The 136,890-nt window shown below is 47.6% G+C and overlaps 18 protein-coding genes across 18 annotated transcripts; 8 read left to right on the top strand and 10 right to left on the bottom strand.

Moving 5' to 3' along the window:
* Positions 1 to 34,620: 34,620 nt before the first annotated feature.
* PtA15_1A857 (uncharacterized protein) lies at positions 34,621 to 34,933 on the top strand (the record flags this gene model as incomplete). Its single annotated transcript, XM_053165927.1, has 2 exons — positions 34,621 to 34,781; positions 34,879 to 34,933. The coding sequence occupies 2 exons, from the start codon at positions 34,621 to 34,623 to the stop codon at positions 34,931 to 34,933; spliced, it is 216 nt and encodes a 71-aa protein (XP_053017070.1).
* A 1,044-nt stretch (positions 34,934 to 35,977) lies between these two features.
* Positions 35,978 to 39,261, bottom strand: PtA15_1A856 (uncharacterized protein; the record flags this gene model as incomplete). Its single annotated transcript, XM_053165926.1, has 9 exons — positions 35,978 to 36,220; positions 36,313 to 36,443; positions 36,530 to 36,580; positions 36,668 to 36,885; positions 36,960 to 37,075; positions 37,162 to 38,241; positions 38,308 to 38,703; positions 38,786 to 38,971; positions 39,070 to 39,261. 9 exons carry the CDS (start codon positions 39,259 to 39,261, stop codon positions 35,978 to 35,980), a joined length of 2,613 nt encoding a protein of 870 aa, XP_053017069.1.
* A 2,158-nt stretch (positions 39,262 to 41,419) lies between these two features.
* PtA15_1A855 (uncharacterized protein) lies at positions 41,420 to 43,454 on the top strand (the record flags this gene model as incomplete). Its single annotated transcript, XM_053165925.1, has 11 exons — positions 41,420 to 41,695; positions 41,756 to 41,824; positions 41,898 to 42,012; positions 42,087 to 42,114; positions 42,185 to 42,422; positions 42,500 to 42,733; positions 42,796 to 42,819; positions 42,877 to 42,953; positions 43,011 to 43,181; positions 43,252 to 43,319; positions 43,384 to 43,454. 11 exons carry the CDS (start codon positions 41,420 to 41,422, stop codon positions 43,452 to 43,454), a joined length of 1,371 nt encoding a protein of 456 aa, XP_053017068.1.
* A 514-nt stretch (positions 43,455 to 43,968) lies between these two features.
* Positions 43,969 to 49,051, top strand: PtA15_1A854 (uncharacterized protein; the record flags this gene model as incomplete). Its single annotated transcript, XM_053165924.1, has 12 exons — positions 43,969 to 44,165; positions 44,235 to 44,328; positions 44,396 to 44,506; positions 44,633 to 46,510; positions 46,576 to 46,836; positions 46,902 to 47,146; positions 47,218 to 47,662; positions 47,730 to 47,925; positions 48,099 to 48,419; positions 48,487 to 48,778; positions 48,865 to 48,919; positions 49,013 to 49,051. The coding sequence occupies 12 exons, from the start codon at positions 43,969 to 43,971 to the stop codon at positions 49,049 to 49,051; spliced, it is 4,134 nt and encodes a 1,377-aa protein (XP_053017067.1).
* Positions 49,052 to 50,543: 1,492 nt separating this feature from the next.
* On the bottom strand, positions 50,544 to 50,810 carry PtA15_1A853 (uncharacterized protein; the record flags this gene model as incomplete). The annotated part of the gene is made up of 2 exons (XM_053165923.1): positions 50,544 to 50,607; positions 50,671 to 50,810. 2 exons carry the CDS (start codon positions 50,808 to 50,810, stop codon positions 50,544 to 50,546), a joined length of 204 nt encoding a protein of 67 aa, XP_053017066.1.
* Positions 50,811 to 50,838: 28 nt separating this feature from the next.
* PtA15_1A852 (uncharacterized protein) lies at positions 50,839 to 51,886 on the bottom strand (the record flags this gene model as incomplete). Its single annotated transcript, XM_053165922.1, has 5 exons — positions 50,839 to 50,964; positions 51,039 to 51,179; positions 51,235 to 51,351; positions 51,417 to 51,551; positions 51,614 to 51,886. 5 exons carry the CDS (start codon positions 51,884 to 51,886, stop codon positions 50,839 to 50,841), a joined length of 792 nt encoding a protein of 263 aa, XP_053017065.1.
* Positions 51,887 to 60,998: 9,112 nt separating this feature from the next.
* On the bottom strand, positions 60,999 to 62,605 carry PtA15_1A851 (uncharacterized protein; the record flags this gene model as incomplete). Its single annotated transcript, XM_053165921.1, has 4 exons — positions 60,999 to 61,131; positions 62,035 to 62,314; positions 62,396 to 62,434; positions 62,512 to 62,605. 4 exons carry the CDS (start codon positions 62,603 to 62,605, stop codon positions 60,999 to 61,001), a joined length of 546 nt encoding a protein of 181 aa, XP_053017064.1.
* A 2,579-nt stretch (positions 62,606 to 65,184) lies between these two features.
* Positions 65,185 to 66,162, bottom strand: PtA15_1A850 (uncharacterized protein; the record flags this gene model as incomplete). The annotated part of the gene is made up of 1 exon (XM_053165920.1): positions 65,185 to 66,162. The coding sequence occupies one exon, from the start codon at positions 66,160 to 66,162 to the stop codon at positions 65,185 to 65,187; it is 978 nt and encodes a 325-aa protein (XP_053017063.1).
* Positions 66,163 to 89,484: 23,322 nt separating this feature from the next.
* PtA15_1A849 (uncharacterized protein) lies at positions 89,485 to 90,252 on the top strand (the record flags this gene model as incomplete). Its single annotated transcript, XM_053165918.1, has 1 exon — positions 89,485 to 90,252. One exon carries the CDS (start codon positions 89,485 to 89,487, stop codon positions 90,250 to 90,252), a length of 768 nt encoding a protein of 255 aa, XP_053017062.1.
* An 8,851-nt stretch (positions 90,253 to 99,103) lies between these two features.
* Positions 99,104 to 99,472, bottom strand: PtA15_1A848 (uncharacterized protein; the record flags this gene model as incomplete). Its single annotated transcript, XM_053165917.1, has 1 exon — positions 99,104 to 99,472. One exon carries the CDS (start codon positions 99,470 to 99,472, stop codon positions 99,104 to 99,106), a length of 369 nt encoding a protein of 122 aa, XP_053017061.1.
* Positions 99,473 to 100,547: 1,075 nt separating this feature from the next.
* On the bottom strand, positions 100,548 to 103,603 carry PtA15_1A847 (uncharacterized protein; the record flags this gene model as incomplete). Its single annotated transcript, XM_053165916.1, has 4 exons — positions 100,548 to 100,739; positions 100,814 to 101,151; positions 103,070 to 103,259; positions 103,343 to 103,603. 4 exons carry the CDS (start codon positions 103,601 to 103,603, stop codon positions 100,548 to 100,550), a joined length of 981 nt encoding a protein of 326 aa, XP_053017060.1.
* A 1,143-nt stretch (positions 103,604 to 104,746) lies between these two features.
* PtA15_1A846 (uncharacterized protein) lies at positions 104,747 to 105,838 on the bottom strand (the record flags this gene model as incomplete). Its single annotated transcript, XM_053165915.1, has 3 exons — positions 104,747 to 104,904; positions 104,992 to 105,139; positions 105,209 to 105,838. The coding sequence occupies 3 exons, from the start codon at positions 105,836 to 105,838 to the stop codon at positions 104,747 to 104,749; spliced, it is 936 nt and encodes a 311-aa protein (XP_053017059.1).
* A 151-nt stretch (positions 105,839 to 105,989) lies between these two features.
* PtA15_1A845 (uncharacterized protein) lies at positions 105,990 to 107,032 on the top strand (the record flags this gene model as incomplete). Its single annotated transcript, XM_053165914.1, has 2 exons — positions 105,990 to 106,189; positions 106,291 to 107,032. The coding sequence occupies 2 exons, from the start codon at positions 105,990 to 105,992 to the stop codon at positions 107,030 to 107,032; spliced, it is 942 nt and encodes a 313-aa protein (XP_053017058.1).
* Positions 107,033 to 110,986: 3,954 nt separating this feature from the next.
* On the top strand, positions 110,987 to 112,749 carry PtA15_1A844 (uncharacterized protein; the record flags this gene model as incomplete). Its single annotated transcript, XM_053165913.1, has 6 exons — positions 110,987 to 111,304; positions 111,374 to 111,476; positions 111,547 to 111,638; positions 111,851 to 112,162; positions 112,246 to 112,521; positions 112,588 to 112,749. 6 exons carry the CDS (start codon positions 110,987 to 110,989, stop codon positions 112,747 to 112,749), a joined length of 1,263 nt encoding a protein of 420 aa, XP_053017057.1.
* Positions 112,750 to 116,995: 4,246 nt separating this feature from the next.
* On the bottom strand, positions 116,996 to 119,109 carry PtA15_1A843 (uncharacterized protein; the record flags this gene model as incomplete). Its single annotated transcript, XM_053165912.1, has 2 exons — positions 116,996 to 118,891; positions 118,954 to 119,109. The coding sequence occupies 2 exons, from the start codon at positions 119,107 to 119,109 to the stop codon at positions 116,996 to 116,998; spliced, it is 2,052 nt and encodes a 683-aa protein (XP_053017056.1).
* A 2,658-nt stretch (positions 119,110 to 121,767) lies between these two features.
* PtA15_1A842 (uncharacterized protein) lies at positions 121,768 to 123,822 on the bottom strand (the record flags this gene model as incomplete). The annotated part of the gene is made up of 5 exons (XM_053165911.1): positions 121,768 to 121,887; positions 121,976 to 122,219; positions 122,340 to 122,461; positions 122,534 to 123,563; positions 123,623 to 123,822. 5 exons carry the CDS (start codon positions 123,820 to 123,822, stop codon positions 121,768 to 121,770), a joined length of 1,716 nt encoding a protein of 571 aa, XP_053017055.1.
* Positions 123,823 to 123,845: 23 nt separating this feature from the next.
* PtA15_1A841 (uncharacterized protein) lies at positions 123,846 to 123,998 on the top strand (the record flags this gene model as incomplete). The annotated part of the gene is made up of 1 exon (XM_053165910.1): positions 123,846 to 123,998. One exon carries the CDS (start codon positions 123,846 to 123,848, stop codon positions 123,996 to 123,998), a length of 153 nt encoding a protein of 50 aa, XP_053017054.1.
* A 9,837-nt stretch (positions 123,999 to 133,835) lies between these two features.
* PtA15_1A840 (uncharacterized protein) lies at positions 133,836 to 135,263 on the top strand (the record flags this gene model as incomplete). The annotated part of the gene is made up of 3 exons (XM_053165909.1): positions 133,836 to 134,385; positions 134,457 to 134,575; positions 135,246 to 135,263. 3 exons carry the CDS (start codon positions 133,836 to 133,838, stop codon positions 135,261 to 135,263), a joined length of 687 nt encoding a protein of 228 aa, XP_053017053.1.
* Positions 135,264 to 136,890: the final 1,627 nt, after the last annotated feature.

Genomic DNA, 136,890 nt, shown 5'->3' with positions numbered 1-136,890 from the left:
ATAAGCTAGGAAAGAGTCACTAGCCTCTTCTTCAAAGGAAACTGAAGAAGGTCTGATTCAGGTAAACCTGTAATCAGCCCTAGTTTTTTAGACTAAAGGAAACTAGTCAAGGCTTTTTACTGGGAAACCTATGTGGTTTTCAGGTTGTACCACCAAACACAGAGAAAAGAATAATTTATCAAGTTTGATTGGATATTCAATTTCAAGTTATTCAGGCGCAGTGCGCATAATGAAGAGAAGGGAGGAAGAGGGGGAGAGGGAAAGGAATGGTCAAATCACGAAGGGGACTAAGAAAGAGAAGAGAAAGGTATTCATAGTTACCAGGAAGGTTACTTACTTGCAAGTACTGTGCACTTTAGTGGGAGTATTTGGGAGTAAGGCCTTTGAGTTTTGCGGATGGAAGCGCTGGATGTAACTGGTGAATATTTTTCTGGTCTGATTTCGAAGTGGAGGAAAGTCCGCCCAGGTCAGGAGGGGCGGGTATAAGTGAAAAATTGAGGAACTTCCTCTATTTTCCCGGAAATTTCTATTAGTTTCAAATAATAGTGCGCTCTACATTGCGCAATAGAATATGGATTGAATACAATTCAATTACATTGAATTTATATGTATATATAATATATATATGTAAAAGCACTTATGTAATCCGTAGCGCAGGTGCGCGGAACAATTCTATAGCGCTCCTGCGCTTCAGAATACAATAAATGATAAAGTAATAAAATAGAATAAAATAAAATAAAGTATAAAAACATCAAATATTATTACGGACTTACTTCGCGCACTGCAAGAAACTCTTCGCGCACTGTGGGGGTTGTTGTCTCGACGTCCCGCCCCCAGTGCGCGCTTTCGCCACGGCTCTTCGCGCACTGTGCATTCCCCCCAAAAAACGGCTTGCATTTCTTGAGATATTTTTTGATGAATCAATAGAATGACTTTTTATGATCCCCCTTAAAAATAATCAAGTCATTTAGGGGTCTCCTTGAGCCTAGAGAAAATTGACATTAAAAAATCATATTTTAACGCGGCAGGGACCTGTAATACCGCTTCCTGTGCCCCAGTAGCCCCAAAAATTTCACAGTATCATGGTACGTGTGCAAATTCATGACCTGATAATTTTCAGAATTTTCACCAGCTTTCCTTTAGCCCAAATAGGTATTGCGTTTATTATTTTGCGTATATGTATAACTTTTTTGTTACACACAACAAAGGTAAAAAATTTTGAGAGCACAGAGAAATGTGCTTCAAATTAATTCCCTGAAATTCCTAGCAATAGTGTGTCATTATAAAATGAGATATAAGGGGTGCGCAGCAGGCTTAGTAGGAAAATTACTGCTAACTGTATAGCTTTTTTTTTACACACCCAAACAGTCCCAAAATTTCAGAAATGTTTTCATTGTGGATATTCTCCGCGCCATAAATTTCTTGACAATAGTGTGTCATGATAACATGAGATATAAGGGGTGCGCGGCGGGCTTAGTAGGAAAATGGCGGCTACATGTATAGATTTTTTGTTACACGCTAAAACAGTCTGAAATTTTCAGGAATGTTTAAATTTTGCATATTCTCCGCGCCATAAAGCTCTTAGCAATAGTGTGTCATTAAAACATGAGATAAGTTAGCAGTCATTTTCCAACTAAGCCCGCCGCACTACATCTCATGTTATCATGACACAATATTGCCAAGAAATTCATGGCGCGGAGAATATCCACAATGAAAACACTTCTGGAATTTTGGGACTGTTTGGGTGTGTAACAAAAAAGCTATACAGCTAGCAGTAATTTTCCTACTAAGCCTGCCGCGCACCCCTTATATCTCTGGGAAAAATTCTGAAAATTATCAGGTCATGAATTTGCACATGTGCCATGATACTGTGAAATTTTTGGGGCTACTGGGGCACAGGAAGCGATATTACAGGTCCCTGCCGCATTAAAATATGATTTTTTCATGTCAAGTTTCTCTAGGCTCAAGGAGACCCCTAAATGACTTGATTATTTTTTAGGGGGATCATAAAAAGCCATTCTATTGATTTATCAAAGAAATGCAAGCCGTTTTTTTGTTGGAAAATGCAGTGCGCAAAGAGCCGTGGCAGAAGCGCGCACTGGGGGCTGGACGTCGAGACGACGACCCCCACAGTGTGCAAAGAGTTTTCCGCAGTGCGCGAAGTAAGTCCGTATTATTAATAATTCATTACTATTATTATATCAATATTTAAAGGGATAAAAGGAAGACTTTTGGACATGTAAACATGTCTCTAAGGCTGACAATTCCCCTTTCATGTGCACATACCCCTTTCATGTGCATATATCCCTTTTGTATGTATTGACCCCTTAATTCATAATGTGTACATACCCCTTTATGTGCACATACCCCTCTCATGTGCATGTATCCCTTTCATGTGTGTGTATCCCTTTCATGTGTGTGTATCCCTTTCATGTGTGTGTATCCCTTTCATGTGTGTGTATCCCTTTCATGTGCGTGTATCCCTTTCACAATGTGTACATACCCCTTTCATCATGCTTTCATGACCCTTTCATGTTTACATGTCCCCTTTGAGTTTTTTACATCCTTTCAACCCTTTCATCATTCAGGTTTACATACCCCTTTGATGTTTACATATCCCTTTCATGCGCAAATACCCCTTACTGCACATACCCCTTTCATGCATGCATACCCCTTTCATGAATACATACCCCTTTCATGCATACATACCCCTTTCATCAGGTGTACATATCTATGTGTTAATACACCTTTTCACATTCCCCTTTCATGTGTACATATTCCTTTCATATGTACATATCCCTTGCATGTGTACATACCCTTTTTACATTATTCTGGCTGGATTCAATGGCACATGGAGTGTTTTCTAAAAGAAAAAAAAGGGTGCTCATGGGAATGCTCATTTGCAAGTTTGAACATTTGTCTCAGCCTACTGCATGAGCTCTACAGCATGCTGAGCATTGAGATGCTGAAAAAGGTACACACTGAAGGTGCACCAGCATGGAATTTGGGTGCTTGACTCCAGCTTGAGCTGAGGCTTGATTCAAGCTTGCCGCATCTCAACTGCAAGCAGTTTCTAGAGTTTTTCTTGCAGTGTACGTGTATCTTAGTCTTTGCACAGTTTTCCACACAACACAACACATCCTACAATCATCAACCAGTAATTCAACCGAGTTATACAGAACGGAAAAAGAAGGCAAGCAAAAAACAAGCAAAAAAGGTGATAAGAAAACCAAGTAGACTGCAGATTGATGTTACACATATTCAAACAAGGGTAAGTTTGGGAGGAACAGCCCTAGTCACTTCAGTCCCACTATTGACGTTGAAGAGATACCGGCCCATTCCAAAGAAAAGATTTGATTGAGACAAAGGGCAAAAGTGGAGAGACGTTCAGCACACAGTATGTGGTGAAAATACGAAATTGGGATAGCGCAAGAAGTATAAATCAAACAACAAACTACTAGAGGTTTCTGGTTGGCGGGTTGGCTACCGGCGGCAATGGCTTGGTCGACCCGATCGACATCAGCAGGTTGATGGGAGAGTGCCTTGGCAATCTTGCCCCCCTTGGTTCCTCTGCTCTTGGCCGCCTGTGCTGCCTCGGCTGCCGCAGCTGCTGCCTGTCGCGGATCACCTTCCCTGCCGTTCGCGTTTGGATTGGCTGACAAGAGCTCGGTCAGTTGATGTCCTTTGCCACTGAGGAAGGTTATTTTTCAACCATTAATCGTATTTTTGATACACCCAATCAGTAGTTCCGTTAGTATCTATTTCCCATGAATCATACATTTGTTTTGGATACTTCTTGGGCGTATGAGAACATTGCAATCAGATCGTGCGCCATCCACAAATAAAAATCAGATGCTCACTCAAATTTCCAAGGTTTACAACATATCACACCCATCGAGAAACGGTGTGAAGAAGTGTTTCTAAGGTCCCTTGAGATTGAAGGATCTTCCAAAAAAAGCCGACGGTATCAAGGCTTACGCGATCCAGGAAGGTTAAAGATGATGGGAGAATGCTGAGGAATTGGATGAAATGTATCCTGGGGTATGAATCAGTCAAGGTGATTGTGGGCTGCCTGGATGCTGGCTACTGGCGAACTTGACACAAGTCCCGATTCCCTACGGGGGCGCATAATGATATGTAACTCGGGGGGGGGGGGGGGGGTGGCTGGTTCGGGGCTGTTTGGGGTCCCAAAGTGAAAACCAAACTTAACAGTCCCTCCTGGGCACGAAGCGCCCGCCTTTGCAGGAGGGATAGGAAAGAACCTAACTTGAAACAAGTCCCCCCTGGTGGGAGGCTCGCTGAGGCTGGCCGCAAAGCAGCCCCTCCCGCAGGGAGGGACTTGTGCACAAAGTCAAAAATTTGGCTGAGAAAGAAATCATGAATGGCTGGAGGAAAAATACTTAGCATCACCCAGCCTCCCCCTCAGCTCCTGCGGACCTGTCGCAGAGCCAAACTATACTTCAGAACCTCATCTTTCAAACGGTGCTGGTCTCATCTTCTCAATCCCAACCGTTTTCCTTGTACTAATCTTTTAAAAATACAAAAACACAAAGAAATGTAAACCAAGGAATTACAACCATCATGCCTTGTGGATATTGGATTCACAAGCCTGCAGATATGTGCAGATCCTAAACCTGTAGCCACTCAATTGTTGCGGACAGAATATTCAATTGTTCATATTATCAGAAAATTTGCAATTGGATCTTCAGAGCAATGGAATATCCTTCAGGATTCCTTTAACCTTCAAAACAGGTTCCTTCAATCAGTTTTAGAGTTTATGCCTCAAAAACTTGGGCGAGGGTGCGCATCAGTACTGCTGAGAGAACTGTCTACTCAGATTTCTCTGTACATTTGTTGTTGATTTTAAATTCTGTTTTTGTGTTTTTAGGGTTGAAAATCCTTCCCTTGTCTGCCAGCTTTCAGACATTATGCATAAGCCTCTCCTACAGAGAGCCCTCTGGGCGGGGTCCCCTGGACCCTCCGTTTGAGAGGCTTAGTTAAGCTAGGGAAAGAATGGAGTTTTTTGGCGTGACAAGTTTTTCAGATTTGGCAGAGAAAATCTAAATTCTGCAATCCAAGTTTATTAAGTTCACAAAAACATGGCAAAAAAGATCTAAGTTTTGGTGTGCAGCCACATGATGGCCACTGTTGAATAGATTACCCCCGAACACTATGTGCCATGGATAGACCCTCCAGCTTGTGACAGTGCAACAAGCAAAAAAGGGCCAGCATTTTTTGTTCTCAAGCAGGGGCCTATCCAAGCGAAGTAGGGGGCCTGCAGGGAGGGGCCAGGACAAAACCGGAACCCCTGAGGGGAAAATTAACAGCAGCCCCCCCCCCCTATTTATATACTCAAGCTCCGCCCATCCAAGAGCGGTGAGTCGTGACTCTCTCAAAGACCCTAGCCACCTCTGGCGCCACGCCCACCATATCCTTGCCAACACCACGCCCACCGCTTTGTTACCGCTGCCAATGCCACACCAACGCCTCCGCAGCCGTCTCTTTGCAGCTCAACTTCCTGCGAGTGCGTGCATTGTTCACTCAGGTCAACAAGATCTATGGCACACTCCTATGCGACTGACCTTGCGCCAAACAGCTCATTCGCCTCAAAGCTCTCCAAGACTACAGCAAGCCAGGACATCATGCTGGGCCAAGAAGTGCGACCGGAACTGACATTTTCACGCCGGCCAGGCTTGGGAACGGTGCACCAGGAAAAAAAAATAGTCACTTGATGACAAGTGACATCATGCCAGCTCCAGCGGGCTATCCACCATCTACCCACCATCTACCCATCATCTACCCACCATCTACCCACCATCTAACCAGTTTAAGAATTTCCACAGGAGATCCTCAGTTTTTGCTGGGCACCACTGATCCCCATTTCTGGTCAGCTGATACTCAGCTTTAGCTCCTAGCTTATGCTCAGCTTTTGTGCCCAGCTCATGCTCAGCTTTGTTGCCCAGATCAGAACCAGTCCTGGCCCAGCTTATTTTCAGCTTTATTCCAGTCATGGCTCAGCTTGGACTCAGATTAGGACTATCATTGGCCCAGCCAATGCTCAGCTTTGGACCAGTATTGGCTCAGCTGATTTTCAGCTTTGGATAAATCTTGGCCCAGCCAATGCTCAGATTCTGAGTCTGACCACTTCTGTAACAGCTTATGCTCATCTGTGGACCAGCCTTGGCTCAGCTGATGCTCAGCTGTGGACCAACCTTGGCTAAGACAATGCTCAGCTGTGGACCAGCCTTGGCTCAGCTGATGCACAGCTGTGGATCAGCCTTTGCTCAGCTGATGCTCAGCTGTGGACCAGCCTTGGCTCAGCTGATGCTCAGCTGTGGACCAGCCTTGGCTCAGCAGATGCTCAGCTGGGCAACAGCCTTGGCTCAGGTGATATTAATCTTTTGAATAGTCTCAAAAAATCCAATACTCAGCTTTGGAACAGCCTTGGCTCAGCCAATGCTCAGCTTTGTACCAGCATTGGCTCAGCCAATGCTCAGCTTTTGAAATATTTTGGCCCAGCTGGTGTTAATCTTTGGAACAGTATTGTCCCAGCTGATCCTAAGCTCTGCACAAGCCTTTTCCAAGATGATGCTCAGCTTTGGACCATTGTTGGCTAAGCTGATGCTCAGATTTGGAATATTCTTGGTCCAGCTGACACTTGGATTTGTTTCAGGCTTGGAATATCCAATGCTCAGCTGTGGCCCAGGCTCAGCCAATGCTCAGCTTTGGCCCAGGCTCATTCAATGCCTACTGCTCAGCTTATGATGAGCATCAGCTGTTCCTGGGAAAAAATTTGGATCAGCTGACTGTGCCACATTGAGTGCTCTAGTGTAGTCCTGCAAGCTCTACAAGTGCTGGTGGAGCAGACTTGGAGCAGCGCTGGAGTAGCTCTGGAGCAGAAACCAAAGCTGCATCATGTCACTTGCCATCAAGTGACTATTTTTTTTTCCTGGTGGTGGATGAGCCGATGAGCCTTTGCAACTTATTCATCCTGGCAATGCGCCTTTGCACCCTTCATTGCCCGTTGGCTCTCAAGATATTCCTTCAAACAACTTGCACTAAGATGTTGTATTTTTTTTATTCTCTTTGGATGTGAAACTACTAAATAGGAGCAACTTTTAAGAGTTGTGATGCATCCTCAACCACCATGATTGGATTGTCTCCCCGGTCACCCTGGCTCGGACGGCCTCAGAGTTGGGAAAAAAAGCAGTCATCCTTTGGGTCGCCCTGTGCCGCCAGGAGAAGGCAAGGGACTTCCAGTTCCCCCCAGCGGTCACCCCACCCAGACCTTTCCACACTATCCCCGCGGGCACCTCCACCAGCAACACTGGGTCGCTACGCTATTTCAGCGCTACGCGTTAGCGTAGCGACAAAAAGCGCCCATCTATCTTGCATAGCGTTAGCGCGCTGTTAGCGCCGCTACGCTGCGCTAATTTTCAGCGGCGCTAACAGCGCGCCAATTCTTTGTTAGCGTTAGCGCGCCGCTACAGTCGCTACGCTACGCTGCGCTGCGCTACAGCGCTTTTAGCGGAAAAAAAGCCCTTTTTTCCCGCTAAAGGCGCTGTAGCGCAGCGTAGCGCGCGCTCTTTTGCGCCCTACATGTTTAGCGTTAGCGCAATTGCGCGCATCTGCGCTAACGCTACGCTATCAGCTAAAATAGCTGCGCACCGCGTGCGCGTAGCGTTAGCGCATATGCGTGCAATTGCGCTAACGCTACGCTAAAAAATAGCGCATTTGCGCTGCGCTACGCTACGCTAACCGCTATGGTTAGCGTAGCGACCCAGTGTTGCCACCAGCACCATCAGCACACCGCCTCTCAATGCCCGAAGAGCTTTGGCTTGTTGCTCACCACACCCAGGATTGGCCAGGCTTAGGACCCCTAGGACCGCCGTTACTCTACTCTCCTATCTATCTACCACGCCTTTGACTTTGAGAACCCGCGGGCCGGACAACTGGGACACAATCTTCTTGGCTAATTTTATATCTCTTGGCTCTCAATACCGACAAGATGATGCAGGATTAAGACGTAGAAGGCAAGTTTATCAACATTCCTTGGAGCAGTGAACCCGTTGTGGTGTTCCATATGCGTGACAATGCCAAAAGCACATTGCAGAAGTATTATAGTATAGGGAGTGTGTAATACAGTGCGGGGGAAGAAGGGAAGAAGGAGAAAGATGGGAGGAGAGGCCTTGACCCCCAACATTGGGAATGGAACAGGTTAGACAGCGGATGCAGAGTGTGTGGAAGAGGATGGAAGATGGCTTGGTTGCATAGCAACACATGACATCATGCAGCGCAGTACATGCATGAAAGTGCTGTGTAGCTCAAGTGCCTCATGCAGCATATATCCCTCATTGTTTGTACGCATAGTACAGCATATGCAGGTAGATAAGCTGTACAGGAAGTGTCTCCCGCAGCATAAATCCCTCATTGTTTGTACATGTAGCACAGCATATGCAGGCAGATAAGCTGTACAGGAAGTGTCTCCTGCAGCATAAATCTCTCATTGTTTGTACATGAAGCACATCATATGCAGGTAGATAAGATGTACAGGAGGCGTCTCCTGCAGCATAAATCCCTCATTGTTTGTAAGGCAGTGCAGCACACGCATGCAGATGCTGTGTAGTTGAGTGTCTCCTGCAGCATAAACCCCTCGTTGTTTGTACATGCAGCGCAGTAAATGCATGAGAGGCTGTGTAGTTGAGATCCCCTGCAGCAATAATCCCTCATGGGGAGCTTCCCTGGAGCAAAAATCCCTCACCCTTCAATATATAAGAAGGCCCTTTCTCCCCTCATCAGACTTTTCCCCATCAGCCTACAGAGGTTTGGTCACAAGTGGTTAGTTAGTTTATTTAGGATCAGCCTAGGAAGGTTTGGTTACATACGGTAGTTTAGTCAGCAGTGCGGTTATTAGCGGTATTAGTGGTTAGTAAAAGTAGCGTAGAAGTTTAGTAGTAGTATTAGTGTTTTTTTTGGCAGTAGTAGAACCCAGCATAACACAACAACAAGTGCGAGTTAAACAGCATATTAGTAACGTGTAGTACGAGTATCACAAAGTAAGTATATTGCCTGCGAGCAAAGAAGTTATAGCAGATTTGCTAGCCTGTTGAATCAAGTGATCTAGGTCTGATAGAGATTACTATATGAAAGTAAGATCTATCTTGGAATCAGCCATATCTTTATAAATATTGATTACAAGACTCTTAGATATTTGCATAGTATTATTAGAGGGGCAGGTCTTTCAAACCACCCGTAAGTTGTAATAGCCTTTCAACCTATTAAGCAATTTATTTCCCCCTCAGCGGATATTTCACCAAATTATATTTAGTGTCCCACACGAGTACTACATCTGGTGTCCCAACAGTGGCCCAGTTCCTTCAGCAAGATCATCAAGTCATCAATCAATTTAAGCAGATCATCAGTAACTTCAACCAATTGTGGAAAAGAGTGGCGGCGTGGATCATAGACGGGACGGAGTGGATAGGATTTTGAACAAAGAGGCTAGGATTTTGGACGAAGAGGCTAGGATTTTGGACGACAAGGAAAGGCTTTTGCAGGACAAGGATAGGATTTTGGCCAACAGGCATTGGATCACGGACAACAAGGATAGGATTTCAAACGGCAAGGATAGGATTTCGAACAGCAAGGATAGAATCTTTTGGCTAATAAAGAGGGGGGAGAGGATAGGAATTTGAACAAGGACAAAGGACGTGAACAAGAATTTGGGAAGGTAAGGATAGTATTTTTGACAGCAGGGATAGGATTTTTTGGAAAACACACATCAAGAGAAGCAGGTGCTGGTGTATATAGAGTATTGCCTTGGGAAATGAGGTGTTAATTCTGCAATTGCAGCATAACACCTACCCTTAAGGACAACATGAAATATTGTACATGAAGATATATTTTTCTCTAGGTTATTATAGTGTTATAATGAAGCAAGGCTGATCTCATTTTCTCTTTTTTAGTACATTATTGCAAGTTAGTATCCAGATTGTAGTGTAGGTCTTCCAGAATCTTATATCAGAGGTAGACTTATTCAGTATTTTGCAGCTCACAACTCACTTGGCTTAATCAATTGCACCTGTGTCAGACACTGAGACACTAAGTCCATGTGTCTACAATGGATAGTACATGTCTTATAACCTAATGGTTAAAGACTGCTTTAATAATTGCCTCATGTACATGAAGTCAAGAGTTCAATTCCCTGTCATTACATTAATTATGTACCTTTTATTCATATGTACTATTATTATGTACTTATTAGATATTTCACATTCTTTTGAATATGTAATTAACCTTATTTCACACTGATTACATAGTTGTACATACAGAGAGAGATAATCTTATCTCTCTGTATTTATCCTGATTAAGCTCAATTTATGTACAAATGGGGAGATTACATACCCATTTGTGTAAATCCCCTTCTGAATTCCGTGATCACTCCTCCTTGGAGTTAAGGATCCTTCAGGACCTTGACTCGAAGGAGGGAGCTGATCCCTGCAATATAAAAAGGGAGGTCTCTCCCCTGTAGAGATTCTCCCACCAAGATTATTGCCATACAAACCCGTGTACCTTACTGAAAATACAGTGAGTGGGGTTTATACATAATCTACTAACCTTTTCTTCCCTTACAGCCTTATCTTCTCTTCGTGTATCCTTCCCCTAGGTACAGGTGTTATTATCACACCTGTAACCTAGAAGATAAGTGAGATTACTCCTTATACCGCAACGGCGCTTGGCTGATTTTCGCCGCGTCCCCTTACTTACGTAAAGGGTGCCAGTCCCTCCGCCTCTCGGCGTCGAGTTGGACTTTCTTCCACTGGCTTTTAGCTATAGTGTGACCCTAAACTTGCTTCCGCTACTTTACCGCCGCGGACCGCAACCAAAAATCCCATCAGCACCGAGTCACATAAGAGACCGGCGCTGACAATTGGGGGTCTGGCCGGGAATCTTTTCCTGTGTACCCAGCAAACCATATAATTCTTACATATAAAGAATCTCTTTACATTAAAAGTCCGCTCCGACTCCGGTCGCTGTTTCTAAGACAACCCTCCTCTCTTAGAAGCTTTTATAGCTCTTTCCCCGATCACGGTCGGCTCATACTTAACACCTTGGCTGATAAAGAGTTCTTCTTGCTATCCTCACAGACTTGAGCCTCGCTTCCGGTCATCGCACGATAACCAGTACTCTTGACTGAAACGACTGAGCTCTCCGAACTCTTCACCTGATCCTGTATCATAAACAGTAAGAGATCATCTAATATTTTAGTGTTTTTTTTCTTCGGTACCATCTAACGATAATCTTTCTATTGCGTTTCAATAGTGTCTACTTCTAAGCTTACGTACGCTGGAGCCGTCCGTTCAACCACTCCTACCTCCGATCCGGTCCCTGCGATCACTAGACAACCTGTCAAGAAGATCCCAACCGCAGGGTCAGAGAGCTCTTGAACGGTAGCGGCCCCCAAGAAACCGAAAATAGTTCGCAAACCAAAGAGCCCAGCTGTCGTCCCTTCTGAGTGGGACTTGGAGCCTGTCGATAACAACGCTCGTCCTCCTTCTCCCTTCCTTAAAACTCCCAATCTTCCCAGCGGTTCGGCTAACCCCGCCGGTCCTACGGTGACGAAACCAAAAGCGAAGAAGGCCGCCCCATCGGCTGATCCCTTCAAAAGCAACGAACCAGTCTCTAAGCTTATCGATCGAGACACTCCTGGCTCTCTCACTCAGATTAAAATAAAAAAGGTTTACAAACCTGCTCAAGGTTCCGCGACTGTAGAGTCAAAGACGAAATCTAACCCCTCTCAACCCGCTCTAAGTGAATCTTCGAGTAAAAAATCCGTATTTGACGACGGTACCTTCGATCCGAAGACGAAAGAGAAGCTCGAGAATTACTTCGTCCCTCGGGGAAGAACTGTCGTATCAAACTACTCTACGACTTCGTCAATCATCCCGAGCTCCGAAGATACTCGTGAATCTCATCAACTTGCTGACAGTAGTGATTTAGATATCATCACTGGTCAGCATTTTCTTTCATTTTTATCCTAACTACCGAAGATGAGTTCTAACAACTCGTCTCGCTCGCGTACTAGGAGCAACCGCCCAGCTCTTCTCGAGGCCCAAGATCTTACCGGGGCCCCTAGGGGCCGACATGCTAAAAAATCTCAACCCCAGAATCCACCCGATGCTCCAGGGACTGAAAAGTCAACTGGACGGCCGGAATCTAGCAGAGGAGACGAAGGACGACGACATGATGATCCTGTGCCTCGAGGCAGCGAAGAGTCTCAACTCGACGATCGTTCATATCATCAGTCCGGAACAATTCCGAATACTGTACGGGAATTGGGACATCGAAGCGGAGTGGGAGGATTACCAATCCGGCCCGAAGCACCGGATGTATATGAGGAAGAGGGGCAAAGAACCGACTCCGACCCCAGGTCCCCAACCTATGGAAGAGTTGAGCCCGACTCCTCTAGCACCGTCGTTGGAGCCGATGACCCCTCAGATGCAAGAGAAGTCCTTGCTCCATTTCCCTCCGCTGTCCAGCCACCAACCAATGGTAACGGACACTCCTCCGTCGACAGCTTGGCCGCTTCCTCAGCATACGGCCAACTTGACTCAGAACATAAATTCCCTCCCGCCTCCGCCCCAGTATCCACAGGCGACGGTTCCTCAACCTCCTCCCCCAAGAGCTGCCGAGAGTTCAGATCAGAACCGCCGCAACCCTCCGTCGGGAGGAAATCGCAGGGGGAGAGGCCGGAGAAACTCCAGACAGAACCGATCCGACCCCTGGATCCCTCCTCCAGCGCAATCGAGGAATCATCAACCTTACAACTCGACCAACGCCAGAGAGCGCCGGCGGATCTCTCATCAAATGTCCATACATTACGAGATGATCCGCCTCAACCGTACGACCCAAGCGCAATATCAAGCGCTGGAATCTCTGCGCAATCAGAACGCCGGATACGACAATCATCATCAACACCCCGAGGACGAGCAGATGCTCGAGGATTAACCTCAGGTGAGCTCATCCCAATCCTTAAGAACTTGTTTACAAGTATCGAAAAGGTAGTTGATTCTAACTGCTCTTTGTTATCAAAACAGGTTAACAGCGATGTAACTATTAGCTTGGGTAACTTATTGAATAGACAATCCGACTTGTATGAGCAGAAGTTTCGCTCTCTCATTTTTTCTTCCGATAACTCTATTGCTACTTTGCAAAAAATTGTTAGAGCGGTACCTCAAGTAGAATATTTGTACAAACAATCCCCGCTTGTTGTAGATACAAATAAAACTTGTAAAGATCTCTCTTCTAAGCTTGACATGGTAATCAAACAAACTGTCTCTATTACTGATATCAAAAACATTCGAGATACTTTGGTCGAACTTAATAAGAGAGAAGACCTCTCTAAAAAAGCGTTTGATAATCTCTTTGCACTTGTCTATGATAAGTTGGAAGACAATAAAAACAATTTGAATGAGTTTGTCAATAAGTTGAAGCCCTTGAGTGAACAAACTCTTTTAAAAAATTCTCGCAATAATTCTCTTGACTTTTTTCCTCCTTCAAACCTGACTGCTCAATCCAGCAGGGATAAAGGGAAAAATGTTGAGAAATGTCATTCTGTTGAATTACCACCTGCTGTAGGAACTTCCAACAGTCATAAAAATCCAGAGCAAATTTGTTCTTGCCATGAAAAAATCTCTGAACTTAAGTTTGAGCATGAGCTCCTTAAAGAAGTCAATGACAAACTTGATTTCCTTGTAGAAATAGGAGAACAACCTATTAAAGACATTAACGAGAGAATTTTTTCAATGGAGAAGAAGAATGAGGAGCGCTTTTCTACTTTACTTGATAAATTGGAAGAGTTGAAAACTCTGAGCACTACTTTGGTTACTAAGTCCAGTGCTCCATCGAGTAATGTAAATGTTAATCCAAATAACACAAGCACCTTTTCTCCTGGCCAAATTCCACAAGTAGTACCCAAACAACAAGGAAAGGAGAATTTTTTCAATGTTAACCAGACCAAAACAGAAATGGACCCTGGTAGACTAAATGAATTGTTTGAAATCCCTATGACTACTCCTCACCAGCCCCAAATAACAACTAGACAAGATATTTCTCAAGAGTCCAGTAAAGTTATACTACAAGGCTTGTCTAAAATGGAAGCCTGGCCTACCTTCTCTGGAGAAGGAGAATATAATCACGTAGACTTTATTGAATGGATTGATACAATTCAACAAGACTCTAGAATTGAGGACATTGTTATTACTTCTAAATTGAAAAACATGTTCACTGGTGTAGCCCATGCATGGTTTTCCAGTGTTAGATCTATGGTGGGAGATAAACCTTGGTCCTTCTGGAAAGATGCCATAAATCAGAAGTATGGGACTCCAGCATGGAGACGCAGACTTCTTATTATTTACCAGAAAGACAAATTTGTTCCTGGTACTACACCAGCAGCAACTTGGGTCACAAGACAGTATAAAAGGATCATGGCTTGTGAACCTCAAACAAATCATGAAAGTCTTATGTTTAAGCTTTTGACCCAGATGGAAGGAGATGTTAGTTTTGCTGCTCAAAATGCAATGAAAGACAATCAGACTTTAACTTCTCTTATTAATGCTTTAGAAGATATTGCAGAATATACTAACATAGGCAAGAGAAAACCTGGTTATATGCAGAATGGCAAAACTTACTCTAATCCTAATGGATCAGACAAAAATAAGGATAATTCAACTAAGTCCAATACTGAAGTCAAATGTTATTCTTGTGATAAGACAGGGCATACTTCAAGGAATTGCCCTAAAAATTCCAAGAAGGTAGCTGCTATAGGTGATGAGGATGACACAGAAAAACCTGAAGCAGATTCAGAAAGTGATTCTGGAAACCAGAAGGCTGATCCAAATGTCCTCTGTGTAATTCCTAACACTTTGGATTATTTCATCACACCTATCAGTGGTAGCAATAAGATTGTTTCCATGACATGTCGTGGAAAAACATGTAAAGTCCTGTTAGACTCTGGAGCTTTCAAGTCAGTTGTAGGACAGAATTATTTATCTAAATTCTGCCCTGATTGGGAAAAATTTGTCATATCAAAATCTTATGACAAATTCCACAGTTGCTCAGACAAGCTTAACACATTGGGAATAGTTAAAGTGCATCTTAAGTTTGGCAACTATGTTTTCCCTACTGATTTTATTGTTATTGAAAATGCAGTTGTCAATTACTTCATAATAGGAAATGACTACTTAAGTCACTTTAAAATTTCTATTATGAATGACTCAGGCAGCTATTTCAAAATTGGTACAGATAACTTTAAACATCAATTTGTGAAAGATAAAAACAATGTAGTAGCTATGACTCAATCATCACAAGAAGCTTTCACTCAAGAAGTAATTGAGAGTTCTAAAATAAATGTAAATCTCTCTGAAATTCAGAGAAAACAATTATTTCAATTACTTTTTGACAATAAATCAGCTTTTGCCACGATAGAAGAACCATTTGGCGCAATTAAAGGCCATGAGGTTAAGATTACTTTAAGTATTGATAGACCTTATCCCCCAGTACTTCGTAAAGCACCATATCCTGCTAGTCCTAGAAGCAGAGAAGCTTTAGAAGAACATATACAGGCTCTACTTAAGCTCAAAGTAATTAGAAAAGTGGGAGCAAATGAATTAGTTGATATAACTACACCAGTTATTATTGCCTGGCATAACAACAAGTCAAGACTAGTAGGAGACTTCAGAGCACTTAACACCTATACTAATCCTGACAGGTACCCTATGCCTAAAATTATGGAATCCTTAAGTAAACTGCATAATTCTAAATACATCACTTGCATGGATGTACTTAAAGGATTTCACCAAAATGTTATTCACCCAGACAGCAGACAATTTTTGAGAATAGTCTGCCATCTAGGTGTATTTGAATATTTGCGCATGCCTTTTGGTATTAAAAATGCACCATCACATTTTCAGAGAATGATGGATAGTGAATTTGCCAATGAATTGAATCAGCTTTGGCTCATTATCTACATAGATGATATTATTGTCTTCTCTGATAATTGGGATGAGCATTTGTGCAGATTAAAAATAGTCCTAAACAAAGTCACTAAAATGAATATGAAAATTTCACTTTCCAAGTGTCAATTTGGTTTTTCTGAGTTAAAAGCCTTGGGACACATTGTTAGTGGACTTTCTCTAGGAATTGACAAGCACAGAGTAGCTGCAGTTCTTTTGAAACCTATACCACAAAACTTAAAAGAAATGCAAATGTTTTTAGGTTTTGCAGGATATTACAGGTTACACATTAAAAATTTTGGAGCTATGGCTTCCAGCCTGTATAAACTGTGTAGCCCTAGTGTAGTTTTCGAAATGACTGCAGAACGCGTAGCCGCTTATGAAGCAATTAAATTTGCTTTAACAAATGCTCCTTTGCTCTTCCATCCAGATCCTAAGTTACGCTTCATATTGTACGTCGACGCGTGCATGGAAGGAATAGGAGCAGCATTGCACCAAATCCAAATAATTGATGATAAACCTATTGAAGGGGCCATTTGCTTTATTTCCAGACAACTCAAAGACTCAGAGAAAAAGTATGGAGCTTCTCAACTAGAGTGTCTTTGTTTAGTCTGGGCCCTTGATAAGCTTTATTATTATTTAGATGGTTGTGAATTTGATGTTATCACAGATTGTATTGCACTAAGATCTTTAGTCAATATGAAAACACCAAATAGACACATGCTAAGATGGCAAATTTCCATCCAAGAATGGCGTGGGTCTATGACTATAATTCACAGAGATGGTATTATCCATAAAAATGCTGATGGACTTTCTAGATGGGCTCTTCCAAACAATTCAGATAATCCAGCTTATGACGCAGAAGATGAAGAAACAGCTGTTCCAGTTACATCTATCCTGCCTTTTCCCATGAGGATGTCTGAGTGTCTTGCTAATTGGGCTCTACCTAATGACGAAAATAATCCTGCTTTTGAAGAAGAGATTATTGATGACACTCAACCAATAATGGCAGTCTCTGTCTCAGGTTTGGCCAGTTCATTTTGGAATTTAATTGAGAAGAGCTATGAGTCCAACAAAAACACAGTTATTCTTCTCCAGCTGCTTAAATCTAAACATTCAGATCAAGGTCTTGTAGAGAAACTTGAAGGAGTTTGGAAAAAGCATTTTTTAGAAGAAAGATTTGTACTCTTAGATGGGTTATTGTACCACAGAAGAGAACATAATTCTTCAGTAGTACTCATATCAGATGATCATAAGAATATTATTTTGAATGAATGTCATGACAGCATTACTGCTGGACACTTTTCCAAGGAAAGAACCATCAACAGAGTACAAGGTTTAGCCTGGTGGCCTGAATGGCGAAACCAAGTATCTAAGTACTGTGACTCCTGTGACAGATGCCAGAAAGCAAATAGGTCTACAGGTAAGAAACTTGGTCTTTTACAAACTATTGAAGAACCTAAAAGAAGATGGGAAGTCATTAACATGGACTTTGTTACAGCACTCCCCCCTGCAGGGTCAGAAAGCTATAATGCTGTCCTAGTAGTTTGTGACAGATTCTCCAAAAGAGCCAGATTCTTACCATGTTATAAGGATAGCAGTGCTATGGACATAGCTTTGATTTTCTGGAACAACATTGTTAGTGATGTTGGTTGTCCTAGAGTAATTATTAGTGACAGAGATCCAAAATTTACGTCAGACTTCTGGCAAAATTTATTTGAAATCCTTGGAACCAAATTGGCATTTTCAACTGCTTACCACCCTCAAACAGATGGTTTGGCTGAAAGGATGATCCAAACTTTAGAGGATATGATCAGGAGATATTGTGCCTATGGAGTAGACTTCAAGACCAGTGATGGATATACACATGACTGGGTATCTCTCTTGCCTGCTCTAGAATTTGCTTATAATTCAAGCAAACATTCCACAACAGGAATCACTCCTTTTGAACTCGAAAGAGGTTGGATCCCAAATATGCCTAAGGATTTCTTGCTCTCTAAAACAATTGCTTTACACCCTAGCTCTGAATGTTTCCAAAAAATGATGTTTCAGGCAGGTGAACAAGCAGCTACATGTGTTAAAGAAGCAACTGACTACAACAAAGAACGCTGGGATAAGACCCATAAAGATCATAACCTTGAAATAGGCGACAGAGTTCTTATCTCAACTGTAAACTTTAACAACCTGGGAGGACCAAGGAAGTTAAAAGATGCTTTTATTGGCCCTTTTGTTATTAATAGGTTTCATGGAAGAAATGCTGTAGAAGTTATCTTGTCTGAAGAATTTAATCAGAGACACCCTACTTTTCCAATTAGCTTATGTAAAAAGTACATTGACCCTGATGACAACTCTGTAAGAACTTCTGCAGTACCAGTTGTTCCACCAATTGAAGTGGACCAAAGTTCAAAATTGCCCCTCAAAATTTTAAAAGAGAAGACTGTAAGGAAGCAGGGAAAAGATTGCAAGTTGTTTTTAGTTAGGTTCAAGAATAGCCAACCAGATGAAGATCTATGGCTAGAACCTGAGAATATCAGCAACAGCCAAGTCTTGCTTAGGCAATTCAGAGCTTCCAAGAGATCTAAAAATTCCTCTTGAAGAGTAATTTTTTGGTGGGGGCGAATGTCAGACACTGAGACACTAAGTCCATGTGTCTACAATGGATAGTACATGTCTTATAACCTAATGGTTAAAGACTGCTTTAATAATTGCCTCATGTACATGAAGTCAAGAGTTCAATTCCCTGTCATTACATTAAATATGTACCTTTTATTCACATGTACTATTATTATGTACTTATTAGATATTTCACATTCTTTTGAATATGTAATTAACCTTATTTCACACTGATTACATAGTTGTACATACAGAGAGAGATAATCTTATCTCTCTGTATTTATCCTGATTAAGCTCAATTTATGTACAAATGGGGAGATTACATACCCATTTGTGTAAATCCCCTTCTGAATTCCGTGATCACTCCTCCTTGGAGTTAAGGATCCTTCAGGACCTTGACTCGAAGGAGGGAGCTGATCCCTGCAATATAAAAAGGGAGGTCTCTCCCCTGTAGAGATTCTCCCACCAAGATTATTGCCATACAAACCCGTGTACCTTACTGAAAATACAGTGAGTGGGGTTTATACATAATCTACTAACCTTTTCTTCCCTTACAGCCTTATCTTCTCTTCGTGTATCCTTCCCCTAGGTACAGGTGTTATTATCACACCTGTAACCTAGAAGATAAGTGAGATTACTCCTTATACCGCAACGGCGCTTGGCTGATTTTCGCCGCGTCCCCTTACTTACGTAAAGGGTGCCAGTCCCTCCGCCTCTTGGCGTCGAGTTGGACTTTCTTCCACTGGCTTTTAGCTATAGTGTGACCCTAAACTTGCTTCCGCTACTTTACCGCCGCGGACCGCAACCAAAAATCCCATCAGCACCGAGTCACATAAGAGACCGGCGCTGACAACCTGGGTCAAGCCCAGGTGATGAGTTCATGACTTGCCTAGTTTCAAGAAGGCAGTATGAGTTCTCTTTCAGGTGGGTTCTTGCCTTTGGATTTATGAAATTCTTGGATGTAGAAAAGGCTGGTTCAAAACATAGCAAAGGACAGCAAGAACATCAGAGAGCTTAGTTAGGCAGATTGTAGGCAAAGGGATATTTTTTTTTAGCTGGACGAGGCGGAGAACCGATGAACAGAGATACAACAAGCTAGCAGGGACGATAGGAGGGAGACCGACGAGTAGAATGTCTTAGGGCAAGTGGCAAGGACGACGGAACGATAAATAGAATGATTGGGCTTGACGGTTACAGACAGGATTGGCCAGGGGATCAGCGAAGCGAAGGCCATATAGTACAACAGATGGGCAGTAGGAGACAAGCAGTTGTAGTGACGACGAGAGGATGGATATGTAGTAACTGGCGATGACAACAAGGCGGACATTGGCGGGTACAATGGCCGGAAGCGAGTGGCAAGGAAGATGGAGGTATACGTACGACAATCGGGTTTGACAGCTGCATATTGAATCGGTCAGAATATCGGCGACGGTAGGATGGCGAGGCTTTGCATAAGCAGTGCAGCTAGTAAGAATAAAAAAAAAAAAAAAAAATAAGATTCATTTCAGCAACGGCAGGTGTCAGCAAGCGCAGTAAACATGATAGACAGTCTGTTTGTTAATTGGTTCGACCCAGCTTCATATCTTTTGGAACGATTCGGATCTGGCATGGATTAAAGCATGCAAGTAAAGGTTTACCTTATTCGAGCAGAGGAGCATATTACAAACGAGCAGTAGCAATTGATCCGCTGATTGGAACTAGTAAAAATGAGTCGCAAGTGTGGTCTGTAAGGAAAGGAGAACGATGAGCAGCTAATATAAAAGCAGATAGAAATTTAGAAACAAGGAACGAAGAACTTACCAGCAGCGAATGAAGCCAACGAGGGAAGGGAGGCAATCGACAGGTAAGATGGAACCAGGCGGGCTGAGCCGTCTTTTTCAAGTCCGGCAAAGTCCGGTAACCATCGGACTTAACTTCGGGGAGCGGACCGGGCGCAACAGGGCGAGTTTAGATTGCTACATAATCAAGATTCAAGACAGAATGGAAGCGACGCGCGATGGCGCGCAAGGAATAGGTAGTAGGACATCACCAATTTGGACAGGCAATAGTGGAGCATGGATTTCAACATTTATCTACTGCCTCCTTGGCAAGAGGTAAAACTGCCTAGGCCTCCTTGGCAAGAGTTAAAACTGCCTAGCTCTCCTCAGCAAGAGATGAAACTGCTTTTGTCTCCTCAGCAAGAGATAAAACTGCTATGTTTACACATTCTTTAGCTCCTCAGTATAAAGTACGGCAGATTAGGGAATTACATATTCAAACCTAAAGAAGAGTTACAGCGTAGCGGACAGGTCTTGGAAAACTTCAAAACTTCAGATTTGAATTCTAGTAAGGAAGGCAACATCAGACATCAAGAGACACAACCTTTGAAGCCATGCTTGGAGTACAACAAGAAGGACAACTTTGGGATAGGAAGAAACTCTCAGAAGAAGTGGACAACGTGGAAGGATTATTAAAGTAATATATTGGGACAACAGGACCAACAGTGTGACATAGGACGAGCGGGATTCATAATGTGGACGTTAGGAGATTGGATACTGGAAGATTAGTTTTGGAGAATGAGTAGTGTTATTGATCAACGGGTGAAGGATGAAATTATTCCGGAAACGTAGAAGATAAAGAATGTTTGTTTGTTTCCCCAATCAACCTGGCAGGTGGCTAGCCTTTTCTTTTGGACGGATGCGGATATAGAGGAAGCGGAATAAGGCGTGGATATGCAGAGGGCATTACGGGCCTGGGACTGGGACTAGCTAGTAGGGAGGATAGATGAATCTGTAATCCTATGGGGCAGAAATTGGAGACTGGTGTGATGATATAGGGCATTGAGGATCTTTTGGCGTGTGAATATGGACTCGGAGCGGATTGGAATATCACAAGGATGGACGGTATTAGCGGAAACATGCATACTCATAAGGTGTTGTGACAGTACAGTAGGATATATATTACTGATTGGTGGGATTATATGGTTCCTTTTACAATAATGATCTAGAATATTGGAAAGCATTTGGTAGGCAAACAGTTTCCTTTGTTTAGCTGAGGGAATAGGGTGGGCCAATTCAACACAAATTACAAGCAATTTAGCACAGCAGTAGTCATTCATTAGGAGATTAAAGGGATAGGAGAACGGATGAATTCATATTTGGAACAGGAAAATACAAACAGGCAATGTGGATGGCGTGGAATGGACGTTGGAAACGTACGGCCAAATAACGGGACGAGATAGGAATTTGCGGATTAGCGGGGTTCATCAATTGCGGGCATCAGGATTGGACTATCTGGAGAATCAGATTGGGTGGGTATCATGCGGAAAGGACAAAGGAGTCTAGACCTTATTGAATACTAATGTTCAACAACCTTTTGTGGAATAAACGGGCCTTTTCCTTGGGACAATGTCATTAGAATGAAGAAGAAGAGGGATTGAATTTGGAATGTTTTTTTTTGTCTTGCATTGGATCGTGGATGGGCATCAGAGAATGACACCTGGGATTACAGTGGAGATTGAGTGGTGAAGGTTGACGTTGGGCACTTGGAATTGGACCTAGTTTGTAGGGAGGGGAGATGAATCAGTAATTCGGGAGTTCTTTATTTCAACTGGCACTTGGGTATACTAGGACGACATCTGTTGGACGCACAAAAACGGAACATGGCGTATTGGATTGGGGCAAATGGAAATCACAACAATTTGAGGATTCTTTTCAGTGAATAGTTGAGCAGGTTCTTTTGGCATTTGTCACGAATGCTGTGGACAGCATTAAGTTGGGGGGGGATGTGGTGTTCCATATGCGTGACAATGCCAAAAGCACATTGCAGAAGTATTATAGTATAGGGAGTGTGTAATACAGTGCGGGGGAAGAAGGGAAGAAGGAGCAAGATGGGAGGAGAGGCCTTGACCCCCAACATTGGGAATGGAACAGGTTAGACAGTGGATGCAGAGTGTGTGGAAGAGGACGGAAGATGGCTTGGTTGCATAGCAACACATGACATCATGCAGCGCAGTACATGCATGAAAGTGCTGTGTAGCTCAAGTGCCTCATGCAGCATATATCCCTCATTGTTTGTACGCATAGTACAGCATATGCAGGTAGATAAGCTGTACAGGAAGTGTCTCCCGCAGCATAAATCCCTCATTGTTTGTACATGTAGCACAGCATATGCAGGCAGATAAGCTGTACAGGAAGTGTCTCCTGCAGCATAAATCTCTCATTGTTTGTACATGAAGCACATCATATGCAGGTAGATAAGATGTACAGGAGGCGTCTCCTGCAGCATAAATCCCTCATTGTTTGTAAGGCAGTGCAGCACACGCATGCAGATGCTGTGTAGTTGAGTGTCTCCTGCAGCATAAACCCCTCGTTGTTTGTACATGCAGCGCAGTAAATGCATGAGAGGCTGTGTAGTTGAGATCCCCTGCAGCAATAATCCCTCATGGGGAGCTTCCCTGGAGCAAAAATCCCTCACCCTTCAATATATAAGAAGGCCCTTTCTCCCCTCATCAGACTTTTCCCCATCAGCCTACAGAGGTTTGGTCACAGTGGTTAGTTAGTTACGGTAGTTAGTTAGTGTTGCAATCAGCCTAGGAAGGTTTGGTCACATATGGTAGTTTAGTCAGCAGTGCGGTTATTAGCGGTATTAGTGGTTAGTGCAAGTAGCGTAGAAGTTTAGTAGCAGTATTAGTGTTTCAGCAGTAGTAGAACCAAGCATAACACAACAACAAGTTCGAGTTAAACAGCGTATTAGTAACGTGTAGTACAAGTATAACAAAGTAAGTATATTGCCTGCAAGCGAAGAAGTTATAACAGATTTGCTAGCCTGTTGAATCAAGTGATCTAGGTCTGATAGAGATTACTATATGAAAGTAAGATCTATCTTGGAATCAGCCATATCTTTATAAATATTGATTACAAGACTCTTAGATATTTGCATAGTATTATTAGAGGGGCAGGTCTTTCAAACCACCCGTAAGTTGTAATAGCCTTTCAACCTATTAAGCAATTTATTTCCCCCTCAGCGGATATTTCACCAAATTATATTTAGTGTCCCACACAAGTCCTACACCGTGGGAGAGAAGAACACCACCAACCTACGCCCAGCTAGGTTGAAGGCTGCATGCCTTATTGACAGCTTTAAGTTTTGATTCAGAAGTGTTTGCAACATTGCAACAGCTGTAAATCTTCACCTTTGGATACGACCTTGGCTTGCAATCTGGCGCACAGCCTCACTTGATCCTTGTCTCACAGCAGGTTGCTTGCTTCCTTTGTCCTTCGTCAGCCCTGCATTCCTTCCCTTGTAATCCCTGCCAATTCTTTCAACTCACTCTCAAATGAGTGAAATGTAAGCCAACTCTGCCCAGCTTATGTATTGCTGTCCTCACCCAACTGGCCTGATCTTTTCTTCCTGTCCGCATACACTTGGGTCACCAAGATGTATGACCATTCTGTGAAAAACTTCACTCACAAAGCTGATGTGAGACCCCTTCATGAGAAACCAGTTGAAAAGAGCCCACTTAGCGGAACTGCACAAACCACAACCTCTAGAGCGACTTTGAGCAGCATGGCACTCAATCCCAAAGATCCGGCTCTGGGATGAAAAAACACCGGGCTTAAGTATTGCGGCAGGGCTTAATGAACCTTTAAGCTCCGCCCAGGTCTTCCTTCTCAACAAGCTTGTATTCTATCATCCTCTCATCATGGAGTCAAAAAGATGTGCACCAAGTGCATTGGTACTAGCTTCAAGGTGTTCCCTGGACCAATTGATAAATTAATCTTTGCCAAGCTACCCAAACAGAAGGAATAGTATGTTTTCTTCCCTGTCCTAGACAAAATAAAAATCTTTGTCACTAAATACGGGAAATATTTTTTATGTCTGTATTAGTTGACTCCCAAACAGCTATATTCACTGCTCCTGTGTTCCTATGTGTTGAGTACAGCCCAAGAAGGAATCCTGTGGGTTATTCCTCAACAAGGGGCATTCCATTTCAGATTGAATGGTGCTGGTTATTTGACGACTCATTAATGCAAGTTTGACCTGTCTGGATGGTCCTCAAATGACTTGATGCTGCCTGGAAAATGTATGCTAACATTCCCTGCTTGCAAGATTGAAACAATTCTATCAATTGCCATGTTGGCTATCAACAAGTAGCCCCTCTTCCCTTTCCTTTTCTTTGTTATTTGTACTTGCTAAAGCTTCTTACATATGTTATGTTCTTTGTCTGAAAAAAGGAGAAAGTAAAGATGCACACAAGGAAATTAAGAGCCACAAAGAATGCATACAACTAAAAAGGGTGAGCTGGATCAAATATAAACAAATTTCAGATTGGATCCAACTGATTGTGAATTGTGAAATTTCAAAATCCAACTAGAAATTCCAGATTGAGCTTTAAAGAGAGACAGGACTGTAGTGACTGAAGCTGAAATTTGCAGCGGCAAAGCCACCTTGGTCTCTTGTAACTTACATATTTTAAGAAGAATTTTGGATGATTTTTTGGCAAATATACAGCCAAACAAAGAAGGTGTGCTTGTGCATACCTGTCACACCAAAAAACTCCGTTCTTCCCTGATTCCCTCCTTCAGAGGCGGGCTTCACACCCAGGAGGGACTTAGTTAAGTTTTGACCTTGACCACTCACAAGCTTAACTAAGCCACTTGTGGTGAGCGGGTCTGGGCGGCAGCCCAGGCAATTTTTGGAATTAATACAGCAATTCCTGAAAAGCTTGCAGTTGGGTAGGCCCAAATTTTGGACTGCTATTTTCAGCCTCAAAGCCTGTATAGCCCCTGCATACAGTAATTTGATTAGAAGAAAATCATGACTTTCTTTGTTTTTAACCATTGAAATCCTGGTGCAATTTTACACTGATCGGACCCTTCGCCGCATGCCCATCCCCTGCCCTGTGGCCAGCGCAGCGGGGGGATGACACTGCAACAGGCGGTCTTGTCTTGGGATTTGGATTTCTGCCTGTGTGGGCTCCAGGTTTATGATTGTACAATCATATCCAGACTTTTTTGAAACTTAATTGGGCCTGTATTGGCAACATAAATTTAACAGATTTTGGTTTCAAACGAGTTTCAAAAATATTACAATAAAATTTCAATAATTGTTTATAATTGGTCCCTGATTGTTCTATGATACCATTTCAATACACAATGAATATGAACCCCCCCCACTTGTAAGCACTGTGACCCTGTTGTGGGTCACTGAAACCATCCACAACCTGGTAGCACACCTTTTTTATGCTCTATCGGAGCCTCCCTGATCCGGGGGGTGGGCCGGGCCAAGGAGCATTAGAAAAAACAAGCAGGCCCGGATGGGTCTCCACTCGAATAATGTTTGAATAATATCCAAAATTCCTTCCAATATTACTCGAAGTTGGAACTTGAAGGACATTCGAAGTCATTTGACTTCGGATGTAATTCAAGTTTCCTCCGTTTTTTTTCCGGCTGGACTCTGAATTCCACTTTGGAGGGAACTCGAAGGGGATATTCCCTTTGAGTTAACTCCAAAATAGTTTTGAAGGACTCCGGGATCCGACTTTGGAGTCCCTTTGAAAAGCCGGTTTGACCCAAGCAAGACGTCCCCGCCTTGCAGGCGGGTACTTCAAAGGATTTCCGGAGTCAACTCAGAGCTCCTTCGAAGTTTTGCGTCCGGGGTGTAGACATAAAATGATGTGAAAATATAAATATAGAAGTAAGTGAATAATTGACAGTTTAACATTAAGCGGACCGCCGCGCCCACCAACAAAAAAAATGGCAGCATTTCTCGCTTCCCCCCCAAAAAATATACAGGTCCCAATGAACCTGGATCACTTGGCTCTTTAAGCAATTGGCGCCGAGCAAGAGCCAAGCAATGACCAGCAATCATCGACTCGCTGCCTCCTTTTATACTTTTCCCCATACTTCAATTCAAGCCGGACTCTGTTATTTAATTTCCTTTTCCCCTCCCACCTTTGCCCACATCCCCCTCCCCTTTTTCTTCCATTTTCATCTTTCCACATGCAATTGATCACTCGAAAACGGTTACCTAAGGTTCTTTTCAGAACTCTTAAAATCACCCCGAGCCATTTCCCTAGCCCTTCTCCAGGCTGACACCTTTTCCGGCGTGCCTCCAAGTCTTCCCGGACGCAATTGATCCCACAAAAACGGGAAATTGAGTTTCTTTTCAGAAGTTTCATCAACACCCTCCGCGCACCTATCCGACCCGCTCTATAAAATCCAACTCCGGCAATCCGCGTATTCTGGTTGGAGGAGGATGCCACCTTGGAATTGTTACGTATAGGGCTTATATTTAGTAGTAGCATATGTTTGTAGGATGCTTATATTGTATTTTCTATCTCTCTAAAAGACTCCTCCCCTGGGATGCCGGTGAATCTCTCTTTCCTCACTCTTCTTGCTTGTTCTCACCAACATCCCAGGTAAGCTCTGTTGCTTTCCTTTTATCATCCTTTCTTTCTTTTTTTCTCCTTTTGTTCATTTCTTCCGTGATTGAAATTCATACTCTTCTTGCTTGTTCTCACCGACATCCCAGGCCAGAGCATAATAGGTCATGAGCCCTCTCTCTTGCTAAAGGAGCTAGAGTTTTTTTTCTCCAAGAGTCCGCTAGCAGCGTTACAGCTTTTCCACTCTCGTAATCAATCGTCTTCCGACGACTGAAAAATCATGACCGACAACACAGAACGCGGTCGTACATCCATTCACAGTCGTGAGGCCAGCCGAGAAGGGCGATCTGCCTTAAATGCAAGATTGACTTCACGCGGTCGACACACTTCACAACCTCTCCCCTCATCCCACTCGTCATCGTCCGCTGCTGGTTTGGGGGCCCCAGCACTCTCCTCTGGAGCTCAGGAAATGGCAGTGCTATTCAATCGATACTCTTTGTCTTCCAAAGATGGAGGTAACAAACAAACTGGGTCAAGCTCGAGTACTCTCCCTTTGGGTAGCTGAGTCGCCGGGTCCTCCAAAGAAAAAGGGAAAGCGCCAAACCCTACCATTACAATTGACCCCGGCACACCGGCTCAATCTTCCAAGACGACCGTCACCAACGAGCCAAGTGGGGCAAACGCTAAGAACACCTTGGTTTCAAATTCTTCCTCTCTATTTGCTGGTGGCAAGCTCGTCCTCAATGACGAGACGGTTCGTCAATTTATGATGTTCACCAAGATGGTTCAAGCTGCAGGTGTGATAAACTCACCACCACCGCCTCCAGCGACTGCGGCCACACCCTTGCAACCATCGATGCAAGAATTTACCCTTTCCTTGTACAAATGGATCTTGATGGTACCCAAGCTCGAGGTGAATGGGGCTAACTTTCAAACTTGGTTGATCATGCTTCGTCAAGCACTTGAGGGCACGGTTGGCCGAGTGATACCGTTGGGAAGTGAGGATGTCGTTTTGACCGACTCTGAAAACACGCTGTTGAAGACTGCTATTCTGGCCACCATCGACGACAACATTAAGATCAGTGCGGCAGAGGAGAAATCCGGACTTGACGCGCTAGAGATGGTCACAAAGATGTTCACCCTGAAGAGTCGCACTGCACACCTTGCCTTTGTCAAGAACATCCTTGAAATGAAGTTCAATCATTACGACCAAAACGCGGATGTAGATGCCCATTTCCACTCCATCAAGAATAAGGCCAAGCAACTTTTCCAATCGGGTTTCAAGTTGACCAAAGACTCTTTCATTGGTTTGCTGTTTAATCTCTCGCTCCCGAATCTCAAGACGTACCCCTTTGTCAATGTTGCAAGACAGCTTGACCTGCGAATGAATAACGGCAAGACTGCTGTGAAGAACTCCGATTTGGTGAATTTGGCGAAGACAGAGCTGGCGCTTTTTTGACAAACTCATCGAAACAACAGCAACAAGCGGGGCGATAGGGACAACCAATCAAAGCAATCTGACCCAAACAGCCAGTCTAAAGTCAGTGGCGGGGGCACTAACAAGTGGTGCCAACGGTGCAAGTCCAACACACACAACACAAACAACTGCACCCGGCCCTTGAAAACCTTGTCCGGAGGTAATGGGAATCCCTTCCGGGGTGGCTCTGCTAACAACAATAATCCATTCCGTAGTGCAACGGCACCGCCGCAAGCGGGGATCCAAGCCAACACCGCGGAGCTGTTGGATCAGGTATTGGCAGAGAGCTCAGGGGATCAACCAACCTTTCAGTCCGTCACCGTGGACAACGCAATCCTCAAGTCACTCAGGAGGAAATTGATCACTTGCTGAAGCAGGGCGGCAGACTTTTGGGCCTTGACTCGTGCGCTTCTCATACCTTCACAAACGACCTTTCCATTCTCTTCGATCATGTAAAACTCTCCAAACCCATTCCTCTATCTGTGGCAACTAATGCGCCGCAATCTTTTGTGACTATAGTTGGGAAGATGATGCTCAGCAATAAGTCGGGTTCAATCATACTCAACAACGTCTATTACAGCCCGGATGCCTTGTGCACACTACTGTCGGCAGAGACGCTTTGACTTGGCGGGGGCAAATTGGTAATCAACAAGCATGGAAGCGCGGCGGTACACTTCTTGAATGGTTTCTCTCTTCAATCTTTCTCAATCAATTGTTGGTGGTAGGTTCCTGCCATGGTCCGAAATTCCTCACCTGCTATCATTATTGTTCCCCCCTCTTGCCTTCCTTTGAAATCTGATCTAAATGACACGTCCGAGTTAACGGCCTGTCAGGCTACAATTAAGAATTCCGATGCTCTAATGTGGCACCGTAGACTAGGGCACATAATTCTAAAGAGGATCATCAAAATGTGTGCACTGGGGGACTTGCCGGGGCTGCCGGAAAAGTTGACTAATAAGGACTTTGTATGTGAAGATTGTTTGGTCAGCAAGAGCAAACAGGTAAGGGGGAACCGTCTATCCGATGAACCAGCATTACTGCCGATGGATACCATTGTCTCGGATGTACTCGGTCCCTTTGTCAAAGGATTCAACGGGGTAAAATATTTGGTTGTGTTTTGGGATCTAGCAAGCACCTACTCGGAAGGTTTTTTGCTCAAAGCCAAAAGCAAAGTGTGTTTGAATTTTAAGAGGTACATCGAGAGGATGGAACGACTCACCGGGAAGAAACTTAAGCGTTTTAGAACGGATGGCGGAGGGGAATTCACGTCGAAGGTGTTCATTGGTTGGTTACAGGATAAGGGGATTGAGCACCAGCACTCAATGCCTTATGAACCGGAGCAAAATGGAGCTGCCGAGAGACTTCATCGGACGGTGGGTGAGATGGCAAGGACGGCGTTGATTTCTTCGGGACTCCCTTTGAAATTTTGGGGTTTTGCGTATCTTTGCGGGTCCGTGAATTTTACAAAACTTATTTCACAAGGCATAACCCTTGTGAAAGGTATGCGTTGGGATTTTATGAGATTTATGGGGTAATATGTATTTTTCCGGGGCTTTCGGACTTTTCTTGGCCCTTGTAAATTATACATTGTAATACATACAATGTAAACATACTGTGTACAGAGGGCTTACATAATATTACACTGGATGTTTCACAAAACTTGTGAAACCACCTTTGGAATTTCATCATTTGAATTCAGAAATGTATTTTTACGGGATACAGGTTACAAGCCTTGTTTTACAATGCTGTATTCGCCCGGAAAAGTAAACCAATTCACAAAGATACATGAATTTTACACGCCTCAACACCCTGATCACGTTGGATTTCCACCCACACATATGTAAGTCGTTTTTCCTTCTCTGTTTGGCACACTACACTTCGAGACGTCACTGCTCACATCCATTGTTGTTTTCTCCTTGGATGCCTCGTTCGGGCCGGAGGCGACCCTATCACTGCGATCAGCAAAGACAGTGGCTCCAGGCACCCCACAGTTCCTGATCCTGACAGAACAATTGGACATGTTTATGTCCCGTGGGGTGGGGGCTTTAAAACGTAGGTTGAAAGAGGTCGGGAACGCTAACACATCTCTTTTTGGCTACAACAAAGTCAACATACGACGACTTCTAACCCGACGCGCTTAACTCGGTTTTCTCGGCAGCCGGCTACCACGGCCTCCTGGGCCACAGTTTCCGGGCGGGAGGAGCCTCTTTTCGGCACGCTACGGGCATGAGCAAAGAATGTGTTTGCAGGCTGGGGTGTTGGTTGTCAAGCTGCTACAAGCTCTAGATTAAGATCTTTTCATATTCTAGCAAGGATCTAAGGCGTACAGTCGTTCCGGTGAAGCAAGTACCAAAGGTAGCGATTTCGAATGACACGGACTCCGGAGGTCGCCCCTGCTTCAACAAAGCTCAAGAAATCTCAAGCAATTGTGAGCCCTCCATCTGGAGCGGCTCAAGCGACCATTGGTGCTCCATCTGGAGCGGCCAAAGCGACTGTTGGCGCTCGCTCTGGAGCGGAAAAGCCAACTGATCTCAAACAAAAAGCGTTGGGCGAGTTGAAGATACAATTGAAAGTTGGGAAGACTAGCAATCAGCAACAGATGATTGAAGAGTCGAAGATTGAAGGGGAAAAGACCTCGGGCAAATTCAAGAAGACTAAGAAAAATATCATTGAGCCCAAATGCTCGGCCACTGATCTAGCGCCCGCAAAGCTACCCAAGGTTGAGTACCAACGGCAAGGCTTGAGACATGCTGTTTTACATTAGACTTTGGCGGTGTTCAAATTTTCACTGTCATTTTTTTTGTCTTGTTTTCTGGTGGGAAATTATGCCTTGTAAATAGACATATGCCTTGTAAAAATCTCATCTTTCTCCCTCTGGTCAGAATTTTGCAACCCTTGTGAATCCAAAAAAGGATCCCATGTAAGGGAAACCTTGCAAATTTGAATGTATTGTGACTCACATGCTTTTTTACATGGCTTTTTCTTTGCAAGGGAAACCCTTGTGAACAAATCACTTGTAAAATTCTATTTGAGTCCGCCAAGCGGAAAATTGACAAGGTATTTTTCACAACAGTTATTTTACAAACTAGGAAAAAATGGAAGAACACTTGTAAAATTACAAAAAACCCGTGGCTTAATATGATTTTACATGGCATTGCTTTTACAAAGCATAAGCCTTGTAATATGGAGGCGCTGGACCGACAAAAACGGCCAAATTCGTGTTTTTTTTGTGAAATGCCGGTGAATCCACGACAAAATGGACAAATGAACCGACAAAGCGGCCATTGTTATGCTTTCAGAGCGACAATCCGGCCACTTTGGTGTCGGTCTGATGGCGCCTCTGGCGCGACAAAACAGCCACCATGGCTCTGAGCCGACATGCCTAGCCAAACATGGTGCCTGAGCCAACATTCCTAGACAAAAATGGCTCTGAACCAGAAATTCTTGTCAGTCATGTTTCATGTTTTGACTCTAGCCATCTTTCCTTGCTTCCGCTTCCAGCATCCACCAAACATGTGGGATCAGTATCTGTCTGTATCAGTGTATGTATTTATATAATGCATGTGTAGCAGTACTCAAACAGGTGTCAGTGTCAGGATTTGTTATACATCCTGTAATAGTAAGGTGAGCAGCCTGGTTCCTATATATACCTCTTATGTTTTAATCCGCTCCAACTCCCCCCTCATTCTCGGCAACTTCTTTATCACTCAACAGGGGGTCGGTTAGGTGCCCTGAAGAGTTGGTCAAGCTGTTTACATGCTGCCTTTTGACATTGTACTCTCTATATCATGCTGCTCTCTGACTTGATTGGGGGTTGGTTAGGTGCCCAGGAGAGTCAGAACGGCATTTCAGAGCATATGATTTGAGGAATTGAGACCAGTCCAATGGCTTCAATTTCTCCGAGTCAACTGGACTCTGCAAGGGAGACCTGTTCCCACCAACAAGCTCACCGAGGAGCATGCTGCTGCATGTACATACCTTGCCAGCCAGTGGCAAGATTTCATTGTTGCCCACTGGCTTGCCAAGGCTCCTGGAAAGCTGTTTATAAAGTACCTTGGCTTCTCAAGGGCTACCAATGAGCTGGTTCAAAATCCTGGATGCACTGGGGACCGGGTGGTCGGTCTCTTTTGCTTGAGCCATGGGTAACACATCCTTCTGCTCACAGTTTTGGTGCCGTGCCGCGGCGCCTGGGGAGTCCCAAAAGCCGGTTGAGGCTTCCCAAGACTCTGTGTGGGTTGGAGGGAGGTTTGATCCCCGGTCCGCTGAGAATGTTCCTCCCAAGGGCCTTGCTTCGGCTAGAGCTTGCCCAAGAGGGATCTCTTGGCCTAGCAACGTTGGTAAGGGAGAAGGGGTTAGCAAAGCGGGTCCTCCGGGAGCAGGCGCAACCCAAAAGGAAGTGATTACTAAGGCGCTAGTGGAAAGTTTAACGGTTCTTTCCTGGGGGCAAAAGGGCAGGCAGGGACCGAGTGGACTATGTACACACCTCCCTGTACTTCCGCTGGCACGTGACTACGCTGGAATCTACAGCGCCCCTTGTCACGGAAGTGCTTATAGGATCCTACAGTTGTACAGGGACCAAGCTAGGCAGTCATGGGCTACACCACGGGTGAAGATTCAAAGTTTCCATCCAGAAAATTTACTGGATGGTAGGAAAACCCAAAAACCAATTGGAATCGTTCCGGTATGGTTGAAGGACCGAAAACCAATCGGAATGCTTCCGGTATGGTCAAAGTACCGGAACCATTCCGATTGCAATTCGGGTAGCGTCCAAAATGGAATGAAGTCGAAATTGATTCGACTTCATTCCAGGAAACAGACCATTCCGGTTTTTTTCCTGGATTTTCCCCGGAATATTTCCGAATATGGCTGACCACACCTCACAGAAGGATGGTCCTATATATAAAACAGCGCCTCCTGCAACAGTGTGTCTGGGGCAGTTGGCAAGGGGCTCGGTTGGGGTGGATCAGAAGCATGTTGCAGGTTCAAGCCTCCCTTTTGTCCACCCACCTTGCTGAAACCTTGTTTTGAGCCCTTCAAAACCTGCGACGGCCCGTAACCATTCCGAATTGCACACGAAAGCACTTCGGAAGTGCGTTGGGGATCCAAAATAATTTTGGATTGCCTTCCAGTAGGGTTCCTGGAATTTTCCAGTGAAAACGCCGACCGTCTGGCGACGGTCCCCCCTTGCAGGCAGACCAACCGAAATGATATCGGCTGGCAATCGAAATCATTTCGTTGAGCTTCGCCCGTGGTGTACTTCGCTCCCGCTTTGCTCCCAGTAACAAATATTCTTTCTTGTTTTTTTTAAAAAAAAAAAAAAAAAAAGTGAAACTAAAAAGCTGTCCGACATGTCGGTCCAGCGCCTCCATATTGTAAAATGAGGGTTGTAAAATTCAACCCCCCCGTATCTTTGGGGCTATTTCACCCACAACAGAGTGGTCAATTCGTTGACGGGCGACAAAACACCGCTGGAGGTCATGTTTGGCAAGAAGCCACTTTTCGATTGTCTCCGAACTTTCGGCGAGGTAGCCTTCGTCCACAAGCCTGATATTTATCGCAAGAGTAAAACGGATCAACGTGCTTGGCGGTGTAATCTTGTTGGTTATGTTCAAGGGGGCAAAGGCTGGATATTCTGGGTGCCAACTAATAACACTTTTTTCGAGTCCTCCATCGCAACCTTCCCATATTCTAATCAGTCTTCAATCAATCCTCCTGAACCCATTCGTACCAACTTGACAACCTCAGGTTCTTTGAACAGGATACTCACCAATGGGCCAAACGATGCGGAAATACCACCCGATCCGGTCGATGTTCCAAGACACAACAATGAGCTTGCTGAGGACAGGAACAAGGTGACTGTGCGAAGGTCCTTGGATAAGATCCTTTTGTTCATTTCTTCCGTGATTGAAATTCATACTCTTCTTGCTTGTTCTCACCGACATCCCAGGCCAGAGCATAAGAGGAATACCATAAAGGCAACATTTTAGGAAGTGTCTTAAGTTAATGGTGAATGAATTTACACCAGCGATCACGGGGCGGCGCAGCCGCCCTTAAACGCTAGTATGAAATAACACGGCTGGGCTTGTTCGTGCTCGCTGCCCTTCACCCCACTATTGCTGCTCCTCTTTCCTCAAAAAACCTCAAAAACCATCATGCCTTCTCAATCAAACAGCGGCTCCTCCGGGAACTCCGGCTCTGGCTACACTTACCGGTCGAGCGGCACCAACTCTCAAGGCAACCACTACTGCTCGCGCGACTATGGAGCCAGCGCCCCGAACCCGAACTCGTACCATTACTCCAACACCAATGGCTCGTACTACTACAACAACCCGAACGGTTCCACCTGAGTCGCGTATCTCTTCTCCACGCGCGTCCATCGACCTGTCCTAACATCCAACCTCCCCTCGCAGCTACTACAACGACGGCAAAGGCTCCGCCACTTACACCCCCGCCGATAAGAAGTAACACCGCGTCTGCCGCCCCGGATCGTCGGATCCCCCTGGCCTGTTGGAGCCTCTCATCAACAGGAAGTAGAACACACATCACTCCGGCGAACCCTTGCTGCCATTTGTTTTCCACTCTGTAATCATAACGCCAGATTTGGTCCTACTACGACAAGCTGTACATCTTGATTTCTACATAACCCATCCGAGATTGTTGCCATGAAATCAACAGATTCGCCCACATCAGCACTTGTGCCTATAAGTTAGTTCACCAGGGCGGACTATTGTTGAGTGAGATGAAACAGTATTACGGGAGTCGTATCACTGGACGCAACCTTCAACGTGAATCACACACCAGAGGCAAGTAGGCTGTGGCCCAACTGCATGGGCAGCTCACTCGAGCCTAGTGAGCCACAACCACTGTTTGATTTTCCGACACCAAATCAACATATCCGCAGATTTCATCACAGTTGCATCTGTGCCAGTGCGTGTGTTACAAATCTTTGTCACCGAGACCTGATATCCTGACCAGCGTAACCAGGTTGAGGTTGTTCCATCCCAGCCAACATCTCGTATGATCAACAATATATGAATGAAATAACATGCATTGGACTTTTGCCTTGGACTGAGTGAAGCCTACTGGAAGTAGAAGAATTGCACCAGGGTACATGCACAAAAGCATGGGGTCTGACGAGGCAGAAACAAGAACCGTTTTTGTTTTCGGGCAGTATACGACAAGACATGAATCTTCATAGCGGACAGGAAGCTTTCTTTTTGAGAGGAGACGGTGAGAGGTGGGAAGGTTGTGAGAGGGTCTGGATATTGAAGGTGTACAAAAAAAAAACGAAAAAATGGTACATCCACAGCGTGCCCATTGATTAAGCGAGACAGGCTTCGATTGCTCCCATCGTGTGTTGGTAAGGCGCGGTTTGGAGAAGAGGAGCAGGTATGGAGCAAACAAAGTTGGGGAGACCTGATGAGGGGGTGGGACGGAGAGCAATACAGTTACAAGGGGGGAGGGCACGCCTGGATGTATACGAGCCCCAAGACAGCCAGGGCTTTGCGGCTAGCTGCCGTCCTCATCGTCCTCGTCCTCACTGACCTCGAGGCCCTTCTCGCGCATCACAGCCTTGTCCCGGCGTCTCTTGCTGCTCACCTCCTCGAGCAAGACGAGCAGGTCTTCCTGCTCCTTCTCGGTCTCCTTCTGCGCCGCACTCAGCCGGCCCGTCTCTTCCCGCAAGGCGCGCACCTCCTCGACTAGCCTCTCGTTCTCTTTCCGCAGACCTTCGATCTCTTCTGCCTCCCGTGGCTTCGCTCGGCGTCATCATATTCCCCATCAGCATCGGTCACTCACTCGTCATCAAGGAGAACACCGGAAACCATGAGCTGGATGCCACTCACTTGCTCTTTTAGTTTCAACGTCAGCTCCGATACCTGCCGCTCCAGAGCTTGCATATCGTTTGTTTGTGCGGCCACCTGGGTCTTTAGTCTACTTAATTCTTCGGATTGGTCTGTATTTTCTTTGGAAAACTCTGGAGAAATTTATTCAGTGGGTTTGTGTGTAACCATTCGAATACCAACTGGCGCCTCCCTCTCGGAGAATAAGAAAGAAACTCACTTGGCCCTCCACCGGATCCAGGATCGATTAAGATGGATTGCTGTATAGATACTTTTTTTGGTTGATCAATGGGAAATGAAGTTAATATCGCACAGTAGATTAATGTGGTACATGAAAGGTTGATCAAAGATCACCCACCATAGTTATTTTTCAGAAACTCCACGAACGGCCAATCGAACCACAGTCCAGGTTCTTGATCTGCGCTGCTGGGATCAGTTCCGGCGGGCGGCTGGAGGCTCAACTCGAGGACGTCAGGGCCGACGTTTTTGAAGCGAGGGTCTTCTCTGAGCCTGAGGATCCGATTGACGAACTGGTCTGGTCCGACACGAGAATGGAGGATGGGCTGCAGTGTCGATCTTCGGGCCCCATCGAAAACCAGGCCGTCTATCGTCAGCGAACCGGCTGACGGGCGAAAGGGGGCTCAACTAACCTTGGTATCGGGGAGGCCGGGTCATGGTCGGTTTCGTATATGATGCCTAACACAAACGCGCATAAACCTTGGACAAGCGGGTCCACGCCCGATGATTGACTGATTGGCTCAATCAGCTATACATTGTTTCGAAGGGGGTAACCGAGTCAGTGAGTTCATCACTGGTTATTGGGAGACAGTTGGTGAGATAGGATACACATACCACTTGTAAATTTGTACCTTCACTCAAAAACTCGCTCGTTGTCGAGGGACTCTCCCATAGCCACGTGGCCAAAACAATCAAGTAGCCGACCATGATTCGAGCCCATGCTAAGGATCGCTGAATCCCATCGCCAGCATTGTTACTCTGGCTTTGCATCCGCTGAGCCATCATCAAGTTTCCGATCAAGATCTGTACCAGGCCGGTCTGGTCGTCGTCGTCGTCCGGCGGGGCGTTGGGATCGGCAGGGTCGCCGCCGATCCGGATCTCGCGTGCCAGCTTCTTGGCGGGCTCGAACCCTCTGAGGAGATGTGCGAAGATGAGGGAGGCAAAGAAGGAGGTGTATGCAGCCATGCTCCCAGCTTCAGTCGGGGGCAGGCCCTGCAGAGCCGCGAAGAGCAATGATCCAGGCGAGTGAGACGGGCCGGCGTTCTGGTCGGACAGCTGAGGGATAGGCGTGTTCATGGTGGCCACGATACCCAGCTGCGCATCCAGATTGCCGTTCAGAAAGCTGTCGATAGCACTCAGAGCGGCAGCTCGGGCGGACAGGGTTTGGAACTCGTCATCGGCCGATGTGGGATGCTGAGCTCCGGGGAGTCCCTCGAGGGCGAGTGAGAAGAGTGCGAAGATGGCAGACTGGGGCGGGAGGCGATAGAACTCGGGCTTCTCGGGGTCCGAATAGCTCGGATCTTGGCCGGGCGGCGGGGCCGATGCGGCCAAGGGACTGAGTACCAACTTGCTGAGGAACTCCTTGTTAATCTCGCTCCCTCGGACGACGTGGGCGAGGATATGCAGAGCCTCAGACTTGAGAATGGGGGGTGCGGCACTGGCTAGGCCCATCTCTGCGAGACAGCGAGTGAGGCCGCCGGAGAGGATTGCCCGCTGATTGGCGATCTTGCCGACCCCAGCGCCCGAGATTAAGGTGCGGGCGAGGGCGAGGACAAGCAGAGCGTTGTTGAGCTTTTGCTCGCTCCACGGCTGGGTTGCAAAGGAGTCGAGGGCTACTGGATGCGGATCTTGCGCTGGAGGGAAAAGGAGCATGGGGGCCAGATGAGGAATGCATGACGTTTCTCGAAAATAATTCTGGGATGATGAACCAAGGATTTGATCAGCCGAACTGCGAGCCAACTCTGGGATGATGAGACTGACTTGATTGGAGACGTTGTAGCGCAGAAGCTGGCCGACACACAACAAGCAATCCTGGACGACGATCCCGCCGGCGCCGATGCCGCCCTCGACATCGATGATGTGAAACAAGCGATCGAAGCCGCCTTCGAAAGCGACGATTTTCTGGATGTCGGCGTTTTTTTCGGTGATGTTGAGGAGGATCAGCAAGGCCTCGTTGCGCAGGATTTCTCGGGTATCGTCCAAGATGGAGAGGATCGCGCCCAGGCCGCCGGGGGCCGTGAGGAAGTGGGACTGGAGGGTCAGAGGGCGGGGTGGCGGGGCGGTGAGGAGGGTGCCTAGGAGCTGCAGGGAAAAGAAGCGGATGTAGAAGCTTGAGGTGCTCAGCAGGGACAAGACTGCGTGGGTGGGGTCGGGTTTCTAAGCAGATTGTGGGGGTGGGAGCAAGAGATCGCATGTGAGTGTAAGGATCATCCTTCAGATGTCGAGGGACAGCACCGACCATCAAGAAAGTATCAACATGGGCCACTCCACAGTCTGTCTGCGCGGCCCTGCCAGGCTCGGTCTCCTCGACTTCGCACAAGATATTCAGCGTCTCGAGCAATGCTTTGGCCATATCTAGGTCGTCCGCGAGGCCCGGTTCGCCGAGCAAGTCGAGTATTGCCGGGAGAGCCACTTGGCCGACTTCCTAAAACAAAGGGGGGGGGGGGGGGGGGGGGGGGGGGGGGGGGGGAGAGGTAAGCAGAGATCGGGGTATACTGGGTGTGGTGGGGGTGGGTGGGCTACCGATTTCCAGTCTCTGGCCATGCCCTTGATGCCGAGGATGCTGCTCCGCCTGTCCTCATGCTGGGCGGAGTTCTGGAGACGGTCGAGGAGCTTGCCGAGGGTGTCGGTGGGGGACTGGGGCTGGCCTTGGGGCCCTTGGAGGGCTGCGTATCCCTGGAGAACGGTGCCTTGGAGCGAGGAGAGGAACGACATCGAGGGTGTGGGGGCTGGGGGTGGCCGGCCCGCGCGCGGCTCGCTGCCACTCTCCGCCCCCGCCAACCTGTCACACCACAGCCATCATCCGTCGGAGGACTACACCACGGCTGCAAGAAAAGTTTCTTGCTACCGTTCCCAAACGTTTCAGGTTTGAAAACGGTTCCTGGGAACGTTTCCGGTTAAGATATGGCTTCCATAAACGTTTCAGGTTAGAGTACGGTCTTGTGAAACGTTTCCGGTTGGCAACCGGTTCCCAGAAACGTTTCAGGTTTAGATTCAGTTCCCAATAACGTTTGCGGTTTTGAATTGGTTCGCGCAAACGTTCAAGGTTTGAGGATGGTTTTTGCAAACATTATGAGTTACTTTTTGTTTGTTACAACGTTATCTTGGGGTGAAAGTTAAGATGTGATTTTTTTAATCAAATTAGTTCAGGCAAACGTTATGTGCAACCGAGATAGTTTGAATTACCACTTCAAGCGGTTTGAAAAACGAAAATGACAACCAAGAAGGTTTCAAGGAAGAAATCAACAACCGTGAACGTTTTCACGTCCTGATAACGTTTTTCAAAACGTTTATCATAACTTTTTGCAAGCCAGAGTCAGTTTGCAAAACCAATCTGGAGGGTTGTTTTTCCACCTGAGAGGTTGAGAAAACCCAATCCTCCAAAAAAAAAAAAGAAAAAAGTCAAAATTGACTTTGGGAAAAAAAAGCTCCAAAATCCAATGGTACAGAGCATATATAGCATCAACAGCTCTCCTCAGATATCGGCTGGTGGCTTGTGCTGTAAGCAGCCACCGGAGGGCAGTGGGATCGAGTTGATTGTCAGTTCGATCCGTGCCTGAGTACATCTTTTGCTGCTCCGACAGCCGCTGGAGAGTCGGTTGGCACTGCTCCTCAGCGGTATTTGCAAACGTTTTCCATAATGTATGGCGGTTTTTGCAAACGTTTTGGTGGTTCTCAAAAACATTTCTGTTAACGGAATAAGTTTTTAGAACCACCTCACAACCTATTTAGTTTTCATTCCGTTCCCACAGCGGAATGCCAACATTATTTTGAACGTTCGGCCGAACTTCTCAAACTGGTTTCCGTGGGGGCTTCGCCCCGACGTATCCTTCCAATTGTATTGTGAACGTTTCAAATACCACTTCGCAACCGCTTTGAAACGTTTGGCTGCAGCCGTGGTGTAGTGGAGGAGGCCCTGGAGACTTCACGTGCAGGAGCTGGTCTGGGTTGGCCTCAGACGACTTCTGAGTGTAGTCCCTCACTGCCTAAATATTTCCAAAAGAATCACAATCCACTCATAAAGCGGCAGGAAGGCTCGCAGCAGGAAGGCTCCCTACGAATGACTGGGGATGAGACGATATAAAACATGAAGCAGCTTCTGGTGCTTGCAAGGCTTTATGACCTGGAAATGTCCGGGGGAAAATACAGCTTGGGGTTCTAGCTCATCGGTAGAGCGCTCGCTTAGCATCGCGCTGAGTAGCATGCGAGAGGTACAGGATTCGACTCCCTGGTACTCCATTGTTTTCCTGCAAGGCGGTTGAGCTGTACATCGCCCCGACTCTGCCTGCTTTTTGATGTTGTGTGCGAAAGAAACGATTGAACAACCAAAGGAAACTGGTGCTTTGTTGAGCTCTCTGCTTCAGAGCCGAGCTTCAGAAACAGCCTTTGATCTTTTGGTGTGCGCTGAAGTGCCATCCATCCTCTCCACAGTTTTGTGGGAACGGAAGCCCCTGAGGGCCCGGGCCGGCGCAGAGCGGTCCCCACAAGAGCCGTCATGGCCCACATATTTTGGCAGGAACTGCTGCCCAGCTCAAGGGCCTCCCGCGGAGAATACTTGCCAGCGGACAAGGTGCGACCCAAGAGCGTGGGTATGTATCCCCCCTGCAATATGGAGCTTGCGACAAGTAAGACTCCAAGCAGGGTCCCGATACACAAGGAGAGGGAGCTGGCAAGAGATTCGGGCGGCTTCGTGTGTCAGGGGATGCGACGGCGCTGCTCGAGTTTCGCCCGCTGCTTCGACATGGGTACTAAAGGGAAGCAAACACCGCACAGGGCTGAGCAGCACCCCACCCCCACCCAGCCCACTCCACCCGCCCAGAGAAACCGACCCGTTCGTTCGTTTATTTATAGTTATATATATCGCAAGGCTTGAATGCGGGATTGGCTGTTGTTGTGCGGCTGCCTGGCCGTGCTCTCTGCACGTGTGGAAGCCCAGTCGCTCCCCCATGAGAAGAGGGGCCTGTTCGGCCTGTTCCCCTCCTCGCCGGCGTCCGCGCCCGGCTCCCAAGCGTCCGGCCCGCCCCGCGACCCCTCTGCGCCCGTCAACGGCTCCTGCAAGGCCCTGCCCCTCACTCGAGACACCTGGAAATCGCTCAACTTGGACGACTATCTGCGCGCCTATCCCGGCGGCGACCATCTCACGGTGGCGGTAAGTTCGAGGAGTCCCCCCTCTTTGTCTCGCCCATGGCTGACCCTGGTGGCCCTCTAGCAATACGCCGCGTCCAAGGGCGCGCCGAACTTCGACTGCGGTGTCGGGAACCAATGCAACGCTAACCAGGTAGGGGGATCCCGAAGAGAAGATCTCCTTGGCATCCGCAATTGGCTGAGACTGCTCCTCCTCCTCCCTCCAGCTATGCTTCCCCGTCCCCGCCCCGGACTGGTACGTGCTTATGGCGATGCAGCAATGGAACGTCCAGACCAACTCCATCGTCCGCGCTTTGTCCTACGGGGTCAACTTTGTCCAAGGTAGAGCCGTTCTCGGGACCCTTCCTCCAAAGGTTCTCTCAAGACTGCTGACGAACATCCGGCACATCCTCCAGCCACCATATCTATAATCTTGTCCGCCCTGTGAGTGACCTCTCATCCCCAAGCTGCTTGGTGTTTTCGGCTGAGCCTTGAGCATTTTCCCTGTATCCAGATTTCCGGCGATGGATCCACGCATGATCCAGATGATGAAGCTCAACTTCGGCGTCAACGGGGCGTTCAACATGGTCTGCAACACGCTGATCCTGGACATCTTGGTCATGTTCAACAACGCCCAGCTGGGCTGGAACATGTTCTTCAACATCCTCAACAACGTCATCACTGCTGCGTCGTATGCGGCTGCCGGCTTGCTGCCTGTTCCCAAGGAAGCCAAACACGATGCCTTCACAGAAGTAAGTGAGCTCGCCACGAGAGAGAAAGAGCACGATGTCTGGCTGCAGAAGACTGATGTCGACCATCTTCTTGGCAGTGGGCCCATCTGGTGGACGGCCTGGAGATCTACGAGCAGAAGATGATCGACGGCATCTCCGAAGAGTCCCGCAAGATCCTCGCGTCGCCCATCAGCGCGCCGGGCGGGATGGCGGAGATGCTGAGGAACGGGACCTACATCGCGCCCCCGGAGCCCGTCTTCCTGCCGGCGATCGAAACCGCGCTCAAGAACGTGACCACGGCGCTCTTCCTCACCCGGATCCTCCGGGCTATGGTGCGCACTCCGAGCCGGCTTTGAGCACCTGGATGATCATCTGACGATTCTTGCTTCCCCAGGACGCGTTTGTGACCGTCGGCAGTGTGAGTGGGCTGCATTTCGAGTGGCATATCCAGAAACTGATTTGCGCGGACACACAGGATGTCTGCAACCACGACGGGCCGAATGGGGCGCTGGAGGGAGAAGACAAGCTGTCGTACTGCGACCCGACGGGCACGTGAGTGAATAGGACCAATGATGTTGGAGAGCATGCAGACTGAAGCAGCGTGCGCAGGATGTTCAACATCGTGCGGGTGAGCGAGGACAAGGGCAAGGCGGAGCTGGGGTTCCCGAACGCGTTCGTGATCGAGAATCGGCTGGGCTTCTCGACCCAGTTCCTGACGAATGCGTCCCTCTCCTGCCAGCAGAAGTACGGGGGGTTCGAGCACTTCCCCTGGGTGAACACGTGCGTCTGGCCGGACGTGTGTAGCTGTGGGGCGCGGAGGCTGATGCTGGCCGTGTTTTTTCGCACGCAGGACGATCCCGAGGGACCCGGCGGCGGACTGCGTGGTCAACCTGCCGGTGTGCGACCTCCGGAACAGAAGTGAGTCCCCCCGCCCGACGGCCTCTGCACAGACCGGCTGCTGATCCAGCCCTCGGTTTTCCAGCCGACGTGCACAAGACCTTGCGCCGACACGGCCTGGTGGCTGCGTGTCGCCAGATGGGCCTGCCCATCTGATCCCAACATCCTCTTGCCCAGCTTTTCCATCCGGCCACACGCGGTGGCCAGGCGGGCGGCCCTTGGCCCCATATATATCTGTTAATATAGCCCATCATCCATTCGATCTGAAATGAGTCTGAGATCAACCAGTCCATGTATGAGTTACCGCAGCATGCTGGGCCGACTATGGGCGGACTGTTGGCTGAGACTGGCAGTGTGGCAGGCTCTTCCATAGCTCCCGTCGGCATTTAGAGAGCTCTAGATGGCCCTCTCCTAAATTAAGACAACTACCAAAACAACAGACAGCGCACATGAAATCAACAAACTGCTGGCTGCGGAAAACACTTTCCTTTTTCCTAGAGTTTGGGTGTGTAAATTGAGGTCTGGGTTTGACCGGAAGTCACTTGCATATTTATATATTTCTGGCCTTCCAAAATCAACAGGGGGTTTCTGATACTGACTCCTGTCACTGTGGCAATTGTGTTTGGATGATGGCAGAGGGGGCCGGTGAGTTGACAGCGCAGATAAAATGATGTTTGTCTGCGCCGTCAGACTTCAGGGGAGCAGCACATGGCCGTGGGTAGTCTCCGGGGAGCCGATCAACCTCAGCCCCACCCAGAACCAACCCAAAAACCACAAAAAACCACGAACAACCCAACAAGCCGATGAGCAACTGAAGCACACCATCATGGCAAAACCACATCCGATCGTATACGCAATACACGACTTGTCAGTCAAACAAACAAACAAACAACCACCCAAACAGCCAGAAACTGACCCCTCCTGCCATCCATACAGCCAAGCCGAAAACCCAGACGAGCTCTCCTTCACGGCTGGCGAGGCCATCGAGGTAACCGAGAAGGACGACCTCTACGGCGACGGCTGGTGGCAGGTCAGCTCACAACCAACACACCACAACAGCAACCAAAACATCTACTCACTCTGCTCCTTCTTCCCAGGGGCGCAACACCAAAGGCCAGCATGGGCTGTTCCCACAGGCATACACCCTGCCAGCCGAAGCAGTCCTCAAGCCAACCCCACAGCTCACCATGAACGAAACACTCTTCGAAGTCCAGAATGCCATCGACCAGCTCCACCACCCCTCCAGCTCATCCAGCTCACTGCCCCCACCCACACCAACCACCGCAGACTCATCAGCATCACAACAACAACAACAACAACAACACTCCGACGAGGCTGACGAGCCCACCCACTTCAGCCTCCACAGCAACCCGGCCAAAGCACGCGCCATCCTAGCACAGAAGGCACAAGCCAACGCATCATCTAGCAGCAGCCATGCCACCGTCATGGAGAAACTCAAGTCGGCCTCCAACCACATCCATCTCTCCCACAGAACCAGCCTCAACTCCCTCATCAGCATCCCCGGGATCGGCGACATGGAACTCTCAGAAGAGAGCGGAGCCGAAACTGACGACGATGATCACGAGCCCAACTCGACCCACAACAAGAAATCCTGTCGATCTCGCAGCTCCACCCTTGCCGGAAAACAGCAACCCAAAAACAACAACAACAACAACAACAACAACAACACTCAGCCATCTGGCTCACCCACCACCCATCCGACAGCCCCCAAGCTCTCCACCCAGCCCTCATCCGAATCCACCCGTCAACCAACTGCCTTCAAGCCCGGGCCCTTCTCCGCTGCTGCCATGGCCCTCGGCCTCACCGGCTCACCCAAGGAGAAGGACAAACCACCCTTCACAAAAGGCCACCAGCCCCAGAAGCCATCATCCTCCAGCATCCTCAGCGACTTGGCCCTCGATCTGCGCGACCACTTCAACCTGGCCTCCGCTCCCGTCGCCTCCACCCTCCGGATGAGTCGCGAATCTAGTCAGTTCACCAATCTGCCCACATTCTCCGATCTCAATAACACCCGCCCCCCCAACAGTGCTCCCTCTGATGGCTTCCGTCCACCAGTCTCCCTCCACCCCACCCCCACTACTCTCCTCAGCTCGGCTGCTGCTTCCGCCCCCGACCATCAGCAGCCCCCATCCCCGCAGGAGCATCTCTCGGAAAAGGTGGCCGTCTCCACAACCAGGAACTCGCTCACCACTCGCTCACAGGAGAACCTGAACGCCACCCCCTCCAACTCGAACCACCACAATCATCAACGCCAAGCTTCAGCCTGCAGCACCGGCAGCGGTATCTTCTTACATCAGCAACTCTCTCAGCTTCCCCAGCCAGTCCTTCTCCAGGATACCAAGACCTCCATCTCAACCGCCGATTCATCCTCCGCTAAGGATTCTCGCTCCCGCTCCAGCAGCCGGGTCGAGCAGTTTATCTCCATCGAAGACCAGCCCACCAGCCCGGCCACGAGCACCTTCCCCTCATCCGCTGGAGGCGCTGGAGCCCGACCCGGGGACGGCTCCCTCTCATCCTCCCAGAGTCGATCGCTAAAGCCGCTCGGCTTTGCCTCCTTCTCGTCTGCCTCCCCCGACCAATGGTCGGTCGCCGAGGTGTCTGAATGGGCCAAGCTCAAAGGACTCGACGAATTCACCGTCGGCAAGTTTGTCGAGCACGAGATCACCGGGGACGTCCTGCTCGAGCTGGATGTCAATGCGTTGAAGGAGATCGAGCTGACGGCCTTCGGACGGAGAGTCCGAGTGATCAAGGCGATCGAAGAGCTGAAGAAGAACCTGCTCCACCACAAGCAATCCCATCCGCTCTCGCCGCTCTCAGACCCCATCCATCTCACCTCCTCCTCCATCGATTCGTCCCTCCACCCATCCCCTCTCGCCAACCCGCGCACTGAACTCGCCCACCAGCACCACCACCATCACCACCACCAGGCCGGCCGTCTCAGCTTGACCGCCAAGCATGACCACTCCACGTTCCCCTACCAGAAAGCCTACCTCCCTCAGACGGCAGACGCCAGCGATCGTGAGGAAGAGCTTGCACAGCATGCCTCCTCCCGCGACTCGACCTCCAAGGCCTCCGCTCTCCAGAGCCACAATAAGCGGCCCTCTGATGCGTCCGGCTTCAGCTCCCATCGTCGTCAGGAGAACGAGAACAGCAACTCGAGTCGGGACGAGCTTGTCCCCTCGTCCAACCAAGTCGGTCTTTCTCCTCCTCCTCCTCATTCCATCGTTACTTACACACGTTCATTTTTTTTTTTCAGCTTCCTCCGGGCTACAAGCGCACCTCGTCCGCCTCCGGCCGCCCCCGTCAGGCCACCTTCTCGAACCACGACAGCCCGCAGTCCAACCACCAACGCAACCAGTCCAAGGCCACCGTGGACAGCACCCGTCGTAGTCGAGCCTCTTCATGGACGCCGGTCACCGAAGCCCACGACGAGAACGATGCGACAGGGCCCGTCAAGGATCAGACCGGGACACTCGAGGGGCCCATCGTGCTCGACTCGCCTGAAATCCCCGCCGATGTCCGTCTCCTCACTTTTTTCAACTGCTCCTCCCTATTGCTCATTATACGTGTGTGTGTGTGTAGGAAAAGCCGAAGAAAGTCAAGAAGAAAAAGCTCGGCATTCAGAAGCCGCCCGCCACCACGACGGCCGTCTCGTCGCTCAAGACCAAGAAAAACTCGATCGAGTCGCCCGATCGCAGGCCTATCAGTCCCGACACTCCCGACAAATCTCAGCACGACCCGCCCACTGCTAATACGAAGTCTCGTACTAGCTTCTTGGGCAATCTGAGAGTGCGCAAGCCGCCGCCTAAGCTTAGCTCCCAATCGCCGTCAGTGTTCCCTCTTTTTTCATCTTTTGGAATATAGACTTATTTTTTTTGTGTGTGGGTCGTTTTGACAGAGTGAGTGTTACTGCGTCGAATAACAATGGGGAAGGAGAGGGCCGGCCGAGCAGTTCGTCGGGCAACCCGTCGTCGATGAACGGCCGACACCATGGCCGCTCCTTGTTCCATTTCGGCAGCGGAGGGGGCAGCGGCAGCGGGGGAGGACAAGAGAAAGTGCAGGGCCAGACGCAGCACCAGATCCAGCACTTGAGCCCGCTCGCCGAATCCAAGCACGCCATCTCCTCGCCCATCCCGCTCGACGAGACCAAGGAAGACGCCGAGGCTGAGGCCGGGCTGGCCGAGGGCGGGAAGCGGGACGGCGAGACCCGGACGGCGCTCGAGCGGATCGGCTCTCCCGACCATATGGGCTGGATGCGCAAGAAGGGCGAGAAGTATCCGACGTGGAAGTTGCGCTACTTCATCCTCAAAGGGCCCAACCTGTACTACCTCAAAGCCCAAAACGTACCCTCCCCCCCTCTTCCTTCTTGCAGAGAGATGCCTTCATACTGACGGGTTTGGATGTGTGTAGGAGGTCCGGATCAAAGGCCTGATCAAGCTCGCCGGGTTCAAGGTCGTGATGGACGCTGACGTCCATCCCGGCCGCTACGGCTTCCGCATCATCCACGATAACGGGGCTACCCATCTGTTTAGTGCCGACGACTCCAAGCTGCTCAGGGATTGGATGAAGGCTATGATGAAGGCGACGATCGACCGGGATTGGATCGGTGAGCTCTCCTCTCTCACATCTCTTGCTCTAGATGCCTGGATTCGGCCATCCGCGGAGACCCAGGAGCATTGCAGACCTCGTCGGCCAAACCTGCCCGACCTCCGAGCCGCCAATTTCTCCACCCTCTCTTCCATAGAAACGCTGACAGAAGATGGGTGCTATCTTGCACAGCTCCGGTCATCTCGTCCTGCAACATCCGCACCATCCCCATCAAGGAGGCCCAGAAGATGTTCCCCCCGCCCCGTCCACCCTCCCCGCTTTCTCGGGCACGGGTCCAGAAAGCAAGGCTGGCGGCCAACCCGGACGTCTTGTCGGAGAAAGACGCGGCCGTGTTGATGGGCTTGCAGTCTCCCGCCCATCGGCTCGCCGCCGCCGCCGAGAGCCCCAAGTCCCCGGGCGACCATAACCTCAACGATCTCCAGCTCGGCGCCGCGTTGAGGCCTCGGCGAAGTACCCAGCGCCCGTCGCCTTCCAAAGCGGGCGCCGAGTCTCGTAAGTCTCTCTCTCTCTCTCTTGCTGGTTATGTTCGGCCCACCTGACGTCGTGCTGGTGTGTGCAGCCGAAGAGCTCTCGGCATCCGACCGGGAATTGCTCGGCTGGATCAACGACAAGATCCGGGCCCGCACGTCCGCCACCGCCTCGGACTTCTCGGGCTCGATCCGCAACGGCCACGTGCTCGTCCGGCTCATCGAGGCCCTCACCCGGGCCGACTCCGGCCTCTCCGACAGGGACTTCCTCGGCGCGTCCCATCTCACCCAGCTCGACCTCCATCGCCCCTCGCTCGTGCTCAAGGACGACGACTTCGACGTCTTCTTCGCTATCTTCGACTTCCTCAATTCCCAGAACATCCCGTACTTCTCTCTCTCTCTCTCTCTCTCCCTTTTTTTGGTGTTCGTCCAGGGCTGACGCTCGTTCCTTGGCCCGCCCGGGTTCGTAGGTTGGCAGGGTACTCGCTCAACGACCTTATCTCGGGCGACCCGGACAAGACCAGGGTCCGTCTTCCCCTTCCCCCCTCTCTCTCTCTGCTCCTCGCCACACCCCGTCCCATCTGACGCTCTCCGGGCTTGTTCTGTGCGGGCTTGTAGGACTTCCTGATGCGCGTCTATCTCCGCTTCCAGGGCTGATCGCGGGCCCTTGCACACGGCCCCCACACGCGTGTTTTCCCGGCGCCCGGGCGGGCGTCTTTGGCTGCGGACACAAACACTACGGACATACATATACATATATATATATATACATAACTTATGCCGCTCTATCTCTTCCCCGAATACTCACACTCACACATATATCTATCTATCTATATATTATATATATATGTACTCGGATGCTACATACACTGTCTCTGTTTATCTGTGTCTTCGTCATCATGATCCTTTTTGTCTTTGCTTTTGTTCTTTTAGACTGGCTAATCCAGACGTGAGTCGTTTGGCTGAGAGCTGCTGTTGCGTGCACGAAGGAGCTGGGTGGCTGGCTTGTATGTAGCACAAGTCCCGCCTGGCGGGAGACTCGTGCTAGCTTGACACACGCCCCTCCTTTCATACCGAGCCGGGTGCCGGGCGCCTCTTGCGCAGTCGCGTCTCTGGAAGAGGGGCTTGTGTGGGAATTATCAGGTGAGCCGGTTTGCATTTTTTTGGTGGGGCAAATTATTGGCCGCCGTTTCTCCCCTGCTTGCAGTTCTCCCACTGCCTGTTGCGCCATGCAAAACGCCGATCACATCCGGCCCCGCCCATGTCCAAGAAGCATGGAGAACGACCAACACGGAAAGTTCAAGAGAAAGCAACAGGCCTTGCCAGAAGTTAACCAGTTACCATGTTTGAATTTTTCGGGGCATTGGAGGACTCCCCGGCGGTTCAGAAAGCCGGCTATTTGCTGGTCTCTGTTTCTATTTTCTGGTGTCAAAGGGGAGCAACAGCGGCTTCTGTGCTCAGAAATAGAGAAATACGGAATAGCCTGCTTTCTTAATTGCCACCTCCATCATCAGCGGTCGTTGCATATCAAGTAGACTCGTTTGCACCGCGTTCAACGATGATCTAGAATTCCACCTGAAAGGTCAATCAAAAACAATGGATGCACATTGTACACGCGGACCAAAGGGTACACGGCGGTTGCATAGCGCGGTCAAAAGCGCCGCAAGTTCGGCCGTCAAATTGACGGTCCCCCCTCAGCCATTGTTGACCGGAAAAAAACAGCCCCCGCGTCAGCCGTCAAATTGACGGCCGAATTGTCAGCCCGCCCATCAGAGAGCAGTCGGCCAAACAGCTGGCAAACCTTCCGGCCCGCCGACCCGAGCGGGAACTTGACGTCAACCCCAAGTCCGTTCACAAATGCGGGCAGCCACTTTTGTCCACCGTTTGACGGCAAACAACCGCCGAAACTCACGATTTGCTCGGAACAAAAACTGGCGGCCACCAGGGCACTTTTTTTGGTTTTTATTGCATGTTTTAATGTTTTTTTTTTTTTGTGGTTTTTATGCCTTTTTTGGTGTGTTTTTTTTTTTTTTTTTTTTACAAATAACGATCTGGGAAGAGAACCAAGAGTGGGAAGAGAACCGAGAGCGGCAAAGAGAGAGAGAGATGGAAAAAACAAAGCGTCACGAATGAAAAGGGAAAAGCCATGCTACTCGGTAAGGGCTGCTTCTCTGTTGAGAAGTCGATCGCGACGCAAAATTAAGATAGCTTGTCTGAAGCAAGGAATTAAGTCAGCTTAAATATGGAGGGCTAATTAATATATGGTGAGAACTTACGCATGCGTTTCAAGAAAAGACTTTTCCCTGATTGACTCGAGCTGGTCATCAATGAGATCCCATTGCGACCGGCTGTCCCCAGGCGCTCGATGCAAGAGATGATGAATGGTACACAATCGGAGCAAGGCCAATCTGACCATGACTGCGGGGTTGAGGTCGGCTTGTATTTCAGCGGCCGATCGCAGAGCGTTCCTGGGCTGGAACGCTCAATCCAGAAGAACGATAAGGTCGAATAGTTTGGGCACAGGTCCCATGCTCTTGTGGTCGGGCGTCTTGCCGGATGTTACTCAAAAGCTGCCAAAGGCAGCGCATAATATCCCAAGTCAGGAGACCAAACAACAAGCTACAAAAAAAGAAAAAAAACTTACCACATTGCGCATATGAGTCCTCTCATGCTTGAGCATGGCACGCAAGAAGGTTACCAAGCTCGTCATGGATTCGTGGTTGTTTGGGAGCCCAGGAGGGAGATATGTCCTCCTGAATACCGGGGACTGTTCAAGTATGAAGCTCTACAAATAATGTCAGTCAAGCTCCATGGGACAGGAAAGAGGCCACAAAACTTACTTTCACTAATGGGAGAGGGGAATGTACATATAAGTGCCCGTCTACAGATTGAGCCCGGCTGTAAGATTCCAAGGTACTCCGCATGAGGATTTCCCGGATCTTCTGACGGACTCTGGTCTGGTTGCAAGGAGGAATCATGTTCAATCAGCTTCTTGGATACATAAACGGGGAAGTTAACGTACCCGGAGAACTGTACTGTACACATGGCCGGTGGCCCCGTTTGCAGCTACAGGAGCAGGGATCGTTGCAGGGGGGGACAATTGGCGCATCCACATGAACATAATAACCTGGATTCTCCATTGAGTTTGCTCTGGTGCCTAAAAACAATGTTAAATGCTCATGTCAGCGTGCAGCAACTTGCTTTGAAAAATGAACTTACATTAAAGAGCTGACGGGTCAGCTGTATGTTGGCATCCAATAACTGAGCCAAGGCAAGGAGGGATTCCACTAGATGATCCCCAATAGGCACCGGTGGAGCTTGGCGAGGTGGGGCTGGGGCTGGGGGGTGGACAACCGTGGGCAGTGTTTGCGGAAGAGGACGAGGAAGATGGCCGCCATTATTTGGGAGACCGCGGGGCGGCGGCGGGCGGATGAAGCCATCCATACTACCCTCCACACTATAGCCTCCAAGCAGTTCTTTGTCTTCAGACATTGGGTCGGGTGGCGGAATCGGGCTGTCCCCAATCACCCGACTGGGTGTAATGATTGGGGTTAGGGTTGGGCTGTCCCCTATGACCCAACTCGGAGTTATGGTTGGCAGACAACTATGATCTATGAAACAAACAAGGGGAATCGGAGTTGGAATGCGTGGATGATTCCAAAAGAAATACTCACCTCGGGACCCACCTCCACTGTGGATGATTTGATGGGGTGTGATGACCGGCGCTTGCGGTGGGATGGCGGGGATGATGGGCACCTGAATATGGGGATCTGATGTGGTTTCAGCAACATTTCTGAAACCATACAGATCAATAGGAGACTTGACTTACCTCTTGATGCTCCGCCCAACCCAGTTACAACCTGGTTTGGGGTTATACTGGAGGCACGGTTTGTTTGGCCTACAATGGTAAGATGTCAGTTTTGTCAGTTTCATACATCCTTTGACTTGAGTTAACACAAGGGGATGATCTAACCTGCAGGGACAACTCAAGGTGTACGCACAACACCCTGGCTGCTGGGCGGGCGAGGTTGCTTAGATCAAGTGGCACGCCCCGGGTGAGGTGGGCCCTGATCACCTTCAAAAACGATGTTGGCTGTGGACTGGGAGGCAGGCTGAATCGGTTCATGATTGCCTTCATCGACCATGATGGCTTGGAACGGAGAGGCGCCCGGTAAAACATTTGCGGATACAGATTGTTGCATACTTGCTAAACAAAACACTACAAAAGCAGAAAAGGCCGGGTGATCTATGTAACACGTCACAGCTAGGCTTTCTGGTTTAAGCTGGGGAACAAGGGTCAGTAACGGCGTCAGAGAGATGCCTTAAATAAATGTGGTCTGCCCTGCAATCTTTTGAGTTCGCACTTCCCATATATCTTGCGTCAGTGATTGCAGGTGTGACCTTTTCTTTGATAACAGTGATCCCTCCTGAGAGTGTGTCAGCTAAGATGAGCATCAGGAAGAGTCATGCGGTACAAGTAGATAGAAGAGGTTAATTGCATCTTATTTTTTGATTGCAGTGATCCCAAATTACTTACCTTTATAGATACTTCTTTTTTAGTTTTTGATCTGAGTTGGGTCCGATGATATCCGACCCAAATGGATTTGCAGGTTCTGCGGTGGACAAGCAATGGTGTCAACTGATGAACATGCGAGGCACCCAATGCACTTGTCTAACCTTCTGCCAAATTTGCGTCCGGGTTTTGGTATATCCGGCGTCAAGACCCCTGAGCGTGAGATTACCCGGCAAATCAACGCAAACTATCCTTCTAGGCCCATCGAGGATATCAAACCTGCAGGTGTAGAAACAGAACATCGTAATGAAAGTTTTGAAGATGACAGTCAAATGTGTGATACTGACGTGGTGTCCCCGGACAATTGGTCGGATTTGTGTGAGAGCCAGAGGGGGAGCGACAGCGAGGTAGATGATCATAACATGTGTGAGGTGATTGACATTTTCCAGCCGGTGAGTCTGGTTGACGAGGGGAGCGGAGGAGAAGACGAGGGAGCGGAAGAGGTGCCGGAAGACAATGGGGAAGACGATCCAGGGTGGTATCCCTTTAGGGACTTGTTGGTGAGCTGACTTCAATGAAAAGACAAGTCGGACGTGGCTGTTGGGGTCAAGGGGGCTGATGTGGGGGGTTTGTTTGAATTCACGCGGCACAGCATCTCGTTGCAATCCTTCTGACAGGCTACATGCATAACATCCTATTGCACATGCAATATGAAAAGGTCCGCACACTCATGGAGCTCTGCGGAACAAAGCTGCGCTGTTGGACTTCTCTATGGAGGGCTAAGGCCCAAATCAGGGAGATGCTCAACATGCAACCCAACCAAAGAGAAAGTGTATTTAAGAATCAATGCTATTCCTTGAGTGTACAGAAGATTATTTCCCTAGTAAGTGTGATTATTTCCCTAGTAAGTGTGATTATTTCCCTAGTAAGTGTGTATTCATTGTAATTAACAACACCTGTTAATTGAACTTGGGGGTTCTATCCTGTAGGATCTAGCAAACCCATATGTGAACCCATACCTGGATTTTTACCCTGTAGATTCAGGTGGTAAAAATATTTACAAGATGTCCCAGAGTTACAAGTGGCGTGAGGACCTTTCTCGTGAATATCGTGCACAAATGGTGGCCATAAACAAAAAGCATTACTACATCTATGAGCCCTGCCAGTTACATTCAGGGGAGTTGGTGGTACCCATCTACTTTTACAAAAAGAGGATGATAAAATGTATGCAAAATGTGTCAAACCCAATCATGATGGTTTGTCACACCAGCTGGATTTCAAGATGATAATACCCAGTGACCTGCCATATAAATCGCCAAAGTTGCTCTCCATAGATTTTGAAGAATTTGCATTGAATTATTTTGAAATATGCATGTGGGGTGATAAATCATTGTCATCAGTGTGCCACAACACACTATGGGGTGATCTCTTAATCTAGGGCTTACATTAATGAAATTGTTTGCTGATTTATTAATGATTTTTGTTTTGGTATCTTTTCAGAGGATGATCATGGATCTTTATCGGCCATAAAGTTGCCAAACGAATGGCGGAAGAAGTCTGGCAATAGAATTATTAGGCATGTTCCAATTGCGCTGTATTGTGATGATACCTCAGGAAATCAATCAAAAAAATGGAATAAGCACATCAGTTATTATTTCTGTCAGCCTCCTGCTAGCTTAGATAGCGCAGAGGACAACAAGCCACGCCCAAGCGCAGCCTTGCTAACGGGTCGCGGGCCTCTTACGGGCTCTTCACCCCGCCTCTCCGAGTGAAGCATCCAAGGAAAAGCCTTGGCTCACAAGCAGGGCCGACGCCGGCGCGAGAGCAAGTACATTTCCGTATACCCTGAGGAATCATCTACAATGATTCCCAGGATATGAGATTCCCTGAACCGTCGGGATGTCAAGTATCTTCGGGCCAACCACAAGTTGGCCACGCAAGACATGAGTATAAGTACGAGGAGCTTGTCCCCAAGGAACAGCTCCCCAGATCATTAGTTACCAAGCCCGCTTATTTGTTGCATCGAAGATACAACGATTGGGGCATTTATTTCCTGATCCACCTTCCACCACCTTTCCACTTCCGACTCCGCTCTCAACCTCGACTTACCCGAACTAAGTAAGTCTAGGTTTTTCCCTTTTTCTCTCTTCCCTGTCCTAGACAGGAACCTTTCCACGAGTCCCTAGGACTTCGGTTGTATACGCTCAACCAGCCCCTCCAGACGGAGGCGCGGCTTTCCTCCTTGCGCTGCGGCCAAGTCAAGCTCCAACTGACGTCGTGACAGCTGAGATCAGCTGAAACCTTAGAATATAACTAAGGTTTATATTCAGGGCGCGGCCACAATAGAGACCCGCCCTGACAATTTCACCCAAGCAGGTCTTCCTCCCAAGTTATCAAATCAGCAGTATAACTGTCATTTCCTCTCAACATCTAACACAGCCGGGCCATTGGAATTGGCTGATCAAATAGTTGATGAACTGAAGTGAGATTTCTAATTTACATCTCATGGTAGAGGTAGAAGTGAAGATTGATGAATAAAATAAATGAATTTTACTTCTATTCCCCAGTGATATGACTTTAAATGGTTGTGTGGATTTTGACTGCCAATTGCAACAAGAGTTCTTGTTAGCACTGTGGTTATGTGCTTCCTAGGTGACTCCCCAATGCACACAGAGATTACCAACACTCCTCTGCCTGGTGCTTCATTGAACCCCTGCCGCATCTGCCATTTGGGAGTGGAAAAGCGGAGTGATAAATCAGGTGAAGACTACATTTATCAGTTCTTAGGAATGGACTCTTTGGGAAACAGGGTATGTAGCTGCTGGATGACTTCTTTAATGATTATTTGAGAATCTGACAACCTCCATTAACTATAGGATGTTGTGGATTTTAGAGACTGGAATGAGACCATTGAAAGCTCTTATAAACTGTGGGAAACAGCAGTAAATCATTCAAAAGATGATTATATAAATGAATCCAAAGCCTTGGGAGTCCAAGATGTGATAAATAAGGCATTTGTAGACATGCTGAAAGATAGGAAGAAGGTGGGGGAGGTTGGTAAGATCATGGCTCTTGATGAGCATCAGAAACACAAACTGTTCAACCCGTTTCTTTGCCTGCTGGGTAAGAAATGAATTAACACTGATTCTGACCCAACATTAACACTGACAATTTCTGCATTCTGTATCAGGTTTTGATGGATGCCAAGATACACCTGTTGAAATTTTGCATGTGATCCTCTTGGGTATAATCAAATACATAACCATAGATTTCCTCAGTAATACTATCAAGCCACGGCACATGAACAATCTCCTTGGAGCATGGCAATCATTTATCACCCATTCACTTGATCTACCAGAAATAAATGCTGCATACTTATATAAACATCACAAAAGCATGGTTGGAAAAGACTTCAAGATTATACTTCAATGTGCCCCATTTGTTTTCTTTCAGTTCATGGATGAACAGCAAAGAGAATTGTGGCGTTCACTGTGCAGGATGGCCCCCTATGTCTTCCAGACACACATTTCTGACATGGATGTTTATCTCAAAGAATTGGAGATATTGGTTGATCACTTATTATTACAGCTCATGAAGTGCAATGCAAGATGGGTCAACAAACCCAAGTTCCATATGCTGATACACCTTGTACACTCTATTGCACGCTTTGGTCCCGCCAGCCTTTTTGCAACAGAAAAGTTTGAGAGTTTCAACAGTATACTTAGAAATGCTTCCATTCACTCAAATAGGCAGCATCCTGGAAGAGATTTGGCAATATCATTTAGCAATTTTCAATGTCTGAGGGCAATTTTGTCCGGTGCTTATCTTTGGAATCATGTCAAGAAATTTTATTTTGTAGCATCTGCAAACTTGAAACGTATATTTCAATTGGAAGATATACAGCAATCCATGGGCTACGTTCATTCAAGTATTCATGGTTCAGGCAGTCAGTTCCCAGAAGTTTTGAAAGCCAGACTGCATAACTCAGATAAATTAGAGATTCCGCAGGGGGTTAGGAATAAATATCCCAACCAGCATATTACTCAGGTATTCTGCATGAAGTTGGATGATAAAAGAAGTGTGCAAAAAGATTATTTTTTATTTGTGGATAACCCAAGGACTAAATCAGGAAACATATGCCAAATTCATTCAATGTGGAAAGTAACATCAAAAAGCGCGCTTGGCCCCAAAAAACCTATCTACTGCATGCAGGTTAATTTGTTTGACCAATCAAATGTGTCTGATTACTACCAAATGAGAATCCTTAACAGGACCAATAAATACAATATTTGTTTGCCCGAGGTATGTCAATTCAATATGCCTGAAATGTATCACATTTCAAAAAAAGGAAAATCTAACCCTAACCCATAATTACAGGATATCATTTTTTGCCTCAATGTACAGCACAACTGCCATGACAGTGGATGCCAAGTCAAATTGACCTCAAGGCGCGTGAATCATAACCATGAGGGCAATCCTGCAAGATACATGGTGGACCACAAACCAACTGATTCTTACATTCTGAATTCATGCTCATTTCATGAATCAGAGGCCCACAGAAGACTTGCTGGAGTGCCACTTGAGCCAGTCCCTGGCAGAGATTTTTCAGAAGCCATTAGGAAAGGGATAGAAAAATGGAAGAGTGAAAAATTTTTGCCCAACCAAGAAGAAGAAATATTTTTCCATCAACACCAGCATATTGACTCAACAAGGAATTCTGTTCAACCTCACATTAATCAGAGGGGGAGGAGCAATTCTGCCATATCTGTCCAACCATTTCCTCTTCAACCCAACACTCCTCACAGGAGCAGAAGCAATTCCGTACAGTCAGTCCAACCAGCCCCCAATCAATTTAACCATATGAATCTGGTTCAAAATATGTCTTTACCTCAGAAAGCAAGAAGGGTTCTCTATACTCTGCCTAGTGGTGGCCAAATTATAGACGTGCATCCACAGCCATGGCCACCTACTGGGAGTGCCTTGTTCCCATCCCAAGAAGCCTTTTTGGCCAGCCCAAATACTGATATTCAAGATGGAGCTCCCCCAGTAGTCAGCACCACAGGAAATTCCATGTACTGTTCCCCATCAACAATTTCTTTTCAGGGGGGACAATCAATGTATGCATCAAACTCCAATGGCAGAACTAATTCAGCATCATTAGACCACACTATGTACCATCCCATCTACTGTCCTTCATCCAGAAGCTCGTTGGGAGGGAGGGAATCAATCTATGCATCAAACCCAATTGGAGGATTACATGCCTTATCAGCAGGAAACACAATGGAAAACCCAATTTACCATCCTCAAACAAGTACCACATCAAACCCATTGGTTCAATTCAATTCCCCCCCAGTGGGTGGCACCATAGGAGATTCATTGTATCAATCTTCATCCAGAGGTTCAATTTTGGGGGGGGGGGCAACCAATGTATACACCAAACTCCAGGAGTGGATTATATGCCACCCCAGCCAATAGGAGTGGATTTTATGCACCCCCAGAGAGCACAAGTGGATTCTATGGGCTCCCAGCCAGCACCACCACAGGAAATTCAATGTACCATTCTCCATCCAGAAATTCCCTGGGGGCGGGGCAAGAAATTCATGAAACAAGCACATTTGATCCTTTGTATGACCCAAGAGCAAGTGGTCCTGCAGGAAATTATCAAACCTCATCCCAAAGATGATTGTTGAATAGTATTAATTCCTACTGGTGAGGCCCTCACAATGACTAAAGATCTCACAAATACTCACTATTTCAATCATTTCAAGTATTGTGAATGTGTAAAAAAAAAAACAAAACAAAACAAAACAAAACAAAACAAAACAAAACAAAACAAAACAAAACAAAACAAAACAAAACAAAACAAAACAAAACAAAACAAAACAAAACAAAACAAAACAAAACAAAACAAAACAAAACAAAACAAAACAAAACAAAACAAAACAAAACAAAACAAAACAAAACAAAACAAAACAAAACAAAACAAAACAAAACAAAACAAAACAAAACAAAACAAAACAAAACAAAACAAAACAAAACAAAACAAAACAAAACAAAACAAAACAAAACAAAACAAAACAAAACAAAACAAAACAAAACAAAACAAAACAAAACAAAACAAAACAAAACAAAACAAAACAAAACAAAACAAAACAAAACAAAACAAAACAAAACAAAACAAAACAAATCAAAACAAAACAAAACAAAACAAAACAAAACAAAACAAAACAAAACAAAACAAAACAAAACAAAACAAAACAAAACAAAACAAAACAAAACAAAACAAAACAAAACAAAACAAAACAAAACAAAACAAAACAAAACAAAACAAAACAAAACAAAACAAAACAAAACAAAACAAAACAAAACAAAACAAAACAAAACAAAACAAAACAAAACAAAACAAAACAAATCAAAACAAAACAAAACAAAACAAAACAAAACAAAACAAAACAAAACAAAACAAAACAAAACAAAACAAAACAAAACAAAACAAAACAAAACAAAACAAAACAAAACAAAACAAAAAGAATATTTTTTTGTATGGAGTATAGATTCATTCATTTAGTTTACAGCTGATAGAAGACAAAAATGTTATTAAACAAGTTGTTTTCAGACATCCTCCAGAAGTTTTGATATGTATTGGCAGAAAGAATCCTAAAGCAAAAAATCACTGGGTCTTGGGTGTAGTACCGGCACAGTTTTAGTGTAGGATTACAGCTCCTTTAACCCAGTGAGTCCTCATATGTCAGATTGGCTGCAGGTGACACAGGTGAGCAGTTCAAGAAGTTCAATGGTTGAGACAGACAAGTTACATTTGCAGGTGGACAAAAGAATAAACAGTAGATGAATAGGAGAACAAGTATACAGATCAGTTATGTTCAAGCTGCGCAACAGCAGAGGCTACACCTAAAACTATCAAATGAGCTGGGCCCAGTTTAAATCCAGCATCCATGAGATCCTGCGCAGTCATGCCTTTGAAGGCAGACCAGTGGTAGATAGAGTGTTTTTTAATTATGGAAATAGTGTGTTTTTCATTTCCTTTGAGATGTGAAATGAGAAAAAACTGCTCCATTGACAGATTGAAATCAGCCTGGTGCAAGCGTTGGCGCTTGGCAGGAGGGATGTCTCTAGGAACCGGGTCTCCAACAGCCACAAAACCCTCCACTGGCCCCTTGGCAAGAGCCAATGGCAAATTGGTCTTGGAATCGTTGTCCGAACGAGGCGCGGGGTTGTCCGCGTCGTCCAAAATACGCGGCGGGCTGTTGGCATCCGAGCTATGTGGTGTTGGTGGTTTGCTCGCCTGCAAGTTGGTTGTGCTGAGATCGTCCCAGATGTCCTGAATGAAAACATGCAGTTCAGTTGATGGTGGTGGTGGGATGCCGAGCAGAATGGGAGCATCCATCACTCACTTCAACTTTTTAGAAACTTTCAAGGTATGCATCAGACCCCTTGATCCGTACCGCGGCCCTGGCGCCCATTGGCATCTGCAGCATACATCGGCGGAAAATTGGGTAGCGGTCTGGAAACGGGTACCTACTGATCCTCCCACTGGGTTTTATTATTTGGCCAACCCAAGCGAGTCAGCCAAGGGCATCTTCTTTGTTGAGTATGCCACCCAATTTGAAATCATCCCGGGTTGAATCGAGGTTGCTGAGAACTGCGTTCTTGAACCAAACACACCGGCAGGAGTGATTGGTGATCTGCACAAATGATGAAGGCTCACAAGGCCATTCAGCTGGTATCTTCTCAGGTGCGGCAAGCTGTAATGTGTTGTCGCACAGCCAGAGATTGTACTTGATTTCAACTGAGATTGATTTGGTTATGGCCATGTTGGTGGGGAATGGAAAAGGAGGGATGGAGGACGGGAAAGGGGGATTATAAGGAACTGTCCAGTTGTCCAGTTCTTGGTGTTGAATGAAGATCATCCAACAGGAGGACAGGGACAGTGGCAGCGGGGTTTGATGATCATCAAACCAACAATGGGGAGATTTTCCCGTTGTCTCAACTGGGTCCGCGAGATTTTTTTGTTGGTTGGCAAGATTTCTATTTACATGTTTATTTTGTAACGGTGGTAGAACTAACAACTATCTAAGTGCGGTCCTTGCCGACGAACCCGCTCCGTTCCTTGCCGACGACCCATCCGAGCCCGGCCTTGGCCACTCGTACAGACTCGTCCAGGTTGGACCGGGTAGTCATTGCGACGGCGAGATGGTGAGGTTTGCTTGAAGTGATGAGGCGAGATGGCGTGGATTAGTAGAGGTGATGAGGGTGGGGGTGAGGAGTGGTGGTGGGGGGTGAGAGCAAGGTGCGGTGGTGAGTCCAGGTAAGGAGGGGATGGGGGACTTAGAATTTTGCTTGCCCTTGACGGCCGGCAGATTTTTGGTCAACGTTGATTGTCGGCAAAATGACACAGGCAAGTTAACATGAAGTTAACATTGAGTTGCCAGAATTCAAGTGCCGGCGGGTGGGCTGGCTATTTGGCTGTCAATTTGACGGCTGACGCGGGGGCTGGTAGCTGACCAGTCAAGCCGACCAATACTTGGCCCCTCACGTCAGATTGCCAACCAAAACCTTAATTCATGCAACTGCCGTGTAGAAATGTGGGTGCTTTCAAGGGGCCAAAGAGGATTCCCCACCGCGGATTGAGTGATGACTAAATGTCTCTCACGCGGTGGTCTTGCAGTTGAACCCCCGCCGGGGATTTTTTTGGCTTGTTGGCGGCAGGGTGTTGGTTGAGGTTCAACAAGGGGGCCAACAAGACCCTGGCAACCCCCTGTAAATGGGTGCCACCAAAATGTATGAATTTCCTGGCCAAATGGCGACATGGTACGCACAAAAATTGTATGAATGGCCTTTTTTGCAATTAAGGGTAGGCACCTCAGATGTATAAAATTTTCCTCAGGGAAGGGAGGGCAGTAACCAGAAATGTATGAATTTATGAGGGGAGCCAAATGTATGAAAATTTTGGAAATCCTCTGAGTGTATGCACGAAACGTGTATGAATGGGCTATGCAAATGTATGAATTTCTGCAAATTTCAGGATTTTGGGTGCCACCAATTTGTGCGGGGTTTCGGGGTTCCTAGGCCAGGTCCTAGGCCAACATCGAATCCTTCTGCAGTGTACCTGAACAAGAAGTCCTCGCGCTCTGTGAGATACTGCCGAAGGTTCCAAAACTCTTTGTAAACATGCGGATTGAGCCGATGGTCCCGGCACATGAACAGTTGATAAAAGACAGCCAGGACTGCCACCCTCTTGTGAGGCGATGCAGATTGGAAATCCGCAGTGAGAGGCTTGAGGGCCTTGGGGCGTATTTGGCTTGGAGGCTTCCCGAGTGTTCCCAATGCAAGTTGAATCTCGGAATTTGTCTTGAGGATTTCGTCATACGCTTCCTCATCGCCTGTTTCTGAGAATTCAGTGATGGCCGGAAGTCAACATCAATGGGTTCAGGCGTGGATCGGTGTAAACGATATCTCATTCTACAAACCTGTTTTTGTTTTCAAATATTTGAACGGAAAAGAGTAATCTGATTCGGGAAAGATGTAGGGTCAGTGAAGATACCATGAATATTACCAGGAAGATAGATTTGATAGTAAGACAAACCTCTTTGATGGACGCGCTTTCCGCGGTGATTATTCAGAGGCTTTGCAGCCCCTTTTGAATCTTCAGAAACGTGTAATACTAGATAGAGAGACATCGGGGAGAATCACGAGAATCAGTAGGGTTCTTGATAATTCATGATGTCCGGATTGGAGTGAAATGTTGAGCAATCTCGAGGCCTACGTGAAAGTGACTGTTCTAGATAATTCACTGTCAAAATGCAAATTTTGTGTCAGTTCAGGTTTAGCAAGACAATCAAGAACTGGTTATCCAGCTTTAAAGAGCGCCAAAAGAGGAAAATACTTCAGAGTGGGGTTATTTTACCTGGCAATTTGGGGTAGGGTGGAGGCTTCGCACCTACGCGGATTAACTCCTCATCACTCGACGCTAAGGAGGCTTTGACTCAGTTGGAAGCCTGGAACGGGAACCCAATCAAAGAGATGAATTAGAACTCACCCGTTCTCGCATCTGCATCTTGAGTTTGTAATACAAGACAGAGAGACATCGGTGAAAACTATGAGAATCAGTAGGGTTCTTGGAAGTCCATGATGTCCAATTTGGACTGAAATGTTGAACGATCTCGAAGCCTACCTGAATCCCGTCTCGAAGGTTTGGGTGGTAAAAAAACAAGTCTTGTATCAGTTGTTTTAGTCGCACAATGCAGATCAGCTGGTCCTCCAGCATTTGCAGCGCGAAGAGAACGGAGAGAGGAAAATGTATGGGAGTAGATATTGCGTAAAAGTGGGGTTATTTTACCTTTCCAGTAGGAAAACGAGGCGTCCTCAGTTGGCGCTGTGGAGCGGGCAACGGCCTTGGAAGTGCAGATTTCCTCGAGTAATTCATCCATTGCTTGTGTGCTCTCTGCCAGTTGACAGATGAAAAAAGACAGGCATAGGACGATAGATGCTGTGATTCGCATGCTGCGTTGCTAAAGAGTGAGGAAAAGCAGAATGATTAGACCGGATGGTTGATGTAGAGACAGGACGGGGTAGGGGCAATTTTATCTCCAAGGCTTCCTCTTGTTTTGGAGAAAGCTGATTTGACCTCCAGGAGCTCCCATAGGCAGTGGGTCCAGACTCCAACTTGTTTCAAGCTACTTCCAACCCCCGTTGCTCATTGGTACATGTGTATCAGCCATCAAACATGAATATGGCCATTTGGCACCATGTTGTAGATTTTCCCGGCTCATACATAAGAGCATCATATGTCCATGGGTCGCGGGTGTCTCTGAAGACCCGGCCTGGCCCCTCATGTGCGATTTGCGTCAATACCGGCACATCTCCAGGCTGTTCGCTTTTCGACTTTCTTCATTTTGAGTCCCTACGGAAGCCCCGGATGGACACCAATTCTGCCAATGGTTTTCACATCGACTTTCGTTTTGGACATCAGGTTTCACCTTTTGTATCCGACGATCCGAAGATGCTTCCCAAGTGGCAATGCGACAGGCGAGGCGAGCTTAACTCGCCCTCCGTCTAGACTCTTTGATCCGGTTTAAGCCTGCGCCTCCATGCCTGATGAAAGCTTTCAATCGGACTCCGACTCTCCCGCACTCCTTGCCAACAAAATCGTACCCTATTGTACCCCTCTCACTGCAAGAAACCCTTATGCAACTGGCACCAGTTGAAATGCAAGATTCTCCCGTAATAGCCGTTGAGTGTTGGCCAAGAATTCAACGGGTCTTTTTGCACAGTGACTGTGCATTGAAGCTTGGTGAACAGCAACCTTTGACAAAGGCTTTTGTAGCACCGCAAGCTTCTTTGGAGCTCTTGCATGTCAACTAGTGTCAGTTGCGTGAGTTTTTGTTGCAGTGTCTGGCCTTCCAAACCCGCCTATAATTGAAAGCTGGTACAGGATAAAGAAATCTATGAATGTGAATTTCAAGGGCCTGTCTGACTACCTCTTATACATACGTGATTTATGTAATCCCATTGATACATCCACATTTATTAGAGCTCTCTTATGTTCTCAATTTTTCACTCATCATCTCAATTCCATCTTACACCTTTTCTTCACTTTTGTGTGTATGTAGGTCAATCCTGTCATTAACCATCATTAATTTCATTTTTTGGTTTATTTTCTCCCCTTAGCTCTCTTTGTTTGTGTTTGGATATGCTGAAATCATGGTGTTCTTTGAAGCCTGAAAATACTACTGATCAAGGATGAATGGAATCAGCTAAGACATAATTGGGCACCTATCACATCACATTTTTTGCTTAATTTTCTTTGCTTCTGTTGCTGCCATGTTCTTTTGGGCTTCAGTGAGAACAAATTTATAGTTTGAATAAAAAATTATTTTGTATATAATCTCTGTGAGACCATCTGAGTCAAGTGGAAAAAAACTGTTCCTTTTGTTTGTGCAGTATCTAATGATGTGCCAGGCGTGCCCCAGGACATTAGATGGAGTGAACATACCCCCCCAACCACGCTTGAAGTGCAGCATATCATACAGTTTCCGGGAAAAATTATACTTGAGAATATCATCTGAACCACTTTCAAGCTCTTTCCAGAAATTGCTGAGGAGAAGCAGAAAATCTTCAATGTAACCTTTTGTCAATTTTCCATTTTTGTGTTCATTGAAAAGAGAACTAGAGACTATGTGCAGAAAAGTTTATTATTTGAATTCTTGATGAAATTTGATTATCTGATTTCCATCTGTTGGGAGCCATCTGTAAGTTGTTATGAAGCTTTAGGGACATGTATTCTGCTATCTCCTAGGGACATGTATTCTGCTATCTCCTTTGAGAAAACCGTGTATGCTTCAATATCAAGTTTCTCATCTGACAGTATTAAGATGGTTTTCAACCTCAGTGAATTTCTTGCTGTATCTGGTAAGATTGTTGGGTCTGGATAGGGAATTCTTGATTTTGATACCCTTCTAAACAGGGTAATAAATTTGGGCGCATACTCTTTGGGGATCCAGAAATATTCATTACTGGTTTGATGACGCTCTTTTTTGAAGAGGTCTATCTCAATTTCCCTTTTTATTTCTCTCATGACTTGGAATAGATTCACAACGTAGTTTTCCTTGAACGCGCCCTGTGATTCCTCATCAGTTTGCGTGTTTGATTTTTTTTTGACAAAACTCCAGTCCTGAACATCGAACGGTACATGTTTTCTTTCATTCTCTTCGAGTCGGCTGAGCCTGATTTCCCTACATGGATCATTCTGCCTATTCTTGAAGTTTTCAATTTTTTGCTTTTCTTTTTGTTGCAATTTGGCGGTGGTAGCTGTCATACCTTCCGGTTGACTCGGATTCTCGACTAGCCAGTTATTTTGGTATTTTATACTAGTCTTTTGTCTTTGATCCAAGTCAATCGGCGCCATCGGTTGTCCTTGTTCTATACTAGCATCAACATTCTTCCGCTTGAGGGGATTAGTCGAACGATCATTCACCGGAAAGATCTTTGATGTGGAGGTCGACGAATGCAGTCCCACCTGGTCGCTTTGTGCAACAGAATCTTTCTTCGAAGCATCAGGGGTCGATTGTAAGGGGCCGAATCGGGGCGTGGTAGGAGATGCATCCGGCGGGAACTCGTTTAAATCGAAAGGTATTCTAGGAATGCTTTCACCTGCTGGGTACAAAGTGGCGAGCACAGAAGCGTGGTCGGTCAAGAGAAGCATACAATAGATCTGTTGAAGGAAATAGAATCGCATGTCGTCCAAGTTTCGCTAGCAAAATGTAATCAACAATCTTGGGGCGTGTCGGCGTGGGTTACGCGCCCCGAGTGAAGCAACCTCCTGATACGAATTTATTTCTCTGCATGTATGATCATCCTGAAGTCCAAGGCTCTTCCTGACACCCACAAGCCCGACATGGGAAGTACGAAACACTACCAAGAGGTGGGTATCCTACTAAATTAGCTAATTCCCTCCTCGGGGGAGCGAAGCGACCTCCGAAGGAGGGACTCACGGGCTATGTCGACCACGCGGCAGTTATGGGTTTCAAAGTTGGAATTCATGCATGCATAAATGCGTAAATCATAAATTCATAAAAATTCTTTGGATAGGAAAGCCAAAGATTAGCAGATTGGTGAGATCCCCTGCAAACAAAGTTTTATGAATTTATGCATTCACTTATAGGGAAATTGCGGCTGCGCCGCAGGAACTTAGACTGAACTCAACAGATAATCAAAGGAAAACCAGTTAATAGGACGGTTCACGTAGGGCCGAAATCAGCAAGACCAAAATAAAGTTTATCCCACAGTCCCAGCCAATTTGGCTAGGAAGGCTTGCTGATTTATAACATCAGCAGGGTTAAAAAATCCCTATGTGAACCGTCCTAATGTCCGCAAAACTTGCAACCTTTGCAACATTGACGCACGGAATGCCATTACCGCTACAATTTCTTGACTCTACCACAGTAATGTACCTGATCAGACACATAATAGCTGTCACATTAATAAAGTGTATAGCAAACCACAAGAACAGTTGTGCTGAATATTTTTACAATGAGTACACTTTTTGTAATGTGTCCCGGAGACTTCAAATGTTGGCAATGTTTTGTTCTAATTCCCAGTGGAGTGCTCCACATTGCAGGAATGTGTTGCTGCAAGTTTTGCGACCAAAATTCTCCAAAATATATTCTTCTGCAGTGTGGTGTGATAGTAACTTGGTAACTATACCGGGGGCTAATTGAGGGATATTATGAGTGAAGATTTGAATAATATTTTTGTATTCAGAGGTGTTGAGATTGGTGATGGGGAAAATATTGCATACAAGAGTGTAAGGGTCAGGAGACCCTTCACTGTTTGGAGGCTGAGTGGTGCAGTGGGACAAGGCACAAGGCCTGGGACGTTCTAGAACCAACATCATTGGGGGCTATATATTTCAGGGCTAGCCAGGCGGAGAGAGATAGTGTTCCAGTTCTCTCTGTTAGTCTAGGTACAAGCAGAGAGTCAGAAAAGAGAAGAGAGAGAGAAATACACAACTCACCTAGCCAGGTGGAGAGAGATAGCGGTCCGGTCCTCTGCCAGGCTAGGGGGGGCAGGGTGATGGCTGGACTATAGTCACTATCATGTGACATGGCCCGTGAGGCCTTGTGAAACCCGCAGGGAGTGTGGGGCTTTACTAGAGATGGGCGCCACACATCCGGGTACCCGCCCGTGTTCGGATACCCGCAGTCGATTTCAGCCATTTCCTGGCATCTGCATCCGACAGCGGGTACCCGCGCACCTGGGCGGATACCCGCGCGGGTATCTTTGGATACCCGCCCCTCAAAAGGTACTCAAGACACAAAATATTCATTTGAATAACAGAAAAAAAAAAAAGATAACCGCGGCGCGGGTGTCTGCAGATACCCGCGCCTCAAAACATGCTAAAGAATGAGATAAAACATGTATTGACATATAAAATAACTGTGCTGACAGCACATCATTCCACTGTCAGTGTCAGCACAGTTCCCTTCTTTGTTGACTTCAACCTATTCTGGTGTTTTTCTAAGTAATGGTGAAGAGTGAGAGGCGGAATCTTGTTGTTCTTTGAGTAGAACGACAAGGCCATACCTCGACCTACTGATTTTGGGTGGAGTTTGTGTCTCCTCGCAGAGACATACTCGCGGCCAAAGTTGAACGTCCGCTCCACATCCACCGTTGTTGCTATACATAAGCAAGGATCAAAAGGGTGTTGGATTGATTGTTGGTGTGATAATTGAGCAAGCAAGACTTACCTGGGCAAGACAAAAAATCCAGCGCCATTTGTAAGAGGCCGCGGTGTGTATTTCCACTTCTTTTCTGCTCTGCCCACCAAGCAAGTCTGTTAATTGGCTCCCCATCATCCAAAAAGAGGCCACCACTGAGCCATATATCCACGGGGTCCAATGATGCTTCTGTTGATCTGGCTACTGCAGCATCCCCGAGCCCTGCCAATACACCAGATGGCTGTAGGAAGAGTCAGTGAGCGGACTCAACCCGTGAATATGATTGAGGAATATAATTTACCTTTGGAGGTCCTTTTTTTGGTGGTTTTGGGGCTGCAGGCGGTTCTCTTGGCTTATACCAAGTATTATACATCTCACAAGTCAGATCAATTGCTTTGTCAATCCACGCCTGAGGCCATTTGGCCAGCTTAAAGTATTCATCTGTAAAAGATGGATGCAGCACTTGAAGTTTAGAAAAAAAATGTTGATTAGTTTCTAAACTGGTCTCATGAAACAAAATTGTGTTCACTGAAAAGACTCACCCATGGCTATTCTGTAAATTGGTGAGTAGTCAGTCAGTGAGTAATACTTATTTGTCAGCTGAAGACCAGCGCGGCATGTAGGGGTTACACAACAAGTCTTGTACATAGTCAACAGTTTGTAGGGGGGTTCGCCCCCCGGGGGAATTTGAAATCTTAGTTCTGAACCAACATCTTGCTCTACTGGTTATGAGCCGGTGCAAATAGGAATTCTGCCTTTCGAACCCCTCAAGAACCACTTTCGTGATCCGATTTCAACTCGGAACTACAAATAAACTCGTTCAGGATCCCGATTCCGACTCAGGACGTTTTTTACTGCTTCTAACTTGGCTGGACGGTCCCAATTTTGACTCAGGACGTCTAAGGATTTTTTGTGAAGCGTTGGGCAGCTAATACTGCTCAAGTAAGTCGGTCTACGTGTGCACCTCCAAGGGTTATTGTGGTGAACTACACGCCACATTCGTGAGCATCCGGCACCCTGTCTTACTTTCAGATACCGGACTTGCCGCGTGGAACAAGGTCGGGCAAGAGATTTGACAAGCCAGCTCCGATCAGGTCCAAATCTCAGACCGGGACGAAGAAACAGGATCGCCTGATTGCGCCGTTACCCCCATCAAATTCTTCTCCACACAGAAGACTGCTCAATTCTCCTCCTTACGCGGCAATACACACTCCACTACCAAACTCGGTTTCTGCAAGTCAAGATGAGATAGAAATGCCCAAAGGACAAGCAAAGGACAAAGGAAAGGGCCCGGAACCAGGGCCTGCGGCGCCGCAATTTATTTCAATCGATCAGTTGGCCGTGTTGCTGCAGAACATCAGCAGGCCGATGGAACCAAAGATAGAGGCGAAATCGGGAACGGATCGGGCGGTTGCGCTGGCGGATGCTCTCGCGAAGTACCAGAAGCTTGGGAAGGCAATCAAACCGCATTTGGCTGAGGACGGTGTGAATTTTCCGGATTGGGAGATGTCGTTGAAGGCCACTGTCACTCGGGTGTTTGAGTCAGCGGAGTATTTATCGGCATCTGGGAGAGATGACGACGAAGATCGGGCGGCACTCACCGGGGTACTAGTGGGGAACAGCGTGCACCCTTCGCTTGTGTCAACAGTTCGTGGCAAGACTGGAAGAGTGGCGTACGCGACGCTGCAAGCTAGGTTTGCAAACGTATCTTGGACATACATTATGTCCCGATGGGCCAAGGCCAGTGACCCAAGCGATATCTCCTTGGATTTGAACAATGCCTATTCGGAGATGCAGACGTGCCTGGACGAGATTGAGAAGAGAGTGGGTAACATCAGCAAAGATTTGGTGCTGGCTCTGTTGATACACCAGAGATGCCACCCACATTTTCAAGGCATTGCAAACACTTTGGATGCGAGGATAGTGGTGAATCCAAAGGTGATGATCTCCTTGAGGACCATTCTGGAAATCGCGGGGCGGATGAACACTAGTGTAGTCCCACAACAGTCTTTGGTCTTTGCGTATTGGTCGACAAGCGGAGCGGCCGTTTCTGGATCAGGTTCAAGGGGGTCGAGTGATCAGTCCAAGTCAATGGCGGGTGGGCGAAAAGGGTTCTGACGGAGAAGAATCCTTGTTGATACTGCTACAAATGGGGCCATTGGATTAACGACTGCCCATTGAAGAAAGAGGGCAGGCCACCGGTTGGGGATCCGCAATTGTTAAACCCAAACGTCAAGCTGAAGAAGACGACAACATGCCACCCAGCATTGCAAGGAAAGGGAAGTGCAACGGTGGCTTCAGTCAAGCGGTAGCTGGCGGGGGGTGAAGGGGTCTTGTTAGACTCTGGCGCAACGGACAGCGTTAGCAATGATGTCCGTCTGTTCACAGCTATGCGTCCAGTGTCCATGTCTCTTATTGTTGCCTCCCCAGATTGCTTTCCCGTGAGGGAGATGGGCTACTTGGAACTTCCGACAGCGTTTGGAAAATTGAAGATATTGAATGTCTTGTATTGTCCGAGGATCAACGGAACGATACTCTCACTGGGGAAGTTTACACCAGGAAAAAAAAATAGTCACTTGATGGCAAGTGACATGATGCAGCTTTGGTTTCTGCTCCAGAGCTACTCCAGCGCTGCTCCAAGTCTGCTCCACCAGCACTTGTAGAGCTTGCAGGACTGCACCAGAGCACTCAATGTGGCACAGTCAGCTGATCCTAATTTTTTCCCAGGAACAGCTGATGCTCATCATAAGCTGAGCAGTAGGCATTGACTGAGCCTGGGCCAAAGCTGATCATTGGCTGAGCCTGGGCCACAGCTGAGCATTGTATATTCCAAGCCTGATACAAATCCAAGTGTCAGCTGGACCAAGAATATTCCAAATCTGAGCATCAGCTTAGCCAACAATGGTCCAAAGCTGAGCATCATCTTGGAAAAGGCTTGTGCAGAGCTTAGGATCAGCTGGGAAAATACTGTTCCAAAGATTAACACCAGCTGGGCCAAAACTTTTCAAAAGCTGAGCATCAGCTGAGCCAATGCTGGTACAAAGCTGAGCATTGGCTGAGCCAAGGCTGTTCCAAAGCTGAGTATCAGATGTTTTGAGACTATTCAAAAGATTAATATCACCTGAGCCAAGGCTGTTCCACAGCTGAGAATCAGCTGAGCCAAGGCTGGTCCACAGCTGAGCATCAGCTGAGCCAATGCTGGTCCACAGCTGAGCATCAGCTCAGCCAAGGCTGGTCCACAGCTGAGCATCAGCTGAGACAAGGCTGGTCCACAGCTGAGCATTGTCTTAGCCAAGGTTGGTCCACAGCTGAGCATCAGCTGAGCCAAGGCTGGTCCACAGATGAGCATAAGCTGTTACAGGAGTGGTCAGACTCAGAATCTGAGCATTGGCTGGGCCAAGATTTATCTAAAGCTGAAAATCAGCTGAGCCAATACTGGTCAAGCTGAGCATTGGCTGGGCCAATGATAGTCCTAGTATGAGTCTAAGATGAGCCATGAGTGGAATAAAGCTGAAACGCAGCTGGGCCAGGACTGGTTCTGATTTGGGCAACAAAGCTGAGCATGAGCTGGGCAACAAAGCTGAGCATAAGCTTGGAGCTAAAGCTGAGTATCAGCTGACCAGAAATGGGGATCAGTGGTTCCCAGTGAAAACTGAGGATCTCCTGTGTAAGGATGGCTAATGGGCAGCCTGGCAACATCAAAACAAGGGGTTTGAGCTATTTCTTGAAAAGGCCTCTCATCTAAGTAAATAGTCTAGAACCCCAGAGGCTGTCTTGTCTGGTTCATGATCAAAAAAATTGATTGGCGCAATTGGAGCCCGCAGGTGGCCCATTGGAAAGCCCGCCCATTAGCCATCCTTACTCCTGTGGAAATTCTGAAAGTGGTTAGATGGTGGGTAGATGGTGGGTAGCCCGCTGGAGCTGGCATGATGTCACTTGTCATCAAGTGACTATTTTTTTTCCTGGTGTTAGGCGCTTGGACGGCAATGTGAAGTGGGACGGGGAGCGGTATGCCTTGGTGCAAAATGGTGTCATGTTTCCCTCTTATGAAATGAATGACAGGTTTTTTCTGCGTTGTTTATCACGTGGGCCCAAGGTAGCTGCAATGACGGTTGAGAGTTCGATAGTGCATGAAAGGATTGGGCATTTGTCTCTCAGAATGCTCAAGGGATCCGTGAGGAGGGGAGCAGTACTAGATGTGCCGGCGTTTGAAGTTTCTCCTAACAGGAGCTGCGACACGTGTGCAATGATGAAGGCATCTCATTTGCCGGTAAATACTCCCTCCAGGAACATTTGCAAGGAGCCTGGCGATGTGGTAGCTGCGGATCTGATTGAGCCGTACGATGTGTCTCTGGATAAGTTCAAGTATGTTCTTTCAATCCAAGATCTGGAGTCTCAGATGGTCTCAGCAATTCCTATCAAGGCAAAGGGTGATGTGACACAGGAGGTTATCAACTGGGTCCAAAAGCTTAACAACTTGTCAAAGTGGAAAGTGAAAAGGCTGAGGACAGATAATGCGCTCGAATTTGTGAAGAGTGGTGCGATGGCCGAGTTCTTGGCGGCCGAAGGGATTGTGCATGAGAAGGCGGTTCCTCACAAAAATCATCAGAACGAGGCGATTGAGCGGGTGAACAAGACTTGGGCGGAAATGGCAAGGTCATTAATTCATACCAAGCAATTACCAAGATATCTCTGGTCTTGCGCGTTCCGCCAAGCAGCTTTCATATTCAACAGGCTGGTCCACCGAGGGCGGGACATGACACCAATCGAAAGAGTCTTGGGCGTGAAGCCTTTGTTGGCGATGCTGAAAGTGTTCAGCTGTGTGGCTTACATGTACGATCACAGTCATCAAAAGCAAATAGTGCCGTATTCGTCGAAGGTGAGGCACATCGGGGTGGCGCTGGACTCGAAGGGATGGGTGCTGTGGGACGAGAAGACAAGGAAGGTCTCTGTCGCGGCGTCGGTACAATTTGAGGAGGATAAGCTGGTTGTCGTGCAAGATGAAGCTTGCGGGGAAGAAGGTGATGGCGCGGACTTGGCGGCGATGGAGTGCGCCAGGCTTGGGGATTTTAAGCTGGGCGATGAGCTGGATCTACAGGATGCGGTGATGGCGGCGCTGGAGGCGAGGGACCCGTACGGCGGGGATTCACCATCCTACAAGGAAGCCGTTGATTCGCCGGAGGCCGAGGAGTGGCGGGGAGCCATGGACGAGGAGCGACAGCCGTTGGAGGAGCTAGGGGTGGCAATGGAGGATGATCCCCCGGCGGACAAGAAGAGACTGTTGCGCTTGAGGTGGCTTCTTGGTACCAAGCGGACGATGCAGGGCAAAATCCGTCGTAGAAAATCCCAGATAATTGTGGGCGGCCACAAGCAAATAAGGAAATTAAATTACGATGAAACTTTCGCGCCTACGCCCACGTTTGCCTCAATGAGAACGGCGCTTACGGTTGCGGCAAAGTACAAGTGGCCGGTAGCCTTGTTCGACGTGAAGACCGCGTTCCTGCACAGTGAAATTGACGAGGACGTTTGGGTGGTGCCGCCTCCGGGATATCCAGTAACGCCGGGGAAAGTTTGGAAGCTTAAAAAGGCGTTATACGGGACTAAGCAGGCCGGGCGCTGCTGGTGGTTGCATCTGAAATCAGCACTGAAGAAGATAGGTTTCGAATCTAACCCACAGGATCAGAGCACATACACGTACAAGAACGGCAGGGACACGGCGTTTTTGTGGATTCATGTGGACAATGGACTCCTGGTGGCAAGCTCGGATGGACTGATGGCGCGACTGAAGGTGGATCTTTCGAGTTCACTCACGCTCAAGTGGGATGAGGCGCTCTCATCCATGGTGGGGATACAGATTCGTCAGACAGAAGGGGGTTTCCAGCTTCAGCAACCGTCTCTGATCAGGAAGTTACTGGACATGGATGTGTTGGAATTTCACGTCTCTGTCTCTTTTCTCTCCCCTGTCACCCATCTGTTACTCATCCCTTCTCCTCCAGATCCCACATTTGTAAAGAGCTTAAATATCAAGTCAGACTAGGAATGAAAGATCATCAGTTCCTGCGCCTTTTCCCTGAGACCCTTGAGTCTCTTGTAGTGAGAGCATTTTTCCCTCTCACAAGCTAGCAGCCTAGCCCTCTTTGAGGGCTTCCTTGTTTTGTGTTTCCGCCTCGAGCTTTCTTCCTCAGGCTTGTTTTTCGCTCTTCCCATTGGCTCCGAGTCCAAAATTCTTCACGATTAACAGTCTTGCGTTCCGCACTCACAAGACCTTGTCCTCTCGAACTCACTCAAACAGTCTCTTGGCAACGACCGGGTTCCATCATCCTCTCTCCACTCCAAACCAACAACCTCATCCTCTCGCACTCAATCCCACCTTCGTATCAAGACTCAATAATGGCTTCAAGAAAAATCCCCTTATACCTCGACGATCGCAATTACAAGTCGTGGTTGTTTCTCATGAAGTCAAAGCTGGATCGAATCGGTGCGCTTGGTCTCGTTCAGGGGACCATGAAACCACCAGCTGAAGCCGACAAACCAGATGAGAAGAACGTATACATTGAACTAAATCGGCTAGCCTATCACGAGATTGTTGAACACCTCGATGACAACAACCTTACGGATCTTGCGCTGAACACCTTCCTCGATATCGAGTATCAGTCCCCTCTGGCCACCTTCATAGCCGAGATTTGAGCTGCCAACCATCAACTAGTTTCTACCAAGGTCGGCCTTGATGAGCAAAGTAAAACGGCCCTCATCCTCCGCAAGCTTCTGTCGGCCGAAGACAAGTCATTCCGCGATGTGGTCAACATTGGTTTTCCAAACAACACAGTGCCCCTCCTCCTTAATCAACTGGAGAAGCACGTTGCTCAAAATCGTCTCGATCAATCGTCGACAATCACTCAAGCCACGTTCCTCACCACAGACAAGAAGTACTACATGTGCCCCCACTGCAAGAGGGACTTCACGATCTGCTCCCACTGCGACAAGGCGGGCCACAGAGAATTGCTCTGCTACAAGAAGCACCCTGAACTCCGACCGCCAAACGCGACCGACTCTTCTTCCTCCAAGCCATCAAATTCCAAGTCAAAGGTTCCTGCTCAAGCTCATCTCGCCTCAGCTCACTTCAGCTCGTCCTCAGTCAATCATCATGAGTTCACCAATGAAGAAGTCAAGTCAGAAAGAAATTTCCAAGCAATGATCAACAACCCCAAATTCAAGAAGCTCAACATCAGCAAAGGTCTCTAGGTCTCAGTTTTGTGGTTCATCAGTTGGGGGGGGTGTTGGAATTTCACGTCTCCGTCTCTTTTCTCTCCCCTGTCACCCATCTGTCACTCATTCCTTCTCCTCCAGATGAATATTCATTTCCACCTTCTGTCCCACATCTTGTCCCACATTTGTAAGAGCTTAAATATCAAGTCAGACTAGGAATGAAAGATCATCAGTTCCTGCGCCTTTTCCCTGAGACCCTTGAGTCTCTTGTAGTGAGAGCATTTTTCCCTCTCACAAGCTAGCAGCCTAGCCCTCTTTGAGGGCTTCCTTGTTTTGTGTTTCCGCCTCGAGCTTTCTTCCTCAGGCTTGTTTTTCGCTCTTCCCATTGGCTCTGAGTCCAAAAGTCTTCAGGATGGATCTTCTATCATGTCTACGGTGCTGTTGCAGGATAGTTCCTTGATGTCAAATCCCTCGACTGTACCGGATGCCCGCTACTTAGGTTTCATCGGCATTTTGATGTACATTGCGCAAGGGACTAGGCCGGATATTGCGTATGCAACGCACTACTTGGCGCAGTTTTTGCTGGGGACAGATGAGAGTCATTGGGCGGCGCTGAGGAGATTGGTGGCTTATGTGAGGACGACAGCGCATTTCGAGTTGCGGGTGGAACCGGATGACGCAAGGGAACCTCTGAGAGCATACATTGATGCTAGCTGGATGGGGGAAGGTGCCCGGTCTCATAATGGCTTCATAACAACGCTATGGTTGGTGCCCCTCGCATGGAACGCCAAACGGCAGACCGTGGTTGCAAATTTGACGTGCCAGGCCAAATATGTGGCGCTGTCAATGGCGTGCGATGAGGCCATTTGGATGGCTGGGATCGTGGCGCCTTTGGTGGGCAAGATCAAGCCGGTATTACTGTGCGATAAAAAGGCTGCGGTCAAGATTGCGACCAACACGGCGAGCATGAAGAGGACCAAGAACATTGACCGGGAGTTCCACGTCACCAACGAGCATCTGAGGAAAGGGAATCTCAGTCTGGAGTGGGTGGCAAGTTTGGACCAACTGGCGGATTGCTTCACAAAAGCGTTGGGTGGAAATTTGGTGGAGAAGTTTAACGGGGTAATTTTTGGGGACAAGAAATGGTCAAGTGAGTAACTTGTCCTTAACTATACACCAGTTGGGTTGCACTGGAGTCGCAGTTCACCCTGCCACTCCAGTGAGCATTTGGGAAAAAGTTCTTTCTGCGACGTCACAGGCTTGGTGCCTGGCTATGTTGAACTTTTGGCAATTTGGCGTCCGTGGATCTTCCGTATTTTTTCTGTTGATTATCAAGTCTGGTGTCTCTGTCTTGTCTTTTCTTTTCTTAATGTTGGGCGCGGTTTTTTCTCTTGTCATTGTTACTTCCTAAATTTCTTTTTTATTATGGTTTTGTCTTTATTTTTTTTCTTTTCTTCTTCTTCTTCTCTCTCAAGTGGATAGGTTTGTTTGTTGTGGGGGGGAATGTAGGGGTTACACAACAAGTCTTGTACATAGTCAACAGTTTGTAGGGGGGTTTGCCCCCGGGGGAATTTGAAATCTCAGTTCTGAACCAACATCCCGCTCTACTCGGCACTCATTCTGTAAAGCCGGAGGTGATTTTCCATCCGCGTTTGCTATCACCGTGGAAAGAAGCAAAGTTATTTGATCAATCATGACAACAACATCAGCAACACAAGCCAAGCCTTTGATTGATATTTGCAGGGTGATTTTGTAAAATGGTTTGAGTACATGCACGAGGTCGGCCGCCAAGTCAAGGTCTTCCTGGTTCACATGCATGTTGCGCGGCATTCCAAACTGCTTGTCGCGTTTCCATACAATACTGGTATGAACAAGAAGATATTTTAGTTTGATCACAGGGAGAGTAGTATGCAAGGATCTGACTTACATGGCATCCTTGCATTGGACTATGCTCATGATTTGGAGGTAGGTGGAGTTCCAGCGAGTTGGGACGTCGCGCTCAATGTTGGGTGGCCTCTGAAATTTCATTTTCCTGGCAAAGCCCAACAAACTTTGCTTTGGAGGTTGGTGACTTCTTCAGCTTGTTTGCAATTGCACGGAACTTAAGGAAAGAATTGGGTAAATGTCAGTTAATTGAAATTTACCAGCGTCAATCTGAGAAAAAAAAACCTTTGCAAGCAATTGACAACACATTTCTGAAGTATACGCATTGGATGGTCCTTCCTCTTTGAGGTCTTGAAGATTGGACAAAGAGAGCTCATCTTCTTCGGTAAGTTCTCCATCAATCGGCGCATCTCCATCAGTGGTTGTGATTTCCTGGCCATCATCATCTGATTCACTATAAACTTGATCTTCCAAAATGCAGAGGCAATCATCAGATCATTCCATATAATGATCGGAATGATCTGATGTAGGCTTACCTATCAATGAGTTGACATGCTTCTTCTTCATTGTCTGAATCTTCAAGCTCAGAAGGTGCTGAGATGCCTTGTGTGTTTTTTGTGTTGCATGAAAACGGTCAAAGTACGGCCTTGACAATAAGATTAAGGATATGTGCAAAGCACCATATCCACTGTGTCTCCCCTTTGAAATGCTTCCAATTGAGTTTTTCCAACTCACCAATCATAGTCCTGTTGTTTGCCGCGTTGTCAGAGACAATCCCAAAGATCTAATGAGAGCAAGATTGTTATGAGGTCAGCAAGATAGAGAGAAGATTTAAGAAATGGAAAAAGAAGGCTCGCGCCCGATCTGCCAAGCCAAACTTCTCAACAATATACTGAACCATGCGAGCCAAGTAGCACCTGTGTGCCGCTCTTTAAGCTGAACAAAGTCGAGGGGAGAGGCATCTAATCCAATATTACCGGTGCCATCGATTGAAAGTTGGTATATTACTGCGCCAATGATGTCAAAACCATTCGGAGTCTGCCAGGCGTGAACACCTAAGTAAATCGCGCCCTCGTGCTTCTGAATAGAATGATTTAAATTAGATATCAAGATATACTTCCTAATTGAAATTAAAAATCCACGGAAGCACCTTCAATTCCTCACATAATTTCTCCTGAACTGCTAAATAAAGGAAGTGGATGGCGTTTGCAACTGTCTTTTGATTTGGGAGGGACTTGAGGATTGTCGGATGTAGAACTTGCTTGAGGCTTTGGTCTTCCAAGGCCGAAAAGGGTTTGGCGCCCTCGGCGCACCAAATAGCACATCTTTGTGTAACCTACAGAGATTCAACAATTCAGACATGTCACAAGATGAAAAAACAGGATTCAAGATTAAAAAACACCCACCTCCCTTGGGTCAATTTCCCCTGTGCCAGATATACCAAGTGATGCGAGTGTCCTGTTATTCGAGGGTACTTGCTGCTTCCTCAGACATCGACCCGCATGTGTGAGAAGATTACTGCATGACAATTCGTAAGTTGGCCGATTGATAGTTGTAGAACATCTGAGAGTTTCACACCTTCAATTAGTATTCATGCATTTCATAATTAAGATAAGATACTAGAATGAAAAAGAGATACTTATGTCTTACACTTCCATGCAATCATGCGCCGTTTGAATTTATCCAGCTGAGTGGAAAGCGTAGGTGGCTTGTAGGAAGAGTAGGCAGAACTGACTTGGTTTTGGGAAAGTCTCTGCGCATGATCTACAATGAAAGTGGTCAGGGGTGGGATGATGAATCACTACCAAGAGGAGGAGTACTTACGAAGATGTTGCTCGTCGGTGGAATCAGTTCCAGCAGGTGCCGATGATTCACTATCTTTGCGGTCATCGTGTGATTCAATGGTGGTTGGGTTGCGGACCTCTGGTGATGGTGTCCGTGAAATCGTTTGTTGGTGCCTCTTGCGTTGATTCATAGTGTGGTGGTGGTTGGAGGATATGGTGATGGTGTTTGGTCTTAGAGGGGAGCAGGGGATGGGGCGGAGGACATGTATGTTGGGGTACGGGGCCAAGGGGGAGCCGGGGGTGTGGGGCCAAGGGTAAGCCCTCGCAGTGATTCTGCGCAGCTGCGGCTTGCATCCCCTAGGGAGATCGGATACCCGCTGAAATACACGGGTATCCGCTGGATTCTGCCGGAATATCAGACATCCGCATCCGCTGGCGGGTACCCGAGGGCCTCTGGCGGGTACCCGCCAGAGGATAGCAGATACCCGCAATGGGTTACGTGCGCCCATCTCTAGGCTTCACAAAGAGTTGGGTACAAGAGCGTGAGCTGATCTGACCCTGATTAATGTATACTCCTGGTGATTGAAAAATCGGCTGCATCCCAAGAATATTGTTTGCCAAAAGTGCAATTCATCACTGGCCAATGACCAAGTTGTTATGGAGAGTATAGACTAACCCCTAAATGTATGTGATAACTGACCCAACAACACAAATCAGCAGCTGGCTCCGGATTGAGCATTGAGAAGGTTGCTCCAAGGCACAGGATTAGGACCTCATCTACACCTCACAGCATTAAATATTGTAGATGGTTTGCATTGACTAAAAATGTAAACCTGGGATGAGAGGGCTGTTATTGGACCAGGTATGCCCCTGAACATGATTAGGTGAACTGGGGTAGATGTTACTTAAATTTGTTTGTTACATCACAAGACAGGTAGAGTACCAGGGGTATAGATGTGTGAGGCATACCTGGGTGAGTATAGATACATACTCTGTCTTGTAGGCAAGCTGGTTGGACAATGGAAACACATTAATGTGTGGGATTGTAGATTAGCTGGACCTGGTTGATAGGTTTTGTATAGTTAATTTTTGTTGGATGAAGCCATCACAACATGGAAAGCACTAATTTGGATATAATGGTAAAAGGACACTCTGGCCACACAACCGGGATAAGAAATCCAATCTCAGTTACCAGAATTAGGCCTGGGACTACTTATTTTATGGTTTAGACTTTTTGCAGCGGTTTCTTAATGCTACAGGCACAAGTCTCATTCAGTGGGCTAGAGTAGTGCAGAGGAAGAGGTGTCATCACGATCCATCACATGATCACAAAATTAGCCATAATAGGAACAGAGACTCGTGACCATGAAGCCAGGATATGATTCCATTTTAATTACTGGAATTGATGTTGGTGTGGCCTGCTAAGGCCCATAATTTGGGCTAGGAAAATGGTACATAGGAACAGAGACTCGTGAAAGTGAAGCCAGGATATGATTCCATTTTGATTACTGGAATTGGTATTGGTGTGGCCTGTTAAGGCCCATGATGTGGGCTAGAAAAATGGTACAGGGCCTCGAGATGATGCAACCAGAATGCGAGTAAATTTACATTTACATTGAATTGTACACAGTGTTACCGTTTTACGGCACATGATTTGGCGGTGGAATTGCAGTTCAGGGTTGAGTGGAGGAAAAGAGGTCAGGTGAGTTAATTTGAGCACACAGAATAGGGAACATGGAATGGTAATGCAGGCAAAGCAATTTATTGGAATTGGAAAAATAGTTTTGACGCGCATGGTACATAGAAATTCTGATTTGTGGAAATGACCCCACTGGGAAAAACTGCTGTGGAAAAAACCAAAAAAATTGATGTGCTGCATTTGGTGTTTGGTTTCAGATAGTGCTGAGTCATGGAGATGTATCTACAACCAAATGTTTAGAGGGCAGAGCTGAGGGTAGGGTTGACGGCGCTATTTTTGGGACAGGGGCGCGCCCAGGGGCGCCTTCCCATTAGGCGGAGCATGGCGCCTTTGGCAGGCGGCGCCCCGGCGCGCCGGGCGCCACCAAAAAAAATATTTTAGGCTCAATTGTGGTTCAAAGATTGATTCCACATGTATAAAAGGAGAAAAATATGTACAAGGAGATATCAAGACAAATGGAAAATTGTTCAAGGTGCCCAAATTTCATCTGGGCTCCAGTTGGTTTCAGCAAGGTCTTCTCGGATTTGATCAAGGTTGATTATTTCTTTTTCTTGAGTGGGGTTTTCCCATTTATCAAAATCAAACAGTGTTTCCATGAAAGTGTTCTCCCTCACAGTAACTAGAGCTGTTTCCTCTTTGGTATAAATGCCGTTTTCAAAGTCTTCCAATTCTGTTGTGGTGAGAAATGCATTGTAAATATTCATGTTTTTGTATTCGGATGTAGAGTCTTTTCCGTCTTTTTGTTTTCTTTTTTTTCTGTTGTTGAGTAATGAATCACCTTGACGTAGATGAAGCTTGAGTTGAGTCATCATCTTCAACAATTTTGTAGACATTCAATTGCGAGCTTTAGTTTTAATCACATTCATCATTGAAAATGGGCCCTCGACTCCGGCAGCGTGAGGAACAATTTCAAGGAGACTGATGGATAGCTTTTTTAAAGCATTTGACTCGGGTGTTTCAGGAACCGTCATCCAGTAATCCAAAGGCTTGTCAACATTCTTTGAGTTGTAAGGATAAATCTGGTTGTAATACCAATTGGTAGCATCTTGTAGAGTAAGAGCCTCGCCTTTGGTGAGTTTGAATTGTTTCGCAAGTCGGATGATCATTTGAGTGACATCTGAAAGGGAATGTTTTTTTGAGACAGCAACACAGCGGTATTTAGGGTGAAGAAAAAAGGCCGCAACATAGACATCATCGTGGTACACTTTAGTCTGTGATTCTAGTGTTTCAAGACAGTGTCTTTTGAAAGCTTCAAAACAAGAGTAGACATTGACATTTTGAATTTTCTTGTGAGCAATTAGAAGCTCCTTCCAGATGTCAGCAAGAGTAGTCTCTGTATGTTCCAAGCTAGCAATTGCATTGATTATTGGCGTCAAGAGAGATACAAGAGTCTGATTTTCTGTAAAGTGATCGCAATTCTTGATAGCTTGAATGACGTTGTTTGGCATCGTCGGAGTATCAACTATTGGGTCTAGAATCCATGCTTGGATGAGCCGAGATTTGCTTAGCCATGAGGTTGAAGACGTGTAAGGTGCAATGAATCTTAAGAATGTGCGGATTCTCTTCATTCACAAGTCTCTGAACAAAGCCATGGATAAGGGATAAAGTAAGATATTTGATAGTCTTTTCAAAAGTGAAGAAGAACTTACAAAAAGTTTGATCATAACCAAAGGAGAATCTGTGACTAACGCACAGATTTTATCAAAGCCAATTTGCTTGTACTTGAGCGAACTCTTGATTGCCGAGAAGATATTGTCCGCAGTGTGTCTCTTAGCGTGAAGATCAAGCACATCCACAAAGTATTTTTTCTTCAAACCTTTCAGCGCCATTAATGTGTATATGCTGTTGCCGGAATTGTCAGTCCAGCCGTCCAATGATAGAGTAAGCTGATTTTGATTCTTGAGGGTTTCAAGCAGAGCTAGTTCATGCCTGGCGTGAACCACAGGCAAAGTATTTTCCATTATCTGCACTCGCCGTGGTATCTTGTAGACCGTCTGTGCTAGTTCCAATTGGTATTCTGGAAAGTATGGGTTTTTGAGATATGACAGAGGAAGATTAGAGCTAATAAGGGATTTCAAAAGTAACTCATGGAGGTGATGGGTTTTTTCATTGGACATTGGACAAAAGTATGGAGAAACAGATTGGTTTTTTTTGTTCTGGGGAATGGAAACAGATATAATGCAACCGTTGTTCTGATTATTGGATATCATATCATTTTGATTTCCCTCAGATTCAGGTAGAGCATTACGAAGATAGGAAGATCTTTGCTCCGGAGAAATGTCTTTGCAGGAATCTTTAATATGCAAGAAGAGGATGTGAGGCTTCCCATGAGGAAAAATTGTATGGCAGTGAGTACATTTTGCCTCTTGTTGTCTGGATTCATCGTTTTGTAGATTTGACATTTTAAAACCAATCCACCTTGCGCCATGTTTTTCTGTCGGGTCGAGCCATTCCTGCGAGGTGTTAGGAGTGTTTCTGATTGGTGCCATCGTTAATTTCACTATGTTGATTGATAATTAGAAGATTCAGGATGGATCTTAGAACTCAAGTCTCAGCGTTTGTTCAATCTCTGACTCAAGACTCAAGAGCCAAACTCTGTACTCGTAGACTTGACCCTATACTCGGTCTCACAGTCTTGATTGAGTCACACTGGCACAGTGCCACAATAACACTTTTGTCATCATCTACTATCCCCAGGTTGTCCATAAAGGTCTATTTGTGGGATCTCATGTGTGTCATTGAGAGTTGCATAATGTCCTCCTTGACATGCGGCGCGAGCCCCGTGGCCACTCCCAGACTCGGAACACTCACTCATAACATTTTTGGAAAATTAGGTTTAACAGGGCGCGCCACCCCCCTTTTTTACCAAACAAGGGGCGCCAGGGGCGCGCACTCTGGCGCGCCACTACCTGTGGCGCCGTCAACCCTAGCTGAGGGGCAGGCTAGGTGGCATTAGGAATTGGGATAATGCCACTCACGTGTCATGTGCTGCATTTGTTAGTTGGTTGCAGATAATTCCAAGTCATGGAGATGTAACTACATATATCCAAATGTATAGAGGGTAGAGGGGCAGCTTAGCTGTAATTGGGAATTGGGATCCTGCCACTCGCACAGCTTTTGCTGTATATATGTCTTGTGAGGTAAGAAGCATCAGCATGCCAAGAGCCAAGGATAGTGCAAACCCCATTGGAACAACATGCCAAGAGCCGAGGGAAGTGCGACCCATCGGGCCTCAGCTCTTTGGAAAAAAGTTGTTATGTGCTCAGTGTGTGTGTCCATGGAAGGAAATCTGCAGAAACAATGGAACTATTTTGATGTATCCCCTGGACAATAAGTGTGTGATTAACTGCTGAAATGCGCAGAAGAAGAAAAACAACAGCTGTCAAACTAATTCAGCAACTGGGTTGTGTATAGAAAAAGGAAATGCTGTGGCGAGGAAATGAATGATGTGGCTGTATCAACGTAATAAGACGGGGGCATTCAAGACAACAAGACACATTTAGATGATAGTATAACGTATTGAGTTTATCAATTGGTACAATGCTGTAGATACCAAATGCAATGCAACAGACATTGTTGTGATGCTTGCCGGTTTCACAAGTGGGAAAGGTGTGAGCAAACTTGGTTGGGGGTTCATTGCAGGGATGGGGAGGTCTATTTATAGCCTGGGGGAAGGTGGAGCTTGCCTAGAAGAGCATAAAAGGTATACAAGAGGACCCGAGACTTATTGGATGAGCTCGTTGGGATCAGGGAAGATATAAAAAGAAGGCCGGACTGGATTTGTACCGCAAACGGCTATATATGAGATATTGGGCCAAGAGCGGCGAACAAGCAAACAGGAAAGAAATGCTACTGACAGCTGGGTCTCTTACCTTAATAGGGTGACTGGAGGTCGTTTACTATACGCGGAAGTGGGAGACTTCACATTGTCATGGGTGGAGAACACCAATACCGGAGAATGTCACATATAGCGGTGCAATTTTACGAAGATGGTTGAAGTCCCGGATGTGGAAATTGCACTTAACAATATTTTGCGGCAGAGTTGATGTTGCATATAGTGGTGCAATCACGAAGATGGTTGAAGTCCCGGATGTGGAAATTGCATTTAACAATGTGTTGCAGAAACAAAAGCAAAGCCTTCCGGAAGAGAACCTGGCTGCAGGAGGAGACACTGGCTAGCTGCGACCTGCAGAATATAAAAGGAGGACGCGGACGGTCAGTTGGAACGGCAAAGCCGCTGGGGGTATTGACTGGCAAAGCCATGATTGTCGTCCTCCCAGCAATGGTCTTTTCTTAAAGATCATTGATTACATCAACAATTCCTTTTCCTGCAGACCCAACATGGGGAAATGCTGCGCGAAAAATGGGGTTATTGACGTAATTAGGGGTTTTTAATGCATTTATACATGCATGAACTTCAACTTTGAAGTCCATAGAGAATTAGCACTTTTGGCAGAGACTTTTTTGAAATCAATCTTCCGTCTTTGTTTCTGAACCTTTTTTTCTCTAATTTACATTTCTGGGATGGCTTAAGCTGTCCCCTTCTTTCTACTATTTTTTCCCGTCCTCAACTCCTCTGGTTGAGCTGCAATCATAGTTGTATCATTATCAATTTCAGATTCTGTACAGTGCAAAATGTGGAATGCACGATAAAGTGGACACTTGTGAGCTGCGGCTCCCGCGAGCTCACAGAGAGGTTCACAGGAGTATCACCGACCGACATCGACCACCGACTTAGTCCCCAGCTCTCGCTATCCTAGTTCGGCAGGGAAGTACTGAGACTTCCCCCGAACTAGGTGAGCAAGACCTTTCCTTCTTTTCCGTTTCCCTCTCTCTCTCTTTCAATTTGTATTTCGAGGGAAGTACTGAGACTTCCCCCGAACTAGTGCCCCTTTGCAATTCACACAGAGGTTCTAGAACGTCGTGCCTTCGCCCTTCGTCCCCTTAGCCCACTCAGTGAAGTACCCCAAATCTGGGCGCTTACACTTTTTTTTTCTCAAACCTCCAATTCGACACCCTCGACCCCCTCGCTTTGCTTTGCTTTGCTTCACTTTGCTTTGTTTTGCTTTAGACCTGCTCCCACTCTTCGCACCCAGCAACACCCAAACCCTTCGTGCCCCCCCTCGTCTCCGACTAATAGGTCTCTCATGTCCACGAGGAGAACCACCTCATCCAATCAACTTCACCCACCGACAGACACCGAAGCGCTCCTCCGGGCAGCAAATAAGGCAAAACGAACGGCGGCAGCAGCAGCAGGAGCAGCCAAATCAGCAGAGCTTGTAGAAACAGCAGCCTCCAGAGAGGCTTCCTCGAGCCGCACCCAACCAATTCTGGCGCCCCATCATCTCGAGACCAACTCGTGCCCGGCTTTGCTTTCAGTCTCTTTAACGCTCCCTCCAGCAATAGGCTTCCCAAACAGTCCGGCAACCTCCTTCTTCTCGGCTGATAGCGACATTCCCCCAGTAGTTAAAGCTTGGTCGCCAATTGGCCCGGAATCGATTAGACCCCCTCCCCCGCCTCCAGGACCTTTCAACCCACTACTTTCCACACTCCCAGCACTCCCATCTCCAGCGAAAGTAGCAGACACAAGAAGCCCACCAGACCCCTCCACAAACCGCTCCGCCAGTTCCATCCCTCCCACGCCAACCGCTCTAGAGAAGATGTCGGCAAACGCAGGAGATAATCCTGTTGAAGAGACACCCCCAGGAGCACCAACCCAGAACCTCAGCACGGGCGTCGACGCACTGGGGCTAATTGCGGAGATGCAACGTATGTCCCTGCAAATCCAACAGGCTAGCTTGGACGCGCAGAGAGCAGCGGAACGAAGGGCAGTAGCAGCACAAGAAGCAGCGGACGAGCGGGCAAAAGTGGACGCCGAACGATTGGCAAGAATGGAGGAGGCTTTCATCCAATCGTCTGCGAAAAGAGAGTTGTCTCAAACCCCAGCCACAGCCCCAAAAGACGACCATGTAGATCTCCGACGTTTTCGTACTTCTGACGGCCCCGCCTACACCGGCCCGTTCCAAGAAACGGAGCCATTCCTGTCGTGGATCAACAGCTTACAAATTTTCTTCGACACAAAAACGATATCTCTGGATGACAACAAGATCAAAATCACCGGGAAATTAATCAAAGAAACCAACCTACTTTCCTTCTATTCGAACGAAGCAAAGAATTATCTGGGAAGACCTTGGAAGGACTTCAAGGAAGCACTTTTCGAGACGGCAATTCCAGTTCGTTGGCGTCACTCGCTCAAAACGAAGATCCGTGGATTGAAAATGGAAAACACGGAGACTTTCACTCAGTTCGAAACGCGCGCTTGAACACTCCAGCGAATGGTCAACTTTGACTGCAAATCCCCAGTTATCTCGGACCTCAGTCTTGCGGAATGGATGACCATTGGCCTCCTGGAGGAACTGCAAGGCGACGTACAAAAATTTGAGTTGCTCAAAGCGGAGCCCTTCAAATACAACCGCTTTGCGAAGCGTGTCCAAACATTCTACGAGGCCCTGCCAAAACGCCTACCACCATCGAACCGAGGCAAGCCACTGAACTCCCAGGCAAATGCAACCACTCAAGCATCCTCAGATGGAAAACCAACCGGACGGATGTTGGATGAGTTACGTTGGAGGATCCATTCGTATTTGGATTTGTTAGGACGCTGTCACTGGTGCAGGGAACACTGTGGTTCACCGAATGGCGCCTGCTCGGCCCCCCGCGACAAAAATCGAGTCAATGTCCCTGACAGTTGGGTTACTCCGGTCAAACCGTCTAACTACTCTGCCCCACAAGCGTGGAGCTCTTCGAAAGGTCCATCTAACCGTCCCCCCAACACCAGCGCCGGTCGAGCAACCTCTTGCCCAGCGGGTGTGGCCAGCGTATCCGACAATCAAGACGACCTATACCCAGAAATGGAAAAAGCAGCGACGGTGGCAATTGATGAACTCGACTCGGCCATAGCTCAAGGCTATGGGGAGGACAAGGACTTGATCACCGAGGAAACGGAAGCCGCCGCAGTCCAACACTTCGACGACATGCAGACTAGCTTTGCCTCTTCGCTCTCATCCCTCATCAATAGCACCATCCTAGGACAGGACGCGGGGTATGTGAGACATTTCCCTAGGATCCACAAGAACCTACACCTCCTCCATAAAGGAAGAAGCTTACGTAGGAAAATCCTAACAGTGCGGATAACGAGACAAGTGATTAGGCCGAGATTGAAACTCCTCACACTCCCCACCTCAATACTCGCCAGAGACCGGCCCCCGAGCCCAATACTCTCACCCTCTACCAATTCCCCACTCTTCCTAATCCCGTTTCATTCCCACGATCACTCTCCAATTTTTTTCATTTTTACCCCCTCGACTGAACCCCCTTCCAAGAAGTCTGTCAACCCTCTCAACATCGGATCACATGGACGAGCCAAGACTGAGCAATCCTCGCAACATTCAAAGATGAAATCAAGCCCTGCTTCGCGCAGTCCACCGACTCCCCTTCCCCCGACACCCATTATCACTCCCCACCGCGCTAAACGATTCGAGGACCGTCCATTCACGCTTCGCCAATTGCCCCTCCGGGCGAGCTTGTTCTATAGAGGGGGAGAATGTGAGCCGCGGCTCCCGCGAGCTCACAGAGAGGTTCACAGGAGTATCACCAACCGACATTGACCACCGACTTAGTCCCCAGCTCTCGCTATCCTAGTTCGGCAGGGAAGTACTGAGACTTCCCCCAAACTAGGTGAGCAAGACCTTTCCTTCTTTTCCGTTTCCCTCTCTCTCTCTTTCAATTTTTATTTCGAGGGAAGTACTGAGACTTCCCCCAAACTAGTGCCCCTTTGCAATTCACACAGAGGTTCTAGAACGTTGTGCCTTCGCCCTTTGTCCCCTTAGCCCACTCAGTGAAGTACCCCAAAGCTGGGCGCTTACAACACTTGTCAGTCACAAAAAAGGACTTCATGGGGCACCCAAGGCCCCAAAAAATTTGTAAAATGTGTACAAAGAAACTTCATGATGTTGTGCACATTTTGCTCCCCCAAAATTTTATTACCTGGTGACAGATGGTGCGTCCAGAGAGGATTGAAAAACATCATTTTTCTAATTCTCTACTGCCACGGGGTATACATACACCACAGGCGCATAAATTTCCAATTTCGCCGTCAAACGGCCCCAGGCCAAATTTCGAAATCAATGGGCCGCAGCTACGGCAAATATTGGTCCCAATGAGCCCAGACAGAATATTGGTGTCCTGCAACGGGGCAATGCTAGTCTTCCACACAACACACCTCAAAGCACCGTCCAAAAAAATTTGCCGTTGCCAAGCCGGCAATTTCACCACTTCCCAATGGTGTTTCCAGAAAGCGCCCCCACACTGTCCACCACAACAAGCCCTGTGCTGCACCGGGCAAGAGGACCGGCATAAAACGTATTACAGTCACCCCCCAACGTCGCCCCCCCCCCCCTGCAGCCAGTACATGTTGGTGTAGTTTTATGAACACATATCTTGTAATATTGAAATGCACAAAAAGCCAAGGGGGGTCTTTTCCAAGCCAAAAGGGGGTCCAAACAATGTTTGGCTCAGTGGGATTATCAACTGGCCGTTGCCAAGGCAACCACCAACTCACATTTCAAGACTCAAACCTCCCAGACAGAGGAAGACAAGAACGCCCATCAACCCAAGTTGATACCAAAAAACAGAGTCAAGCTCACTTTCAACCGGAAAATATCATCAAGAAAGAACAAATGTGTCACTCAATCAACCCATACTCAGCCATGTCTACCTCAACCAATACCCCTGTCCCAGTACCTAGTTCGTCCGCATCACAAAAGCTCAGCTCCTCTTCAACACCGCCAACCAATAAAGATAACAAACTGAAGCCCTGGCTAGCACTCAATCTGAGTTGGCCGTTCTTAATCAACCGTCTGCCAGAGATTCTGATTCGTCACATCTTCAGCTCACTCGACTTACCCAACCTAGCATCAATAGCCGCGACAGGAGACGGCCTATTGGCGAGTCTGTCAAAGGACGCGGTACTCCGTCGGACAAGGCTGTGTTCCGTAGGCCCGCAATGCATCTTGCCGCACCTCAAACGTCTCCTAAGCATCCTAGAGCTGGCCAAGTCAGGCAAAATGAAAGGCCTCAACCTGGAGTTGAACATCCAGCGGGGCTGTTATATTTCCTTGCTGAACTTGGTCAGACTGCTCCAGAACTCCCGCAGGGTCAAGCGGCTGATGATCCGTGAGAAGCTCAACAGACTCCTCAGCCAGCTTCCCTCCTCCAGATCCAGCCTCCTGCCCCTCAACCTCATCAACAAAGAGCTCCTCTTCTTCTCCGACATCCTTGCCCCCGTCCTCCGTTGTCTCAAGCGCCAACAAGCCAAGGATCTCCTTGCTCGCGAAATCAGGTATTTGGCTGCTGAGGTCGGCCACTTTACTCTCAGTCAGACGGGCCACTTCGGCACCCTCCTAATCAAAGACTCTCCTCACACCAACATATATCCATCCAGCCCATCCCCTCTCTCAATACATGCTAGCTCTTAACAACAGACCATCACATCCATCTCTAAAAAAACAGACCTGGTAAAATTGTTCATTCTCCCATCAGCACGCGTCTTATATGCTTCAATCAGACACTTAAAAACTTATCTTGCCTTTTTTTCACACAACAAAAAATTAGATTCTGTTAGTGTGAATAGTTTATTTTTTGTACACCACGGGTGCAACAAAATATTTTGAAAACCAGTTTGATTGGTTTTCAAAATATTTTTTTCAATTGAGTCTGGACGTCCTGAAGAACAAGTTGGGCTAACCATTTTCAGAAATTTTTAAAATATTTCTGGGACCACCTGGGGTGGTTTTGAAAATATTTTGGAAACCAATTTGGTTTGAAAAATATTTCCAGAACCATTTGAAATGGTTTTGGAAACCGTTTGGATGCTCCTTCTCTCACGGCATGGTTTTTGGGACCTTTTTGGCAACGGAACTTGTCCACAAACCAGATTCAGACCAATTTGGTTCTGACAACCACTATCTAATCAATTTGGTTTTCACAACCATCCCAAAATCTTTTGGTGCACCTGTGGTGTAGTGCTTGTCAGGCATCTGTATACTTTTTTTTCCCCAATGCGTGCGCAATACCAAACCAAACTCTCATTACATGATTGCCGAGATAGTCCATGAACTGGGATTTCCTTGCTCTACACGGCGCATTGCGTTTTGTGCAGCAGGATGCCGTGCCTGTGCTGTGCAACGGTTTGCGCAATGTGTGCTTAATAGAGCTCTGGGATATGGCTGTTGGTGGGGAGTGCCCCGTTTGGTGGGTGTGCTGAAGCGGACGGGCTAACGTCGGCTGCTCCCGTCTGGCGACGTGGAATTGGGACCGTCGGAATTCTTGAGGGGTCTCAAGACGGCTGCATGGTGCCGTCATGAGGCCTGGCACGGGGCCCGTGTATGGGCCATATATTGTTGCGGGGGTGGCCCTGTCCTGGGACGGTGGGGTTTCCCCGTCCCCAGGCATGCCCTTGCGCCCATGGTGAGCGCATAAGTCCCTCCTTTGGAGGTTCCCTGCGGGACGGCCTCCCCCCTCCAATAGAGGGACTTAGTTAAGTTAGGTGTCCTAGGGTTTAACAGATGAAAAAAAACCATAGCATCATGTTATGTATGCAACTGTAGCAGAAGTTATGATTTCTATCTAAGTTTCATAAAACCAGTGTTTTACGGAAACTTAGATCATGGGTTTGGCCTGTGCCTTTTTCCCAGAAAGTCTTGAGGTTGCCAGAACAACTCAGAAGCCCTCTTTGCCAAATTTATGGTTAAACCACAAGGTTGGCGCGAATCCCACTGACCAACCTCAAGCCCTGTCAGCCTTAGAGATACATCAAGTATCCAAAAGACTGCAATAATTCAGTAAATAATAATAATTATTAAATTATTATTGCAGAATCAGATTCCTCATCATAAATTAAGGGGGGTCACCCACTTAAAGTACCCCCTTATTCCTATTCCTTCATGTACTAATTGTATAAATAAGAATTGGCCACAGAAAGCGCCCAAAAATAGTATTACATACAAAAAATTAGTAAAACAATTAAAGTACATAAAAATAAACTGTTGTACAATAATGAGTAATATTACTCGTGTAAAAACACCCCGTGAAAGTATTATGTAGACTTCTACTGAAGCTCTTTCACATGACAATTGGTTATAAACATGTCATGTGACAGAGTCAGGGAAATTAGTCTATTTTAATACAATTAAAATACCCATAGCCAAGCCCTTTTCACGGCTACAGCCCTGGATACTCCCATAGGGAGAAAAGGACTCAGTGTTTACGCCCACTGAAGTCCCCTCTATAAATAGAGGCCTATTTGGCCCTCAGGAAAAGATCCCCCAGACCATTCACCGCCCATAAACTGTAAGTTTGCCGTGAATATTCTCCCCTGCTACTATTGTAGCCTCTTTTCCCTTTTAAACCATCCCCAGCACGTAAAATCCACTGGATTAAACCTTTAAAATATCAAAAATCCCTTATTAGCATATTTACAAGCTTTATCCTTAAAAGTAGTGGCCGTAAGACCTCCGCCTCTGACAAGCAGCCAATCAGTTTAAGCGCTTACCACCTACTTTTCTACGCCAAATTTATTCCCTGTAATTAATAATTATACATTATTAATTACATAATAAATCTTCCTCTTTTTAAAGAGTGTTTAAAACCCTTGTAGTGGCCAAATTACCACGTAACAAGTTTAGTAATTTACATTACTAGTGTTTACATCAGCACAGCTATAGTGCTAGGGCCCAAAAACCCTTATTTTGACGGGTTTTTTGCCCTAAGCTTCATAAACAGAGCTGTCAAGCCCCCATTGCCATAGGTGGCTCCAACAGCGCATAGATGCCAAATGTTGGAGCCACAGGGGAAACATGAACAAGCATCAGTCAAAGTTGCTTTATAGTAAAGCACCTTTTTTTCTTTGTTGGACCCTCCAGTAAGTCAACTCTTTTTCCGTTTCACCCGTCCATCTATTGAATTCATCAATTTGCCATAGAATTTCACTCCCATTGAGACAAAATTTCTCAATTGTTGTTGTGGAAACCGCACCTTTGACATTTTCAATTGGCCTTCTCATTTAAGATCATGGGCTCATTTTTCATCTTCTCTTCAAGCCTGTCCTGTTGCGCATGAGATTTGAGCCACCACCAATAGGGATCACATTACGGTGTTTCACTTGCTCTGTAAGATTGTGTTACGGTGTTTCACCTTCTGTCTCTTAACTCAATCTCCTTGTGTTCCCTGGACACAAGCTTTTCTAACAACCCGCCTCCTCCCATTTTGACAAATACACAACCAAAATCTACCTCGCTTGTCACGAAAACGGCTCAAACCATCATACTTTTCCAGAAACATTTGTCCCTCAGGCCCCACTCATCCACTTTCCACGCAACTGACACCCGTGAAACTTTCTTTTCCCTGGCTCATTCTCTTGACAACATTCCCTGGTAGTCAATCACATGTTTCAACCTCTTGGAATACAGGCAATCGTCCCTAACAGATTAACTCCGCACCTTCTAGGCGTTCACAAACGGGTCCAACAAGATCTTTCAGCAACATAAGACTTATTTTTCCTTTACCGCCCCGAGGAGAGTCCATTTGTGAATTCCTATCCCTCTGGACATCTTGTATTTGTTGTTAACAACAGGTGTTTTCTCAAATTTTTGTAATACAGGGAATTGTACCGGGATGGTGAACGCCACACATTTACCCTCACAACTGCCCACGCGTTCACAAACGGGTCTAGCAAGATTTTTCAACAACCTAAGATTCATGCTTTGACTTCACATTACTCTTTCCACGGGCAATTCAAAGAGCTTCCCGCCGTCTTCAAAAAATAGAAATCACACAGCCCAACGCTCACACATTCCTACCTCTTACCATAAATTGACCATCATCCAGGTGCAATGTCTGCAGCAAGACCTTCAAATCACCCAAACATCATTTCTGGTCACTTTGAAGCAACAGCCGACGTAAGTCACCCGCTTTACCCCCCCCCTCTTTGGCTGTTTTGAAATTCTCCTTTATTCAGTCGCAGCTCTATGTGGTCCGTGGAAACCAGTATGGATACGTGACTACTGGTACCTTTTTTCAATGTTCTGGCGTAGCTGGCAAGAAGGAAATCGATTTCGAAGTTAAACTTGTGGCAAACACTGCGATTTCAAATGCACTCGAGGAAGGTATCCTTTATTCTTTGACTGGAGCGCGGTTGATCGCTCTCAATGACGGCAGTACTCCCACTATCACCTATACTCAAGACTCAATAATGCGTATTGGGAAAGCTGTTGATTGTGGCTTAGACTTTAGTAACCAGACTGGAGTCGTCGGCCTTGGTATTATTGTTGAAAAGTCCGAGATTCCAAGCCCTCATGTCAGGGAAGATGTGCAACTTTTGGTCTTTGTTTCTCATAATGACTGGGACCCCATGGTAATGTAGTTTGTTTCTACTTTAAGTCAAACGTTTACTGACCCAAATATACACCAGGCCCGCTGTCATCACCCATTCTTGACAAAATATATTGTCCCAGCTTCAAAGAACCTTGTCAAGATGCATGTTCTTTATGTGCTAGGTAGAGAGATGTCAATTGTAGGACATTGGGTTGACTGGCACATTGCTGGAAAAATGATGGTTGTCCTTGTGAGCAAACCTTACATACAGAGCGCCTGTCACATCATTGATTGTGTTTTTCTTCTTCCAGGTTGGTGGATTGAGTGTTACCAGTGGGCAACAAAATCCACGATCAGCTTTGAAAGGTGGTTCAGACCCATCTACCCCATCAGGACGAGGCCGCAAATTGTGAGTCCAATCCCTCAAATCAATTGTCAATAAAACTCACCTATTGCCTTTCACGGTATTAGGTTCACGTTCAAGAAAGGCAAGGCCTCACCTCTCACACCGTCACCAACCCTGTCAGGGTCTGGTAGTTCTACTCCAGCATTGGTCTCTCAAAAAGGCAAAGAGGGAGTAGTTCAAGAAGACATGCAAACAAACAAAAATGAAGAAGCAGACGCCACAGAAGAAGATGAAGAAGCGGAAGTTGGCATCCCAAAGAAAAAGGGAAAAGGTCGTCCTCAACGACAAATATTGAGTGATGCGTCAAAGAGAATGAAAATGCTCTGATACCAATAATCTGCAGTTCATGACTGTGCATGATTAATCCTGTAACCTTTCCCTTTGTGTCATCCTCAAATAAATAATAGCCTGCACTGTTGCATAAGTTTTCAGCTTTTTGCTCTCAAATATTTCACTGATCTCTGCGCAAAACTATCTTCTTCTCCCACGCCTTGGCTTCCATTTTTTTTTTTTCAATTCACTTTAAAACCATCTTTTTGTTTCTATCCACTTTTCTTATACAATTGTTAGTCATCTCTCAGAGCTCAAAAAGCATCATAAACTAAACAATGAAAAATGTAGCATTTGTGATTGTCCTTTTCCATTGTCAATCAATTCAATGTTTACCAATTTTTGCCAAGAATTTCAAGCATTTTTTTCTCCTTCCCCTCCGAGAGATCTTCACCTTTTCATACGCCTCTATGTTGTCTTTTTTTTGACGAGGCTGGCAAGTTGCTTGCCTTCAGGCTTCCAAAAAAATCTCTGCGCACTCCCACCCGTTCTTTCCTGCAGAAAATGATATTAATGAATCAATGAGACCGGGCATAACTCCCAGCGCGCATCTGAATAGTGACTGGTCCTTTTGCAAATTGACAGATTAAAAACTTGACGGCATCCACCATTGCAGATCATAATCCAACAAACCGTTTTGCTCCTCATTTGGGATATTTTCTGCAGGGGATATCAGTTGCACAGAAAGATATGCATGTGTTGCACTGCCTGCCAAACAATGAGGTAATGGATTCTTCAGGAGGGGATATCAGTTGCACAGCAATATATGCATGTGTTGCACTGCCTGCCAAACAATGATGTAATTGATTCTGCAGGAAAACTCCTTGAACCCCTTATCTGCCTGCATATGCTGCACTGAATGATATCATGTGTTCCTAGGTGACCCAAACAACCTTCCATAACCTCCCATATGCCTGCATGTCCAGCTGTTACCTACCTCCATCCAGAATATTGGGGGTCAAAGCCTCTCCTCCCACCTTGCTCCTTCCTTCCTTCTTCCTCCTCACCTAATTAAGAGCATCTCCACCCAGGGTGGTAAACTGGGTTGCTATCCCGCGTTTACCAACCCAAACCCAAAAAACACCACCCACCCGGGGTGCCAAACGAGTTTCTATTTTGGCTTGGGAGCTAGAAATCTCAATTGGGTTGCTATGTGTGGCAACCCACTAGCAACTCAATAGCAACTTCCCCAAGCTCATCCCCCCCTCCCTACCCACCATCAGAAGTGCCTACACCTACCCTAGAACAACTAAAAATATGTGCCCTCCACCAAACTGGTCATTGAGAGCACTGCAAGCTATCAATGACTGGCTGTCCTGCTAACTGTCTGCCCGGTCATCGAGAGCATCAAAAGCAATCAATGACCGGCTACACATATGACCAACCATCGAGAATATTGCAAGCTCTCAATGACTGGCTATACTGGTGATCAAGAGCTCTCTCAATGACTGGGTATACTGGTCATTGAGAGCCCTCTTGATGACTGGTCATGGATGATTGGTATATACAATGACCGGTATATACCGGTCATCGAGAGCTCTCTCAATGACTGGCTACACCGGTCATCAAGAGTGTTCTCAATGACTGACTATACCGTTCATCAAGAGAGCTCTTGATTATTGACTATACCGTTCATCGAGAGCTCTCTCAATGACTGGATATACAGTCATTGAGCTCTCTGAATTGGCTATACCAATCAAGAGCCTTGAAAGCTTGAGCTTTGGAAGCTATCAATGACTGGCGATGTATTCCGGTAATCAAGAGCTTTGCAGCAAGCCATCAACAACCGGCTATACCAGTCATCAAGAGCTTGGCAAGCCATTGATGACCGGCTATACCGGTCCTAGGGACCTTTGCAAGCTATTGCCAATCGGTGACTGGCTGTATTGTTCATTAGGTTTGTTGTAACTCCATTTGATGACTTGGTCATCTTGGAGTGCTTCTGGATTATAGCAACCACGGGTGTGTGCAAGAGCCGCGCGGGTTGCTATATGCAAAAATTGAGTTGCCATCCCGGGGTTTTAGCAACCCGCTTTTACCTCCCCAGGTGGAGATGCTCTAATATTTCCATCCATATTACATAATACTGAATCCTAGACCCTTATAAAGTAATATACCATCCTTATAAAGATAATAGACCCTTATACAAGTAACAACAGTGGGTGGTTATTGCTACAGTAACGCGTAACGTAACGATAATGTAACATTTTTTGGCCATTATCATTATTGTTACCAGTAACGGCAGTGCAATATCGATATCACACCAAGAGTTTTTTTTTTCGCAACGGCCGTTACTATATCTGAGCGCGTAGCAACAGATATCGGGCAAGATAACGGGCGATAAAAGGCCAAAATAGGGCCAATTTGGCCTTTTATTGCTCAATAACGCGTTATCCGCTGGATAACGGGTTACTTTACTGGTAACGGCCTCAAAAAAAGAGGCCCATTACGTTACGCGTGATGCCGCTGTTCGCACGTTACTGCTAAGGATAACGGCGCAAAAAGTAACGGCGGGTAGTTACTTTACAAAAATCCCGCAGATATCGTAAAGTAAAGTAACTACCCACCGTTGCAAGTAATATACCCTTATAAAACTGCCTTACTTGATAAACCACACCATCCTCCCTTCCATCCCTGGTTGAGACTTGTGCTCCCATTGCCAATACCTTCCACCCCTTCTATTGATAACATCCCTCCACCTCCCTGCCATCCTACCTAGTCATGGTCCTCCATTCCATCCATCCTACATAATCCTTGTCTGCCATTCCATTTGTGATAAAACCATCCGTTGTCTATCCATCCTCCCTCCTCTGTAATGACTCCATCCCTCCCATGTACATATACACTGCTTGTGTTATATATAACTTCCTCCTCTTATAATGAACGATAGCTGTATCTATGCTGTCCCAATACCTCTGCAATTTTCATTTGGCATTGTCACACCAATGGAGCACCACAAAGGGTGTTGTATTCTAAATAATGATCTGAGGAACCTCCTTTTGCACAGAGGTCCCAGGTCTTTTATAGCTTAGAAGACTGGATACATGTCCTCATGGTTTTCTTGCTTGATCACAATCCATGCATGTAAAATTTGCGTGGATTGTGCTCACTTGAGCACAAAAACTGGTGAGAATTTCCCAGCTGAGTGGGACAACTAATAACAGGTATTCTCACATGGTTGAATCCCCAGCTTATTTGTGCTTGTGCGCACACTCTTTGTCTGTGGTGCGTGCTGTGTCCGGGAGGGCACAAACTTAAAAAAGTCCCTTGAGACTTTGGGCCCCCAGGGGGTAGGCTGAACTCGCAAAGCAAGCCTCCGTCAGGAGTGACTCAGACCATACCTTCCCATTCTGGCGCACAGAGAATGGATTTCTTATACCTCTTTTCACGTTCTTCAGTGTACACTTTTCATAGAACAACATTTCTGATTTTTTGGCTGGTTGTCAGCGCAAGATACTATTCATGAGCCTTGTATTTCTTTATCTGTATGTACTGCCAGATATATCCTCTGAGAAATTAACCAAGCAAAAATACTTGCAAAGAGATAACCAACTCAGTAAGGGAGATCTGTAGATTTTTCATTTTGCCAGAGCACGGGACCTCATTCAATCACCCCGCCTTAACTAAGATGTAGCTATTTTGAGGGCCGTGCTCACCACTGTGCTGGTGAGTAGAGAACTGAGATGGATGAAAGCAAGACCTGAACAAGCAGCAACAACTGTCCCAACATGTCCAATAATGAATCCACCTCAGATGTCTCCAAAGAGCACCCACCAGCCATTGATGAACCAGACCCATGGCCTACTCCACCCTCCAGAAAAAAAACAGCCATAACCCTGCCCAATTCAATTACAAAGATCTAAATGTCTTCATCTATTTGATGAGCTGTTATATGTCAGAGTGATAGTAGATAATTAATTGCATGATAGGTTGGTAAAGAAAACAACATGAAGAGGGGGGATGATCAGATCTAGGGATGGCACTTTGTATCCGGGTACCCACACGGGTGCAGGTACTCAGACAGAATTTCCCTAAAATCAGACACCCGCACCCGGGTGCAAAAGACAAGTACCCGCAGCCTGCGGGTACAATTGGGTCCTGAGACCTGATTGGGTCCAAAGACCCATCAATTGGGTCCAAAGACCCATTGATTGGGTTCAAAGACCCATGAATTGGGTCTGAAGACCCATTGATTGGGTCTGAAGACCCATTGATTGGGTTCAAAGACCCATGAATTGGGTCTCAAGACCCATTGATAGGGTCCCAAGACCCATTGGTTGGGTCTGAAGACCCATTGGTTGGGTCTGAAGACCCATTGGTTGGGTCTGAAGACCCATTGGTTGGGTCTGAAGACCCATTGGTTGGGTCTGAAGACCCATTGGTTGGGTCTGAAGACCCATTGGTTGGGTCTGAAGACCCATTGGTTGGGTCTGAAGACCCATTGGTTGGGTCTGAAGACCCATTGGTTGGGTCTGAAGACCCATTGGTTGGGTCTGAAGACCCATTGGTTGGGTCTGAAGACCCATTGGTTGGGTCTGAAGACCCATTGGTTGGGTCTGAAGACCCATTGGTTGGGTCTGAAGACCCATTGATTGGGTCCTGAGATCCAATGATTGAGTCCTGAGACCCAATGATTGGGTCCCAAGACCCTATCAATGGGTCTTCAGACCCAATTCATGGTTCCAACTGTTAGCGCAACCAAACTTAACCCACGACCCTCGCTGCTGCGGGCATCTGGTCTTGCGAAGCAAGCCTCCCCTCGGCAGGAGGGACTTGCGCGCTCTCACCCCCCCCTTTTGCAGAGCCTAGAATTTGATTTTGGCTGGCTGGTTTTTCCAAACCATCACAGTTCCTTGCCCTCAAAACCTTATACCTTGAAAATTTTCTTGGCACAAAGCCTAAAAAGGGGCGATAGCGCGCAAGTCCCTCTTGCCGAGGGCTATCGGAGGCTTGCTTCGCAAGACCAGACGCCCGCAGCAGCGAGGGTCGTGGGTTAAGTTTGGGGAGGGCACTGTGCGCACACACGTCTTCTGCGGCGCGTGCCGTGCCAGCGTTGGCGCTGTCTGGACTACACCCGGGGAGTCCATCCACGGGGAAATCACGCGGAATCCACGAGGACTCCACGTGGTAGCCGCGCGCGAGGTTGGACCAGCGGCTTTTGGTCCAGGGAATCACGGGTTCACCACCGGGAGGATCACCCGTGGATTCCACGGCAGATTTCGGCACCGCGTGGATTCCCTGTGATCACAACGTGGAGGTCGGGCCCATGGGTGGACCACGGGTCCTTCAACCCTGGACTCCCCGTGGATTCGCCGTGATACCCACGGGCGGGTCAGGCCCACGAGATGTGGGTTGGTTAGGTAACCCGGGGGGAGGGGGGGCGGAGCGGATCAAAAACGCGGGTAATATTGCAGAATGTGGTACCACCAGGGTACCACACGCTACATTGCATATCATTGTAAAAACATAAAAAAAAGGGATTTATAGATAAAAAAAACAAATCACAAAGAGAAGCAAGAAATAAAAGAAAATTGAGAGAAATGAGAGAAAAGTGAGTTTTCAAATCCGTATCACGAGTTTTGAGGTATTGGCGAGTTTACTCCTTGATCTGAAAGAGTGCAATCGCAAGAAAGATGAGATCGGAGTGAATTTTGGGTGGATGTATCAGCGGATGGAGAAGCGGAAGTCCATGGTCAGGCTTCCCGGGGTGGGCGCGGCGGAGACAAGGGCCCTGTGTTTGGCTGGCAACGGCTCAAGCATGTCGACGGCAACACTGAACCGGGTCTGGGCGTTGGTGATCTCCCAGATCAGTTGGTGGGCGTGGTACCACATCGACGAGATTTGCTGGACGAGCTCCTGCATAACCAACGCCGGACTTCAGGGGACGCTTTCTGGGACAAACAGCGAGGGAGAGGGAGGAGGGGACGTACTCTGACTCTTCCCTGGACTTTTTTGCTGTTGAAGTGGGCCTTCAGATGGCCAAAGAAGAACTGCTTGACCTGCCAAATGAGCGGCTCGTCCTGCTCTGCTATTGGCACCAATGGCCCAGCCCACCAAAGCTCAACCTTCCGCACGTTGCAATAGGGTTGCTCGGGGTTGAATGGGTCGAGGTGGAGATACATCTCGATGTCAAAGAGATGGCAGTCTTGTTTAGCACTCATCTCGACCAAGTTTTTTTGTACTTTTGCGCATTCTGCGAGATCTCGCCCTTGTGTTCCTTGGTTGTGTAGTCCAAGAGTTCTGTCTTTTGATGTAAGCTGCGAGATGACTAAGATAGGGGGTGGAGGAATTTTACCACCTACAGTTTACATCTGTTGGTCAATGCAAAAAACCCCAATGTAAAAGTACACATGACTGCTTGTGAAATTAAATTCACATTGGATTGTGCAAAACCACCCCATGTAAACTTATGCCATGTAACACACAGCCTGCAAAAACGTATCCAGTGGCGCCGCAGCCACACTTTCACACCCAAGTGTAAACATTGACCTCTGCAGGGCATGCAAATCCGCCAATCCCTGCGGGTGAAATTAGATTTACATAATATGTTTTACACTCCAAGTCATCTTCAGAGTTAAGCTCACACAAAATCTCCTATTTCGGAACACACCATCATTGGATATCGGCCGATTTGGCCAATGGCCGTGGAACATCTCATCATTGGACCCCTTTGGCCTCGGAATCACACCAGACTTGCCATAAACTCAGGATTGGATTCAACTGTACGTTCACAAACCCCCACTTGCAATTTGTTCCATTTTCCCCTTTTCCAATTCCCCCAGCTATTGATCCACTCGGTGCTAACTACTTTCTTCTATCCTAATCACAATCCTTTATCTCGTACATCACCACTTTGGCCAAAACCACCATTCCATTCACTTGACATTTCAGCTGCCGCTGGCGATGCTCAGGGTCGTGTACATGAACAATCCTTGAAGATCCGGATTCGACGTCCAGCAAGCATGGCTGCTGCAGTAACCTCCGCTCCTTCCCCGGCTCCGGAGGTTGGCATTTCTCCAGCATTGCTGCACCCCCAGCAAAGCGTGGCCGTCCAAGTTCCTCGGCCCCCGCCCCAGCTCCTCCTCCTCATTCTCGGGCGGTTCCGGCAAAGCGTGGTTGCCCCAAGAAGATCCCAAAGGTCGAAACCTCAGTCACTTTCAAGCCAAAACCTCTGGCCAATGTGAATGGGGAGCGTATCCGGGCCCGAACTGAGGCCTGGCAAGAACATCGATGTGATCCATTCCAAGACGGTGAGAAAGGTGAATTCAAACGTCCTCCTCTCCTTCAAATCGCAGGTGAACCGACAATTACTTCTGTTTGTGTGTTTTGTTGCCTTTACTTGAAAGACAACAACAGCGCGCCTGGCTCGGCCTCAATTGTGCCTTCTCAATCGGCCGCCATATTTTTAGCGCCACTCCCCGCAGCTAGTCCAGCCACCAGAAACAAGCGTTTTTGGCCGACCAAGAAGTTGACTGTGAGCCAGGACCGGGAGGTGTACTCAACAGCCAAGCTGCCATCAACAACTGCAGGCAAAGTCCTTGCTCATTGGAATAGCCAACAGGCAGGGGCTGGGGCGATCAAACCAAAGGTGCAGAGTGTGACTGGTAGGAAGACCTGCCATGCTTGAGGGCCAGGCTTTTTTCCATTCTTGTTTTTTTGTGTTGAGGTGACGGGGTTATTGCGTTGCGGAGTAACCTTTTTGTCATCAATTTCTGTGTTTTCCTTTTTACAATGTTAAGCCAGTAGCATGTAAAATTGCATCTGGAGACAAACTATGTTAATTTTACAATGCATTGAATTTACATTGAGGGTGGTGGTGAATCAAACCAACGTAATTTTATTTTCTTCGCGATGAATTTTGACTTTTACATTGTGTAACTTTCCATTGGCCAGAGGTTGTAAAACATGGTGTGTAAATTCTTTCTTGACATGTCCAAGGGTGCACTTTTACATACCACGCATTACATACCATATTTAACATGGTAACTCATTTACTGCACAAATGTAAAACTATTTGATTGCCTTGAAATGTTCAAATATAAATGATTGGGTTTTACATTCCAAATCCAATGTAAATTGTGGGATGTAAAAATCAACATCCCCCTAAGATAGAATAATGGTCCTCAAATGGTCAGTTGATATTAAGCGGGCCAGACCGGGACAAGAGAACATGTTGTTGCACTTACGCTGTTCTGGTTTGCCTGGTTGGACGTACCGGCTGGAAACACTAAGCGGCGGGGGGACGCGAAGGACAGGCGGAGATTTTTTGGAGAGCCTGAGAGGGAGCCGGATAGGCGGCGGGATGGAGATGCCGAAGATAACCGCGGAAGGGCACGGATCGAAGATAGTCTGGGGAGTACCGGCTCGAGGGAAGTTCTGGGAAAGCTTCCGGCTCTTGAGATAGACTCAGCAGATGTGCTTAGAAGAGATGGCCCGGAGTTGGAAGGGCCAGGTAGAACCAATGCCGGCTTTCGAGCAGGATTTTCCTCAAAACTCATGTTGATCAGGTCGTCGTGTTCTTGGATGTTCTGCAGGCTGGGTACGGATAAAGAGGACCGGTTAGGCGGAGGACCGAAAGACGGGCGGCTGGTAGCAGGTTCATGGAAGTCGATCAACGCTGGATCAGCCTCTTCCATGTCTGAGCTATCTTGGGGCTGCAAGAACTCCGAGATTCTGCTCCGAGCTTTCTTCGGCGCCGGTTCCGAATCTTCCGAGTACATCGACGGCCCTGGGTCCTCTTGGTCACGGGCATTGTCAAGTTCGCGTGAGACATCACCCCAGTCGCATGTGGGGTTGATGGTGTGAAGGTGAGCCTCCAGGGGCCGTGAGGAAGTCAGAGGGCGGGATGGCGGGGCCGGGGATCAAGTCGTCGCTTCCTTTGGGAGCCGTTGAGTGTCCTCAAAACGCACACGAGCCAGCTGATATCACTGAAATAGCCCTAACACCGGCAATGCAAGGGCATCCGTGGGTTCCTCGTCGTTGAGAACGACGAGGAACTCACGGGGACAGTTTCCACCGGGATCCCAGAGGCAGCTGTGGAATCCTCGTCATTTTCCCCATTGGAATGACGAGGAAATCCCGGGCAGGTGGAGACGACGGGAAAGCCCGTCGTCTCCACGTATTTTCCACGGGAGGGTGGAGACGACGGGGGGAGCAACGTGGATTTCACAGAGCCGGTGATCCCGTCGTCTCCACAAACAGGCGGGCCAGGAATCACCCCCGCCGTGTAGCCAATGGCTGACATCCTGGGTGTTGTATTTTGAGCCCAGTTGACTAAACATCCATTGAACATTGCACAGCTCTAAAAATGCCCAGAATTGCCATCCGAAAAAAAGGATGATTTGTGGTACTACATTTTTGTCAGATGACTCCATTACTGAAAAAGAGTAAAAGCTCTTGTGTGGATGAAACTTGAAAGCACCAACTTGCAGGAATTTGTTTGGATAAAGCTGAGGTGATCGATTGGAGTGGAGATTGGGATACTTTTAGACCAAGGGCCGGACGACTGGGCTGAAACGGACTTGAGATGAATCGCTGTGATAACTGTTCAAAGTGTAGATTCTTTTTGTATGAGTTCGTTGGAAGGACGTGCATTGGAGTCTCTTCGTCCGGCTTTCTTGCTGGCATGATGTGTCTCTTTTCGTGATGGGCAGGTGCGAGGTAGATGAATGCTTCTGTCGGATCACTGAGCTGCTGAATCTCCAACACGCCGATGATCAGACGGGACGTTGGAGCCAGGAGTGACGAGGAAAGATCACAAACCTTGTAAAATTTAGATCATTTGTTGAAATACGAAAGCACATTACGAATCCGGAAGTCGCCGGTGGACGGACGATCGCCCTACCTTCGGGATTGGTGGCGGATTAAAGGTTCGTCGAAGAAATGATTTCTTCGATCTTCTTCAAGTATCTTAATCTGACGATTAGTTCTTGAAGGCTTTCTGATTCATCTAGAGGATTTGCCCGATGGATCAGGGTACGAAACTTCTGATCCAGTTCGCCCAAAACTTCGTGGATTGACTCTAGAGAAGATAGCAAAAACGCGGCCGATCAGGATGGGATTTCGGGACCGTTGGCCGATAGGGGAGAGCGTATATCGAACAGCTTACGTTTGTTTGTTTGCTTGATAGATTCTATTCCTTCGGCAGTCTGAGCTTCTTCGAGTTGCTCCCTTACTTCCATGATCTCCATCAACAGATCCGTGTTATCAAGCGAGTCCGCTTCCTCGCTCGGCTTGACGCTCCCATGCAATTCCAGCTGTGGGGGATGCAGAGCAATCAGTGAGCTTGAAAGCACTCAGCACCGACCCTCAGAAAAACCACAAACCAGATATTCGGCCCTTTTCAAAACATCAGTCAAGATGTTCTTCGACTGATTGACCAAGACACTCCAATCCTTCATGAACTGAAGACTCAGCTCTGAAGGGTGATTCTCGAGATGGTCATTGGAGATGCTGAAGTCAGGATGGACGAATTGCTGCCAGTGATGGTAAGATTTCTTCAGGCTGATCAGATCGATGTCCTTGAACTTCTTCTCGATTTCAAACAGTTTAAAATAATCGATCCGCCGGTCGTCTTGATCCTTCTTCGATTTGGTTTTTACCACCACTCCGGTCGGGATAAATGATCGACAATTAGCACATTTGCACTTATCTTCAATCTTCGTTTTCTGATTAAAATTTGTTTTAAGTTCGATTGAACAGGTTGGACAAGTTGGATATAGTTTCCCGTTTGTAGCGGGAGAGTCCAGTCTGTGGCCGGTTCCTGAAAAGAAGCGGATGGGCTGATGACGAGCGTTGGACTGTCTTTGGTATCCTCGTATCGGGGGATTTGATTTTTTGCTGATCGACAGCTCCGTTGGTATTGTCGCTTGTCTGGATGATTGTGCTTGGGTGATGGCTGATTCCCATGCGCCCAGCTTGGTGAGTCGACGGCTGATGAGCTGGTGGATGGTCATGAGGCTGGCTGAAGTGGTTATGTGCTACTGCCAACTGGGCCGGAAGGCTGAAGGACTCCGCTCCCCGACCCCACGGGGGTTCCATCCAGACCAGGCAATCCAAGTGTCTCCTGCGCGCGGCAGCCATCTCCAGACAACAACGAAGAACGCGATGGCCGGCGAACGCAACTCATACCGGGACCTGATCGCATGGGGGTCGACGCTGGAATACGAGACACCGGAGATATCTCGGCGCGCGAAGCAGCTCTACCAACGGGCTAAAACGAACCTCTCGGCCGAGCGTGGGCATGGAATCACCGGCATAAACGGGAACGATAGAGCCTTGGCCTGTCTTTGTCTCTGCATTATCAAGTAGGCCAATCATCTCTTTCTCTCTTCTAGAGAGATTTGTAAGTCTTTATCCATTGTGAGAACCTAGGCTAATCTTGCACCTGAATCCGAACTGTCTCAAGACTTCCGAATACCAACACGGTGGCTGAACGCAAGGCCATAGAGACCTCATTACAACGTACCTCGGGCGTCTCGACGAAGATATTTTCGACTGGTCTGCGCGAGCTCCCCCGGATTCTAGGCACGACGACCGGCGGGCGATCGGCGAATGCGAGTCCGACGCGAAAAGCGTCGCCGAGCAAGGCAAAGGCAGTCTTGCAGGGCAGCAGTCGAGTGCGGGATGAGGGGGGGAAGGCTCTGGTGGGGCGCAAGACGGAGGGGAAGGACAGGCCTGCTGGGCGGGGTACCCGGGAGACGCTGATGGCCGCCGGCACGTCTCTCAAGCGACCCGCCTCGTCGCTCTTGGCCGACGAAGAGGAGGACGGTGTGCGCTCGTCGCCGACGGCCAAGCGGCGCAAGGCACGGCTCGACCAGGAGGAGGCCCCCGTGCCGGTGGTCATCGTGCCCGTCGCGCCCGGCTCGGCCGTCCGGACACCCCGGCAGGGCGACCCCATCTTGCCGGAGCCGAGCAGTGTCCGGACACTCAGGAAAACACCTCTCGCCCTCCCCATCCAGCGCCCCCCTAAACCCATGACCATCTTCCACGCCCACCCTGTCTTCAACCCCTCCAAACCGCCCCTCACTCATCTCAACTTCAGCGATTGGAACTGGAAGTCCAACTTGTTCAACTCTCATTGGTCACTCGACGATGTCCGTGAATGGGAGCGCTGGAACCAAAAGGCTCTCGACAGCTCCCTCTCTTGACCAACCTTCATCCCACCCGCTCCCCCCTCTCCTCTCGACTCATTCAACCCATCTTGTCGGGGCCCAGTTTGTCTCTCCGAGGATATGTGAGCAATTTAACAGATCCAAGGTTACATCCCCAGAACAAGCTTTTCCATGTATCATATCGCACGGAATTAAGGACGTTTATTCATCTCCAGCACGCCAGACGACCATAACTTTGACTGCTCGAATGCTAAAAATTAAATTTACACATAGACTAAAGGATAAGTTAAACACATTTGTAGAAGATCAATAATTCTGAGAAATGCTCTAAACAGAGACAAGCAAGGAAGTGATATGGTGTTGCAAGCCCGTCTGGGCACATACCCAACTCCCGCTTGGCCGAGTGCCTCCGGGGGTTGGGTATGTGCCCAGCGGGCTTGATCGGGCAGGTTGTGCGGGGGGCAGAGCTTGGCACACAGCCAAGTCCCGCTTGGCCGAGATCAAGCACTGGGCCGATAGGATCACCGACTAGCACCCACCACCTCTTGACTCACTCAACACCTAGGTCCATTTCCATAGAATATTGGTTCAATGTAAGTTTTTCTGTTTTATCTTTCTTTGGTAAATTCTTTCCCTTTTTTTGACCATTTGTTCTTCTTCTTTTTAGATGTCTCAGCCGGCTGTGATGGACTCGGCAGAATTGGAACTCAAGGCGGATCAAGAGAGAGCTCGTAACCTCGCCAGTGAGCTTCGAGAACTACAACAGAAGAACTTTCAAGCCAAAACAATCATGAAGTCAAAAGACAAGTTGAATGAAAAACGTACTTATAAGAACGATCGACTTACACACAAGGATTGCAAACCCAATTCAATGATCAAGCCCGAGGTTCGAGATTTAATCCGCCAAAATGTAATTGGTAAAAATATGAAGACGGTTGATGCCACCAAGACGTCCAATGTTTCTCGACACCAGGTCCAGCGCATCAAGGCTGAAGATCCAAATCATGTCAAGACTCACAAGAAGCGTACCAGCAAGTTCACCAACAACATGAAAACTGAGCTTCTCCTTCAGCTTGAGCAGAGGTCATCAAGTTTTGACACAGGCAATTAGTAACCTGATCCATGATATGGATATATCATGCAAACAGGTTACTAATATACCTGCAGCCTGGAACAAGCCCAACTTGCTCAACCAGTGGGCCAATTTTGTGAATCGGTGTGGTTTGGACCTTGGAAGGATGGTTGTTTTTGTTGACGAATCTGGATTTGATCTTCATTCTGGTCAGGCTTTTGGCTACTCTCCTTCTGGTATGTTTCTTTTCTGCTCTTTGCTTGTGTCTGTTGTTATTCTGATTGTTTTGTTGCTTGATTCAAGGCCAGCCTGCTGTCTTGAGCCTCGTGCCCAATGCCAAGCAGGTGACCTTGATAGGGGCCCTGTCCGAGGAGGGCTTTGTTTATCACAAGCTGCGCAACACCGATAACACCAAGGCCAAGGGGGTAGGAGCCAATGACTTCTGCCTTTTCCTTGGTAGCCTCGGTGACCGGTTGCCAAATGAATCAATCATCATCATGGACAACACTCCGATTTACCAAGGTGATTGTTTTGAGGAAATCAGACGGTTGCTTGACAGCTTGAAATCAATCCAAGTCAAGTTCCTTCCACCATACTCGCCATTCCTCAACTCAATTGAATACAGCTTCCATTTGATCAAGTCCTATGTCCAATCCAAGGAGCCACCCAACCGAGCAGCACTTGTTTCCGAGATCAAACTAGGGATTGATGAAGCCATCACCCCTAAAAAATCCAAAAATTTATTTTCTCATTGTCATTGTCTCTACCGTCCCTGCATTGAAATGCAGGAAATCACCGGGCCAGTCTTGGCAGCCCCACCAGAATAGTTACTCAGACCATTAACTCCCTTCCTTGTCTCATTTTTTTTTTTTCATAACACTTGAAGAACAAAATCATACAAACAGTTTAAGTAGAAGAAACTGTAGATACATAGTACACAAAATGACAAGATAGCAAATATTAACCCTAACTCAAATACATATGAACAAGCAAAAACTATTGCGAGTGCAATGCACCCCATGCCTCAAGGTGTGCATTGGTTTTTGGCGGGTGTGGCACCCTCGCTTGAACTTGGCCCAGCGGGGCTTTGTCCCAAACCACCCCAACTTTGGACTGTGCCAAGCGGGGGTTGGACGTGTGCCACCCACGCTTTGGGATTGGCCAAGCTGGCTTTAGGGTTGGCCACGTGCGCTTGGCCTTTTTTTTGGCTAAACTTTGGTGAGTGCCCAGACGCACTTGCAACACCGTATGTGTGTGGTGCCGAGCTTAAAAAAGTCCCTTGAGACTTTGGGGGACTTGCAAAGCAAGCCTCCGTCAGGAGGGACTTACCCCTTAGCTCCCCAAACTTGCGCACCAAGAATGGATCTTCAAGGTAGCTAGTTTATTTTTTTCTACAGCTCACCTACCACATCCACTCCAATTTGATTATCTCAATGTTGTTGGAACATGCTGCAGAAAAGCATACACATTTTTTTACCTCCCATGATCCCCTCTGTGTGCTGGTGGAGAGCGAACTGTGGAGGCTGAGTTGGGGAACACAGACCCTCTCCGTGCAAAATCCATATTTTGAGTGTTTTTAAAGGTTTTTTTTTTTTGGACTGGAAGGAATGTTGAGAAGTTACCCAAATTCTCTAGGTTTGACAGGCACAAGCTAGTCTTCAACCTAAGCAATTTTATTGCAAATAAAGTTAAGGAAGCAAGGAATGATAGAGGGTTGAAAATTCCTGCCACCTAAGTTTAGAATCTAGCCCCCGCAAAAAGGGGCGATAGGGCGCAAGTCCCTCCTGCCGAGGGCTGTCGGAGGCGAGCGTGTACAGCCTCTCCGTTGAACGCACAAAGTGCGGGAGAGGCTTGTGTCTAAAACGCGCATGCTCGTGTGTCACGGTTGGGCTTCTGAGGTCCTTTTTTTTTGTAAAAATCCTATAAAATACACCCAAATACCCAGTCAATAATAATGTTGGGCCGGGTGTGCCCAAGATGGGGGTCTTCATCCCCATCAAGAAGGATTTTGAATTTTTCAAAAATTGTATGTGTAGGGTTTTTTTAGAAGCCAATTTTAGTTCAACATGACTTTGTTTTTTTTTTTCTTCAAACCAAACCATTCCTTATGTAATCAATGGAGGACAAGATGGCCATCCCAGGATAGTAATCAGAATTTTTTTTGAGGAATTTTGTGAAGGAGGGATCCTGGTTGAGAAGCCAAGAATCAACTTCAGTTCAATCCTGAAGAGTCAGATTTTCAGATTTTCAAAATCTTGAAAAAATTCCTGCTGGTCCAATTTTCAATATTTTCTTTTGAAAAGTGGATGAGGAGGTCCGCTCCATCCTCCTCTATCTCCGACCCAACTTTTTACCTCCGGGGAGATGGATGTACAAGAGGTGCAGCCGTCCAAAAGTCGGCTACACCAAAACTGGCCAACCGTGACGCGGTTGTAAGTCGGTTTTAGACTTCAAGTCCCTCCTCCGGAGGGGTCGCTCCGCGATCAGGGCTGCCCGCCCCCCCGCAGAAGAGGGACTTCCACCAGTTCGTGTCGGAGGCTCGCTTCGCGAGACACACGCCCGCAGCAGCGAGGGCCTTGGGTTAAGTTTGGTGTGGTGCACAAGTCCAGTCCTGAAGACCCCAATGATTGGGACAATCAGTGGTTTGTAGACTCTGCAATCTAGAGCTTTGGCTGTTGATCATGATAGAGATATGTCACCCCACTCTCTTGGTTTACATAGTTGATTGACTGGCAACAACAATATTAATCGTTTCTGTTATCAGGATGGAGCGCGGGTCGTCGGTGTGAGTGGCCCCGGGGGAGTGGGGGTGGGCATGGCGATAAGCCTGGCTCGCTCGCACACTCCCCGCAGCCAGTCGCCAGGTGGCAGGCTACTTAAGCTCCCTCTCCCCACAGAACCAGCCAGCAACCCACCCCATGGCCGACTACCACGCCCTCCCCCACCCCCACCCAGCCAAGCGGACCTCAGCCTCAACCACCTCCGACGACACCCGCCTCGACCTCGACGAGCATGCCCACACCAAGTATCCGCCCCCGCCCGAGCAGCACTTCCCCATCCCCATCCCCATCCCCGCCCGCCCGCCCCTCTGGAAACGCATCTTCTGGGACGCCTCCCCGCTCCACCAGCGCATCAAGAACCACCAGGACGGCGTGGGCATCCAGGAGAGGGCCTACATCTGCTGGCTCCTCAGCCTCGCCATGCTCATCGCCCTCCTCATCGAACTCATCACCAACGTCCAGTCACCCCCCCCCCTCTCTCACACCCTCATCTCAGCTGCTGACTCTGTCTGCCGATCATCGTAGGCTAAATACCAGGGCTCGCCCATCGCCACCAAGCCCACCTTCAACTTCATGATCGGCCCCTCCCCCGAAGTGCTCATCAACACCGGCGCCCGATTCACCCCCTGTAAGCACCCATCCCCCCCCCCCCCCCCCCAAACAACAGCCCGTCTGACGGCGTCTGTGGCTTGTCATAGGCATCAAGAACGTCCCCGCGCTCTCCAACATCCCCTTCCCCTGCCTCAACTCCACCTCCCCCGACGCCACCTGCTCCCAGTCCCTCGAGTCCGTCTGCGGCTTCGGAGGCTTCGCCCAGCCCGCCATCCCCGACCAGAGGTTCAGGTGAGCAGCCCCTCTCCCCGCCCCCTGTTTCCCCCACACTGACCGGGGGGGGTGTGTCTCTTCACATACAAAACAAAACCATCACCCAGATTCGTAAGTCGATCTCTCTGTTTGGTGTGAGCTGCCAGGCCGAGCTGACCGGCCGCGCGGGATGGCCAGGTGCTGCCCCTGTTCCTGCACGCGGGGCTGATCCACTACCTGCTCAACGTGGCCGTCCAGCTGACGTCGTCGGCACTCATCGAGCGCCAGATGGGCTCCGTGCGCTTCCTGCTGCTCTACATCCCCTCGGGCATCTTCGGCTTCATCCTCGGCGGGAACTTCTCGCTCGTCGGCCAGCCCTCCGTCGGCGCCTCGGGCGCCATCTTCTCCACCTATGCCGCCGTCCTCGTCGACCTCATCGCCCACTGGTCCATCGAATATCGCCCCGCCAGAAAGGTTCTTCTACTCTCCCCCCCTCCTCCTGCACAAAACGTAAAAACTCATCCCCGCTTTCTCTCCCCCCCCCCCCCCCCCCCCCCCCCCCCCCCCCGTAGTTGATCTTCCTCGTCTTCGAGATCGTCGCCGGCTTGCTGCTCGGCCTGATCCCCGGCATCGACAACTTCTCGCACATCGGCGGCTTCGGCATGGGCATCCTGCTCGCCATCCTGCTCTTCCCCGTCCTGCACCAGACCATTGCCCACCGCTGGACCTTCTACGCTGTCCGGCTCGTCGGCCTCGTCGGCGCCATCCTCATGTTCGTCCTGCTCTACCAGAACTTCTTCACCGACGACCCCGCCGCCTCCTGTGACTGGTGTCGCTACTTGAGCTGCTGGCCCACCGCTAGTAACAACGTACGCTTCTCTCTCTCTCACACACACATACATTCCCCTGGCTTATTACTCTCCCGGGTCTGGCAGAGATGCAAAGGCACTGGCCTCCAAGTCACCGAAACTACAACCACCACCCCCGTCGCCCACGGCAACGGCACCGCCGCCCCGCCCACGGTCACCCGGACGACCTCGTCGGCCGTCATGCTCCCCGCGCTGCTCCGGCTGGCCATGTCGCTTATCCCCCAGTAACTGATCGGAGCCCCTCCTGCCTCCACGCACCGCCCGAAATCCATCACCCTTATATGCGCCTTAATCCCTCCCCTTCGTCCTCTTGGCTTGGCGTGCGCCCACCAACACACATCCGCGTTTCCTCCATGTATCCACACATGCACATCTGTACCCATACCCGCCCCCCCAGAGCCTGTATCTTCTCCCCTCCCCACATCCATCCCCTTTTCCGGCCCCGCCCCCCCGCCGTGCTGGGCTTTTCGTTTCTCGGGCCTGGCGCGCCGGCCGCCGGCCGCGACGACGGGGCCGCATCCGCCTCGGTTCATAGAGCAGCCCCGTTCTCGCCTATCCTATCCCCCCGCACCTATATACATATTCTATCTTTATATTCCTTTGTCTTTCTCTTGTATATACTCACTCGTCTAGACTTCTCTTCCACATGTGTGTAGGCTCTCTTCCTCGTACCCCGCCGCCCTAGCTGTGCTTCCTGCCCCCATCCTCCCTCTTCCTCGCTTCTTGGTCCGTGCATCAACCGCACACACACCAGCCGGCCGTCCTCGCCTCTGTTTCTCCCGGCTCGTCTCACCCCCCCTTCCCTCCTCCTCTCCCCTTTTTTTGGTGTTAGTTTTCTTCGTGTATGTGTGTGTGTGTATGTGGGGGCGGACGCGCCCCGGCCAGCGGCACCCGAGCCGCGGCGCCGGCCTCGGCGCACCAGTACCTCCCCTAAAATGCACACCTGTCTGTACATAATATCCTCAAAATACGCTGTGTTGTGTTGTGTTGTTCTTGGTTTTTGGGAATGATGACGCAAAGTCGTGCTTGTGACTGTGGCTGTGTGGAGTGCGCGCTGAGGATGGCATGACGGGGGGGTGGTTTGTGGGGTCCATGGATCCCATGGGATCTGGGTCGCGCGCGAGCTTGAACACGAGTCCCTTCTTCCTCCGAAGGAAGGACTAGAAAGTGGCCCTCCAGAATTCGGCCAAATGGCTGCGCACGTGTTGCACGTCCCTTTACACTTCTGCTTTCAGCTGGGCCTTGGGCACCCTTGAGAGCGCAAGCCTCGCGGCGTGTTTCCCCACTTCACCCCCTCCTCCATCCCCGCCGGCAGAAACACGCTGTGATTGGTGTCACAAGGCGGCTTCCTGGGAGCCGGCCGGCCCCTTGGAGGCCCCGCAAAAGCGCCCTTCTTGGTGCCCCAACACCGCTCCAGAACCGCCCCGGAGTAGCTGGCTGGGCGCAGCGATTGTCAGGGCCAGTGAGGCCTGTTGAGTCTGTAGGGACAATGGTGTGGCTTTGCAGGTCAGACCCTCCTTTCCGTGGAGTGCCTTTGAGGCAAGCTTGGGGCGCTCTCCCCGCCCATAGTCCCCACTCACCCCATATCTCCTCTCCGCCTGATCCCCCTCTTTGAGTCTAAGGGCACCCTTGTCCAACAGTTGATCAATCCTTTTGTGCGAGGTTTTTATTCACCTCTTTAGACTCATTCTCACTCCCCCCATCCTCTTTGGTCCACCAAAAAACTTCCTCGGCTGCTGTTGGCCAAACATTTTTGGTTTGGCTGGTGAGCGGTGCATGTTTTTTCCCTTGGTTTGCAACTTTGTCTCACAAATTTTGTTGTGATTGTGTGTTGGCATTTCCCTATGTAGTTTGGTTCTAATCTATACACCAACAACTTCACCTATTGTGGTATTCAAAATTGCATAAGATTTTTTTACATAACTGGGAGTAGGGCTGGACCCCAAAGACGGGGTGGACGGGTATGCCCGGATATCCAACCCGACGGGTCGGGGGCCGGCAGTGCTCTCTTCAAAAAATACCCGTTGGGTATTCTCGGGTGTTAAAGCCGGGACACTCTGCTGATCTCACGGGGACCAACGGGTATTTGGTCTCAGGGGTTGAGCACACCTGCCTTGCGCAAGGCTGGTGTGCTCAACTTTTTGCGCCATCTGGCCGCCCAAGGCGCGGCATGAATAGGCATCTGGGTGCTCACACCTGATGCCAAAGCCCTGGGGAAGTTGTCTCAGGCATAAACAACCCAAAGTCCGATAAATAGGCGTAAGAGACCGGGTACCCGCGGGCATACCCTATAGTTCTGGGCTATATCCGCGGGTACCCGCCGCGAAAAATGCCCGCATCTACCCGTCTACCCGTCCCGTTATCCGCGGGTATTTCCACGGGAGCAAAACCTCTGGTTTTACTCCTTGGGTATTCCCGACGGGTATTACCACGGCAGGGCTGGAGGCTCTTGGGTATCACCTGGGGTCCAGCCCTAACTGGGAGATGTCACTTTAAGTTTTATGCACGCTGACATCTCCCAGCCAAAATGGGCTTTATGATTTGATGTAAACAGTGGCATATGCAATTTTGAATACCATATATATATAAGGGTGTCCAAAGTTGACTTGCATAAAATCATAACACCCTAAAATCATAAAATTCTAAGCTGAAAAGAATATGATGCACCCAAGCACTCAAATTAGAGCAACATTTCTAGAATGATACATATGAAATCATCACTTGCAAGCTTGATGATTTTATGATTTTATGTATTGAAAATTTTATGATTTCAACTTTGAACACCTTAATTGTACATGTATATAGTCTAGTTGTCCCCCCTCACTGTGATCCTTCCCCACTGAATGGTCATTGTGCTTTCCTGAACTGTGTGCTTGGACTTGGTCCTCACCCATATCACTGGCATCTCGCTCACTTGGTTTTGTGTCACCTCTGTTGCCCTCAGCAAATTTGTGGCCGCATAATACACAAAAAGCACAATTTACAAACGCTGATTTTTGGAGAAATGATTGCAGCCATGAGACATTATTGAAAAGCTGAGAAATGATCATTTATGTGAAGATCAGCGTAAAGTAATTTTGATGTTGGATGAGGAAATAAAAGAAGAATGTGAATGCGGGAATGAAGAGAAATGACATTGAGCAGTACAACAAGACCAAGAATATACAAAAATAAAGAACAAAGGCACATAGATTCCAAGAAGAAAAGTGAAACAACAGACTAGAAGCAACACTGAAACAAATACAATACATGGAGTGTATCTGGTGAACGTTTTTCATTGAAGATGCAGACCTACATGTCCTATTTTTTGTTTTTATGTAGCCATTATTATGTATATGATGGCTGAAAACAAAAAATAGTACATATAGGTCTCCATCTTCAATGAAAAACGTTTACCAGATACACTCCATGTATTGTATTTGTTTCAGCATTGCTACAAGACGTCCTTTGCTTATTCAGCTCAATGACTGTTGTTAGTTGCCAGATTCTTGTTAGAGAGGCTGTACTCTCCCCCCCCCCCCCCCCCCCCCGGTCAACAGGGCTGTGCAGCCTTGCCAAGGGTCCAGGAAATTAATCCTGTGCAGCCTTTCTGAAGTCCGCCTGAGCGTCGGGGCATTGGTTTGGGTTGACTGTGCGGGCGGTTTTCTTCGTCATGAGGAGGTGGAACTTCAACTCGGCTTGGATTGTGCTGAGGGGATGTTGGGTGCCGGTCATTGCCTGGATGTGATTCTGAATCTCATCCAGGTACGGCCTCCTCGCGGCTGAAGGCCAAAGGGCGACCCCGCTCGGCGTACAGTGCCGGGTCTCGGACGACATCGCGGGTGTGTCGCTACAGATTTTTCCACCGGAGGAGGGAGTCTTCGGACACCTTGTGGTCAAGAGTCCAATTGATCTCGGCGAGAGTCTATCCTCGCACGGCCATTTTGACGACAATGAACTTCACGTCGCGCGAGTACTTCACAAAGACCATCAGGCCTACCCAAGGCAAAAATTTGGTGAGTGGGGGGAGCATGAAGCAAGGGCTCACCGTTAAAGTCGCAGTTGACAATGTTGCAAGGTGCAGGAGATGTGGGACAAAGGGCCCTTTTTTTGGCTGACCTTTTCCTAACAAAAGTGTCGCTGGCTTTGCTTGTTTATTCGTCACATATAGACTTCTGCCGGCGCTCAGGGCTTCACGGGGTGCCGCTGTGTGGTTTTGGAAATGAATTTGCTTTTCGGTACACAAACAGAAAAGGAACGTGAACAACAACCTGTCTGAATTGGTACAAAAAGAAAAGAAACAAACAGAAAGAAATGCGAAAACATCTACTAGGTGAAGAGAAAATTGTTCTTGTGGTGTAGTCAACGATGAGGGAAAAACAAAAGTAAAGAAACGTTGCGAGGAACTTGAAAAAAAGGAAAGGATAGGAACGAATGGAGAAAGCTAGCAATATGTCCAGGCTTGAAAAGAAACTTTAATTTGTCCATCGGGAGATCAATAAATCTGATTGGTTCCGAATTGAAAATCATCGGAGAAATTGATTCCCAAGCTATTGGGAGGGAGGTTTGAAGAAGAAGGCTCAATGTTTGAGAAGTTCTTGGAGGATTCGTTATTAGAAAAATTGAGTGCTTGGTGCTGGAGGGTGTCGGTATCAGAAGGGAGAGATTGAGTGCCCATCTGGAAGAGGTCGGCGTCAGCTTGATTGATAGGGAGGTAGAGAGTCTGGTAACACGGGTCGGTAATGTTATTGTAAAGCTCCTGCTGGGAGGCCGCGTCAGATGACCATGAGTCGAGGGGAGGAAAGTTGGTTGACGATTGGAGGAGGTGAGCTTCATGGCCAAGGGCGTCGGACGGACCTACTCCAGGTGTTTGCAGACTGACCAGAGTGCAATAATCAGTGGGCGAGGAGTTGTCGAAGATTTGGCTATTCAACAGATCCGGAAGCATGAAGTCACAAACACCATCGTGCCCCGCGTTCCAGCCCTCCGGTACTTGCACTGCGCCCAAGAATGCATCACCGTTGTATTGATCCATGTAGCTCATTTGGGATGGGGGGAAATTGTGAAGAGCTGAGAAATCAGGGACCGAGTGCTCCGGGGTGTATTCACCAAAAGGTCCTACTTGTGCATGAATGTCAAGGGATTGAAGGTTTTCGAGATCCTGGCTTGAGCTCTGAGAGAGAGAGTAGTCCTGGAACGTTTCTTGGTGTTGTAAGATAGATTGGTCGGTCGGCGGGGACGAGAATGTCGATTTACTGTTGCCATCGTCTTCCGAGTTCGACAGACTCTGAGCCGAAGAAGACTGAGAGCCATAATAAGAAGTGGAACAGTAGATATCCGCCGATGGAGTAAAGCTCTCTGCGAGCGCCGTCTTCTTGTATTCTCGTGACTTTGAGGACATCTTGCGTCCCACACTTGGGCGAGAGGGTTTGGCGATATAGGGGAAGGGAGAACACTGGGACTTACTCCTCGCGTTGACAACTCGGCCGGAAAGTTTCTCTGGATTTGATGATCCGGGCGCTTGCTCTAACTCATTCAACCCACCGACTGGAAGACTCAAAGAACGTGGCTGACTGTTCACATACGCCGGCACACCGAGAGAGTGGGGAAAATGCAGATAACTTGATCCGAAGGCCTGATTGAGTGCTGGAAAACTTTCTCGGTAAACATCTGCGGTTGAGACTTCAACCCCGGAAGAGAAGCTTGCAGGGCTGGTGATAGACCCGAGAGGGGTTTGTGGCAGACTCAGAGGGGAAGGACAGTTGCTTGCAGATGGAAAAGGGAGTAAATGGGTCCCAGGCACGGGGAGGTAGCTGGTTTGAACGGCACTGGCGCTTGCGGAGGGGGCGTACAACAACGAGTTTTGCTCTGCCAGAGGATGAAAGGCTCTAGCTCCCTCGACGGCTTTGAGGATTTTGACCATGCCAGCAGCCAGAAGTGGTTGGTACGGCGAGGTGTTCTTGTAGTCGTCGACACTAGATCTTCTGCTATCGATTGACATTTGGCGGACTTTGTCATGGACGGGATAGTATCCATCGATTCCCTTATTGCTGAAGTATTCATCATCCTTCTGTGTGCGAGCATGGCACCCGGGACAGACTGACACGAACCGAGAAACGACATCCTTCGGGATCCAGGAGAAGTATCGGCGAACTGCCGCGGACGTCTTATCCCGACCGCCGTGTCCGCACTCAGCATGCGCATAGACCAGGATGTCGTAGATTTGTTCCTTGACGGCAATCGGCCGATTTTCGTGCATCAAATAATGACCATGAGGCTCAGAGTACAGCTTGAAGGTCCGGCGAACCCACCAACGGAACTGGGCAGTCTCGGTCTTCTTGTTGCTGTCATCAAAGCAAACGGCCAGGATCCGGTCGTAAAGATTTTTGTCCTATACACCGCATTTTTGGTTAGATGACAGGACCTTGGTAAAGAACGAAGGAGGAAACTTACAATCAAAGCCTTTCCTCTTTTCTTTTCACACATCTCACCAAGGTACTGTGCAACACACCAATCATGCTGCGCACGAGATGGAAATCCATCGCGGCCATCTCCAGTCAGGTTGGGAAGTCGCGTCACTCCAATCTGCGTGGCGAAGTCGGAAGGCATCTTTTCAATCGGGAGGTATGCAAGAAAAGTGAAAAACGATCCGTGATGCTGCAGTTGCAGGCTGGGTTCCCAAAAAGATAGATGAATAAAGAAGAAAATAAAAAAATCCTAAATAATATTGATGATACTTGTGATACTGATAGAACTCGATGGCAAACACTGAAAATCTTGCGGAAAGATGCCGATAATTTGGATTTGAAGACGTGGAAAAAGTTTCCGGGAGCGGTCGCTGTCGGCGTGTACTTCTCGGAAACCAAAAAAAAAAGCTAAGAGTGACTACTATAGCTCACACAATATCTGTGTCTGACAATGGTATCGTAGAAAAAACAAAAGAAGTCGAGATGATGATAAAGTTATGTCCGAAAGCTTACTGTTGTTATAATAGGATTCAGTAGGTGTGAGGGAAACTGGATGAAGCTTGTAAGAAAAGCGAAGGAAAGGGTGCTAGATAAAGCATATCTGGGCCATCCATAGCTACAGATAACCCGCCCACTGGCGCAAACGGTCAGGCCGAAGGCAATGGGCAGTCGCCTTGATCAATTGAAAGTTCAGTGCAATCCGAGGGCCGGTTTTTTCTGGCTTTCCCTCTGGTCACTCCGCGAGCCCTCGTAAAATTAGCGGCCCTGGATGGTCTTGACTGCGATCCCGCCTATTATCCAGGGCAGAGGCTGGCAGATGATTCTTTTTTTTTGATGGAAGAACAGCTTTTTCCGCTGTTTACCCCACAAATCGCTCCCCCCACTACCGCGGTCGACCCCCTCCGACCTGCCCCCTTCATTGGCCTTATGGCCCCTCCACCCGTCCGACCAGCCACCTCGTGCGCGTAAAGAGTCGCGTCTCCACTAGACGCGCCGAGAAAAACGGCCCCGAGCAACCATGCCTCGAATGCGCTCAAACCCGGACGCGTCAGCATCGACGTCGCGCCGGCAAGTACCGCAACGGACATGATCCCGAAAGCCGTCATGACCCGACAAAGCACCCAAAGCACTGCACGGCAAGGTGCCGGGCGAACCTTTCACGATTACTTCTATGCTATGACTCGCCCGCAACAACGATGGCTCATGGCCAACAACCACATAGCTTCCATCGTGTTTTGCAGTAAAAAAGACTCAGGATAGTCTGAATCTTCTTCCTTATGGTACCTCCCTTGATTATCGATATACATAGATGAAGATACCATGTATGTTACTCCAGATACTAATCTGTCCTTCCCTGGCATTACATCTCTTCTTTTCCCGTAGATCATCTTTTCCATAGCGAAGTCCTTTTTTTAGGCTAGTCTTGTGTGGTGTGCACCAAAAGGAATCAAGTTTTGTGGTCAGATGGTGCCCAAAAGGAAGTTTTCAAGACGTTTGGCAAACCAAAGATGCGGACTCCTCAGCTTTTGAAAGGAGGAGATAGACGGATGGTTCAAAAAATGAATGCAATTGATCATGGATGATTTCCCCGCATATCTGCAAAGCTTCAAGATGGCAATGTGGATTGTGGACACAAAAAGCGTAAATCTTCACAGGGAAACCAAGCCCTCAAGGCTCAAGTTAAACAGGATCTGCATGGTCCCCAGATCTTGACTGGAACTTGTCCACTGCTTTTGGAAAATGTAGGTACATGATAGTTCAAAAAACAGCTATTTATTTTTTCTAAATTAGGGGCCTGTGCCATGGACAACCATTTCTGCAGATTAAAATAGTCATTCAATTTCCCAAGCAAAAATTGCAATGGCGTACCACATATGTGCTGCTCATTATGAAGTTGTTGGCCACTTGTTTTGGCACGACGGTGCTGGTGCCAGCGGGTACCAGGAACCTGGCAACGAGTTGTTTGCCATCTCTAGATTTCTGGCCACATATGCCAATGGTACAGCCTGCAGGCGGTACATTCTCCTTTATGACCATTTTGTTCAGAAAGAAACAGGAAAGGGAGCCAGCAGGGGAACAAACCGCTTTCAAAACCAAAATCAAACCCCAACTTGTTGCTCTTGTGTATACAAGAATGTTTGGGGTCTTCAAGACAGCACTTCAAAATTGATGGCGGCCACTGAAAATCTGTCCGCGCACAATGTTGAGTTTATCTTTGGATACCTCCCGATGAGTCGTGTTGAATGCGGTCTGAAATCTCAGTGAAACCTCAATTGTTGTAGCAAACACAGGGGAAAAATGTTTTCAACTATTTATCATGCACCTACATGTATTGTGCAAAAACAAGACTTCATCCACTTTTGTGGGGACCCTCATTTTCCCTGCTCCCCAAAGGCTGAGGGCTTCACTTGTGCAGCTTGTGGGTTTCTCAGCCAACCCAAAGATTGCAAAGACTTTTTTCTGAGCACTGTACAACAACAAACGTTCTTTCTTTCTTTTTTTGGTACACACAGACAAGATCAACCACAGAAGAAAAAAGCGAACAGACCAGGCTGGGCGACTGATGGTCACAGGGACAAGAAGAGATTTAGTGCGGGGTAGAAAGGGATGAGTGTCTGGAGTAACAGGTAAGGTATATGCACACATATTGATCATCAGGGTAATATGAGGGGCAAGAGACGAAGTATCCAGCGTCTTTTTTGTACTACAAGGAACGATAGAAGATACGAGTTCAGAGGTGACAGCGCGGGAGACCCCTGCCAGCAGAGAATTTGCAAGGGCAGAGGAGGGGAGGAGAATGTCAGAGATCGATGACGACTTCTTCCTCGAACTGGAGCTCGTCGAGGGCCCGATAATAGCTCAGCCGACGCGCCCGACTCTCGTCCTCATCGACGCCCGATAAGACAGTCTCTGAGGCGTCCTGGGGACACACGACCAGGAGAGGGATGGGGTCAGGACGATGGGCGAGCACTTACAGAAGAGCGAAGAGAAAGAAAGAAAGGACGTACAATGGTTCTCGGGCGCCCTTTTTCCGCACCGACAGGACGTCGGACGTTCCTCCCCTTAACAGTCTTCCGACTCTTACTCTCGCCCGTCTTATGGCACCCTTTGGCGTTGCTACTACTCGACCGACGCGGTCGACTGGGGATGTTTTCTTTCGGCTTGAGGATCTTGCGGCTCGAGGGGGATTTCCGACGCGGACGCGCACGACTGGGCGGATTCGTTGCCATGGGACTGGCGGCGGGAGACGGACTGGATGTGTATCCAGACGAGAGAAGATGTTAGTCTTATTTTATTGGGTGGTGTGCGACTCTCCGAGTTTCGTGGGAAAAGCTTTTTTGTTTTGGTTTGGGGGGATGGTTAGGCACCAACCTTCTCTCTTCATCGTCTGAGCCCTGAGTCAGCTGGCCCGTTGGATCCCGAGATGACGATGATGGGCTAGTGGGAGGTAGTTCTTGATCACCCAAATGGTTTTCATCGTGCGCTCCTTTATTCTATCAGCTCGTACATACATAATTTCAGTCAACAGGAAAGTTCAGAAGAGCGCAAGGATCGAGGTGACTGACCAGAGAAGAATTGCTCTTTTCGGGGCCACGTTTAGCCGACTTTTGGGCACGTTGACGTTGCCGACGAGCAGGAACAGGCGCCGCCGAACCTTTGCGAGAAAGCGCGCTCCGGCTGGCCTGTTTGCGAGCCGGTTTTTTGCGGAGGTTGAGCAAGTCAGCGAGGGAGAGATCGGAGTTATTGAGAGGGTCTGAGAGGTCTTGAGGGGGCGGATTGACGGGCGGGTCTTGAGGAGCTGGAGGAGGATGATCGTCGGCAGACAAGGCCTCTGTCCGGCCTCGCTCGGCATGTACGAACCCGAATGGATCTTGCGCGTCGTATCCTGAGAGTCGGGTTGGACCCGGCTGGGAGCGCCCGGGATAGGATATCTTGCGGGCTTTCTTGGGCTCGCTGGATGGCTCAGATGGGCCGTTTGCTCGGCGGTCATGGATTCGCTTATTAGTAGGCGTATCATTAGACTCTGGGTCTTCCGAGCGATTCCTGTCCGGAGATGGCTGCTCATGCAAGCTCCGAGGGGCTCTTCTTGTCGCCTGGCTCGACGATGAGGCTGGTGGGAGTTGGAGATATTCTAGTGTGGATTCTGATCGTGGGGCAGGATCTTCAATCGGCCGTGATCCTTCACTAACCGAACAATTTGAATTCTTTTCAAATTCATTTTTTTCTTCTGGTTGTTTTAGTTTGTGCGGTTGCTTTGATCGTTTTGGTTCTGTTTTTGTTGTCGATTCTTTCCGTTGTGTCGGCTCTTTTTGTTGCGCCGGTGTTTTTCGTGGTTTCGGCTCTGTGGATTCCTTCAGTTCTTTCGATTCTTTTACTCCTTTCGATTCTTTCATCTCTTTCATCTCTTTCGATTCTTTTACTCCTTTCGATTCATTCAGCTCATTCCTCTCTTCCGTTTCTTTCGACTCTAGTGATTCGTGTGTTCCAACCGATTCCTCGCGAGATCCTGGGAATTCTTGAACAAATAGTTCAGGTTCGAATCCATAGCTGCGAGTTTCATCGACCCAACGTCTAGTTGAGAGTTGTCTATCCTGGCTGTATCAATGAAGTGAGTGTTGAGTGATGATTTGGGTGAGAAGAAGAGAGCAGCTTACATGACTGATTCGAGTTGGGTGGGATCCCAGACTAGCTGCTGCGATGATGGTGGTTTGTAGATGATGACCACGGGTTGTTTGCGAGTTCTTGTTGATTCCTGTTGGCTTCTGGTTTTCATGGTTCGTGTTGGTTTGTGCTTGAAGGGCATCCATGGACTAATTGGGGGGTTTTGTCTCCCCTCTTGCACTCCCGCTGCCATACGGTCCGGATCTCAAAGCTCGAATGTTCATCATCGGCATCCTCACCCGACAGCCAGCACTCTTGACTCTTCACATTTCAGACATCAGGACCCAGCTGGATCACCTCCGCCAAACCTGCCACGAATCTCGTATGTACGAGGATTCGGACAAACCTGCGGATAATCCAAACTATTGAATCATATTCCAAAATGTGCTTGTAGACAGTATAACTATCCTTCTGTCGAGACAAAACAAGAAAACCCTCAATGACCTGACCGGTAGCTGACCCAGATCAAAATCTTCAACCGTCCGCGGTTCTCCATAGTGTCAAGACCAACAGATTAGAAGACCCCCTCAAGGGACGCGCCTTTGTGGCGCAAGGGCGGCGCGCCCAGGCGAGGCATACAGGGCTGGACTTTTAATTGGAGGACTTCCCGTCGATCTGGAAATCCAGATCTGAGCCGCCAGATTTCAGATTTCGCAGGGAAATCTAGGTCCCCGAAGATCCCCGAAGCCATCCAGAGTCCCAAATTCCAGATTTCCCTGCGAAATCTGAAATTCCAGATTTATTCAAAAATGACGGGAAGTCCTCCATTACGCATATTGATGATTTTATTCGGTATCCCCGCAGGTATCCCTGAGAAAACCCCGCAGATAGCTCAAGAATGGTGCTTGGGCCCCCCAATCTCATGCAGAAGTGGGATGCGCGCACACCCCTCATTTTTGCCCAAAGGTGCGCAGGTGCGAGGCGCCCGCACATGGGCGCTCACCTAGGGGTGGCGCCGTCAACCCTAACAGCCATCCGTGAAATCATATAATCCAAACTCCTTATCCGCAAAGCCCACTATCAACAATGGGAAGTTACGTTATCAAGTTTGCCTAGATGTCATTCAGTTATCCGGTTGTATGTGGTGTAAAATCCAACATAAATTGAATTTGTGGGTGTCAAGAGAAAGGTATAATGTTGTTTAACAATATGGACACCAATTTATTCCAAGCAAATCCTCTTTTTGATGTTAAAACAATGCTTTTGTGACCAAATATCAGTTATCTGGTCTAAGTTACCCAGATAACTGATTTTTGGTCACAAAAGTGATATTTCAACATCAAAAATAGGAGTATATTTGAAAGAAAGTGGGACCATACTGTTAATCAACATTCAGCCTTTCTTTTGAAACCCACAGATTCAATTTATTTTGGATTTCACACCCCAGAGGACTGGATAACTAAATCACACCTAGGCAAACTGGATAACGTAACTTCCCATCGTTGCCACTATAAACTTGGTTCACCCTCTGGGGGAGAATATCTATTGTGTTTTGAAAAAAGCTTGGACACTTTTCCAAAATCAGCTCTGCACCGGAAAGTTTAAAAGCCACACTTTTGGGGTCTGGGAGGCACTGGTAGCTGGATATGAGTAGAATCTGTGAGTGAACCCCATTTTTGGCGTACATCAAGTGAAGTTGGTATTTTTGTGATGGAGGGGGGGATTACCCGAGCTTAACAAAGCCTCACTGTGAGAGCCCCGAAGGGGCAGCCCCGCAGGGTCTCTGTCTCACAGAGAGGCTTACCTGGAAAAACCTGTACCTGGCCTGAGAGCCCCAGGAATATCCGCCTGTATTAGGCTTTTTTTCACATTTTCCTTTTTTAAAAATCAACCGTTCATCTGTTGAAGTCGCCCCTCGGGGCTTAAGGAGTGCTCGGCATTGCGCTTCTTTTGATGCAATTTGAGCCTTGTAGCTCCCAATATAAGGCCTGATCCTCCCGGTTGAAATTTCCAATCATGGAGGAAAAGTGGCCGTGTAGGGAGTGAGATTTACTGTACAGAACTGTACAACTCTATTAGTCATCTCAAAGGATTCTTGGAAAGTGAGCTCCTTTGAGCCAATCTCCAGCTCATGGGAGGAGGGCAATGGTAGCAGGCCTACCACCAATTTGAAGAGGAGATGCAGGTCTTTCACCGGTTCAAGAGGCGGGCAACATGCCCTCTGGGAAGTGGGGGATTTGGGGGCACAAAGTTGGCCACCTGCAAAAAACACCAACTGCACGCGGGGCTCTCACGCCAGGAATCGTGGATTGCACGCAAGTCCCTCCCTGACGGAAGGTCGCACTTTGTGCAAGGCGCTTCGCGCCCCTGCCCCCCGGCAGGCGAGGGACTTGTGCTAAGTTCGGGGATTACCCATTAAATGTCCAAGAATAATTCAAAACACAATATATGCACATTTGTTAAAGCCTTTGTGACATTATGATTTGAATTCTGTTCCAGAGATTGCCATTTCTTCTCTCTTGTTAGTCCATTGACCGGTAAATCTAGGGCCAATTTTGCAACCTTGAACAAAAGGAAGGACCCACTTGTGGGACACCACATGATTGCAGCAACCATTTTTGTGAGTGAAATTGAGTAAAGCATGGTAAGTGTGGGAGAATATTCAGGCATGGATGAGGCAGACTAGCAGCAAGAGAACAAGGGGCTGAATTGTCAGTGACAGCCCAGATAGCCACGGAGAGGTCACATCCAGGCAAGTGAAATGCATGTGATCTGTTGTTGAGTGTGTATACTAGTGGATTGGGGCCAGGTAGAAACCAGAGATAATGGAGGAGGGTAAGAGTGGAGAGTGGGGGTGGGGGATACTGATGCTGAAGGACTCATTATTTATTCCATCTTACTTACTGCTTCTTTTTTATGGTATTGCTGTTGAGGTGGACCAGGAGGGACTGAACCCTTGCTGCTGAGGGTGCATATATCAAGAAAAAATCCTCCAACAGCCCTCGGCAGGAGGGACTGCCACACTATTGCCCCTTTTTGGCGAGGCAATATTTTGGATTTTGGTGTGGAGAATATTCAAACCTCTAGAATTCCTTATTAAGTTATGCCCCCGCATCATTAAAGATGTATAAAACATCTAACTTGACCAATTTGCTAATCAGAGAGGATATGCCATCCTGCAGGTATCCTCCAAGGGAGAGGGAGGGGTTTACAGGCTATTTTGACCCCGCAGGAGGAGATAATTGGCCGTTGTGGTATGCTTTATGGTTACCCATCTAGCCCATTTCAAAATTTTCCATTTTCTCATATGTACACTCACAAATCAACCAATACGGCAACACCATTGGATTCTATGGCCAAAACTACACAGGACACCATGGACAACACACCTTACGTCCCTCTGGATCAGAAGATACACCCCCTTCAAGACACCACCGGCCAGTTTCACGCACACAAACACCATACTCAGGTCATGTAATCCATTACATGAACCACCCTTACCCAGGACCATGTAATCCGTTACATGGTCCACTCTGACACTTGTCTACCCTTTACATATGCTTTACCTCATCAGCTGCACTCATTACATTGTCTTATGCAGTCTTATGCAGTCTTATGCAGTCTTATGCAGTCTTATGCAGGCTTATGCAGGCTTATGCAGTCTTAGGCAGGCTGCATGCAGACTAGTGTAATAGGGGCTGCAGTTCATGCAGGTGTCAAGCTAGCAAAAACCCCTCATGCAGCTTGCACATGACATCAGTTGACAGCTCAGGCTAGCTAAATTCCCTCGTATGACATCATTTAACAGCAGGTGACAGACAGGGGCAGTACAGATGATCAGATGACCCAATGACATCATACGTCAATGACATCATAGGCCAAACTCAAACCTCTCACCTCCATTTTCTCACCAGCTAAATTCCCTCATCATTACATCATGTGACCTGTCAATCGGGCTAAATTCCCTCATCTAGGCTGTACCACCAGCCAAAATCCCTCATTTGACAGCTCAGGGCAGCTAAAATCCCTCATTCCCTGGTTCCCCTGGAGCTAAAATCCCTCACTCTTTTCTATTTAAGGAGGCTTTCCTCCCCCCAGTTGTAATTGCTCTCAGCAAACTACTTGCACTCAGCTTACCCCACAACAGTACAACAAATTGCTCACTCTACAGTATTAGCCCCCACTATATTGTGGTTTTACCCTTATTACATAACAATTACATACATACAACAACACTATTACATTGCTCAATCATCATCAACCCCTCTGTCAGGGTGTTCCACAATCTCTTTGCAGCAACACATGGACCATATCAACTCACGACTCACTCAGCACCAGTTACATCACCCATATCCCCTAAGCCACTTGTTCGACGTAGGCTATCTTTTGATACACCTCCACTATCACTACATAAACCTTCCAATCGTAGATTGGGGGGCTTTTTTTAGTGTCTAGTGACCCAGGAAAGGCAGAGGTAACCTCATTCATTCCTTTCCGCACTCAGCAAAAGGTTCTCAGGAACACTTTTGAGCTTTACACCGTTTTGGCGGGGAATTTTTTAAACAATTCTCACATGCAATGTTCTGCACCATTTTTGATCCAGTTTTCATTTCTGGGATGACCCAATCAACCCATCTTGTTGAACTGGAATCAGAATTGCAACATTCAAGAACTCACAAGTGAATGTGTAGGAGATTCTCATGTTTATTTCACACAAATTTAATTCTGGATTGTTCTCTAAGTAGATTTGGGGCACTTTTCCCCCTGACTCATGGTGTGGTGCGTGTTACCACACTCATGGAGGTTCCACAAGTTTTCAAAGTTCTGCTCTGCCTTGGGATTCACGATGTGCATGTTTGACCTCAGGATGTTTCAGCTTTTGCAAGACCAAGTTGGTGGACTCCCTAATATTCAAGGTTTGCTCCACTCCAACAGTTTCTTTTTCCTATGACATCATGTTTTGTTTTATCTCCTGTCTTTTTCTCATGTATGTAGTGTGCACCTGTGTATGATGACATTTCACACACCAAAGTCTGAGTTCAGTACAAAATCAGATGATGGAGCAGTATGGACCTTGTCTGAACCATATATTTTGTTTCAGATCTTCCATCATTCTTGATCCTAATCCTAATCCTGTGTTTCCCAATACTCTCAGCTTGTCTTCTGAGTGCTCCAACACTAGATCAAAGCAGCTGACTTGATCAAACACTGTTTGAGAAGTAGATCCAGCAGCCACGCTACTGTACACACAGAATACATGGAGGAGATTAAGCTGATCAAGCTAATTAATTGTAAGTCCCAGAACAGAGACATAGGTAGAGAAGAACGGGCACAACATTAAAGGAGCTGACAAGCTCCATGATGATTGACAGAAAACAAGCTGAAGTATCATCAACATAGTTGACTGCTCAACACCACAAGAATCTACAGTCCCATCAACTAAGTAAGAACATCTTATTCTGCTTTCAGTTAAGTTTATCCCACAAGTTTGACTCTTATTAGTTGTATCTAGTTAGTTGCTCTCAGAATCTAACAAAGCAATCTGTTTCAGTTGCTCCAATTTTCTCAGACCCGTGGTGTAAAATCGATTCATTTTCTGGCTCTGAGCTGCTGCTCTTTCACCTTGTGGATGCATGTTGTGGCATCAGTTGATTCAACACAGCTTCTTGGACCTAGCCCACCTTTACTGCGCGGCGGAAAGCACCAAGGTTTGGCGCTTCAAACAGGCATCCACACATCCAGCTTAAATTTTTGTCCATCTTAATAAGTACAAACCATGTAATCCTCACTGATGATGAGTTTGGGAGGCTTCAAACTGGCTTTGGTATTGGCAAATTCCTGCCAATGTGAAAGTATATTTGGTGATAAGAATGGGATGAAGTCTGATGAAGTTCCCTGTAATTCAAAACTCTACAGCTTTTGAAACAACTTGAATCTCATCTAACAAGGAAATACTCTAGGAAAAAGGCTTGGTGGAACAAAAACACTGTTTCAAAATTCCTGATTTTCAATACTGTCTGATCAATCATGAGTCTTAGCAAGATGGCCCTACAGTTTCCCTGATCTGTTTGGATTATGCCATTTCATGTATTGGTTCCCTCAAAGATACAGCCATCTGCTTACAGGTCATCCAGGTGTCTTGGAAAAGTCTATAAAGTTTCCTCTTCTGGGACTTTGTTATGTTCCCATTATAACAATTCACACTCTGCCTTATATTATCATTTGTGTAGTTACTACTACAAACAAATTAGAATGCCTAGATCTATACTCCGAAGCAGTTTGCATAAAATTTATGCCATTCTTACCATATATTTCATAACAAACAAAGAAACCCAATGGTCTAGTGCAAGTTTAATTAAGCGCTCATTCACCAGTGACTTCAAAGGAATAAGCCATGCGTAAGTATCCATATATTCACTCAAAAATTAGACATCTTCCCATATTCACTAAAAAATTTGCACCCTTCAACACAATAGTGCTTCTGAAATTGGTGGATCAATGTAAGCTACATTTCAAAATCATGATTAATTACTATATTGTCTGATGTTCAAAACTTTCCCTTGTTGCTTGTGACCGTTTCAAGTAAACCAACTGAAATGTGCGTTTTGTGTCAGGACTATGACTATGAGTGTTTTTCAACCAATTATTTTCATGCTGAAATTACTTTGATGCCTTTGAATTGAATTGCTGTCATGTAGGGGTACCAATGCTCATGCAAAAGGAGCCAAACCGCTTGGAACAGCTGAATCTCATAATGTAGGTATTGAGTGTTCTCAAATGCGCATAATGTGAGGAGTTTCCACTTGTATCAAATTTTCTGGAAAATTGGGGCTGAAAAACTTTACAAAATGTTTTCAGTGGGGGAAGAGAGATTTCAGATTTGGAATTTGAGTGTGTATCCCATCTCCTCCCATGATCAATATAAGGTGATGATGTTTTTTGATTTTTTGTCTTCAAAAAATAAATAAATAGAAAAATAGAAAAAGCACTGGACAGCGTGTAAGAATCCTTTTCCAAGATGGATTAGATAATATTGAACATCATGTTGGAAATACATTATTTATCTGATAATTCACCTTTTGAAGGCCTCTTGAGGTTTACATCAAATATGCCCTGAGTGGTTTGTTTTCCCCCCACTGTGAGGAGTCATTGAAAAATAATTTGAATGTGAACTTGAGGTATTTTCAATCAAATTTCTAGAAATAAATGTGTTTCTGACTTTTTCTACTTAAAATTTAATATATTAAAGGTTATTTGATGCTGAATTTCCTGAGAATGCAAGAGAGGGCCGAATAAGGGAACTTCTTGGTCAAACTTCCTTTTCAATCATTAATCAAATGCATGAATTTCCAGAGTTGGTCTTTTTCTTATCAATATTGGGTAGGAACCGGAGCGGAGCGCAGCGTAGCGAGGTCCTGTGGTCCATGGAAGCAATCCATAGCAACAGGCCTTGGAACACGTCTGGAGCGCCTCTTCCCCCTCCGGAAGAAGCAAACCTCAGGTTGGCTAGGGAACTGGCTCCCAAGCCTCCCCTTGCGCCTTTGTCACGCTGGTGACGGTAAGAGATACCGCCTAGGTGACACGTGTCAGCTCAGAGTGGCCCAAGGCCTAGCCCCGATGGAGAGGATGCTGGCGGACATAAAGGAGAGCCCTTCTGGCTGCCCTTCATTCGCCAGCTCCTGCCATCGTCCTTTTTCGCTACGAGCATCACATTCCTTCTGTCACTCGACTTTCATCTCTCTTTTCAGCACCACCCACCCACCCCACATGTAAATAGTCTCTCGTGGGGGTCAGTACCTGGCCCGAAGAGGGTCTAGCACTGATCCCCCACTCGCGTGCTCTTTTTTCTTCTGCTCCGGGGGGTTTTCCCTCCTCTCGAGCCACCAAGACCCAGAACAAATTCTGAACCGTCTTCGGAGGCTCGGGGGACACACGGCGGAAAGCCCCCCCCGACCCACACACGACCGGCTTGAAGCCCCCCTTGGTGGGGGTTTGGGCAGGTCTAGGGCAGCCGCAGAAGCGCAAGCTGACGCGCCTGCCTGAACCTGTAAGAGGAGAAAGTGAGAAACAAGGAGAGACTTCACTGAACCCCGTAAGAGGGCAAAGTCCCTTCTGCACACGCCCAATAAGATCCTAAGGGGCTTAGTTGCGGCAGTTGCAAGGAATGGACTTTATTGATTTATAATATATTTCTGAAGGTTTAATTTTTTCTATTCTGTTGATTAATGAAATTCAGATACAGGAAAGAATTAATCTATGGATATGATATTGAACATGATATTCTAAAGTTTCATGATTATCTGTATGTTTTAATCCACACTTTCCATCACCAAAATTGAGATTTTTTTCTTGAGTACATCCACGGCTAGATATATTGGTAAGAAAAATCAAGAAACATGGCTGATGCGAAAATTGGATTTCATTGTAGAGTTCAAAGCGGCTACACCACTACACTTGAATGAGTTATAACCCCACCCATATTTCTTCTGCTGTGAAATTTTGCTCCTCACAAGAGCACTCAACCCCTCCAGGGGCCCAAAACCACTTCAAACAACAACTCACCCCAAAATTATCAATTTGCCACTATGATACTCTTTGATTGCTTTACTTGCCATCTGTTTAGTTATCTGCCCCCCCCCCCAAAACCCTCTTCCAGAATCAGGCGGGAAATTGTTATTTTAAAATTATACCGCTCATTGTTTACTTGCCCATGCCTAGCTGAACTTTTTGCCCTATATGAATTTGAGTTTTTTTGTTTAACCTAAATAAGTTTTTGCCTGAAGGTTGTAGCAACGTGAAAATGAAGAAGTTTCTGCTGAGAGCCTCAGCTATGCTGAGACACATACTAGAGTGATGCCTTGACCAACTTGGCTACAGAGGCTTGTGGCTTCCAGCTGGGTGGTTGGTTGGTAGTGCTCATGGGTCAGTTCAACAGCCCTCCTTACTGTGGTGATACATCATGGTAGAAGACTAACAGATAATTCAACAAAGGTAGGGATGATTGGGCGGGTCTGCTTGTCAGCCTTAGAGTCAACACAGTTGACCTAAAACTGCCTTTTATCTCCATTTTATACCTAAATATGTTTATATCTTTTTAAGCTTAAGAATTAAGGTTGTTTTGACTTCAGATTCTGATTCCTCATGCCATTTTCACCCCGGTTACAACTCAGAACTTCTTTTTGAATCTACTCCTTCCCTGAGTTCTTGAGTTATGGCGCGCATGCGCAGTTGTGACGTGGCAGCGCTACCAGCAACGCTGCAACCAATACTATACTATACATGTATTGGCCAATACCAGGTATAGTATTGGTTCTTCAATACAAAGTATCAGAGATACATGTAATGGTTTGGTTTTCCAACACAATACCAATGTATTTTATTGGCAATCCAATCTCAAGTATCTGAATCCCGATACTGTTGGAATTTCACAGCTTGTTCTCTTCCTTCTCCGCTCCTCCATCTGTCACACTCTTTCCTTTCCCTGCAGATGCATATGCATTTCATCTTCTGTCCCACAACCTGGCCCCTAGTTGTAATAGGTTATATATCACTAGCATAGATAGAAGAAAGAATCATAAGTTCTCTGCGCCTTTTCCCTGAGACCAAAGAGTCTCTTGTAGTGCGGAGCCTTTTTCCTCCCACAAATTAGCAGACTAGCCCTCTTTTTGGGCTTCCTTTTTTCTCAAAACCTGGCCTTGAGCTTTTTTCGTCAGGCCACTGTTCTCTCCTCTCTCCGAGTCGGAGCTCACATTTCTTCAGATACATTGCAGATACTGTATCACATGGATCTGTTTGGGATTAATAAAGTGGAATTCTGTGGACCAAAATCCAAAATTTCACCAAAATTCCCCTGGAATCAAACCCACCACCTCAGCATGCCCAGCAAATTGAGGCAGACATAACCAACCAAGCCAATGCACATCCTGCTTGGCCGCGTTCTTCGCCCTACACACCGTCATCATCAGCGCCGGGTCTCCATCTTGCCGGGCGGGCTACTCAACTGTACTTGTGCCTGTTCGGGTGGGAGAGGAGGCTCAGTTTTGTCTGGGTGGGATGTGGAATTGGTGGGAGGGACATACCTTGGCGTGTCCTCGGACCATCCCTTTGGTGCTTGGGCGATGTGGTGGGTGGTGGTGTCGTGGAGTGTTGGCGGGAAGTGGGATGGTGGCGGGAAGGGGGCGGGGGCTGGGCGGAGACGCGCGGCCACCAACCACGACCACGGACCACCACGCCACTCGACCCTGCAACCACCACAGAAGCACGAGGATGGCCGCAAGGACGAGTCGCAGGCCGGCCCACAACACCGACAAGCCGGTGAGAGACACCGACCTCGACGCGGCGCTGGCCCGGTTCTCGGCCGTCTTGAAGAACTACCTGCACGAGTTGAGTGTCTCCGCCCCTCCTCCCTTCGCCCGGCCAGAGACTGACGGGGCCGTCCACAGCGACTATGCGGCCTTGTTTGTGCCCGCAAGCCTCTCGAGCCGCGAGCGGGCCCGGCCGCCATGGGTGAACATCGGCACCCACCAGCGCACATACATGATCGACGAGCTGGTCGACCGCTTCCTCCTCGGAACCGCCGCAGAAGGGCCGCAAGTGGTGTCGCTGGGCGCAGGCAGCGACAGCCGCTTCTGGCGCCTCCGCTCCCGGCTCGCCGCCCGGTGGCCACCGCTGGCCCGCTGGGTCGAGACCGACCTCGAGCCGACCGTGCGCCAGAAGATCCGGACGATCGCCGCACACGACTCGCTCCGGGGTCTGTGTGGCCGCTGCTCGCTTGATCCTTCCGCAACAACAACGCCTCCGCCCGATGGCCGGCCTGGTGAGTGGAGCTGCTCTCTCTCTCCCCAGACAAGAAGACAGACGCTAATATCGGAGAATCGGGCAGGGCAGATGGCCCGCCGACGGAGCTCCATGGCGCCCATGACACGCTGCTCTCGGCCGACCTGCGTCGGCCAGCGGAGCTCGTCGCGAAGCTCAGCGCGTCTGCTCCGACCGCCGACGCCGCCCCGGTCCTGCGCGCCTCCGCCCCCACCCTCATTAACACCTCGATGACCGGCCAGTTGACTGGTCATCGAGGTACAGACCTTACATCTTGATGACCGGACAGCTTGCTGGTCATTGAGGTACACAAAAAACACCTCGATGACCGGCCAGACTGGTCAGCAAGGTACACATGTATACACCTTGATGACTGGCCGTCTGACGGATCATTGAGGTGCATGCCTTGATGAGCGTCTATCCCGGTCGTTGACAGCAACAACTGTGTACCTTGATGACCGGCCAGCTGGCCAGTCATTGAGGTGCTGCCTTGATGGGCTGTCTGACTGATCATCGAGGTGCTGCCTTGATGACTGGCCGTCTGACCAATCATCAAGGTGCATGCCTTGATGAACGGCTATCCCGGTCGTCAAGAGCAACAACATCCCCTTGATGGCCGGACTGTTCCGTTCATCAAGAGGAGTACCTATTCCCAGGTACTCCCTCAATGGCCGTTTCGTAATCGATCAGTGCCGGTCATTGATGACCGGCTATTTTATTTGGCCGGTCATCAAGGTGGATGTGTACTTAGACTGGCCATTTGACTGGTGATTGAGGACTCAATGACCAGCCAGGTGGCCCATGTAGGTCTCCCAATAGATGGGTCTTCAGACCCAATTCATGGGTCTTTGGACCCAATAGATGGGTCTTCAGACCTAATTCATGGGTCTTTGGACCCAATAGATGGGTCTTCAGACCCAATTCATGCTAACTTAACAAAGTCCCTCCTCTGCGGGGCTGAGTGGGGAGCAGAGTGCCGCCGACCGCAGGGAGGGACTTAGACCCAAAGCGGGGGTGCTCGCCTGAGAACATCAGGCAAAATCCTGGTTCAACTTTGAGAGCCTGTAGCTCGCTCGTTATGCGAGCTACATATGAGGTCCTGAGCATTGACAGAGGCACCTGCACCTCATCTTCCTTCCCGTCAGCTCAGATTTTCAAAGGAAAAAGTATAGCAGACAAGCAAAGCCGAAATAAGAGAAACAAAAACTTGACCCGCACAGGCCTGCGGGGCCAGGCACCGCCTGTGAAGACCGCTGTCTTGAGTCTGGGTGGGCTTTACAAAAATTTATCGCAAAAAACTTGGAAAATGTGATGTTGATGTGATGAGCTCAAAAAATCAACAAAGTATATAGCAGCTTAAGTTCCGATAATGGGGGGGGGGGGGCAGGGTTGAAGCTGCAGGCTACAAAATTCAAAGAGTGATTTCCCATCACTTTTTGGTGGGTGGTCTCCCACCCAAACAGTTGCTTTAGCCGTAAGTCCCTCCCTGCGGGAGGGGTGGCACCTGAGTAGTTGGCATATTCCCTCCTTGAAGGATTGTTCCCGTGCGCGCGGGGGACATCCTTCAAGGGTGGGTTACACCCAACAGCGGCATGCCAAACTTGCCAAACATGGCAGTTTGGCTGCCATACCTCGCGCGACTTGAAGTTCGGATTTCGACGAAGTCGGAATCCGACAACATCCCACCTCTCAACCACCCCAACCAGCCCTTAGGTTAGGTCCTGGGGGGGATATGAAAAAATGTTGACAAGAGGAACGAAGTCGATCGACTTTTGCGAAGTCGATCGACTGTAAATGGCAGCCAAACTGCCATGTTTGGCAAGTTTGGCATGCCGCTGTTGGGTGTAACACACCCTTGAAGGATGTCCCCCGCGCGCGCGGGAACGATCCTTCAAGGAGGGAATATGCGGACCGGTCGGGTGAGGGGTGGCTTTGGCACCAGCCAAACTTAAGCTCCACCCAAATGAGTTACCCCCTGGACCACCACCCGAACTCCGAACTCCGACCTCCCGCATGGGGAGGGACTTTGATAAGTTAGCAATTCATGGGTCTTCAGACCCAATCAATGGGTCTTCGGACCCAATGAGGTCTTGGGACCCAATTTTACCTGCAGCAACGGTGCAACAAATACTATACATGTATTGTATTGTTTTGTATAGAATATACAGTGTATTTGTATTGTATTTTTTATCCAATACAATACAATGTATTTTTTGCATAATGTATTGCCCTCCCCAAATGTAACATTTTGTGGATTGGCACAGTCAATACATTTTTTTTGAAATTTATTGTATTGTATTGGGTGACCAATGCAATACAAATACGCCAAGACATTTTGTATTCAAAAATAAATACAATACAATGTATATGCCTATACAACACACGTATTGAATTTGTTGCACCATTGCCTGCAGGCTGCAGGTACTTGCCTTTTGAGTGGGTGCGGGTGTCTGATTTTAGTGAAATTCTGTCCGGGTACCCGGGTATGAAGTGCCATCCCTACCTG

The sequence above is a fragment of the Puccinia triticina genome, chromosome 1A (assembly GCF_026914185.1).
Source record: "Puccinia triticina chromosome 1A, complete sequence".
In the NCBI taxonomy this organism is placed as follows: domain Eukaryota; kingdom Fungi; phylum Basidiomycota; class Pucciniomycetes; order Pucciniales; family Pucciniaceae; genus Puccinia; species Puccinia triticina.
This window is presented reverse-complemented; position numbering and strand designations above follow the sequence as displayed.